Source organism: Lupinus angustifolius, chromosome LG14, assembly GCF_001865875.1.
Source record: "Lupinus angustifolius cultivar Tanjil chromosome LG14, LupAngTanjil_v1.0, whole genome shotgun sequence".
Lineage (NCBI taxonomy): Eukaryota > Viridiplantae > Streptophyta > Magnoliopsida > Fabales > Fabaceae > Lupinus > Lupinus angustifolius.
In genome coordinates this window covers 15,255,455-15,398,185 of record NC_032022.1, presented here as the reverse complement: position 1 = coordinate 15,398,185, position 142,731 = coordinate 15,255,455, and the positions used below count along the sequence as shown (strand labels likewise).

Below are 142,731 nucleotides of genomic sequence, written 5' to 3'. Positions count from 1 at the left end.
TGGAAAAAACATGTATTTATTAAAAATGAGTTTTTCCTATTAAATTCAGATTGAGTTCGGGTTAGTCAGAAACACCTACTACCACTTACACCAAAACTGAATCATATCAACTTATTTTCACATTCACCATTAACACAAGAATCAAATTCAGCCAATTTTCATTTCCTCCCAAAACCAAATTCAAGAAACAACCATACACAATACATTCTTCATACTACTACCATCCACACCAAGCTCACCAACCAAATCCGTCTATATTACGTAGGTCTTTGTGTTTTGTTTCCTTTCCTTGTTCTGTTATTGTTATCTTTTTTCTTCGTTTTGTTTTCTAAGGAATAAAGGGTGGTTGTTTGGGTTGGGCTTTGGAGAGGTTTGAGTCCAGTTTTTTGTTTTAAATATATAGGAAAGATTGTAAGAGTAAATAAAAATAAAATTGGTTGATTTTTCTTTTATATTTATGTTCTCGTGACCACTTTGGTTAAAGTGTCAATTTTATATACCAAAAAGTGTCAATTTTATATACCAAAAAGTGTCAATTTCATACTTGCAACTAAACTTGTTTGTAAATAAAATAATGAAAATCAACTTTTTTTTATATAAAAATAAGTTTTACATATATGAACGGATAATATATTTTTTCATACTATTAGTATATTATTATTATCATTTATATATTAATTATTATTGACATGAGGGGCATATTTGATTATACCAAAAAAATGTTATTGTCTCTTAAATAAATAAAATGAATATAAATATATAATATATGATATGATGGAAATGTAAAAAAAAAACTAATATTTTGAGTATGTGTCGGATTGAGATCACCAATCCCAGATGGTGTTTCACTCCATATCTCAATGCAATCAAATTACTATTTTTTATTATTTTGACTTTTAATTTTTTTATTTACGTGTCCGTATCTAATTTGCTTAAGACGGAAAATGAGACACAATTGAAAACAGGTAATCATCTCCCATTGAACTCCTAAAAAATATTATTAATCAGACATCATACAGGTTATAACTCTTCCAACATTTTTTAAAGACTTAGTCATTACATAAGTAATTTATATGACTCAAATAAAGGTGATTTTTTGAGAAATTCTCTTAATCACGACAATATCCGATAAGCTGATCCTACACTAACATGTGAAAATATCACAGTCAATGAGTATGAATCTCACTTATTTTAGAAATGTTTATAAGTAGATTTTTGAAATAATGAAAGGAAAACCTTATGAATCTCTCCTTTTCATTCATTGTCCAACAAAACCAACTTAAATATTTTCCCTTTATTATACCCAAATGAAACTTCACAAAAAATGATAGACCATGGAAATAAGTAACGAAAAACAGTATATACACTACAGCGAAGTACTAAATACTATTGAGTCAATACTAAACAAATGGGATTATGGCGCATGTAGTAGTTATTATTGTATGTTTAAATTTTCATTCAGGTATGTGTATAGCACTAACATAAATAAGTTTCGACGTAGAAAGTAGAAACTTGTCTTAGCTACAAAATTTGAAATTCTTCTAAGTTTTGACCGTTTAATTTGGGTGATTAATTGTCTATAATTCCAGTTTTGTAACTGAACGAAAAAATTCGAAATTTTAGTCATTATAGCATAAATGAATTAAAGTTTCATTTTTTAAAGATAAAAGTGAATAACCATTTTCATTTTCACTTAATCAACATTTTGTTTTTCTGCATGTAATAGATGGCTCAAAGTGAAAGTAATGGAGACAACAAAAAATGTCAACAAGCCAAGGAGGTTCAAACACACCCAGTGAAAGAACAATTGCCTGGGGTTCAGTATTGCATTAACAGTGCTCCTCCATGGCGTGCGTATTTTCTTTATCAAAATGATTGTTTTATCCTATCTATCACTTCAATGATTTAACATATCTTGTGTTATATACATTTCTCATATCTTTATCTTTGTTTCCTATATTTTTAGTTTGGATTTTTTAAATTGCAATTATAAATGTATTATGTATTATGATTTATTTTTAGTTTGTATACATATTTATATAGATATCCTGAATATTATGAAATGAAAATACAACTCATTCTCATTGATTTATTAAAATTGATTGACTTACAAAGAAGACTATACGTGTTGTATATATTGAAGCACATTGTCTTGTAAAATTAGAAAATTAACTAAGTGGAAAACTAACTTTAACTAATTCTCCTAACAAACTAATAATCACATGATGTAAAATAATTTTAACATGTTAAATGTGTAAAACGTGTCAATTACAATGTGAACACTAATCGATTAACTGTTGTTGTCGATTCTGCTTGATAGCTTTGTTTTATGCCTATATTTTCAAGAATTGTCGAGTCCCATGTGAGATAGTGGCATACATGTATCTATTGTAACTTTGCACCATAAATGTGTTCATATTTATGTGTTGTTATTTTTATGCATGTCTTGCCATGTATGACCAAAACATTCAGTTTTTTATGATATTATGTTTCAGCTGCTGATGCTTCCTTTTTGAAAGTGTTTTATCTAACCAACAACACTTTTTAAGAATCCAAATATATAAATCTTTGGTTTGGAATCAACTTTATTGTTTTGATTACTTAATTGACCATGTTACCATAATGCAGCTGAAGCTGTGGCATTAGGGTTCCAGCATTACATTCTTACTCTTGGAATGACAGTTCTTATTCCAACTATAATTGTTCCTCAAATGGGTGGAGGCAATGTAAGCCCTTTCTTGCATTTTCCTTATAATGCAAATTTTATAATAGTATGAAGAATATGCTAAATTCTTGAATTAAATGTAGGCTGAGAAGGCTAACATGATACAAAGCTTATTGTTTGTTTCTGGACTAAGCACATTACTTCAATCTTGGTTTGGAACCAGACTTCCAACTGTAGTGGTTGGTTCATACAGTTACATAATACCCACAATTTCAATTGTCCAAGCTAGCAGATATAGTGCATATACAGATCCTTATGAGGTAAATATGCTATTATATTTTTCTGTTTTCGGGTCTTACCTTTTGTTTTACTAATTACTGTTCTTGTTTTGCTGACTTGGTCTACTTTCTCAGAGGTTCACAGTGACAATTAGAGGGATACAAGGTGCCTTGATTATAAGTTCATGTTTCCAGATGATTATGGGATTTTTTGGCTTTTGGAGGAATGCTACCAGGTTAGTAAGTGCATGTAGATTTATTTCTAAACATGTGTATATGAAGAAGAAGAAGAAGAAGAAGAAGAAGAAGATATAGATGTATACTATGTTCAAAACTTGATGTACAAATAGTCTAAAGAATGATTGCATTTTCTGTACAATTCATTAAGAAACGCTTTTCTTTAACAGTTGAGAATTGTTTCTTTAATAATATTCATAGGCAACATCTGAGTAAAGTTTTTTTAAGACAACATTATGCTTGATTTGTGTGAAAGTGAGTGTATATATATGTGAGTTTTTATCACCAATGTTGTATATGTAACAAAATTGATTTCATTAACTTCTTCTTTCTCTGATGCTTTAGGTTCTTTAGCCCACTTAGTTTAGTCCCATATGTAACTTTCACTGGACTTGGCCTCTATCGTCTTGGTTTCCCGATGGTAAATAATTCTGTTACTTCCAACTATTCATTCAGATCAATTTTGTGCTCTTGTTCATTAAATTTAGGCCTCGGCATTACGATTTTATGTCTTTCACCCCTCTATTCTGACCACTCATTATTGCAGATGGCAAAATGTATTGAAATTGGTCTTCCAGCATTGATTGTTATGGTCTTCATCTCACTGGCAAGTACTTAATCTTGCTCTAGCTTTGAAAAATAATACATGGAAAGCTTAAATCCAATTTTCCTTAAAGTTTAGTCCAAATTGGTCTTCTGCAGTATCTAAATCGCTATACATTCACGACGAGGCCTATATTTGACCGATATGCAATGCTGTTTTCTGTTGCAAGTGTATGGTTATTTGCAGAGGTTTTAACTTCTAGCACTGCATATAACCACACACCAGAAAGTACTCAAACTAGTTGCCGCACCGATCGTGCTGGACTCATTAGTGGAGCTCCATGGTAAGATCAAGGCTTATTCTCTCTACCGAGCTTCATTTTTCGAAGGAGTATATGGTTTGTGGGTTTTGACATAAGGGAATCGAAAAGCTTTAGAGTGTAAAGAACTATACCATACTAATTTAAGCAGTTTGGCCTAGAGTTTACATTTTCCTACTTTTTTTTGCACTTATACAGGGTATATCTTCCTTATCCATTTCAATGGGGGAGTCCTACCTTCAATTCTGGGGAAGCTTTCGCTATGATGGCCGCTTCTTTTGTTTCTCTTTTTGAGGTATGTAAATGTTTCAATGATTATGCAGCTATACTAGTCTTTCCTATTTCCGAATATAAACCTTGTAAATTAAAAAAACAGTTCAAAATCCATCTAGTTCCCCATATTATATTTGATTATAAGTTTACATTTTTTATATACATGCAGTCAACTGGTACATTTTACGCTGCGGCAAGATATGGAAGTGCAACACCAGTGCCGCCTTCTATTATCAGTCGCGGAACTGGTTGGATGGTAAGATTCACCGAGTTTTTAATTTCTCTCTGGACTCATGGACAAGAAACTTAAATTTGATTTTAATTTCTGTCATTTTAGGGAGTAGCTACTTTTCTCAATGGCATGTTTGGTTCTGTAACTGGAAGTACAGCATCAGTGTAAGTTTACCTCAATTCTGAAGTACTTTTCTTGAATAATATGGTAGAGGTCCCATGACCAATTAGGAGCTCCTCTGTTTCAAAGATCATGGTGTATTTTTTGCATTATCCTTTGGTCTTATTTCAGGGAAAATGCTGGTTTATTAGCATTGACAAGAGTGGGAAGTCGAAGAGTCATCCAAATATCAGCTGGCTTTATGATTTTCTTCTCTGTATTTGGTATGATAATAGATCAATAATTTTCTGTATTTGGCTTTGTTAATCATTGTAAATTTTGAAGTTTTACCTTATGTTATATTGTTTTCTTCAATGAATGAATGATATCTTATGTTGTACACTTAACCTTAACCAGGAAAATTCGGAGCGCTTTTCGCTTCTGTGCCTTTGCCAATCATAGCAGCATTGTACTGTGTATTCTTTGGCTATGTGTGTAAGTTCTCTCTAACTAGTTGTGTTTGTGAGTTTTCTAGCTATGTCTACATATAGAACTTGACAACAGTTTTGTAACTTGGGATATGTAGCTTCTGCTGGTCTTGGTTTTCTCCAGTTCTGTAACCTTAACAATTTCAGAACGAAGTTCGTGTTGGGCTTCTCATTCTTCCTCGGCATCTCTATACCACAATATTTCTCAGAATATTATCATGTTAAGCATGAATCAACAAGTCCTAGATGGGTAAGATATCTTAACATAAAACTCATCATTGAAATTCACTTGTTGTATAACTATACATTACAGTCTTTTGTGATCTAATTGTTATTTCAATGGATTTGCAGCTTAATGATATCGTGACTGTGTTATGCATGTCACATACAACAGTGGCTGCATTGGTTGCTTTCATTTTGGATCTCACACTCTCCCGTGAAGATGATGCAACAAAGAATGATAGTGGTTTGCAGTGGTGGGAGAAGTTCACCTTATATAACGCCGATGTTCGGAACAATGAATTCTATGCCTTACCCTGCAGACTCGATGAGCTTTTCCCAGCACTTTAAAGCCAATTCATCATCTTTGTCAACACATGCTGTAGCTGATAACATTGTTTTACTTTGTTTTGATTGGAAGTAATGTTTGAATACGAGAACCATTTTTATTTGACTATATTGTTAATGTTACCTTGTTATATTTGTGGAAGAGAATTGTCTTGTTACATCTTTTTTGTGTCACAGCTAAATTTATCTGTTCAATGGATTGAAGAAAATTATAATAGGATGGATATTTATGTATTTTTGAGAGAGGACATGAGATTGACTTTTTCTTGTGGGTTAAATGCATGTTCGGCTACTCCTCTTATTGACAATTGATGTTAAGATAAAACCTTATAATATGCTTTCTGTAGTGTAATTCATGATTCGACCAATGTTTTTTGTTTGGTTTTTCTGCATACCATCTTCTGGTACCACCTTGTCATATTCTTTAGAGCATGTTATTACCAATTGTCTCTTTCATCATATTGAGAACCTTAGTCTCCAGAACAACTTCGACCAAGTTGTATACTTGTTTATAGCTTTAGCCTTTCTAGCAAAATATTTACGTTAAACCCTTTTTCTTCTTCTTTTGGTTCATTTTTGATAAAGTTGACACTAATAATGTTTTGTTTTTTTTGTCCTTGTTTGTGGTTTCTTTTGTTAACATATAGCAACTAACCATGTCCTAGTTTTAGTTTAGCAAGTTAAACTTATTCTTTTGATAATAATAACATGTCACTATCTTTTATGCTTGTCCATTTTATGCATGAAAAAACAAAAGGAAAGAACTTGTCTAAATGTATAAATTTTACAATAAATAACTTTATGCAAATCAAATTGTTTCAAGCATTTGACTGGGTATTTCTTCACAAGTATTAGTATTAATTATTAGATATTTAAATCAATAATGTCTCCACTCCATAAGACTCTCCTAAGTAAGATTCCTCATAGTAGAGGTACACAAATTTATTTCGATAAATAATTCTCAAAATGTGAACCTATTAACATTGAACAGGACTCATATTAGGCACAAGATTGTGGGAATGAGACAGTAGTTTGTGTGGGATTGATGACAGTTACCCATGATATGGCAAGTACATAAATGCATTGCTGAAATCCAAGTGGTAGTAAGAAATGGGTATTGGCTTAAGGGTCATCATAAGGATATCAAAATTGTGGGGTAAGGTGATATGGAACATCACATGGTATGAAAGTGTGAAATATGAAATAGAATCGATATCTAAATAATTGATGAGGATCATCTGTTTCAAACGGTGTCCTATCTTATATCATAAGTAGTTAAAAAATTTATTTTATCTACATGTTAATACATGATTGGGTGGGACAGAGAATAAGATATCATTTGAGATTGGTGATCTTTGTCCCTAAATAATCACATGGGGGCATTTATCCGGAAAACATGCTCAGTTGTAACTGGATCGCCGCTTCTTTCTATTTTCTTTTTCATTTTTTTGGAACTTGAACTTCTACCTCTATCTTAATAACGCCATAATTGTTGTTCAAGATTCTTAAACAAAATTACTATAGGGAAATAGACAACTTGAAATACTTTTTTCTTCTTTTGATTCCCTCTGAGCTGTGAAATAAAGAAAAGAGTTTCCATAATTTAGTATTACTTTACAATGTTTGAAGGTACATGAATCTCATTAAATGTTATGCAGCTGTTGTTGATATTGATTAAGAATTGTTCAATTGTTGTTGATATTGAAATATAATAAAATAGATTACTTGTTGTTGATCTTGGATCTTCTAAGTTCTAATTATTTCATAAGTAAGACAAAAAAAGTAGTGGACAAGAGATGAGAAATAATATATTCTCTTACATTATAATAAAAGAAGTAATATATGTCATAAATTTGTTTATTAATAATTGATTTATAAATGATGTCTGTTACTTTTTTGTTGTGTAAGAAGATTTGGTCAATAAAATATGTTTTTATGTTGTGGAAGAGTGTCACAAATGACAATTGTATACAAGTCTCTTTTATATAATTTTCAAAGTGAGTATTACCAACCTTTTAATACGCAAAGCACATCTAATAATATTCATACGAACTTATCTATGAATTATTATTATTATATTATGCTGGGACTGGTTGGTATTTAAGCCTTTTCTTTTAGGCAAACTAAGTGCATCAATACTTGGATTACTTCATTGCTGTTTAAGGCTGATTCGGTTCTCTTTATTTCTTTCTTATCTAAAGTGGATGGAAGTAGAAAAAAAAATGTAGAAATTTTTATTTTTATTTTTAAACGATTTCATATCACAACGTGTCCAATTAAAATGTGACAAAATGAAAATTGATTGAGATTGTCAGAGGAGAAAAATACAGTGATGTGGGATGAAACAAGTAATAAAACCACATCCTCATGATTTAAAATCACGTGCTGCATTAGGTCCATAGGGTAGTTGGCAATTAAATTTTGCATTTTACCACTTCTGAAGTTTCAGGTGTCATTTTGTCGCTTAATTTATGCCACAGAATCGAAGATATCAAAGAAACAGTGAGTGTTTAATAAATGTTTTTTGTCACATTTTATGCATGCCACAATATATATATATACACATACACGTATACATATTAAGTAATGAAATTTAAAATGTATTGTTTCTGTAGAAGGAGATTGAAGCTAGAGATTTGGCATGCATGTATCAATGTGATATGGACTAGATTATTTGTCTCGGGTGTGAAAGGGAAATAAAATTAATTAATAGTAGAAAAGGGTATAGAATCTATTGCAATAGTTTCCAATATATTGTTGGTTTGGCACTGTTGCTTGCAATCGTGTGTCTTTGACCTTGGCATTAAAAAATGACCATAGTAGTAGCAAACTCGTGCAATTGGAAAAGCTCATGTTGTTGAAACAGTGACTCTACTAGTGTATAAGAATCGAACCTGAATGACATGTCCTAAAATGAATGTGTTTTCATGTCACTTGTTAATGAACTTTCTCCGAGTAATATTATTTTATGTTTTTAGAAATTTTCTTTTAAATTAAGTATCAATTTTTTATTAGATCGAGACAAAAAAATGAAACAAGATCAGGTCCAGGACCGAAAAGGTTTCCCCTCATGGTATTATTTAGCGTCATTTTCTATAATAATAAGTACTCAAATAGTACTCCTGGTACCTTATTAGAATTAACTTATGTCTTATATGTTGTCCTAACTTCTGAATTGAACTGTTCATCTACATGGGTTTATTTATTTGTCTTTCTTTATTCTTAATCTTTACCTTTATATATTGTTTTTCAGATTAAACATTGGTTTAGTAGAGTACTAGAGACAGATATGGTTGAATTTGATAAGTCGACAAAAGTATTAAGAAAACTACAAAAGGACACATTCTATTATATGGGAGGGACCCATTGGAGTCTGAGGAAATCATATAGTGGCCCCACAATCTTCACATAAAGTCACATTTCATTGTCAACTGACCCAACCATTCACTGGCTTCTTGTAATGAGCTAGGGTCATTGACTACCCCTAATTTCATTATTCATCACTAAATCCAAAAGAAATATAGTAGAAAGGTATTCATATTACAAGTGGGAATTATTTATATTGATCAGAGATAAATGTTACAAAATAATAAATAAAAGACAATATGTAATAATATTTTTATCAATTGAAATACAATTTTTTCATTTTGGTAGTGAACCGTAAATTGGTTCTCTCGTACTGATTCATGTTTCTTTTGTGAACTGGTTCCCTTTAAAGAAGGAACCGAATTTTACCTATAATTTAAATAAAAGAAAAGAATAATAATTAATAATATACACTTACATATACACTTACTTATATGAATGAGTTACAACAAACAAGAAAAACTAGTGTCCTTGGTTATTTCTCCTAAAACAAATGTTGATTCAAACCTACAAGAAACAAAACTATAAACGACTATGTAAATAGCTACAGAAACCCTATCCTACTGAATATACTCATAACGTAACAATATTCGACAGAGTAACGTACTGCATACTACATACTCACACTCGTACCAAAGAGAACCACATATCAAATAACTAATCTTTTATCTTTTTATTTATCATAAATTGATATTTTTGTTATTATAAATATGACGAGAAACAAACAGTTGTTTTTCTTTTTTCTTTCTATTATCGGAGATGATCCTTGTTACGATATTACCACGTATCCCACGTCAACCGACGGATTGGTTTTTAACTTGTAACTTTTTTACTGTTTGATGTGTTTCCATTTTACCCGTGAATTGCATAGTATAGTAAAGCCAGATAGATATTTGGCATATGGTGACAGATTCCAAGCATAGTGATACCCAAATGTCACATTATTTTCTCGGGACAAAATCACAGATATAGCATGAGCTAAGCTATTATATTGGGTCCTAGGTGCGTTATAAGTACCATATGGATTTTCTATCAGTTTTGCTTATTGTACTCTTCTCTTGGATGTTCATGGTGTATATTTTATGTACCGTTTCCCTATAGGTTCAGTGTTTCACTTTCTGCATTTAATTTGATGCATCAGAAATCTTTACTAAGCAACCTCAGTACTAGTGTTATTACTTGGTTAATGATAGTTCTAGATATATGCAGTTATACACTTATATTACATATAGGTGCAAATATTATTATTTAATTGTACTAGGTCTCCCTTTGTTTTTTGATATGCTGTTACCAAATGATTATGTACCCACCTTATGTGGGGAGAGTGTAAGGTCACAGGATTAAGTAGAAGAGGAATATCATCTAAAATATAATTTGTAATGTAAATATTTTATCTACTTGGAAAAAAAAAACATGTGAGAGATGTGAGTGCACCAAAGCATGTATTAGTATTCCTAGCAGAATAATACTTGGACGGTGGACCATAGTCCAATCAAGTTAGGTAGGAGTATAGTTCTTCCATCTCACAGTTTGTATCACTCTATGTGTTATGGATTTGTGATTGGTCAGAAAAAATATATTTAAGTTAAAATTTAATTATTAAATATTTTTCTGACCAATCACAAGTTTACGACATATGGAGTGACATAAACTATGGGATAACATCGTGAGTAATGAGAATTCTTACTAATTGATGGGATAAATTAACTACTGAATTCTTATTTTTTTGACTGTTAAAAGTCTAATTTATAAAGTTGAATTAATGTTTTTAGTGTCTTGAAATTATGATTTATTAAGTGAGAAGAGTAAAATAGAGTTTAAGTGAGAAAATGGATATCAACCTAATGTAAGATTAATAATTCTAGTGAGAAATTAGATAAACTTTGTATTTCATCATTTTTTTTTGACAAAATTGAGTGTTATATTCATAGAAAGATATATATTAAAATCTTACCATATATAGTAAAAACATTTTTGAATTTAACCTTATGATTGTTTACTTCTCAATTTGTGGACAGCTATCCATTTTGTATAATACTAAGGAGGAAAATTAATTTTGAATTTCCCAACTTTGATTAGTATGAATTCAATGTATTTTTTTTCTCATAGAGGAGGATGTTGTAAAAGAAAAATCTTGGAGGAGATGTGAGTCAACCAAAGCATGAATCAGTCCTGGCCAAATAAAATCTGAATCCATGCCTGCATAGCATATAAGCATTAACTAAGTTTTGAGCACATGACATTTTGATTTGTTTTTTAGTTTACAACATTAAGAGAATATTGTACTAAAATAATCAACAGTTTTCTCCCTATAAGCACAATTTCTTTTGTGCCATTACATTCAATTCGGTGCTTACCATGGTTCCTCTTTATGAAACATGGATCTGTCTAGGTCCAAAAGTGGTGTTTAACCCTTTAGTTACATATCTTCACATGTGATGTGAGAACTTTTTGAGCTCCCAAATTTCAACTAAAAAAGTGGAAGTAACAAAAAAATAACCCTCAAAATTAGATGTGATTATGATATATGAGGAAAACTAGCAGCAGAAAAGTTTTACCAAGTCCAAGTGGTATATAAATATAATATTGTTTGTGATTGTGACAAAGCTGTAAAAAAAAGACAGACCACATAAACAGCTGAGGAAATGTGTTTGTTGGTTGTTGCAAAACACACTGTTTGAGATAAACAAAGCTATGGGAGAGGGAGCAGAATGTTAACCATTAATGGAAACACCATGCTAGTCATTAAATTATCATTACTAGGGACTTCATCAAATTAAGATTAACTTTCAACACTTGAAAGGACATCACCATGGGACTATGGTAATGAAATAGAGTTATGATGTCTCATCTCATGTTCCATTAGTTCTCTCTCACGCAAATCATAATAAAACAAAAATAACAATAATAATAAAGTTTAATTAATATGTCAAGTTTTCGTTTGCGCGACATAACATATGTGATATGAATTGAGATAATAGATCTATCACATTCACTTGATCACGTGAATGAAAAATATTTAAAAAAACAAAAAGTGATAAAAATTAGCATTATGATTGACTTGCGACATGGAGTGAGATATCGTTCGAAACATGCGATCTCGGTCCTCCCTCACTATGTAATGTAGTCCACACTAACTGACACTCTAGTACACACGCACACAAAGCCAACTGGCAAATATTGATTCATTCGCATAAAGTAAAATAAGAAGGTGAAAGGAGTCAGCAAATGGACAAGCAGTTTAGAATTTTAGTGTCATTTGTTTGTTTCCCTCTCCCTTTCTGACTCTTCTTGTTTCTTAATGAATTGTAATTTATCATTACATTATATATTCTTTTTTCCTTTATATACACCTACTGTATAACAATTGATAAATATCTGACCAGTTATTATAAAGTATGTGAAAATGTAACCAAAAAATGTGAAAAAAATTGTGTGGAAGAAAAGGTTTAGAGGACCATTTCTCATAAAATGATCATTTCTAATGCCAAGTTTCACACTTTTTTATAACATCATTTATTATAAAATATATAGTATAAAAATGGGTGTGAAAAAAAAAAACCAGCTTTGTATTTTCCCCTTTCTCTACTGTTTTGCCTCTTCTACTTATACTGAAAAGCAACTCTACCTCACTCTATATATACTCTTTCACTTACTTGATCATCACACCAATATTGAGAACCTATATAAGAAAGAATAATATAATCTTAGTTCTCATAGAAAGAAATGGATATATCAAGTTCACAATACAATAGTGGTAGTGAATCTGGTTGGACTCATTACTTGGACCAATCCTATATTTCTGAAAGTCATTTCCAGAGAGGTGGCATAGTAGATTATGTAGGAAAAGGAACAATGATGGAGGAGGAAGAAGATTTGTCCATGGTTTCTGATGCTTCTTCTGGACCTCCACACTATTGTGTAGATTGGTATCCTTCTACTTCTCAATATACAAAAGAAACTGAAAAGAAGAAGAGGGTCAAAGAATATGGTACAATTCAACAACCTTCACTTCTTGATGATACTGCAAGTTCCCCTGCTCTTAATTGTCACAAGGCAAGTTACATAGTTAATTGATTAATGTCATTGGCATAACATGTCTCTATAATTTCATTATTTTTTCCTTAGAACAATTTTATTTGCTAGTTGGTTAAACAATTCAACTTTTTTTTTTTCATTAAACAGAATTTCTCAGGGAATGGAGCAGTGGAGAATGCTTTGGATTATTCTCAGTCTTTATCTGCATCAAGAACTAAGGTATATCTTCAGTTTTATTATTAAATTTTTCCACCACCTTCACATTATGCTTGTTATTGTGTTGATGTAAACTTATTAGTCTCTGCAGAGAAAGCCTAAAATCAAGAAGCACTTCAGTTTCTTTAAGCGTTCTCTTGATGGAAAACAAGCTTCAGAGGAACCAGGTGACCCTTTTGTGTCTCTTCTATTGTATCTATGTTTCAAGGAAATAAGCTAAGATATCAAATAATTGTGTTATATGATTCATTGGTTTAGATGAAGAAGAAAAGAAATGAAATGTGTGGATGTAGCTTTTGCCTATGTTGCTGCATTATTGTTGAAAGAGAGACCAAGGAAGCTGTTCAATGTTAAAGGGAACTTCTTTACATTTTTCTGAATAGAAAAAATAATAAGAGGCTCTTTTGGTGTAATTTTAGTCTTATTTTATATTCTGCTATGCCACTGCCAATGCAGTTGGGAACAACATAAGAAACTGAACAATGTTTCTGGCTAGCTTCAATCTTGGGACCTCAGATTGTATTTATCCTTTTTTCTCCTGTAATAAACACAACTAATTCATCTCAAATGTTAAGAACAACTCTACTCAGTCAGTGCATTATGAATTTCTACCAATGCATTATCTTTATATAGTCTCATCTAAGTCTTAGTGCATCAACAATGTATTGGTTTAGTGTGTAAGGTCCAGCTAGATCTCAGGATGATCAAAAGTTCAACGGCTCGATTTCTGTGCGCGACACTTGTTGGAAGAGACAGTCACACACTCCGAAAGAGATTAATTCCTAAACGAAAAAGGTGAGAAAATATAATTGATAGTATAAAAAATCTAAGTTAAGTGCATAGTAAAATGTACACATAGGTGAAAAAGTTTTGTATCCTAAAGTAATTAACCTAAGCCTATATATATATATATATATATATGTTAAATTCACTTGTATAGTTTTTTTTGCTTAACCTTTACTTATAAGTCTTCTATGGGCTCTCCAATCCCAACATTAAGCTTGTTGGACCCGAATGTAATCGGGGAGTCTCCAACCGCTGGAGAATTTCATCCATTGTTAGCGAAATATGAGAAGATTAAAGAGTCACAAGTGAAATAGAAGATGTGTTTCTTAAGTGAGACATCATGTCTTGAACCAAAATTGTAAAGCATTGTTTATATGAGTCTTTTCTACTTATAAACTCTTTCAAACATCTCTTACATCTAATATGTGACTTCACACTTAATAAACAGAACGAATCTAATTAGATTTAAATAAAAGGTAGCAGAAAACAAATGAAATGCAAACAATATGTTCCTTAATGTGTCCAAGGATTTCCCAAGTGGAAGCAAAATCCAATTTGCACCAACCATGAGGAAGCATATATGAAAGCAAAATGTCTAGTAATGAGTAGTGACCAGCTTTATTAAGTTCAGCTATTGCCAGCCTAGCTCTGTATTGAAACCTAAGTTACTTGCCACCCAAAATAGACTAAGTATCCAAATGAACCCAACATCCAAGTTTTATTTTCAGAAGAAATTGGAACCCCACCATCATATGATAGCTACCCACTTATAATGTGATCCATACATAATATTCTGGTACAATTATTGAATTTTGTTTTTATATGATATCAAACAAAATCTTTTATTCAAACCAACTCATAGATCTACTAGAAAATAACTTGGATATTAGGAAATGGACAATGTCCCTTCTTTCACTACTATACCCTACTTACACGTGCATTCTAAATTGGCGTTACAGTTAGTTAACAAATAATGGCACCATGCATTATTGCATTATCCATATTTGAAGAGAGAAATTTGTTGAATGAAAACAACAAAAATTGCATTGTACCAGAATGAACAGCACAAATCACAATGAACAGCTAGGTTGATTATCTCACATGCTATTCTTATATTTCAAACTTCTGTTTTTTATTCTTTGTTATACATTATTTGAATTACAATTTTAACATAAGTATTTAAATACAAGTATATATCAATGAAATGTTTAGTAATTCATTTTCTGCTTCTCATCTTCCAAATATAAGTAGATATGCAGCTCAATTTCATTGCTTGAAGACAATTATTAGGATTAAGAAGAAGCATATGATAGAATCAGATGGGTCATAAAACAAGACTTCTCTTTCCAACATCATAGGTTATACTTCTTGAATAAGAAACAAGCACAACAGGACCACTCTCCTCACTCAAATCACATGCCATATTCTCATCAATTCAAGCCTAACCAACACTATTAGACTTAGGCAACCCATTTGCTCCCAAAAGGGTCACGTGCCATGTTATGCTCCTGCTTTTTTTTTTGTTTCCCACCGATATCTTCGCACTTGAGTCAATCATGTTCCGAGCCGGTAACATTCACATGTTTAAGGTGAATCAAGCATGCTACTGCTTTTGTTTCAATCCCAAATTATCCACATTAATTCTATTAAAAGTCCTAGCAAATGCTACTACTCTCATAAGCTCAGCAAAATCTTCCTTCAGAATCCACAGGGTTGCTATATTGATATAATTCATGTTATTACGGCATGTTGTTATTCTAGTGTTGGAATTAGTTCAGTGACGATTTCCAGTTTAATTAAAATTGAGCCACTATTTCTAGAGTCATAATATTTTTACCTTTGAGTTTCACTGGATTCTTTTATCATTAGGGATTTAATTTGTGTACAAAGACAAGCATACGAAGGTATAATAAGAATAGGGTTAGTATTCACTATCATAATATCATTATATCATCGAAACTCTTACACTATCAATGTATTCATTTCGATAAAATTCGGGATTACGTGAGATAATTGTATTTTGATAAAACTCTTACACTCTCCAGAAACCTGATTTAACATCATGAGCAACGGAGAAAGAGCTGCATCCGATGACTTCGGCCGAGCCATGTCCGACCTTGCGGTGGCTCAGCTCTGCCAATCCGCCGGATTCCACGCCGTCAACAACTCCGCCCTCGATGCCTTCACTGACGTCACAAACCGTTACCTTCTCGACTTAGGTAAAACGGCACAGTTTTATGCTAACCTCTCTGGTAGATCACAATGCACCGTCTTCGATTTGATCCTAGGGTTACAAGATTTGGAATCACCTCTAGGGTTTCCAAATCAACCACAACAATGCATCGTTAGTGAGCTCGTTAATTATGTTAATTTAGTTGATAACGAGGTTCCGTTTGATGAACCTATACCACGGTTTCCGATTAATCGGTACCGGAGAAACATACCGAGTTTTTCGCAATTGGGTGAGACACAAGTCTCTAAGCATGTACCTAATTGGTTGCCTGCTTTGCCTGATCCTCATCCTTATATTCACACCCCTGTTTGGAATGAGAGGGTTTCTGATCCGAGAGCGGATAAGATCGAACAGGCGAGGCAGCGTAGGAAGGCCGAAAGATCTTTGTTGAGTTTGCAGAAGAGGTTGTTGAGTTGTAGTAGTGGTTCAGTAGAAAGTAATAGTACTGTTGCTGAAGATGCTTCAAAAGGACAATGCCATGAAGTGATTGTTGATAAGAATTCATTGCAGGAGAGTAATGAAGAGGTTTCTCCAGCGGTTGCAGTGCTGTGTAAGCTTTCGGATGAAGCCGTGGATGCGAAAGGTGGTGTTTCTGTGTTGGAGGTGTTTGCACCTGCATTTGAGAGATCGAAAGATGATGTTTTATGTGATTATGATGAGGAAGGGAAAATTGATGTTCATGCTGTGAGGCCTACTGTACATTTTAAGTTTAGAGCTGTGAAGAAGTTTATGGGTGAGTCATTGGATAGTAAACATCAGAATAAGCGTGCTTTGAGAATGGCGTATTTGGCTGGACGAGAAGACGAGAGAGATGATAAGAAGAGGCGAGCTGAATATATTCTTAAACAGTCTATGGAAAATACACAAGAACTCACTCTGTTGTAGACTTGTAGATTAGTTTCTTAACTGGTTTTGCAGGAGGAATGCATACTGGATTATGCTAATTTTTGTTTATATGAATGAGTTTTGTTATTGATTAATAGTCTAGGGGTTGGGTTAGGTAGGTTTAATCCCAATTAGAATCGTGTATCTTTCTCTACCTCTCCTATGTATTCTATGGAAAATAGAAACTGTAGAAGGGTTTCTTGCCATGGCAATTTCTGTCATGCAAATGATATTTGTATGTAGATTATACTCTCTTTTGTATAATCAAGGCCAAGGGTATCCCCTCACCCTATAGGTAAGGAATAATCTCTTTTAGGGTACCTATTTGTCCCTCTCAATAAGTGTCGCTCTAAGGAATCGAACTTTTGACCTAGTACGGTACTTCAGTATCTAGTGAGGTCTTACAACATTAGACCAAAGTCTTGGTAAGTTATACACAGTTAATCGTAGGTTACCTTTGCTATTTGTGATCCTATCGATGCCATATGAACTCAGAGTATGAACACAGATGAATGTCATTATTAGACTAATACTCATCAATAAATAGAAAGGTATGGAATATGAAATATAAGCTTTGCAATGGGTTGTTCATCCTACATATGCAAGACTATGGCTTTGCCAATGCATAAATGTGCAGTAAATATCTTTAAGATTTTGCATTTATGTCTGTTAAGCATCTGTTTTTCTAAATTCTATGGCATGGTTGATTGGGAGGTTCTTGTAATTGACAGAGCAAAGACAAGGACGGGCTTTGCTACCATAAGGAGCTCAGAAACATTAAAAACCTTCAATGGGATTTTTTGATATTTGCAATAGAATGGTTGTACTTGAGAATAGTTGATATTTGACCATTTAGTGAAGCTCTGAAGGAAGATTTAATTATTAGAATGGTTTGTGAAGGAAGAATGCTAGAGTATGGAAGAATAACTCCTCATTGCCAACATAGATGCCTAGTAAGAAAACTCAGCAAACTAGAACAAGATGAAACATTTTTATAATGTACAAATGACACATTATTTATATAACATTCTTATGTTAGAAATACTAGAGTGGTTATACTAAAAAACATTCTTATGCTACAAAGTTACAACTCTTGCTGCAAAGAGAACAGAATACAGTAATTCTTGTCAATTCTACCAACAAGCATGAATCCATTTAGTACCACAACCAGCCTTCAGTAACATTATGGACAGCTACACAAGACCAACACTGATTCGTGCAAGCTATCATATGAGGCAATTTCAATAGCTTTGAACAATCATCACTCAGCTTCTGGTGTGGTTTTGCTTCTCAAAATGATATCTCATTTTCAGTAAGGTAACAAACTTCAAAAAGCCATGACTTGCCACACCTGCTTGGGCAAGCAAGTCATGGTTGTAGCCTTGCAGGTATATATGTTTCCTGATACACCAAAATTTTCATAAACATGGCATAATACAGCTCTAAGTGGAACAAAGATGGGGCAAGTTAGGACAGAAATTTCAATAAATAAGCATATTTTTCAAGTATAAAATAGAGTTAGGCATGGTACATTAATATTAGGGCCACAATGTGCTGGTAAACAATATTAAACTACATGCTTGACAAACCAGGATACATGGTACTCTCTCCACTTAAAACAATGTGCTGGTAAAGGTGCATGACATAAACTTATGATATAATATGCAATAAATTGCATGACATTTTCAAATCTATACAGATTAAAGAAAAGACAAAACACACCAAAGCTGCAGTGGTTTTGTCTATAAATATAATTACTTCAATTAGAGGAATATCATGATGATGCAATGTGATTTTTTTGGTTACAAGAAGAGGAACTTAATAGGAAAGAACAAAGAAGAAACAACAAGCACAGCACTAGTTGCGTTCATGAATGGACCTAGAACCGTAGGCCATTAGAAATGGGACAAATCAACTCCGGTTTGATTCCTGAGAGTGTGACTCGTTTGAACATGTCAATATCTACTAAGAAGTTCTTTAATATTAAAGAGAACATAACTATATTTATTACTCCAATACTTGGTAGATTTGTTCGCCATAATGGCCGCTATCAAAAAGTCTGAATCACACACAATATTTCGATCTCCTCCCATGGTAGAAGTAAATCATACGTGATACTGAAGAGCTCAATAAGAATCACTTCCTTCCCCACAAATTTTGTAAAACCAGAGATCCATATGCTCACATCATTCCTAGACACTCCACCAAACCCAATGTGTTGATTTTACCCATCGACATAGAGGTTATGGAATGCCATATGATCCTGTGGAGACGTGAAAAATCAAAGGATTAACACAAAACTTGAAGAATTACTTGGTTGGCTAGGTGAAAAGTGGGAAGGTGAGAAACATTACAAACAAATTACATATATAAAATATGCTGCAAAAAATTAGCTTAAAAGAAATAAGTTTTTTTGGTGAGCTCCTAAATAATTAATTTAGCTGATATCTAAAAATCTTCATATTAAAGGAACATTCCCCCTCCTCACAAATTAGGTAATTTATATGATTACTTTAACACAAGATATAAACTATAGTTTAGTTTATATGATTCATGGACTCATTTCTTCAAGAGTGAAAGGTGTATGGCCCAAATATATTTATTTGAATTTATTTTGTTGTAGGCATGTGTCTGTATTCCCAACTCTTTCGCATGTTTGTTTGGGTAGTTACAGCAACGTGTCTAAACGAACAGAGTAGTCCACAAAGTACCTGATCCCACCACCCACCCACCCTTCTTTCTCACTTTCATCAAAACATTCTAACCGATTAAACCTTTCCTTTCACCTCTCTTTTTCTTCATATCCTAATTTTATTTATTTTTTTATTTATTTCTATTCTTTATTTATTTAAATCAATAAGAAGAACAGAAAAGAAAGAAAAAATGGCATGGTTAGCGCATTCTCTGGCAAATTCACTCCGATTAGATGAGGATGAAAACGACACCGTTTCAGACCCTCAAACTACGAACTATCACGATCTACTTTCATCAGAAGAATTTGAAGGGCATGGAGTCAAAGAGGATCTGAATGAAATCAAACAAACCCTAACCCGCCAATTGTGGGGAATGGCATCTTTCCTTGCTCCTCCTCCTCCTCCACCACCACCTCCAGGCCCAAGCCCAAGCCCAGGCCCAGGCCCATCCATTTCCAATTCCAATTCCATTCAACCAGAATCTGAAAATGAACAAGTTGTTGTTGATGCGGTTGTTTCAAATCAGATTCAAATTTCTTATAACGATGATCAGGACCAGGAACTGGAAATGGAGGAGTGGGCGATTCAACACGCTGTTGGAATTACGGATGAGGTGTTGACTTTTGCTATGAATATCTCTATGCATCCTGAAACGTGGTTGGATTTTCCTATTCAGGAAGAAGATGACACTCATGGTGACGAACCACTACCTCGCCCTCGTTACGTAATTTATGTCATGTTCTTGTATTGTGATTTGCGAAAAATGTGGATGTTGTGCAATGTGGTTGCGTAAGCTCCAAAAACCGCGATTCTAGAATACTTTAGTGCTGTTATGTGTAGGGAGAGGATGTAAATTTGTTCGTGTTTTTTATTAGATCACATCATAGGATGACTATTACACATTTCAATTCTAAATTGCTTGGACATAGACACATCGTCATTGTTGAAGCTGAATTTTAGTGTAATTTTGCATTACTTTGTAACTTAGATAATGATATGCTAGTATTAGTTGATTTTTAGATGTGATAGCTTTCAATTTTTTTAACGATGAACTGGTTATGATCTCATGGTTATATGTTATATGCTTCAATTTCTCTAATGATGAATGTTGCGGCTCTTTGTAGATTTTGATATGTCTGATGCCCAATGGGAGCATGCTATGGCCATTGAGAGACTTGCTCCTAGATTAGCTGCACTCAGAATTGAATTATGTCCTTGCCATATGAGTGAAAGTTACTTCTGGAAAGTGTATTTTGTGCTTTTACATTCAAGGCTTCATAAACAAGATGCAGAGATTTTGTCTACGCCTCAGGTCTGCTACTTGTGATTTTGCTTTTGCCTTTCACGTTTCTCTTGCAATTACCATATTTTGCATTGTATTACAAAACTTAATTATGAAGTCGATTTTTTATGATTATAGTTGCCCGTGCCCTTTGGATATGGATTTTTCAGTGTCATTTTTTTTGGATTTTAGTTGTTAATTGCTGAAGTAGTCTGACCAATCGTTGATTCCTTTATGATTAACTGCGGAATGCGTTAGAATTTACTCCTTCCGGTCCTTTTTTAGGAACTTTTGTGAATTTGGTTTTTGGTCCCTTTTATCCTTTCATAATTTTGAGTACAATATTTACTTTTTTTATACAAAAATATCCTTATTCATTGAGTGGAAAGAATGAGTCTATAAAATCATTAGTTGAGTGGAAAAAGAAAGAGAATGACCAGAGCAATAATGAAAGGTAATTCTGGAGAAAAAAAATACATCCAACTGTTATAAATTTAATGTTACTAATCATATTAACAAACTTCCTTAGTCGGTTAGTCCCCACCTAGTGGGACTAAGGCGGTTGTTGTTACTCAAAAGGGTCCTATAAAAAGGAGCAGAGGGAGTACACAGTACTCTATGGTGAGGGCATATGGTTGTAAAATATAAGTAATCAGTGTAAATGTAAAATAGGCAGACTAGTGTGAAGTGCAAAGTTCACCTAGCATTGCATGTTCAACCTTGCATGAAGTGCAATTTAATCAGTAGAGATGAAAAGGCTTATATATTTAATTCTAGTCCTTATCAATGGTTCACATTTGCTTCCTTCTAGAATTTTCAGGTTCTAAAAGTTTAGGCATTCACTTTGTCTTTTCTTAGCTACTAGAGTGGCACTGCACTGTTCGAATTTTTTTGAACAAGATTATACCATTTATAGCTCTTTGATTTTTTTACTTGTCATTGGTTATTAAAACAGTTCTTAATTTGCTATGTCCCATAGGCAGTTTATTCAAAAACATATTCTCATTCCCTATCTATCTTTCTTTCCTGCTTCAATAAGCACATATCCATTTGTTGTGTGCTCCAATTTTTACAATCCTCTTCTTTTTCTGTTTTCATCTCATTTTGCAAAAAAAAAAAACCTTGAGCAATGTTTGGTGTCTACAGTGTTTTATATTCTCTTCTTGACTCATTATAGTTATGCATATTTTTGCACTGTGATTGTTGGTTAATCACTTAATTGTTTAATTTTTAAGTATAGAAATGTACAAGAGTGTGATTTTATGATAGGAAAATGTTTCTTCTTTCTGATCGAAATGTTATAGGCTTATAGCTATCGTGAAAGGAGGAAAAGTTTGAACTTGGAATGAGCTGGCTCTACTATAGTTTAGCCATGAAGAAGATTTGTTTTTTTGAAGAAGTTTGTTGAATTTTTCATTTGTTTTGTTTGTCTCTGTGATCATCAGCAATTTGTCTCTAACGTCTGAGTCTAAAGTCTACCTACACTTCTACATCACACCCCCCTTCAATCTGTAGATGGACCTTTCCATTGTTGTAATTGTAACATGTTTGCAGGTCATGGCAGCCAGAGGAGCGTGGATGCAGGAATTGCACAAACAAACGAAACCTGAAGTTGAATATTTCAGAATAAGCAGTGCCTACTCAAGAGACATTGCTCAACATGATGATTTTGCTCTCAGCTTATCAGATCATGCCTATCCTGATGACATGCATCATCTGACATATGGATATGAAATAAGGACGGCAGATAACGAGACAGAGAAGCACACGGTTGAAAGTTCTGAAACACATTTCATTGACAAGTCTGTTATTGACGAAAGTCCAACTGGGAACAAGGATTTAAAATGTGGTCATTACTCTCAAACTATTATTCAAGACTATGATGATGATGATGATGATGAATGGCCAGACGAAGGTTCTGATTTAGGGGGGTATAGTGGAACGATTCTCCCCCTGGTGAATGAAGAAGACATATCTTTTAGTGATCTAGAGGATGATGATTATGCCATTAAACATGTTAGTTCCACCACAGGTTCAAAGTTGGTATGAAACGTCAATCCAGTCGACATGATTCTGGTGATGTAAGGGCACTATATCCTCCTCGCTCGAAACTATGAAAATTAAAGAGAGTGGCCTTATGTTTGAATGGTGTCTAAAGAATTAAACACTGGTACTGTGTCTGAAACATTCTTTCGTACATATGAATGGTCAACAAAGTTCTGTAAGTGCCATCATGTGTTACTTGTGGTTGTCAAACGAACTTTACACCTTTTCCCATGCATTTTTTTGCCGAAAGGTTACGTATGGGTCATAAGGTGTGAATATGGTTTTTGGTCAACTCTAATGAAAACGAAAAAGTGGAGCTAAGACAGTGATTTGATGCTTGGTCCCTGTTTTTCCTGGATCCTAAACGAGAATGGGGGATGAAGTATATGCATAAATCCAAGGTATGGCTCTGTTTCAGAAGATACTGCATATAGGTTCAACAAGTGTATATAGATGGTCTTATTTGACGTCAGATATAGAATTTGAATTTTCTCATATATGTTTTGGTCGTTGAGGTAGGGTTTTCAGTGCTCTTATTATTTTGTGTTGTCCTCTTGCTGTCAACTGTGTTTGAAAACAATGAAGTGATTATTTGAATAACACCGAGTGATTGAATATACTGATATTCCTTTAAGGATTCTACAATCGATTTAGTTTTGAGGTGGTGTTTGATTGCAGTAATGAAGTTTTGAGGTGGTGTTCAATAAATTTGGTTCATAAACTAAACGGATCGAACTTGAACTAAAAATTAAGCTTCTTAAATAAACGAGCTGAACTTGAGTCAAGTAAAGTTTAACTCGTTAGGTTTATGAGTTTGTTCGATTATATATATATAATATTTAATTCTATATATGTTAAATAAATAATAATTATTCAAACTAACAAGCTGAATCAATTGAGTTGATGAATTGAACTACTAATTCGAGAACTCTTGATGAACCAAACAAACTTTGAGTGTAACTTGTTCATAAAACCCCTTATTACAATACCTAGCAAAGGCACATACTGAAACCATATTCCCTCAGACTAGGGACTTAAAACAGTTCTCAACGCACAAAATGGAGAAAACCAATATGAAAAAAAATCTTGACATGAACCAAATTAGTTTGTAGAGCCACTCTTTGTCAAGCTTACCTTATATTTAGTTTGTAGAGCCATGATAGAATCAAACTAGTTGTATACTGAACTCTTCTTATGGCTTGTTTGGTGGATATGATGGATATGACGAGATTGTTTGTTATATTTTATTACAATGTAGAGTTTAGTGAACTAGTACTAAAATATAGGATCTCCTTGTTGGTTTATCATGTTTAACTAACATTTTCTATTTCATAGGTAGAGTTGCATTAGAAATGAGTATGATAGTGCAGTATTTCACCCATTACCCTTACACATGAATATCATTGCATCTACTGCTATCGTTACAACCATATTAATGTCATTGTTATCTATTGCGCCCTAAACCTTGGACATGTTATGAGATTATAATGTACATATCTTTATATACTCTTTATCTTATCATGTTTGATTCTATCATGGTTACCTAAGAGGCACTTTAACATCTTTTTGTCAATAAGGTGTTTAGGAATTAATATCAAAAAGGTCATTAGGAATCAATTCCCTAAACCCTACAGATTATTTTATCTTCTTTCAGAAGAGAAAAAATGGAAAAGGGAAAAAAGAAGCAAATTTGCTGCATTCTTTTTTCTTAAGAAAACAGAGGAGTGCTATCATTTGAGAGGGACAGTGACCCTTCACATTAGACTTATGAGCGCAAGGCTCCAAAACAAAGGGATAGTGTGGTCCATAAGCAGTAGTGAGTTGGATTAGATATGATTTTGTATCAATAGAAGTGATTATTTATCTTGTGAAATCAATTATAGAGTGCTTATGTGGCAGTGTGAATTGTCTTCTGAATTTGACAACAGGTCTATCATCAATGAATATTGAGATTCACATAATTATATACGAACCTTCCCTATCATAATAGAAGTTGAAAGTAGTGAATGGATAAAAATAATTTCCAAAATAACAACATCAAATTGGAACCATTCATAACATAGTCAGGTTCGTCTGGAATTGTATACCAACAACTTGTGTAGGAAGAGCTTTAAGAAATAAGGGAGAAAACCAAAGAATGTGTTTATGTCTTTGGTTGAGGTATATGGTTTTGTTTCCCATTATTAGCTTATAAGCTAGTTAAACACTTATAAGTTATAAGTCAGGAGCTGAAAGTTAAAAGTCGATAAACTAAGTGGTTGAATCACAATTGTTTTTATAAAATTAGATTAAATGTAAAATTAGCTAATTATTAACTGAGAAGACAAAAGTATAACCCACACTTCCTAAATAATTTTGGCACATGTAATAATTATGATAATATATGCAAAGAAACTAATAATTAACACTATCAAAGAAACTAAGAATATTCATTTATATGCTCAACATATATAGATTATTTGTTTATGTATATGACTTATTGTATTGTTATATGCATTATAATACATGTGATTGAAGTAGTGAGTGATGTTCAAGTTCTGGGTTTATACTTATCAGTGTATATATAATCAACATGAGCTGCTAAAGTCCTCCTCATCAAACAATCCTCTTTCCCTTCTAATTCTTCACATTTCTCATCATTCAACTCCACCTTCGCTTCTGTAACATCCTTCACATCAGGGATATGAAACATGAATTTGAGGATTATTTCTCTACTAATATAGAAAAACAAGTCAACCCATTTAAAAGAAAGTAGTAAGAAACAGAAACAAAGTTTTAAGAAAGATGTATGTGTACCCCATGTAGAGAAGAGACGGTGCCAAATGGGACATAGATTAAGGTCAAGCAAATGAGAAGAGATATAATGAAGATGGTGGTGAATTTGGACATGCTCACTTTTCTGCTTTATTTTTCTGATCACTTAGATTTTGTGTGTATGGAGTGGAAGACAGAGAGTATAATGCTTTTTAATATATATATATATATAGAGAGAGAGAGAGAGGGAGAGAGAGGGAGATAGAAATGGAATAATCAACACCACAACAGATTCGTCTAAATATAAAAATATATGTCTCTGAATTTTTGGACTTCAGTTACCATGAGTAGCATACTGTATATGTTTGATTTTTCTTCTTCTTTTCAATCAAATATGTTGGTTTTGTTACTTTTAATCCAATTCTTCCACACTAGTCTCCGTCTAAAATTAAAGTTGGAGAAACATATCCTTTCAAATACTCGTGAATTTCTGAGTCCTACATTTAGCTTGGTTGTCTAAAAACATTTGCCTAGAATGTCCCTTTCTTAGGAGTAGGTAATGTAACCCATGACTGATGGGTACACCAAGTGGGGTAACCCATAATTAAACCCACTATTTCCAATATCATTCCCATCCTTCTTTGCTCATTACTTTCATGTTTACGTTTCTAAATTATCATTAACCATCATCAACACTCCACTATATATATTCATTATGAAAATATATGTGTTTTAAAAGAGAATTATAAAAAACATGTGAAATATCATATTTTGTGTATAATGGTAGTGTTGTAGTGTAGCTGTCATATTGTTGTATATTGCATATGATTCTTAACTTAGTAGTTGACTTGGATGATCAATGGAAAGAGATTTATATATATCACCTCATTACATCTCTCACTTCCATACAAAATAATGAAATATCAAATTATGATAACTACATATATATAAATTGTCTTCCAATGTTCTTGAAACAAACTATTATAAATAGCTAAGTTTATCTATCAGCAGCATTAATAATTTGGTCCGTGTCCATAATCGTGTAATACCCATTTAAATTAGGATGGATATGGACATATCTGTTTATAAAAATAACATGAAATATTATATTTTGTCTATTCTAAATATGAGTATAGCAGACTTGCGAGTCACTCAACTATAAAATTTATAACATAAAAAATAAAACTAAAAATTTATGTCCCAACTAATTTTTTTTTTTAAATTGCACATAAGAATGTACAAGCTAAATAATTTAATATTATACATCCTTTAACTTCGATGAAAAATCAAAATCTAACACTTAATATTTAACATCCTAATGTTCACGGGTAGCGGACCCTACCCGTTAAAAAGCTCACAGGTGAGTCAAACATTTTGAACTAATAAACATATTTTCGATACTCTCACATGTAATAACTATTAAATTAATAAATAATATAATTAAATATGACACATATCATAATTTCAGTGGCTGAAGAAGATAAATTATCTCGTTATACTATAAAATACTTTATTCTTATTAAATATACAAATCCAGAAGTAAAGACAATCATGTAAGTAGTAAGATAAAGAGTACAGCCGCGTGTATTATTCACATCCACATCGAGTGCTGTATGTATGATAATTGGTTCTTCCATTAATTTCCCTTTGATTCAATATTATTAATTCTTACGTCTAAGAAAATCAACCATGATCGATGTTTCATGTCAGAGTAATAATATTATCATCATCTATATATTTCAGAATACAATTAAGCAATCTCCACAGAAGGTGTTATTAGTATTAATGAAAAATACTTGTCAACATATATAGTTTATGCTCAAATTTATGAAATAGCTACTTTACATTAATTTAGAAGATAACATCAAGCATAAAATTATTATATTTTTTAAGGGTTTTTTAAACAAACATTTCGTTTTTTTACTCTTCGAGTTCTGTGAGCAATAAATTTTATTTAATTTGTACAAACAAAAATGAATATTGAATTTTAAATGGGTCCCATAATTTATACTTTCTTTATATTTACCGAAAAGGAAAGTGTAGCATTTTTTCCCAATCACCAACTAAATATTCTTTGATATAATTCGATCCGAGCCTAAAATATATGCTTAAAAAATGGTAGGACAAAAATACTTTCTCCATAACATAACATAGTGTCACTTTTACACCGACGGGCGTTGGTTCAAGTAATACATGTTTGATTAACAAGAACTCGGATTCGAGTCTTATGGATGAAAAAAATGCTCATTGGGAGAGTTAGCCCCAGTGGATATTCCCGACTCAGATAGGATTGACTTCCAGTGCGAAGATATGTGGGGAAAAAATGCATGACACATTATAACTCATAAGATATCTTTAAATTTCAATAAATTGCAATGATACATGAGGCATATAATAATAATTAAACCTAGCTAGAATCCCATTTGCTAAGAACCCTGAAGCTTCTTAATCTCTTCCTTTGTTTTTAGGGTGTGCATTTAAACGTGAATGCTACCTAGCTAATTCCCATGGCTACCACAACCTCTTCTAATTGCAGCACCTTCTTCAGTCTCCGATCCTCAAATCCCATTAGGTCTAGGGTCCGTGACCCCTCCTCGTTGAGCCATGGCTCTTCTGGTTGTGGAACTGGAAAACTTGATGGTGTAGCCATGTGGTTAATCAATGGTGTTACAATGGTTTTCTTTGCTTCCTTAAACCATTGTTCTTGCATCCGCATCGCCACCGAAGACGATGGCGATGCGGAAGATGCAAATGATTTGCCGTTGATGTTGAACGACGGAAACTTACGTGCTGGTGGTGGCACCACCAGCCGGAGAAGGATAGGGAAAGGGAAGAAGAGTGGATCAATGCTTGTTGATGAAGAATAAATAAATATATGAATGTGGAATCATATTAATATCTTTGATGCCTTGAGCAATAGCAATGTCTCTTTTCTTGGTGAGTGGTATATTATATTGTAATATTATAATGAAGGTTATAACTTGTAAGAATTGTGCGTTCAAAGCTTCTGTTTTGGAGTGATTTTGTAGAATTAAGATGTAATCTTTATTGGCTTTGAATGTATACAGAAAATGAAGAATGATTAATGTGTAATGAAAATTTACTTATATTAAGTTTGATATATCTCAATACCTTTGATAATTTTGTTGATGGAAGGGAAATGTTAACCTTATACTAAGGATTTTGTTTAAGTAGAAACTTTGTTTTTGTTTTGAAAATAGATGTTTTAATCTATCTAGAAATGTTAAATTTAACATTTTAATGCTATTTTATCTGCTTTGTATTCCTTAAACACATATTCAAGGCGATTAGATCTGATATGATCATGATTTATGGACCAAAATTCTTGAAAGTTAATCTCAACTGGTATAACTTAGTTTAGTTCAAGTTATTATCTATGGATTTTGTGGTGCCTTTGTTTTAAGTTTGAACTGAACCTTCATTTCTACACTAAAGGGTAATATTACCATAAATTCATATTCCAAATTCATGTGATTGAAGACCTTATTCCATAGCCATGTTTGAATGGTAGTACCATCTCCAAAACTCTAGGAGAAACTTCGCTGCAAATAATACCACCTCCTCCAATAATATTAACTCCTGCATTATAATTGTTATCTACATTGACTTTATGGTAAGATTTGTTTTAGAGTTCGATTTTGGAGGATAATGAAAAAGAAAAAATATTTGAAAGTCATCTTACAAATATATTTCATGTTTTTAAGCCTTCTAAATATACTTATGAGATGATTTTAAAGCCTTACATTTATTTTACTTTCTTTTAAAATATGGTGGGCCCAAAAAGGAAGCATGCTTTGTTTATGTGGAATGTGAATTCAAGTTGATCTAAAAAATTGAAGACTCCCCTCTCTCTTCTTTTTATCACACTGAATGATGTTGTCATTCGGGTCATGATCATTGTGTCGTTTCAGAAGACAAAGTATCTTTTACTTTTCAAACTTTGTCTCTTTACCAATTATCACCACCAAGGAATCCAAGAACACAGAAAATGGAAAAAAGTTTATTTCGACATTATATATAGACCCCCTAATTTTTAATTCTAGAATGTGATGTGTCTACAAAGTTCTAAAATAATGGTGAAATTTTATAACCCTACACAAATAATATAGATCTGTGTCCACATGCACAACACAAAGATGTAAAGGAATCTCATAAATGATGTTTTTTCTTCTTCCAATTGCGTTGTACATTGCATTATCAAATAAAAACATATGAAATTATGATCAATATTTTATTTAATACAACAAATCAATCACCCAACCATATCATGTACACGTTCATTTCATCATTGTGATCACTCCTCTCTCTATTACAACTGGGTTTTTCTATTTATCCTAGAGTGGGTTGAGGATGAATAAAACATTGCACCACACTCTCTTCATTTTTTAATTCTAAAAATATCTATTCTTCTAAGACTAATCATTTCACATATTAACAAAACAAATTCCAAAATACATAAAGATTTTGGAAACTCTTCTCATTCTCAAACCATTATTCAGAAACTAAACCTGCTCAGTTTTTCGGATGCAAGCATTAACTAGAATGATTAGGCGTAAAACGTTGGGAAGTGGTTTTTTAAGTTCGCCTTTAGATTCATGAATTATGTCTTGAGACATAAATTACAAGCTAAGTATGCTACATGTGGGTTTAAATGCACAATGAAATAGATCTAATATATATATATATATATCATATGTATTAAGTTGAGACAAATGACATAGGCTTAAATAACTATAAGATTAATATATGTGCACCATGGGGTGTTAGAGTATTAATTTTATTTAATAATCAATTAATATTAATACTTGAATGATGAATGATATATCATAAGTGTAAAAAAACATCTATATTATCAACATACAAACTATTTTATCATAATTTAATAACATATACATAGTATACTAGAGGCAGCAAATTAATCCTACCGAGTTACATGTTAGCAAAAAAATCATGTGACAAAATTAGTAAAACTATAAATAAAAAAATCAATTAGATCATATGTAATCAAATAAAAAATATGAAGGAATGCAAGCAAAGGTTTACATTGAATATATTGGGAGCATATGGGACAATAAATATTTTAACATCTTTGGCAATTTCAAATTTAATAAATTTGTTTCTTATAAAATCATTGTCACCTCCTCTTATTTATAAATTTTTATTTTCAATTAAATTCAAGCAAATATAAGAATAGAGCTTAACTAGTTATTTATTTTCAAGTATTAGATCTCATAAGTTTTTGTCATGGGCTTTTAACAGCTTCAAATGAAATTGATTCTGCTTACGGGCCCATGCTTTCAGCCCATTGCATTAAAAGATTGGAAATAAAAAATAAATCGCCGTTGCCGCGGATCGAACCCGGGTCACCCGCGTGACAGGCGGGAATACTTACCACTATACTACAACGACCTTGTTGATAAATATCCCAGACAAAATCTATATCTTAATTCTATATTATAACGCGGTAACAATTCACCGTGTAACTGCTCCATTGAGATTTGTGAAGTTGTCTCTGAACTCTTATTCTCTCTTCTGAGGCACTTGTTTTGGTGTGAAATCAAAACGCCACGTTGATAGTGGTAGTATCAAATCACTGAAATCACCAACTAATTCTAATCACAAAGCATATATTAGTAATTTCAGTTAAGAAATATCTTAAGAAGAAATGCTTAGCGATTCAGGCGAAACCCCCTCAAGGTTCCGTATTCAAATTTCTCACTCTGTTTTTGTTTATCGCTTTATTTCATTTCCAATTTCAAAAATCGAATGTCCAAACTAAATTAACCGGTATTTCAGGTTTTATCTATAATGTTGCATCGTGTATTTATTTTTTGTTGTTTTTGCATGATTTGGCTGTGCTAAACAGTATGACTTGAATTATGTTATATCGTTAAGGTATGAATTGTTGAGCATGGTTAAGAAGCACTCGAATTTAATTGGAAAAACGGTGGTGGAAGAGCAAGATGCTTCTGATGTTGAAATGGATATGAGATTCTGGCGTGATGTCTTTGATTTGTATTTCGTCTGTGGTAAGGAATCGCGTGGACGCCAAGATGATGATCTTGTTTTCTTTGTTAGAAAATTTGTAAGTCCTTTTTAACTTCCAATGTTCTAGGTCGAATTCGATTGTTGTTTTTGTTTATCTTAAACTGCATGTTATCCGTTTTTAGATATTTAACTTTTTTCTTGTTTAGTTGGATTGTAAGCATTATTTTTTATCATTTTAGAAATATTTCTGTACAGGGTTCCCAAGGTTCTGGTGGCAATAGTAATACAGAGAGTGTTGATCCTTATTTTGTACGCAGGTGGGCACCGGAGGTAAATTCAACATTAAAATCTTCACTGCTTTTTGTTTTTTCCTCCTTTTCTTGTGCTTAGATCCTATTTATGTGGGTGCTGCTGAAGTTCAAGCAGTATCTTGTCTCGTGCTTGTTAGAAATACTCGTCACAGAACATAGGAAGCTGACTATTGTTGCATGTGCCCTTCACACATACAATACTAATATTCTCGGTGGCGGAGTGGAGCCAGAACTTAGGCACCAGGGGAGCCACAAATTGACACAAGAGAAATTATGCACCAAAAAACCTCTTATCATTCAATAAATGCGTCTTTAATATGTACATACCAAAAAACCTTCAAGGAATACATCATTGGGGCAATTCTATACACATCCATCTAGGTGTCAGCTGTGATTTTCGGATGTTGATAGAATTTCCCACATCATTAATACATATAAAAGAATACCTATTGTATAAACCAATAAAAAAAATAACTTGGGTGTGACCATGGCATAGGGAGGTCACCCCTTCCTCCACCACTGAATATTCTCTTTCTCTCTGAATCATTTGTATCTCCTATGGGGCAGGAACATGTTAGGGGAAAGAAGATTGTGTTTTACAAATTCATCCTTCTCCGACTGTCCATGCAATGAGAAATGAAAATTGTTGTTATAGGTGTTGGAGTTTCAATGGACTTCATGGTTTTATTGTTATTTGCTAAACGCTGTCAAAATTGCTTATAACAAACCAGTATGCTAATTTAATGCCAGTCTTTGATCTGATCTTTTTGGAGTATACTTTGTCCTGTGACAGAATTGAGGGTTGCACTTAATTTCTTCTTATTAAAAAGCTAGAATCTGAAGTTAGACCTGATGTTAATTTACTTGAAATGTGCTTAACATTAGTTCTGGCTTCAAAGTAGTTGGCCTTGGGATAGTATGAGTTGGATTCTGATAAGAATTGATAGCATTAAGGAGTTTACTGCTGGTGTGTAATGATATTATTTACATTGTGAACCAATTTATTTTTTAATTGCATAGATTCTTTAAGCTTACTGCATACTTCTTCTAACATAAGATTTTGTAGTCCATCTGCTTAGTTGCCAAATAAATGTTTTCACTTTTTCTCTACCAGTTGAGCAACTTAGTTGATGAAACTTCTGTACATGTGGACTGGAGGCGTTCATTTTACTTGAATTTAATTGCTCACACATCATTCAGTGTAACTGTTGCAATTTGCAGGTAGTGATTATAGTATTTATATTTGCTTAATTTCTCATCCTTCATTGTGCTTTACCATGCCTAATTTTTTAGGTGGATTCACAAACATGCGGGTCATATATTCCTTTTTAATAGGCAAATGTTAGTATGTAAATATTTTGTGGTGGGTGGGATTTGAAGTTTTGAACCCTCAACCTCCTTATCACTCCACTCCCTAAGCCTTCCACCCAAACCACTTCTGACCACCTTATGACTCCCTTGTCTTATATTCCTTTCACTTGTTTGTGTTGGTCATATGCATCAATTGATTTGTGCACATACTACAGAGAATGAATCTCAAGTTGAACTCATTTTCTCAAAATGTTACCAATATACATAGGTTGTATGATTGTGTCATTATTATGGTCATTTCTGGTCAGCAATGTTCTTTGCATCAAAAACCAAATTCGTTACAGTTTCATCTGTCTTCTTCACTAGATTTTGTTGGATTGTTGCATCTCTTAGTCATAGTTAGAGTAATTTTAAATTCTGGTCGATTCATTCTGCAACTCCGAAGAAGAAAACTTTTATTTATATGATTTGAACAGAAATTCATAGAAGTGTTTGCATAAGATTTATGAAGCTCTGCAGTTTAGATAGGGTTCATATTTACTTTTTGTTCTTCATAAGTTTCTATCTTGGCAATCTGATTCAAACTATCTATTTCTCTAGCTACCAGATTCTTCAGAACCATCAAGCTGGGCAGAACACACCATTATCCCCTATATATAAGGTAATTGTGATGTAATGAATCTTTACCAGCTGAATTTTCTTTACTTCATATGCTTGCTATTCTCGGAGTCATTCATAGAGGTCTGTTATTGTGAGGCTGATAGATCCTCCTTAAACCTCTGTTTTTGGATCTTGATTTTATTGACATCAGAGATCAAGGGGTTGCCTAAAACCCTAACCCTTAACCTTTAAATATCCTATTTTAATAAGCCCTTCATAGTTCATCCCTTTTTCATCAACATAATCATGTAATTTACCTCATTCAGTTTCTTCTGTAGAGTACCTTTGTCCCTTTGAAATAGCCATGGCCTTGAGGGCGGACACGTCTATGATTATGATGTTATTCGTATGATCAACTTATTGCGGTGTCGGTTTATTTGAAAACAAGGCTTTATTCTCATGCACTTGGATTATGAATTTATGGGATTATTTTATGAAAATATAAGCCAATGCAGCTGTTTCCCAGTTAGATATGCTCAACAATAGTGTCTTGCAAGTTTAAAATAAAAAAGTCCATCCTAGTGCACGAGGCTCACATTTAGCGAGGTCTAAGGAGGATAGATGTATGCAACATTACCCATCACTTCGTCACTTAGCAACAACCTTATCATTGCAAGTTTAAAATGTTTAAATATAATATACGTATAATGTGTATTCTGATTTTTTGGCATGGCTGTTGCACTTTGTCAGGTTGTCAAGACTGTTTATGCATCCCCTAGTCGTGTAAATTTTAAATTGGATTCTAAAAAGGCAAGTATACCTATGTTTTTTTATATATCATTGAAGAGAAAGAGGACATATTATCTTTTTATGACATTCTTATAATTTTATTGACACTGTCTCTGTAATTGACATGTATATAGGAAGTGGAGACAACACCTGCTTATCCAGATATATGTTTTGCAATTGATGATTTTGACTCCACTTTTGATGCCGTGGTAATATACCAGTTTATTAAGTTATTAATTTTTGGCTCACATTAGTGCATATGGAATGCTCAAGTATTCAATATCCTTTGTGGGTCACCTTTTCTTACCAAGATGTCCAATAATATACTTGAAAAGTTGAAATACACTCTGCTTTATATTGCTAGTCTCATATAGCAAAAAGAAATGTTACCTCAAGATGTTTCAATTTTTTAGTTACATATTGAAAATCTTCAATTAAAATGTGTTAAATAATAAGTACAAATTTGATGCACATTATTTGCTGCTCTTGTTAAGTGCTATTAAATATCTTGTGCGGTTAAAAGCTGAAATTTTTTATTGATATGGGTGCAAAGTCTTAATTCATATTGTCATGTTGTATTTAGTTTCTTTCAAAATGCTTGCACCCATGTCATTGTTCTTGATTTACCCCTTAATTAGACTTAGGAATGGTCATATTATGGTTAGTTATGTTTTTTTGCATTCTGGTTCTGATCACTTTATAATTTAAGTCTTTGCCATTTCATTTTTCGCAGGTTTTGACTGAAAAAGATCATTGCTTTTGTGTAGTTCTTAATGCACACGATGGGGCAGCATTTCCTAGTGAAAAGGTGTCAAGTGATTGCAGTACTAGTGATGAATCTACTCTGAATAGTGATACTAGTTCTTCCAAGAAAAAGGATACTAAGGTTAGATTAATTCTGACCATATTGAAATTCATTTTTCGTTTAAATTTTTGAAACACTGATTGGTACTTTCTAGTCTAGAAAAGTAGAAAGTGGTTAATTGTTTCTCCATACCTCATTCACATGTTGTACTTACATTTTTCGTATAAATGAAGTGTGCAGCTAAAGCAATTGCCACTTCTCTATGTTCGTGAAATGTTAATTATTTTCTTTGCATCTATATATTTCTTAATTACGCCAATGTATTTGCTTTTAGAAATTTAAACTAATTGATAAGAGGAACTACCAGTCTTCAACAGACAAGTTTTGCTATTTACAAACAATATGGTTACATGACTTACCGTGACAGAACAGCTAAGTTCAGGACAATGAGACAATCTTCTTAAAAGGGTTTTAATATATTAATGGTAATTTTTCTGAGAAGTTCTCTGTGACACCATTAATAGAAAAAGTAGATGCAAATTTGAGAGGTGTGTGCTTGGTTCCTTATGCACCCAAATATTGGAAGTCAACAAAGTCACTGTTTAATCATTTCCTTTTTCTCTGATGTATCTTTGAATCTTCGTGGGTCGTGCATCAACAAACATTATTCTACCTTTGTTCTTCTTAAGTTAAAATTATTTAGACATTCTGACTCTGTTATGTCTGATTTTCAGCTTACCCTTTTCTCAGGATTTGTCAGCTATCAGATGGTTCGAGATGCATATGATGGTAATTTTTCCTACAGAACCCTATTTCAGTATTACTTTTGAATGTTTTCTCTGCAGAGTGAATAGTTGGGGCATATAATTTTTCCTAGAAGTAGCATCTTCGCTTGCGAGGGTAAGCTTACATACATCTACCCTCCCCATATCCCACTAGGTGGGAGCCTTATGCATTGGGCTGCCTTAAAAGTAATGTTACTAGAGTGTATGTATCCCTGATCTGGACTTCATCTGTCATAACTATTCACAGCATACTTGGTTTGCCATGTCTTTGGAACCAACAAATTTTGCAACTCATTAACAATTGTTAGGAAAAAAATTTCATTATTGCTAAGAAACCAAAATGCTCAGTAATATCATGATATTCCACAAATCTTATTAACTGACTTCTTGTGTAAAGCAGTTTGATGTGTAGATTAATCATAAGTGGCCTTTGTTTTTTAATTCTTCTAGAAGAGACTTTTCTTACTTAAATCCTTCCATACCTCTTTGTTACGTTTTATATCAAATTTCCAAGCTTATTGTATTTTACGTTGCTAATGGGTTGGACATGCCATTTAGCTGTTGTCACACTCTCACTAGTCAATTATATATCCCCACTTCCTTTACTGCAGCTGGAAAGTCTCGATTTCAGAGCCTTCTATCTGTAGGCCATTCTTCTGGGAAAACAGACAGGATTTACATGAAAGGTCCAGCAGGACGAGGGGAAGTTGAAGTAGCTGTTTCTGGTGTTGCAGGTAGCAACTTTTGTATGAGTGAGATTTCCGAATGAGAAAAATGGTTGTGCATTGGCATATACGTTTTTTTACACCGTCACTGCATCATCCACTGTTTATTTGTGTGATTTTTAATCAAAAGTCAATGGCTTTTAATACACCAATTAAGGATGATGAACACCTTTACACTGTCAATGCACACCCATTAAACTCTTTCCAATTTTTGTAATGAAATGCTAGAGATTATTTTTTAGTGTAATAATAAAAAATAAGAAAGTTATAAAGCATAGTTTAACATCATCAGGTTAAACAACTTTTCAGATATTACAGCCTGTTTTATGTTACATGATTGCACATTAAATTTTATTCTATCAACGTAGCAGGTACTTCCAAAGTGGTATAGAGTTGAATGCTTCATAGATATATCAAAAGCAACACATGCAATACTTTTTTTGTTAGATTATTCTCACCAAATGTGATATGAAGCTTTTTATTCAACATGCACATCTATGCTAGTAGTTGAAGTTACAACTAATATAAAATGGATGAAATGGAATTTGTCTGTTACAATGTCAGATCAAAATCAGCTGGATTCAGGCCCATTTTCCCCAGTTATATCAAAGAAAGGATTTGGGCTTGGCGTAATTGTGCGCAGAGCAGTATCGGTTGCATCAGTAGCAACAAAGCATGCTTATGCGTCTGCCTCCGCCTCCAATCATGATGAAATGATACCTTTGAAATGCAGCTTAATGTCCATATCATTGCCTTGGGAATATATTGCGTATGATCTTCTGTTTAAGGTGAGATTTTACATCCATAAGTTAAGGTTAAATGAAGTGACATTTACATTGCTTTTAGAAAGATCTTTCTTTGCACTTGGTCTTGAGTCTTAACTTAGAGATCAACAACTTTCCAAATTATCTAGACACCGGCTGAAACGTCTTATGGGGAATGTTCCTTTTCTCATTTTTTAATCAGTAACATTATCCACTTACTAGGAAAGTACTGATTATAGTAATGTGATTGTCATATTTAGGGAGCTCCTCCAGTGAATATGTGACCATCCCATGGATCTGTGTGCAAAACACAAACTGAAATGGAGTTGATATCTGCAAGCACACAGTTAATGATTTATTAAATTCGTTTCTGTACTGATTGTTGTCTTTGGTGCATGCGTGCACAGAAGTGTGCATATTTGGTGTTTGTTCAAGTATCCTTGGTTAATTTGTTGAATCTGGTTATAAATATTAGTACATGTATTAGTTGGTGTATATGCTGGATTATATTGCAATTTCCAGGTTCTAAACAAAGAAAATAAAAAGAAATTTCAGTTTGACCCTTCTAGGCTCTAGCCAATTCTTCACTAGAAGATAAAGTGAAAGAAATTTGCCTCAGGGTCAGAGAAGCTAAACCCCATGCAAGCAGCCATTGCCCCCAGAAATAGAACTTTGGGCTCAGTTATAGACTGGTTACTGGTTAGGAACGATGCACTGATTCATCCATAACAAGTTAGCTTTTAAAATAGCCTATCCATAATCCATTGCTCATTTTTGAACAGGTACAGAACATATCACTCAGTCATTTTAGTGTATATCTTATTGGTCTAATACATATTCCTTCTTTAATGTGATGATACATATATTTTTAAATTATTATTCTTGTTTCTCCTTTTATTTATGTTTAACTTTTCAATAGCTAAACTTCATCATAGTACTTCTTTTAAGAGTTCATTATATTACTTAGATTGGAAATAAGTAGATTGTGGTAATAATGTGGAAGAGTACAATCTTAATGAAGAAGGTATAACAATGTGGTTCAGAAAAAATAGTTAAATCATTTTCCACGTGTCAATATCTAAATGGGAGGGATCGGAAAAGAGATAGAGTCATGGGACAACTGATCCTCAACCGGCGAAATAAAACCAAGAATGAGTTATGACATTCCATTGTGACCAACCATACATTTCTTTTATATCTCTATCCAATATTTCTAGTGTATTATCCTCAGGGTATTAAAATTATCATCAATTAAATTTAAGAGCTAAACTGATACATTTTTTCCAGGCCAGATAATTGTGTATCTTTATAGCAAATATATGCAACTCTCTCATTAACTTCATTTTGCATTTTTCTTTCTTCTAAATAAATTGTAATGACTTGCTACGAAAGCCTAACAAACAAAAAGAGAAATTGGGTAACAAGTTATCTTATGATACTTTATATAGGACATGACCCTTCTCATTACCATTTCCTTTGATTCCAATTAAGTCCCTTTTATATGAAGAAATAAGAAATGAAGTGTGTGGTTGTAATGTTATCCAGGTCTCAAGGGTGGGAAGGTTAAAAAGCAAAGGAAACAAGGGACAACCCTGCAGATATGCCATATTAGTGCATAGAAAAAGGGGAAGCACTCATATAGTTACTATTATTTCCATTAAAATTTAATTGCAGCACATGCTACCAACTTTGGCACGATAAAAGAGAAGAAGCCATTGCTAAATTATCTTTTTGCCTCTTTAAACTAACAAGGTTAACTAAAATGGCTATATAAGGGATTGCATGTTATCTCCCACTCATTGATATTTATTTTACAACAACAAATCCTTAATCTAGATGAGTTAATTAATAATCAAATAGAGTAATTAAGAATCAAATATACATTTTCATCTCTAGAAAGGAAAGGAAGCAAAGCATGATCTTGTTGTATTTGGTTCTTAGTTCTATGATTTATTTGGTTATGCAAGAATAATATTATTTTCAGAAATGATAGTTTTGAGTTTGAAAGGATGGCTAAGTTGATCAAAATAAGATCATGGACATGGATATTAAAGGAATTAGTTTTTTCTCTTATCGATTGAGCTATAAATCCATTAGCATGTATATAACAATATACGAGTCATAGATAAAGCAATGTAATAGATGGGATATCCTCATTCTCTCTTGAATTAAGTTTCCTTTGCTTATGAAAAAAATTATGTACCTAAAGTTAGTTAAATGGTTAAGAAAGTTCACATGCTTCTCTAACTGATATTTCATATAGAAGATATACAGATAAATATAATAAAAAACTATACGTGAGCTTGATACAAAATTTTAAAGTTGTTTAAATAATCTTTATATCTAATTCTGTACAATTCTTCTTTATCAGAAAATTTATTTCTGTATATCACATATGACAAGAATAAGCACGTGAAAATATTCATTATCTCTGTGCCCATTATAAGTCTTCATCCATCATGCACGGTGTTTCCACCAAATAAATCAAGTTTAGTGGATATATATGTATAACTAAAATTAAGAAAAAATTCTTAAGCGTCTGTATCTAGTAGTAACCATGAAAAATTCTGGATTTTTAAATCTTTTTCTAGAACCGAATTGTGTAAACTCAAAGAGTGATTGAAGTATTTAACTAACACTTATTGGGTGCAGAAAAGAATATAAGTTTGGAACCATAAACATAATACCTCAAATGACCCTTTCCAGAATGACTAGTGGAATAGTTAAGGGTCAGGCAACTTTCTAATCAAATGTGTTGTTTATATGTTTTTGTTTGATCCTTCGTTATTAAGCTAAATCTAATCTTCATCAAGAACCCCATTTATCTTACCATAACAAAAAGCTTAGCCTCATCTGAATCCCCACCACCACGCCACCTCATATTAAAGTTTGCATGAAGATAGAATATGCTTCAGCTTTTCACATGTTTAATTATTTATTTCTCCCATTTTAGGTTATTGTGGCATAATTATAATCTATGTATAAAAAGGAGATAGAACTACTAATAAGTAGGTAAAACTTGTAGATGTAACACTAATGTATATATATATATATACCTGGTAAAATATGTGGTTCACACCCATAGATAGGTTAAAACTTAAAAGTCCTTCCAAATAGATATTAGACTATTTTGGTTGAGATCAATAGACTACTTTGATTTGCATATAAGATTATAAGTGAAAGTGAGTAGCAATATACTTTAGGTTAAAAAAGGTAAAAAGAAAAAAACACACGTGATCTGAAGTCTGAACCTAAACTTTTAACTTTGTTTAGACCAATGTGTCATTAGTTTTACAAAATCATTTGTTCTAATGGACCCTACTTGTCTCTCTTTTTTCTCCTTCAAATACTCCTCTCCTTACACTTCACTTCCTCCCTTTCCCCTCTCTACCTTCATTTCCCAGGTTTCTTTTCTTCCTTATTTATCACTTCATTTGAGCAAATTAAGCCATGTTATTCCACCACAAAGAAACGTTCAAGTTTTCATGCCCTCCAGTTCTTGAAACCATGCTATCAGAAAGTGAAATACACGACTTGTTTTCCCTCATTAATCAATGGGAAGAGGACCCAAGTTCCGTTTCGCATGGATCAAACCGTGCTGTTTATTCAACGGAGGAGAGAAAGATGAGGCGCATGCATTCGAATAGAGAATCGGCACGAAGGTCACGATGCAGAAAGAAGAGACATTTAGAGAATATCACGAGAGAAGCAAACCGCTTGAGAATTCAAAACCGGGAACTCAAAAACCGGTTATCTTCCACCATGCATCATCATCTTTTTCTATCACTTCAGAATGAGAAGCTAAAATCTGAATCCATTGACCTTATGTCAAAACTTTTGGATCTATATCAGATTTTAGGCACCATGCTTTCACAGTAGCAGTTGAGCAAGTAGTAGTGCTCATTATAGTTGCATGTTATCTCCCACTCATTGATATTTATTTTACAACAACAAATCCTTAATCTAGATGAGTTAATTAATAATCAAATAGAGTAATTAAGAATCAAATATACATTTTCATCTCTAGAAAGGAAAGGAAGCAAAGCATGATCTTGTTGTATTTGGTTCTTAGTTCTATGATTTATTTGGTTATGCAAGAATAATATTATTTTCAGAAATGATAGTTTTGAGTTTGAAAGGATGGCTAAGTTGATCAAAATAAGATCATGGACATGGATATTAAAGGAATTAGTTTTTTCTCTTATCGATTGAGCTATAAATCCATTAGCATGTATATAACAATATACGAGTCATAGATAAAGCAATGTAATAGATGGGATATCCTCATTCTCTCTTGAATTAAGTTTCCTTTGCTTATGAAAAAAATTATGTACCTAAAGTTAGTTAAATGGTTAAGAAAGTTCACATGCTTCTCTAACTGATATTTCATATAGAAGATATACAGATAAATATAATAAAAAACTATACGTGAGCTTGATACAAAATTTTAAAGTTGTTTAAATAATCTTTATATCTAATTCTGTACAATTCTTCTTTATCAGAAAATTTATTTCTGTATATCACATATGACAAGAATAAGCACGTGAAAATATTCATTATCTCTGTGCCCATTATAAGTCTTCATCCATCATGCACGGTGTTTCCACCAAATAAATCAAGTTTAGTGGATATATATGTATAACTAAAATTAAGAAAAAATTCTTAAGCGTCTGTATCTAGTAGTAACCATGAAAAATTCTGGATTTTTAAATCTTTTTCTAGAACCGAATTGTGTAAACTCAAAGAGTGATTGAAGTATTTAACTAACACTTATTGGGTGCAGAAAAGAATATAAGTTTGGAACCATAAACATAATACCTCAAATGACCCTTTCCAGAATGACTAGTGGAATAGTTAAGGGTCAGGCAACTTTCTAATCAAATGTGTTGTTTATATGTTTTTGTTTGATCCTTCGTTATTAAGCTAAATCTAATCTTCATCAAGAACCCCATTTATCTTACCATAACAAAAAGCTTAGCCTCATCTGAATCCCCACCACCACGCCACCTCATATTAAAGTTTGCATGAAGATAGAATATGCTTCAGCTTTTCACATGTTTAATTATTTATTTCTCCCATTTTAGGTTATTGTGGCATAATTATAATCTATGTATAAAAAGGAGATAGAACTACTAATAAGTAGGTAAAACTTGTAGATGTAACACTAATGTATATATATATATATACCTGGTAAAATATGTGGTTCACACCCATAGATAGGTTAAAACTTAAAAGTCCTTCCAAATAGATATTAGACTATTTTGGTTGAGATCAATAGACTACTTTGATTTGCATATAAGATTATAAGTGAAAGTGAGTAGCAATATACTTTAGGTTAAAAAAGGTAAAAAGAAAAAAACACACGTGATCTGAAGTCTGAACCTAAACTTTTAACTTTGTTTAGACCAATGTGTCATTAGTTTTACAAAATCATTTGTTCTAATGGACCCTACTTGTCTCTCTTTTTTCTCCTTCAAATACTCCTCTCCTTACACTTCACTTCCTCCCTTTCCCCTCTCTACCTTCATTTCCCAGGTTTCTTTTCTTCCTTATTTATCACTTCATTTGAGCAAATTAAGCCATGTTATTCCACCACAAAGAAACGTTCAAGTTTTCATGCCCTCCAGTTCTTGAAACCATGCTATCAGAAAGTGAAATACACGACTTGTTTTCCCTCATTAATCAATGGGAAGAGGACCCAAGTTCCGTTTCGCATGGATCAAACCGTGCTGTTTATTCAACGGAGGAGAGAAAGATGAGGCGCATGCATTCGAATAGAGAATCGGCACGAAGGTCACGATGCAGAAAGAAGAGACATTTAGAGAATATCACGAGAGAAGCAAACCGCTTGAGAATTCAAAACCGGGAACTCAAAAACCGGTTATCTTCCACCATGCATCATCATCTTTTTCTATCACTTCAGAATGAGAAGCTAAAATCTGAATCCATTGACCTTATGTCAAAACTTTTGGATCTATATCAGATTTTAGGCACCATGCTTTCACAGTAGCAGTTGAGCAAGTAGTAGTGCTCATTATAGTCTAAAAGTAGTAACAAAGCAATGAGACTATATATATATATATATATAACTTTTGTTAATATCAGCTCAGAGAAGTTTATAAAAAATGATAAATATGCATTGGGAACTAATATCATTACATATTGATATATTATAAATACCTAGTTTCTCGATACAAGGTTACATTTTTTAAAACTTTATAGTTGGGCTGAGTTTAACAAGAATCTTTTATATATTGATTCCATGTGATCACATTAAGATGGTACGTTATTTAGTTTTTACTAGCTATATATATGTTTATGTATAGGGAATTATTAAGTGATGTGAATGAAGAAGGTGAATTAGTTAGAAAGGTTTTAGAGCCCGAGGATGGAACATGCTTACATACAAGGAAGTGGTTTGAAGAAGCCCCGTGTTGTTGGAAGTACGATGTAGGGATATTGGGGTCTACTTTTTATCCTGTCGTTACCTTTATATCTTTTGGGTTAGCTTTTGTATATTGTAAAAGATAATAGTGAGTGGTGAAGCTTTGCAACAATGCAATAATTGTTTGAGGCTAGCACGATTGGAATTTTAATGGAATATATTGTTGGTATCAACCTAGTTTTAATTTCTTGTGAAGGAATTATATAGGCTATGTGTCACATAAGGAATGCAATAGTTTATTATAGAGGAAATGATTTATAGGGAAAAAGTGAAAAAGTAATTATATAGGCTATGTGTCACATAAGTAAATATGTTTATATCAAACGTACTAAAAGGTTACTCATGAATAAAAGGTAGAAAGGAAAAAAAAAAGGAAAATACATCTAAATGAGAGAAACATTAATAGAAAAGTGAAAGACAATTTAACGAGTTTGTCAGCCAATCATCGTAGATTATGCTTGGTGTGTGCGACTTCCCGTCAATTCAAAGCCACATTTTCATCTTTATAGAGTTAATAGTGTTAGTGATAAAAATTTGCTTTGAGTTGGAGATGATATTATTTATAGTTATCCAAAGGAACCAAACAATTACCACCCAAATAGTGCTATAGTGCTCATGCATTTGGGGTTGACGGGTAAGCCCATATCAACAAAAAGTGGTTGGTTAAGTTATAAGGAAAAACAATGATAAACCCGAGCCATTTTGGGTTGACTGGTAAGCCCATGTGTTGACCATTTTTTTTCTTTGCCGTAAAGCTGCCCTTTTGCCTCTATGTAGTAGGCTCAACCGGAATAACGATTCTCTGTCTCAAAGAATTTTATCTTGGTGTCTCAAGTCAATTACATCTAATTAAATAATATAAAAAAGTTACTTCATATTATTATGATTTTTCTTTTTAAGTATCTGACAACTTTTAATTAAATTGGAATACAATTGAGATATAAAAAGTAGAATATATGTGATCACCCTTCCCTCAATGCAAGGAGTCAAGGACTATATATGATATGTGGTGTTGTAACACCGACTAGTGTTAGAACTAATGTAAACTTGTTATCCTTAGTAGTGATAATACAAATTTAAACTGTAAATCGTGAAAATAATCTTGCACGTATTGTAATTCTCATTTAAACGAGTTGAGTGAACTATTTCAGTTTGTCTCGTTTATAAACTTTCATATGTATATATGTGTGTATTATTAGAAAAATTAGATTTATAGACGAAATTTAATGATGATTAGTAAAGTTTCAAGCTCATATTCTTTGTTAAGTTACCTTTGCCATTAGAAAAGTTGAAAGCTTTGCTTTGTTTCTTTTTAGTTTTTTTATTCATGTTGATCAGTGACCTTGACAGAGGGAGGGATTCTCTAAAAGTGAGTCAATTTGAAGATCTTTTAGTTTTGTATTCATGATTATTAAAGTCCTTCCAATCTATTTATATAATAAAATGAGTATTCTCTTTCCATTTTGTGAGACTATTACCTGGGTTATTAAAAAGTAAAAATGTAGTATACTTAAATCTAATCGATCTCAAAAAAAAAAAACAGCTACAACAATCAATATCATAATAAAATTGGGCATACCAATTAAGTATGGAAAATGATCCTCTGTTCCAAGAAATTCTTGTCCCAATGTACCAAACCAATGAAATCTTATAGGATAGTGTACAAATATTAGTTTATGTTATTATAAATTTTACTTTTAATCAAATAAAATTTTCTGATTGGATGAGGACACCAAATGGGACACCCAATGAGACAGGTGATCCCCATCAGTTAAGTATGAGGTTTATCATTTAACATCTAGATTATTTCCGACATAAAAAATATATTATTTGTAGTAATTATCACTTTAAGTGTTTCACTATATCTGAAAGATTAATAGTTTTGAGTTTGAGTTCATTGTATTTGATAAAATGTCCTTCATAGTGGTTTTATTTGACTCGATCGAGATTATCTCTTATTTGATTAGTGGATGATAGATTTTTTTTTTAAAATACCTTCTAAATGAGATTGTAAAACACATAATTGGGAAAATTCTAGTCTAAGACCACATGAATACACAATATTTTATAGAGTGAACAATGTTTTGTGATGAATTTGACATTTCCTCCAATAAAACTAACAAATTATCTAATCTGTGCTCATTACATCGGTGGAGTATTTGCATGAAAGAATATGCAAATACTTCATTACATTAGGCCAAGATCCATTGTATTTTTCACTCTTCCTAGACCGTTGAACCATGGTGGGGCTTGATGTACATTTCTTATAAGCTTCGATGAAAGGGTCATTGTTCTTCAAACTCCCAGTTGGATAAGAATTAACTCTGATCAGTGTAGAAGGCTGAACTGAACATTGAAGTTTATGAATTGTAGTCTTGGATGGAGGAGGCTTTAGCACAAAATTTGTGTGCCTAATTGTGTTATTATTGGATAGTTGAGGTGTGAGTTTGGAAAACCCAGGCTTGTGTTCCCATGAGAAGGGAATGTTAATTACCTTTTGTTGGTAATAAACATCATTGTAGGTGTAGTTGTTAACGTTGTACTTGGTGAAGTCCATGGTATGAATCAGAATATGAGATTCTGTTTGCTATGATATGCAATAGATTTCAATTTTCCTTAATAAGGGTTTCATAGTTATATTTATGTCACGAGTTTCTTGATTGAATAATTCACGCGGAGAAGAGAAACTAACAAGGTATAAAACATGATAGGTTCACGCCACTTATGACTTATATGCATGATATGAATCATGATCTAATTACGCAACCTTAGAATCTGGCAGAAAGGTTAACGAAAAAGCAAGTGTAATGTCAGCATACAAATAGAATAAGATAGCAAATATTACTTTTCCTCATCTTTTGGGCATCATTTTAACTGAATGCCCAAGAAAAATGCAATTTTTACCCAAAAAGATAATAATAAGCAAGTTAGACTTACAGCTTAATTATATTTACTAACCCTCTTTTAAAAATATTACATTCACATTTCATTATAATTACAGTCACCTCCCCAATATGTGTAAAAAAAGGAATATTATATATAATTTTACTGTAAGTATAATTTACTTTTAGATCATTCACTCTAAAAAAATACCTAAGGCAATCAATTTTGGTCTTTGGGCATAGTTTACACATTTGGTTGGCCTATTTTGTAGCTTGCTCCTGCTCAGTCTTTTGAATTTATATCACAAAATATAAACTGTTTAATTTTTTATACCAATTCTAATTGGTAAATTACAACAAGATAGTAGGAATATTATTGACAATTTGAATAAAGTTTATGGGATTTGTCTGCTAGCCCGTATTTATTGGGCGAGCAGGGCATGAAAAATATGTTCGTCTGCCCAACATGTCATATTCACATACACACAATTCCAACGGGCAAAACATGTGGTCTATGAATATTATTAGATAAAATATTGAACATCAAATATACAGAAATATATGTATTTTGTTAAATGTGAGAAGTGTGTTCCATTTTATAGACATGTATTTGTATATCGAACGTAAGAAACTACTATCATTTTCTTATTTTGTATATTATATATGCATATCTATTATTCATTTTATATTTTATATGTAAATTATGTACATGCATATTTTGTAATATATATTATAATTTTGCCTGTATTGTTCAATTTATATTTATATGATTACTTATTATAATAAATATATGTTTATATTTGTGTATATATTTTTTAGTTTTCTTTAGAGTGGACAGATACATGATATTTCATGTCTTAGCTAAAAATAAACAAACTCATATCCATCCTAATTTAAATGAACATTGTGTAGGCATGAACATGATGGACATAATTTTCAATACTATTAGGGACTAAGAAGGAAATATGATAGTGAGATTTAAATATTTTTATTGAGCAATGATAATATTAGTTAGTTAGTATTATTTGTGTGTTAAATTGTATGCTTCATAAGGAAGCAAGCCCAAGGCTTTATTATTAAAAAGCCTGTTTGGTTATTCGGATTGTGTAGTGTAGTGAGTTAGCTAGGGTTAAGGGTTGTGCCGCCGAAGCGTGTTAATCTCACAATTCTCACCCTTATAAATAGAACCATCGTCTATTTCATTCACATTTTCCAGCGCCACATTTTTTATTCTTTCGCTTTCTCTATTCTTAGCCTGTTATATTAATTTTCTGATTTGCAGCTTCATATTTTTTTTATTGTTCATGGTTTTGTGAATATTATTTTGAAGTTATTTTTCTAGTTAAAGATGGAATAGAAGGGTTACTAATGGTTGGTTGCGATGATTATAAAGAATTCCTCGTACTGAATGCTATAGCCATGGCATGACAGACACGTTTACACCCATAGAATATGAGCAACCTCCATTTTCAATCATTTCATTGTGTTTTTGTTTTTGAAATAATTGAAAATGAATTTGGATCCTTGATTTGCAGAGAATTTTGATTGTGTTGTGTTTAAAACCCTGTCACCAATTCATTGATGTTTGTAACACTCGCCAATAGGATTCATAGTTTTATTTTTTCCCTCGGGTAACTTTCAAACTTATGACAAATTACAGTGACGGAAATTTCTTCTTTCAAATGCGAATTTGAAATCATTTTGTTCCATTTGGATCATGCCGTCGAGTGATGTAATTATAACTCGTTTTAAGTATAAATTAAAACTGTTTTATATTCATTTAATACTCAATATCCTTCTTTCACAATTTGATGCAACAGATGAGCAGATACTGAGTTAAAGAAATTATGTGTTAATTTATTCTTAGCTCTCTAATTACGTTTATGCTGATTCAAGAAGGATGAAAAGTTAAGGAAGTCTTTGTAATGGAAGATTTCTATGACTCAAACTGAAAAAAATCAGTAAATAAAATTAACATATTTACGTCACTCTGAATATGAATATATGATCTTTTAAAAAACAGAGTGCAAAAGAATCTTCAGAAAAATGTCTGGGGACAGTACAATTTAATTGGCATAAAGATTTTGTTTATTGAACAATAATATTTTCAAAAACTCTCCAAAGCAATGAATCAAAATAGCTTGTTTCGGTTGTAATGATTAATAGCATTTACAACACCTAAACAATTTGAATTGGATGTAACCTTTTCAATGGAGGTATATGAAGATGATGACAACATCCTGCATGAAAGGATGAAGTTTAGTTTAAACAGATTAGGCATTGACACAGAACAAAGAAGTTCTTGAACCTAAAATAAATCATTGACACTCATAAGACAATCTCACTATTTTTTCCCAAATCAATTTGATCTATAATGTATCAATAATATAAGGTTTTTATGCTGTCATAGCCATCTCATTGATAAACAATATTGAGTAATATATATTAGCGGTATGAAATTTAAATATTAAATTAGTCTCACTAGACATTTACCATAGAATATAAGTAGCTAACTTGGTATTTGTACATTGTTAAGTTGAAAAATGCCGTGACATTTTGTAGAATGTAAAATACATAATGAGGCTACAAGATGTTGCTTGGAGCAGAGTTATCATGTGCAATAGTGTGCATATTCTTTCTCACCCCATTATATGTTGATTTGTATTTTTGCTTAGTCCATAAAAAATGTCTTTGTAATTTACAAGTTGTAAGGATTAATTAAAGAAAATAAACGCAAATTTATTATTGTTATTCCACATTTTGATTGTTGTTTTGAAGAATTATAGTTCTTTTGGAAGCTGGTTATTACCCAATATGAGTTGAATTTGAATCATCTCATTTTTTGTTCTTTTCAGAATTTGGGTTGTATGTTCAAATCTCGTTGTCAAATTGATGATGGTATTGATGACTAATTTATAAACCTTTAAGCCCTAATAGTGCCATGAAGCCTTGGTGAGTCCTCAAAACAATACCTAAACTCTATATAAATGTTTTTTAAGTGTTAGTTTTTTTAATCTCTCATAGTTTAAAATCTATGCATTGACAGTATGAACTTGTTACAATCAATGTATCATTCACCAAGTAAATAGTGGTTAAGAAATCAACGATGGATGATAATATAAAAACACTTACATTGTCAGTGTCTACATATTAAACTTCTCTTATAAATTGATAAAATTTCCTGATGTAAACTTTTGTGCCGGTAATTTGAATGGTATAGAGAATAAAGGTTGTAGTAAACATTAGGTGAACGAGTCAGTGGGCTTGGTTGGGCCTTAAAAGACGGAAAAAGAATATTTGGTCGAAAGAGTTAAGTGTAACATGCTCTTTTACGAGTGTTACCAGAGCAAACAAATTTGGGGTTTAGGGTTCGTGATTGAATTGGGAATTTAGGGTTGGGGTACAGTACACACACTAGAATGAATTTCAACATGGATTCTGATAAAGCGAAGCTGTTCATTGGTGGGATTTCTCGGGAAACTACCCATGATATTCTGAGAGATCACTTCTCTGTATACGGCACCGTTTTGGATTCCACGATTTCAGTAGACCGCATCACTCGTTACCCTAGAGGTTTTGGCTTTGTTACCTTCTCTGATCTCTCTGCAGCTGAAAAAGCTCTTCAAGACACCCATGTTATTCTTGGAAGAACGGTAATTTTAACCTTTTGTTTAAGTACTAGGTTTCTTCATGTACTTGAATCGAAACGAGTAATTCAATATTTATCTACATTTTCCAAGAGATCATGATAAGCCTATGTTTTATTGTTTAATTTTATTTTGTTTGATTGTGTATAGGTAGAAGTGAAAAAAGCAATACCGAGAAGTGAACAGCAACACCAAAACCAACTATATAGTAGAGGGGTGAGTAACTATAGTAGTAGTAAGAATGACTGTAGCAGCGACCACATTAGGACTAAAAAGATATTTGTAGGAGGTTTATCTGCTGGTATATCTGAGGAAGAGTTTAAGAGATACTTTGAGAGGTTTGGTCGGATAACGGATGTAGTGGTGATGCAGGACAGTGTAACTCACCGGCCTAGGGGGTTTGGGTTCATCACTTTTGATTCAGAAGAATCTGTGGAACATGTTGTGGCGGAAAGTTTTCATGACTTGAGTGGTAGGCAGGTAGAGGTCAAAAGAGCGGTGCCAAAAGAGGGGAACAATGTTGGTGATGGTTATAACAAATTTAGATATAATAAGAGTGAAAGAGGAACCCCTCAAAGTTATCCTCCTCATGGTCCTAGGTACATGTCACCTGGCTTTGCACCTATGCCTTATTATGGCAGTGGTGGGGTTTATGCTTATGGTTCAAATCCATATGGTTATTGCTACACTACGGGTGGGTATGGGGGGGATGTATATGCAATTCCGTCTGATGCTTCTAGGAACTTCTGGTATGGCCCCATGATAGCTGGTCCTCAGCCATGTCAGATTCCTTATGCCAATGCCTCACCAAATGTTGTGTATGCGGGTGGTAGGGTTGGAATAGTAGAGTGTGGTCCTGGAACCAGGGGGTACAATGGCCTTCTTGGTTCTGCAACAAACTGGAAATATGATCAATGTTTTACTGGCAATGGATTTGTTCCTGATTATGTGATACCACTTCAAAGTGAGAAGCACAGTGTTGATCCTTCAAGGTTGAAGGGAAACAAGTGAAATTTCTAGTTAACTGATTGAAATTGTAATTGGGCCCCAATGCCGGCAGGTAAATACTGACTGACTGCTTCTTGTGGATTGTTAATTGTGCTAGATGTTGTAAAAGCTAGTCACTTGCTTTTACTCCATAGTTAAAATCTGTGAAGATACATTCATGTTTCATCAATATGTAGTGTTACAAACTGCCAGGATTATCTATAGGGTTCTATTAGTGTAGAGGATTCAGGCTTCTGTAAATTAACCTTTCTTTCTTGATATGATTTTTCTATTTCTATGCTGGGCTTTTAGCAAGTGTGTATGCTTATCAGTTTTCATAGATGCAATTTGTGCATGAATGTGTGTATAGTCGCTTGGATTTCTCCCTGACCTTTTTTTGAAGAAAAAAAATTATCCGCTATTTGTGTATGGTTCTAATTCGCACTATAATCCCCTGATGTTTACATGGATAGATAGATCATGTTATTACTATGCCATTGAAGGTTGCAATGATATGTTTTACTGATCCCAGGACAATAATGTATGAATAATCTAACTGGAGTAATTCTATGAATTGTAATTTTGCTGTCATTGATTCAAAAATTATATATGCTTCCAAATCTTCACTTGCTCGTATAAATGGTTTGCCATTGTTTTATGCAAACTAGTGTCAGCAGCTTCTTTGCTTTTAAGCCTACATGCTGAGGTTTTGTTTCAGGTTTTGTTTTGATGAAAGTTTCAAGTTTGTTATCCTCTATCAATTGCTAGAAATGCAGATTAGTATATTGTTGGAATGATCTTAAGTTAGTAATTGGAGTTTATAAACAAGCAAAGGGATTTGATAATTACTTTATAAATCCTATTAACATATTCATGAACTTTATGCGGTTATTTGAAGTTACATCTAGGTATATGATGATTCAATAGTTTCTCGCCTATTGTTTCCGTTTTAGCTTAAAGAGTATGATATTGAAAAAATGATCAAAATTAGAAGAAATTATTGTGTAGTTCAGGATCATTATCTCCTCCATATGGATTTTGCATTAATGTTTTAGAATAATTGTGTTTATTCTAAATTAATGGTATAGATATGATTGTGATCATTCGTTATAGACTATGTAACAATTTGTGTCAAATTAGGCATATGGGAACCTTTCATGACCTAGGGGAAGGGGTTGAGATGCTCTCTAATATTGGGTCAGATTCCAACATGTGAAACCAAAAAAATCTAAGATATAGATTTATTATTATTTTAGGTCCCAGCTTATTATTATTTTCGGAAACCTGTGATTGACATAAATGGACACAGGAATGCCTCGTCAGGGTCCGAAATATATTTCTTTGAATTTTTCTATCGGGTGTATTATAATATGATATTTTTTCTGTAATTTGCAAGTCTATTGCCAAAAGTGATATGTTAGGTCCATCTAATATAATTAAATATATAAGGTCTACCTAGACATCTGCATCTATTACTTGGGTACATCAAAATAAGGTTCCCGCGATGACGGCTTGAATTATATTTCGGTAATTTGGTTGATGCATTCAATTTAATAGTTAGGTAGCTCATGATTAATTGATTATAAAGAGTAGGAACCAGGATTTTATCGAGTTTTGTCATTCAGCCAAATGAAATATATGCACGTTAGTTTGGGTCTCATTGGGCGTTTAAAAGCAACTGGGCTTTCCAATACCGTACTTTAAAATCGCTTTGACCGCATTGCAGCTTTCAAATAAAAGCTTGTTTTTTTTGTTACAAATAAAATCTACTTTGTCAACATAAAATGAACAAGTTGAAATCTTAGGGTGACCATTCATAAAAAATATATGAGGGGAATGACGACTACATTTATTTTTAGTAGAGTTGATAGATTTTAATGTTTTACACATTCTTAACAGCAATGTGATTATCTTTTACCTGATTTTCTTCAAATTAACTTTCACTTTGAAATCAAAATGCAGTGTGCTTATAAAAATACTTGTTCAAGTTTCTCTCTTTTCATTGCAGGCAAATGTTTTTATTTTTTTATTGGGTGAAATTTGAACTATTGGTCTCTTTGTCATTTCCTTTGTTAACCCACTCCCGGTCACTTGGTTACCTCGCGACTTCTAACATTAGTATTTCTTTTATGTAATGTCATTATTAAATGTAAGTTCCCTACAAAACATATATTACAATAGTTGATATTCTAAATCGTATATCTAGGCTTAGTATGTTGCTGTTGTAATGAAGTGTGAGTCTACTCGCAATTGAAAATAGAAAAAATGAGATATTCTGTTACAAATTGTCTTACATTTTTAGAAAAATAACGTGTTTCAGCTTCTAAAAGTTTATAGAAAATATTATTACTTAAATATACTAAACATTCTCATTGCAATATTGGTTTTGCAACTGTTTTATCTAGCTAACCTGCTGTACCTATGATGGGTCAGTCAGGACTAGTGGTTGACCCCAAAGCCAAGCAGGGTAACCATTTCACAGATTTTGTGGGAAATGTTATAATAGATTCGTTACATTATCGTCCTTATCTTATAGAAGGAAACACAGTTACAAATTAATATTAGCATCCATTAGTTTTGACAACATTAAGGAAAATAATATATCATCCTACTATATGTTCTACCAATCCTTCTACCTACAAGAAGATGACATATATAATAATTAAATACTTTATTTATTAATGATTAATTTACAAGTGATATATATCATTTTTTTGTGAGTAGGAGAATTTAGTAAAAGAACATAACATTTAGTTGAAGTACCAACTGGGTAGAAGAAAAGATTGGAATGACATGATAAGCATATACGATGCATAGAGTATAGGGTGTTGAATTATGGTACACTCTGCACTAGCCGTCGGGAAAGATTGTTTAGGGTGTGCTTAGCTTGGTGCTTGCGGTGTCAAATCACACTCTACTCTACATTCTGCCAAATTGCCCCTTATATATATATAGACTCTATATCATGAAGTTTTTACTGTTTATCCTTTCAAGATTCCCGTTTTGTTTCTGCCAAACTTATCTCTTTACCTTTCCCTCCAAGGTCAGACAGATTAAGATAAATATTTTGATTTGATGTCTTAGATGTTTATTAGTCACTATAATATATGAGACTGGTCGTTTATTTCATAGTACGTGATTCCGAAATCATTTGGTTATCATAATTTTGCTACTAGATCAATCCTCCAAAAGGATTGAAATATATCTTAATCACTTTATTATATATTTGTTACGCAAACAATAACCAGGTTACCAAATTAACTAATAAAAAAGATTTAGTAGTTTTAGCTTCTCTATGTTTTTTTTTGAAAATGCACTTTTACAAAATTAACTTGTACTCGACGATTTGGGTATTAGGCTATTTGCTAAAAATGAATCAACTGTAAGATATGGATATTTACCAACTCTATTTTAATGTAGTTTGGTATCATGTATTTTAGTAACGTTGGTGGTGTGATTACTACAGCTATAATAACAAAATTAAAAGCTATGTTATACCCATTGGGTCAATGGTTTCCCCAAGGCTGGCCTATACCAATTTTAAAACTAGTATGGTTTGGGATGAGGATCTGCTATCTCTAACTATGTCCCCAACTATATCCCTGACCAATTACAATGAAGCAAAACTAATAAAGTTATGAATATTTAATTTTTTTTAACTGACGTGACATAATATGATTGGTCTGGGACAAAGTTTGAGACAATATATCCTTATCCGTATCCGTATGGTTTGTGGGGTTGTCTTTCTTTTTCATTACATTCCTGGCAGCATGCAGTTCAGTAAATGCTTGCTCTTAAAAACCAATAATACCACAAAAAGAAACATCTTTTCATAGTCTCGTTCCACTAATAAGCTTATAAGAATGCAAGTCAATACATAAATTAAACCTCACACATTATACCATGGAGCATAAAATAATTTTTTGAGCAAGAAGCCGAACCCTACTTTCAGTAAGATCAACCTATGGACTTGGAAATATTACATGCCTCAACTTTGCAGCTTCCAAGAATGAAGTATGATATCCTTTTCACTCTTTTGGAAACTTGTACAGGCTACAGTAGGTGCTTTAGGATGTGGTTTGTTTTGTTCATCTACTTACCTTGAGTTTCACGACCCTTGTTAGGGTTCCTCACATCACCATATTTATCTTAGTTTATTAGAGGCATTTGTGAAAAGGACTTGAAGCTAAAGTGGGCTCTCCAACAAGATCAAACACATTCACCAATCTATATTTTTGGTGTATCTCTCAGTTTCATTCTCTCCCCTCATTAAAAAAATTAAAAGTAAAAAGAGTAAAGATAATAAGCAGAGAGAAAGAGAAGAGAATCTAAGGTGATGGTGACAGGGCATGCAAGGTTAGATTTTGACATTTCAGCACAGGCTGGAATGGAAGAGGGTAAAGAAGGCTTGGATTGAATTGAGTTGAAGGGCCAGTTTTTGCATGCAATAGATCCTTTTAATGAGGAGAGAGAATGTGTGTAACATAGGAAGCAACAAGGCACTAGGTTATAGACCAATTTGCATGTCATGTGTTAGATCTCACACAGAATAATATAATCCTTTTGAGTTTTGAATATTCATTGAGGGTATACTCTAAGTTTATATAGTAAAGATTTATACCCATATATTCCATTATTTATTATTCATTTGAATTGTTTTTTTAAAAGTCAATTATAATTAATTATTAATGGTGATGATATTATATAAAACTCATACAATTTTAGTATATACATATTTTTCTCATATTCCTTATAAGTTAGTATTTTAGGAGAGTTTGTATTTGAGATTTTGGGTTTTGAGAAGAATTAGACCGGTCTAAACATGATATTAAAGTTTTTTTTGATATTACCCAACAATGTTACTTTTATTTTATGGATAATAAAGTAATATATTTTGGGATGTATAAATATCACTTCTAACAATTGTCACTCACATGAATTGAATACTGACTGTTGGACTTTATAGAGATATAGTGAGACTTATACTAACATATTGTGGGTTAATAATATTAAAGTTAACTCAACCACAATAATGGTTAGCATGAGAAATTTAAAAATGATTTGTTAACATCCCATATTTAAATAGACAACAATCCCCAAATTTTTTACCAGCAATAATCCCCATATTTTATAGACAATAATCAAAGTAATTTTTATTAGGCTTGGGTATTTCCTGATCTAAGTTTTGGAATGAGTTGAATTGATTTTTTCATGCAAGAGAGCCTTTTAATGAGGAAAATCATGTGTGTAACATAGGGAGTCAAGGAACTAAGTTATATTAGAGAAATATGCATGACATGAGTCATATTCTTTTGGTACTACCAAACCATCTTCTAACATTTGGGTAAAGAATTAATCTTTTTAAATTGTATGATTTTTCCTCTCAATAAGTATTACTTTCAGGAATCGAATCATTAACTTTTAGTTAAATTTTGAACCATAAACCAATAAATTATTTGTACATGAGAGACATATTGAAATAAATAATATTGAATAGCAATAGCTAAACATGGTGGCAGAGTGGGAGCACCAAGTGCAGAGGGCAGTGATCTCATAATCCAACCTTCCTTTGGACTTTGGTTGGATTTTCTGCCTCTCACGTGATTTTCATTACTCACTCTACTTACCTTCATTTATTATTTCTCTTTCCACATTTTTGGGCTGGGCTCTCCACTGAATCGAGTTAATATGAATAGCATTAGCTCTGGAAATAAATAAATAAATACAGTACCAAAACAGATTTGTCCCTTCTTTCTTCCTACTATTACTTTATACTATTTAAGAAATTTTACCTTAAAATCATTTTAACTACTAGAAAGTAACATGTCTTTTTTATAGTTATAAGCATTCTTCGAATAATTTATTATAAGAATTTAACATTCTTAATAATAGCATGAGTAGGAAAACAAACTTATAAAGTTTGCATTAAACAATATAATAGTTAAATTTTTAGGATAATAAAATTCTTATTTTTTTTGACTTAATTTTTCTTCATGGTTCCATTAAAGATTGTCCTAAAAGTCATTGCTATTCTAACGTCTATAAGGACAATTTCTGAAGATTTTTCTAGCCAAGTGTATTTTATTTTTATAATGAATTACCTTCCTTGGTTAACAATAATCGTTTTTTATCGATATCAGGGTTCCTTAATTTTTCTATTTCCTTATAAACGAAATAAGGTGGTATACTATTTGTATATGCAAAGTGAATCACCATCTAAATGATATACTCATTATAATATGAAGTTACTACTTTTAATACTCGGACTCTAAGTAACACTGTAACACCCCATTATATTTGAAAAAGGTTACCTATACAAGAAGGGAGTGAGAATGAGAAATTAAATGATTAGCGATATATAATGTAAAAGAAAAGTGACAACAGGAAATATAAAATTGTAGTGTAAAAAATAAAAAGAAGAAGAAAAAAATTAGTCTCGTTTCTGAAATAATAGAGTATATTTTACTAGAAGAAAAAGAGGCTCAAGTATAATTCACATTCACTCGGTAGGGAATGCAGGTGTCAGTGTTGTCGCTGAAATAAAGTTAGGTGTAAATTTTATATCTTAGTTTGAATTTGAATATTTACGTTGATATTTATCAAATTCATGGGAATATCTGTCCTTGGACATGTTTATTAATGAGTGCAGGTTTTCCACTTTTCCGTATGCATGGCTGCTTCACCTGTTCTGTTCATCTCCATAGTGTTTCTCACGTGGAGCCGGATTCTTTAATTTAACACCATCTATGTCTTATAACAAGATTAATTCGATGTCAAAATGTGTCACACGACCCCGTTGTCTTAGGACTTAAGCATATGAGGAAAATCTAATCAAAAGTTTAGTTTATTAGGTGAGAGAACTCATGACTTAAGTACTACATTGAGTTTAATATTTTACTTAATGTAAAACTCCTAACAGTGTAAAATGTGAAGTCTTTGCTTACCCAAATCCTATGGTCCAAAGCTTTTGCTTGTGTTTTCATTTGGTTTGGTGTATTAAGGAATGATTTATATGGAAGTGAAAGAACATTACTGAATTGTGATGGGCAGGGTAGCACGACAAAGTGCTTTTGCTAAGGGAAAGTACTTCAATATTATTAGTTCAGATATTATTTGGGACAACAAATTTTTGTCCATTATTTTTCTCTCACTCTCTTAATTGGGACTGACTACCATTCATTAAGGTCCAAACGGTAATCATTCCCATTTGAATATTTGTCTCCATGACCATGCACAATTTGAGTGAAAAACTTTTCCACTCAACTAAGTGTTGGAAAACTTAAGTTATTTTAAGTTTAGAAATCTCACACTACCTAATTTATAGTCTCTAGTATATGCCAATGCTATAAGAGGTGGTTAAGAAGTTAGTAAAGGGAATGAGCTCACATGCAAGACATTCGTCCTTGATGAACAATTTCAGTGCAAATTATCTGATTTGCTCTTCCCTCTATGTGTGAGATATATGGTCCTCTATGTCTTTTGCCAATTTGGACTTTACATTTTTTTTTAACTACTTAAAAAAGGTAGTACAATTCAAGATACTCTTAGTTAATGGAGTTTACACATAAGAATATAAATGAATACTTGTTTACCATTTTCATAATATACTCAACAAAGTGTTAAGAAAATATGATAATCTTTAATGCGACCGGTTTGGAATAGCTTAATTTACATTAATACATGATACATAATCAACTGCATGTAACAAAATACATAATGCAAGTTAGGTTAGATTTGAACTATAAAATAAATATCGATAAGAAAAAAATTCATAATAAATATCATCCTTTCAAAATGTGTAAACATCGGTATGATTTCACGTGTGGTGGAAATTGATTAATAAAGATTATAATAAGATAAGAAGTAAAATAAAATTTCCACATAAAGCTTGTTTTTGGGACCCTTTTCTCATCATTCCTGGAATATTTGAAGCGTATGAGAGACCCACCTTCCACTTTTTGTCTTGAAGTAGTTGTTGACTACAGACTAGGAGACAATTGAAAAGGTAAAGGGTTTTCCTGTTATATAATTTTATCATCTTAACATATTGGATTAGGACCCTCTTTTAGGAGCGTAATATTTTTAACACAGAAAGAATATAGTATTTCATTTTGCTATTTTTATTTGTATAAAAGTTAAGGCAAAAATTTGTGTATTTCTTGTAACTTTGTTACACTTTATGGTCTCTACATGGCTACATAGCTGAGTTTTTGAGAATTATTGATTTTTTGAAAGTATTTTTCTTTAAATGTTTATTATACATCATTTTATATCGTACATCTCTCATAGTTACATTCCTTCTTAGTATTTAACTTTGAACTCAATAGAATAATTTTTTAATACTAGAAATCAACTACTTATCAAGCTAATAATAATTTAATACATTCCTTCACTGTTCTTTTTTTGTAGGATGAAGAAAATATAAACAAGTAAAAAGTAATGTGAGTCTGAGATATTATGTTGTAAATTAACTACAAATCATCCTACCCTTTTAATCTTTTTCTCTATTAAGGCATATTTAGTTCAATAGTGGAAACTAAATTTTCGAGGTTGTAAGATTAAGAAAGTGGATTAGTTTCTTGCGACAAAACATTTTTCTATACACAACATAACCGGAACCTTTAATACAATGCTTAAGAAACCAACTAATTATTTATATCACTTATGTTAGGTTTTATTGATATTTTTCTTTTAACTTAAGTTAAAAAGTACTCATTACTTTCATAGGTTTCTTTATATGATTTTTTAAAGGTGATTTTGTTAACATTGTCAGCATTTATTAAGCAAATTAATAAATAAAATTTGTATCTAAAAGCTAAGTATATTAATTCTAGAAGTCTTAAATTAACAATTTTCTAACCAAAAACTACATTTTTGCTATGTTTTTTTTTTATAACTTTTATCTCGAATGATCTATGTAACCATAACTATATATTAGTATGTGTATGATAGTAAGTAGATATGTCTCCCATAGAGCGTACACATTGTGTGGTAATTGTTGAGTAATAAGGTGGTTTGATGGTGAAGATAATGATCGTAAGAATTTGAGTGCAAGAGGTTGTGAGTTCCAATTTCACCATAAACAAAAAATGAAAGTTATTAAGTGATTAGATTGTAAGATATACAAAGTTAAGGATGTGGAGTCTCTCCCACAACAAAATACAAATATACTGCCAACTAACATTACTAAATAGATTTAGAAATTGATCCCAAGTTACTCATATGGTGTCAGAGGCCCCGAGGGATAAACTGAATTGGCTCCTATATTCAGCACAAGTCAGATTATATTGACCCATCAAATAAATCTCTCTCTCTTTCTCCACATCGACCACTGGACAATGCATTGTTACCCATTCACATCTGTCATTTTCTTTAATTTACAAATCAATTAAAAACTATACAATTATAAACGTAGCTATGGTGTGAATTAAATTAGGAATTGAAATTAAAGATTTTGCAGCGTGGAGCAGAATTGTTGTACTGTATGAAGTGACTGGATGGCCAGACATGTCCTTCATTGTCAAATCTATGCTAGGCCCCTGCTACCTACGTTGTTACAGTAAATAAATACTAAATTAACTTTGTGCATTTAACTCATATTATTGTCAAATACAAAAGTTACACTAACTTTCCAAAATTAGATTATTACTTGGTTTATATATATTTACTTCAAAATTTATGTAACTCCACCTAAAAACTATTCTAAGAATAATAATATAATATATAAACAATTATTTAACATTTCCCACCTCTCATGCTAAGAAATATAGAGTGCAACAGGGTCAACATTTGTTAATGTCCCATTGTCATGAAGATCGACTCTGATTCATATTAAAATAAATTGGTATAATTATACCCAACTGGTACATCACAGTAAATGAATTGTCATTGTTATTATTATAAAGGATTATTGATTCATATTATCAATTGAATAATGAATATATAAAGGAAGTAAGTAACTAACATTATAAATAAAGAGTTTGAAGTTCTGAAATCTGAATCATTTCTTTCCAAGTTATCATTAACACTCCACGAATTCAATCTAGTGCCCATTTCTCATGTCATGGTCACTACATTTTTTTAGCTGGCTAATTCACAACAGTGGCTCAAGTTTCCAAGCCACAGAACACAAACAGAGAAAAAGATAGAGACTCAGAAGCTGCTGATACCAAAATAGTTAATCCTACCATTTATATTATCTGGTGTCTTTCTTCATCATCATTCTATAGATTCTTTTTAGTATTACGGTGTTGATTCTGGGGTTTAAGGTAGGGTTTAACAAAAATATACGTAGGGTGTTATATTTTTAAAAAGAAAGAGAGAGGAAAAAGAAAGAAAAGATTAAAGACGTGGTCTTTCTCATATACACAGATCCCTATGGAATGAAGTGGGTGCTCCCCAGCATCACTTGCCGAGAATTCATTCTTTTTGTTTAGTTTAAAGAGCTCAGTTTTGTTGTGTTGTATTGTATTGTATTGAGTAGAAACTTGGAAGAACTTGCTAGCACATAGAACGATGAGCATAGAAATTTAAAGTAGGTAGCTACCCAACAAAAAAAACCAAGTCTTTCGTATATATGCTGAAGCAAGATGCACTAGATTTTTGAAATGATGATGAGTTAAGTTTATTTCCCAAGCAATCATTGACTTTACCTTACAGCTAGTAACAAGCTCAAACACCTTTTCAAGTAAGATGAAATCTATGAATGATAGTAACAACATCACTGATGATGGAAACAACCATCATAACTGGTTGGGGTTCTCACTCTCACCCCACATGAAAATGGATCATGTTACTTCTGTCCCTTCTCATCATCACTACCATCATCAACAACAACAACAACCTCAGTCTTCTGCAGCTGCTGCTTCTATTTCCAACACTGTTCCCACATCCTTCTATTTGTCTCCTTCTCACATAAGCACCAACTCTGGATTCTCTTACGGTGTTGGTGAAAACAGCATCTTTCATTCTCCTTTGACTGTTATGCCTCTCAAATCAGATGGTTCACTTTGTATAATGGAAGCTCTTACTAGATCTCAAACACAAGGTTAGCTTATTAAGTTATTATTATTTCTTCAGAATATGCTTTGTCTGTATTTATAAATATATACTATATGTTTATTTATATGTGGCCCTTTAATAATTATTATGTTGTGGCTTTGGTTCCATTATATTTGAAGTGATGTTGCCAAGTTCTTCTCCCAAACTGGAGGACTTTCTAGGTAGTGGTGCAACTATGGGGACACATGAATATGCAGACCGTGAAAGAGAGGCAATGGCTCTAAGCTTAGACAGCATTTACTATAACCACCAAAATGATCATGATTCTCAAGCCAATAGAGACCATTCACTTGACCTACTTTCAGAACCCTTCAGCCAACAAGACCATCATCATATAACTAATATCCAATCACATCCATATTATTCAGGACTCACTTACCAAGGTATGTATCAAACCCCATTACATGAAGAACCCAATAAGGAAACTCATGTTGCAGTTTGTGGCTCCCAAATAGCAGAATATTCTGCTCAAATGGCTCAACAAATGAACAGTAACATGGGGAGTGATGATCGTGGAGCTTCTGAATCTCTTGGTTCAGTAGGGTGTGGGGAGTTACAGTCACTGAGCCTATCCATGAGTCCTGGTTCACAATCTAGCTGTGTAACAATTCCACGGCAGATCTCACCTTCTGGAACTGACTCAGTGGTTGTGGAGACAAAAAAGAGAGGCTCTGGTAAGCTTGGACAGAAGCAACCGGTGCATAGGAAATCTATTGACACATTTGGTCAGAGAACTTCACAGTATCGTGGTGTCACAAGGTTAGTTCATTCATAATCTTAGATTTATGTTTCAACAGTCACACGTGTAGGTGTTGCAATATTTCAAAGGTCATAATAAGTTCATACTTTGTTTGCTGGTGAGAGAAAATGGTACATGTGCTTATTGAAGATTTCATGTATTGTCATATTTGATAAATTGTTCATTGTTTGATTAAATCTCAGTGGTTGTTTTCTATTAGGCATAGGTGGACTGGAAGATATGAAGCACATTTGTGGGATAATAGTTGCAAGAAGGAAGGGCAAACTAGGAAAGGAAGACAAGGTTAGTGACCAAAAAACATCACTCATAGACTTATTATTTATTTATTTGAAGTACTATTATTTCACAACAAACTTTTTGATCCCATTGTATTGGTAATCTTAAATGTGCCCACTAACTCTATCATATGTTTGTGTTTGTGTATGGTGATTATCAAACGTTGCATGTTGCAGTATATTTGGGTAAGTCCTTTTCATACAACATTTGCATTTTAAACCCTCTTGCTACTATTACTAATTATTACATGTTTGATTATGATTTTGAACTTTAAGGGGGTTATGATATGGAAGAAAAAGCTGCAAGAGCCTATGATCTTGCTGCCCTTAAATACTGGGGACCTTCAACGCATATTAACTTTCCGGTATGTTACAATTTTATGAAATTTCTCATTTATTATCATTTTGGAATCTCATTGTTTTTGTTCCCTTTGGCAGTTGGAAAACTACCAAACTGAACTTGAAGGAATGAAGAACATGAGTAGGCAGGAATATGTTGCTCACTTGAGAAGGTACCTATATAGTATATACATTGATTAATTGGCTATTATATTGGTAAAATGTACCTATTATTATGCTATAATCATTGATGATCTAATTACTCTTTTGCCTTGCAGAAAAAGCAGTGGTTTCTCAAGAGGTGCTTCAATGTACAGAGGGGTGACAAGGTACATTTTTTCTCTAGCTGCTTTTTCAGGCAGATTAATACACTTGGTTGATTTTGAGATAGATTTGAGCTATGTGCACTTTTTATGCAGGCACCACCAACATGGAAGATGGCAAGCAAGAATAGGTAGAGTTGCTGGGAATAAGGATCTCTACCTTGGAACATTCAGTAAGTCCTTCCAAATTGTTGTCAATCTATTTGGAAAGAGCTAGAATGTTGCAAGGGATTTTAGCATTAGAATTATGAACAAGGAATGGTTATGTTAAGAGCAAGAATGTTGCAAGGGATTTTTTTCTTTTGCTTCAATATCTTGCTTTTCCCAAACAATAGTGACTGGTAATAATGCTTTTATAAGGCTGAACATATAGCTGCTTTGAGCTGCAACATGTGACACTTTTTTAAGGCTGTTCTCTTAGATATTTTATAGAGATAAAGGGTATCTTGACAAAAATGTTTGAAGGTAAGTTCAAATTTTTCTTACAAAGGAATTAATGTTTGTTATTTTGGTCCTTGATTTAAATTTAGGCACTCAAGAAGAAGCAGCTGAAGCATATGATGTAGCTGCGATCAAATTCCGAGGGGTAAATGCAGTAACGAACTTCGACATATCCAGATATGATGTAGAAAGGATCATGGCCAGTAACACTCTTCTTTCTGGTGAGTTAGCAAGGAGAAACAAAGATAATCATCCAAGATCAGAAGCCATTGAGTATAGTAATAACAATGGTGTTCCAAACCCAACTAATGTGGAAGCAGTTCAAGCTAGAAGCAACAATGAAAATGGTTCAGACTGGAAGACGGTTTTGTTTCAGCAGCAACAACAGTCAAATAATAACTATGACCAAAAAACTAACTGTGGAAGTTATAGAAACTCCTCTTTCTCAATGGACCTACAAGATCTCATTGCAATTGATTCAGTAGGTTCTGGCCAACCCATGCTGGGTGATTCAAACAAGATAGGGACTCATTTTTCAAACCCCTCCTCTATGGTCACAAGTTTAAGCAGTTCAAGAGAGGCTAGCCCTGATAAAACAGGTCCCTCACTTCTTTTTCCGAAGCCTCAAATGGAAACAAAGATTGGTAATAACACTATTGGTAGTAATGGTGTTAGTTCTTGGTTTACCACTCAAATGAGGCCTGCTGCTACTATACCTCTCTCTCACTTACCACTTTTTGATGCTTGGAATGATACTTAGAGAGAAATATTACTCTCTTTCATTTGCCATATTATGTTAAGTTCTGCATGTAAAAGGAAAAAGGGGTAGTAAGTAATTGTTTATGAGGGAGAAAAGGGTGTTTTGAAGTAACATTTTGGAGTATCTATTTCTCTAAGACTTCAGTGGTAGAATTTTGGGGATTAATGAAAGGCATGTTGGGGGCCACTTATCTTTACAAGTTTAGCCTTTTGGCTATAATATGATGGAATTGGAGATATGCATATTGGAGGGAAAAAAGAATTGATTAAGAATTGGACTAATGATTAAATTCTGTGATTTGATGTTTGCCAATATAGTAGTGGCTCTTAAATTATTGAATTTGCTTTTAGGAGTTGTATCTTTTCTATGTCCAGCTAAGTACAAAAATCTGCTAAATGTTTTCCCAATAATGCAAAGAAACCTCTCCCATTGACCACATTATCTTGTATTATTGTTCATGTGTTCCTCAATTTGCGTAACACTATCATTGCATAAACCTTTCTTATCTAAGCTTTCTTCAAAGGCAACTAATTATTCCATTCCATTCTTTGTTCAAAAAGAAAAGGTATATGATTGAAGAGATTCTTGCATGAAAGTTTCTGGTTGGCTAAAATGTCATGATTATATGGGGACACTCCACTTCTTTTAAACAAAAAGAAAATCCTTTACATGCTTAAAAATTGTAACTTATAATTCCAATTTCCATAATCAAAAGTGATATTGGGCTATTGTAAAAGTGATTCCATGTCTTGGTGCGAATGATTTACATTCATAATACAACTTAAGTCCTTCAAGTTATCATGTGCTTTCCCACGAGTGTGTGAATGTCTCGTGTGCAAGTATTTGTGTTCGATTAAATATTTGCATTATTCTTGATTTCTGACCATAATATATCAAGACAAAGAGGAATCAATGCCGGAAAAGCTGGAATTTGTTACAAACTACTCAAGTTAGGAATAGTTTTTTTCTATAATTATGTGTTAATAATCCAAATTATTTCATAATATTGTCTTAACAAGAGAAGAAAATGACATGTTATAGCGATAGTTCAATACTCTATCATGGGTTCGGCATAGGGAATTCAACTACATTTTTTGCTACAGTTTCATAAAAAATGGTTCTAACTAATTCATTACATGCACCTTTTTTTATCAAATATTAATAAAAATCCAAATAAAGATTCACTAGCTTGCTTTTGTTTTTACCTGGTTTGCATTCTCTTTTCTTTTTACCTTTTTTGGGTGCAATGCATTCTCTTTTCTTTGAATCCACATTGGCAATTATACTTTTGAGTTTATTTATGGTCTACGATCAATAATATTTTTTTGCCAAAACAAGGAAGAAGAGTATATACTTGTACTATTTCCTTTTTTAATCCAAACTAAATAATGTGGAATAGAAAAAAGAAACCTTCATTTGTACAAAGGAAAAAGAGGACATGTTTAAAATTGAAACACAACAAGAAGCACATTGCATGAAAGAACAAAAGGTTAAACTAGAAAATGATCGATGGTCAAAAAGCTAGCAAGAAAAGATGGGAAAGTTAAAGATGTCCCTCTCTCTTAACACGAAAGAAAAGTAAGACCCACTTCAATTTTATTGTTTTAAATTTCAATTTATAAGGATTAGTCAACAAATATGATTACAAATCTTATTATTGTGGACAGCTTGAGCAAACAAACACAAACAAAAAGTTTACAAAGGACAACTTTGGAAAAGTACTTAGGCATGAGCTGGATTATAGTGCTAGCTAGTTTTATCACAAGTTGAAAACTCAGTGAAGAAATTTTCAGTGTTACATATGTACAATGTTGCATTGAAGACATTGAAAGGACTTCACTGTAGGATGTGAAATTAAAGAATATAAAAGTGGTAGGCGAACTCAAAGTGAATAATAATTAAAGTTGAATAATAAGGCCTTTGTAGTGTACCTCATTGTCAAAAAAATCTTTGCATGATTGAGGGGTAGTAATTGCTCATTGTCAAAAAAATATGTTCTATAAGATGTATTTGTTTATATTTTCAACAACGTCTTTCTAGTATGTTAATGAGACTCTAATGAAAATAATATTCCCCACATTCCACACAAATTGCAGTGATATTATATACACTTCGATAGTTTAATTCTAATGTAGAAGGGTCCCCCACACAAAAATTTGTACACAGACAAGCTGCATGAATTGTAACAAATATATGGTCCCGGAAAAATACTCAAGACTTTATCTTATTTTACAACTTGATTGAAACTCCAAATTTAAATGTCATATTCTTCAATAATATGACCGTATATTGGGGAACAAAGAGTAACCTTGTGAATATTTTGTGGTATAAATGAAAGAGAATATTGAACAATGTCTCCTGTTTATGAACCATGTTTCATCCAAGGAGGCCTCTAATACGATTACTACTATGGCACTTTCTTCAAAATATCTTCATTTCAATTTGGTCATGTCATTCTCATGCATCTCAGGTAGATCTCTGCAAATGCAAACATGCAGTGGAGTCTAGCTTATATATATATATATATGAAAACCATTCTATATTAAGTCACAATTTTCATGCTATATATGTATATTTTGAATAGTTTTTGGATGTACGGTTGGTTCATAAAAACAAGGTCGAAACAATTTATATAAACAACATCAAAATACTTTATAAACGCATATTACAATAAATTATTATAAAGCTGAAAGATATTGCATGACCCTCTTGTTCATTATTCGTCTATCTAAATTTGTGTTACTCTCTTTTTCATAGACATATTTTTCTTTAGGGCTAGGCCATGTGGTTTTTTTTAAACCATTGTATATTTTTATGTGGATGATGTTAAGCGGTGGTATATAATGACTTTGTGTTGAAAAAGTAATATATTTTAAGAGTCAATAATGTATAAAATTAGTTTTCAATACACTTGCCATTTTTTTATTGTTTTAGTCGATGTCTAAGACTCTGTTGATAAACACTACACTCATACAGTGCTAGTAGGCGTCTGAGTTAAATAATGTGGGGTTCCTTTCCAACAACTATATGACATTAATGATTAATAGTCCGGGAAAAAAGCTCTTGAATTTTTTAAATGAAGTCCACTAGGTTATTTTGGAGTGTGGATATAGTACAGCCTTTTCTTTCAAAGAAATACAATACCTTAAAAATTAAAAAGTTGTATACCTCTTAGATATCCAGACACTGATTTGTAAGTTGTTGATGATGTGATAATATAATATCTATATTTCTATAAATACTACAAAGTTTTTCGACATTTTCAAAATTTACCTCTTTCACATTTTGCCTAGAAAAATGTCAACAATTACAATTCTAAACTACTATATAGTTCTTTTTTACGATTAAAAACATGACATACCAATACCGATAATTAAATTGATATAACTTTTACATCTCAAATTTGCCCATAACCAATAAATTTATAAAGCAATTCATTCGCCTTAAATTCATTAGACTCAAGATTTACATTTTTTTATTGCCATTTCAAAGTATCATATGCTTGCGATTTTAAAGAATATAGTTAATAGTTATAATTTGCTTTGATGAGTTTTAAAAAAGCAATATTGCTTTTTATTGACTTTATCTCATATGTGTTTTCTCAATTGTCTTATATCGCTCAACTTTATCTATATTCAATTTCATTGAAAGCAAAGGGGTGGGCTTGTTGATGTTGAGTGCTTCAAGAAGGGGTCGTCGTGGTGGAGAGATTTAGGGTATCTGTGTAATAGAGATAATGGTTTTAACAAAGGTTGGTTTAATGAGGGTGTTCGGAGGAGAGTTGGGTCTGGGCAGTCTACTTTATTTTGGAGGGATATTTGGGTTTGGGGAGAGTGCCTTAAGAATTGTTTTGAAAGATTGTTTCAGGTTACTTTGAATAAAGATGCTTGCATTAGCTCTATGGGTGAATGGAGGAATGGGGTTTGGTGTTGGCTTCTGAATTGGCGAAGGTCTTTATTTCTATGGGAGCAAGATGAGGTAAATGATCTTCTTAATAAAGTGGAGGAGGTGAGACTCGTCCAAGGCAATGAGGATGGGTGGCTTTGGGTCCATGATAAGAATGGTACCTACTCGGTTCGTAATGCGTACAAGGTACTTCAAAATGAGGTAAGGAATGATAATTATCTGCATTATAAGAGATTATGGACTTCCATGGTCCCATCCAAGTTGAAATGTTTTGCGTGGAGACTTTTCGTGGGAGGTGTGCCTACTCGGATGAATTTGGCTAGACGCGGCATTATAGGATCTCTTCCCTCGACTCTATGTGCCTTTTGTGGTGAGTTAGAAGAATCTTCTGATCATTTGTTCTTCACGTGCTCGTTGTCTTATAGTGTATGGCAGAAACTTTACTCCTTGTTCGGCATCTATTCTATTCTGCCTAGTAGTACCGGAAGCAATTTTCTATCTCATTGGCACTTGTTCGGGGAGGCGAAAAATTTTCATCAACAATGGATGACCATTTGGTTTGTCACTATTTGGTCCTTGTGGTTAGTTAGAAACAAAATTATCTTTCAGGAGTCTTCTTTTAATCTTGACGAGGTAATGTTCATTATTAACTTTCATTCATGGAATCTTCTTAGTGCTCGATTCGAAGGGTTTTCTTTCTCCTTTTTGGAATGGGTTTGGAATCCATCTAGTTGCATTTCTTGTAATAATCATCATCTTTATAGATAAGAGTATCACTTGTTCTCTTAACTATTTATTTTTTAATAAATTATTGCTGATAAAAAAAAAGATACTACTACATAAATATGCTTGATGGCCTTGACACATAAAGAAATAGATGATGGGAATACGTATCAACACACAAACTATAATAAAGGAAAACACTTAATGACCTAAAATATAGAAAAATGGTTTTGTCCTAGTATAAGACGTTTTATAGTTCCATTATGGATGTATATGACTTTTAATTTTACTTGATAATCATTGATTCTAATATATGAATGATAGAGAGTGATTGTTAATCAGTGCATCCTAAATAAACTCAAATAAAGTTGAATTAATCAAAACAAATAAAATTTTAAGTTAAATTATGAGTATGAAGTTTTTATTAATAAGTGTCCACGAAGTATGAATTTAAATGTTAAGTTTCTCACTTCTCAAAATATTAAACCTGGCATTTTCAAGATTAAATTTCTCTTTTTTTATATTACCTTAGCCAGTACATGAAGACATTGGTTAACATTTCCTACTCTAAAAACAAGTAAACTAGAGGTTAAAAACGATACAAGAAAATGAAGAAATATTTAACAAAATTAGATAGCGTGAGGCCTAAACAGGGAATAACGGAAGAACATTTTGCCCCCTTCAAAGATGGTCTTAGATCCTAGAGCAAAAAGAAAACCTAAACACCAGTAGAGTAATGAGACCCAAAAAATCATTATAGACAGTGTAAGAGTTTTTTACAATATCGATCTAACCTCCAAATAAATAATAAATGATACATTGACTGTTATAAATCTCGACACTGAGTGTGTAGATTTACAGTTAAAATTATTCAGTCAATTTGGATCATCCATCCATTCTTATCCTCAATAACACCCCGTTGAATACCTAAAAGGGTAGTGTTCAGCTCTTCACAAATGGTTCTAGGGCATGTTATATATTCCACCCTGCATTTATATAACGTAATGTTTCCGGAATTTTTCGATAAAATATCTCTAGAGAGAGTACTCTAAAATATGCTTATGTTTATCTCATTTTTCTATCACTCCACTTTCCACAACCATTTTTTATTCATCATTCATTGAAAGAATTTATACATTAGAATCAATCAATTATTAAATGTTATAAAATATGTTTGGAAAGTGGTATTGGTAAAATTAGTGTGAAATTATTACCTTCTATCTTGGTATGGAACACTCCCTACAGGGGCAACACCAACGGCAGTACCAGTGCAGAAAACTTCATCTGCTTCAATCAATTCATCCACTGCTATGGTGCGCTGTTCTACCTGAATCAATTTGTACAATTAATAAGAAAACTCTAACTTAATTGTGAGAACTGAGAAGTAGTTAGTGTTAACTACTAAAAATTATATATCAAATTATACCAAAGGGCAATCTCTCTTAAGATTTACTTTCAAAGAAAAATGCAACAAAATCTGAATTCTTGGTAGCACAATATGCAGAGCCAGGTGAAACTAAATGCAGGATGAATATTACGTCATATTATCACTAAGGAGCTTCAAATATGAAGTAATAGGGAGCATATCTTCTGTCCTAAAAAATGTGTCAATTCATGTGTCATTTTATCCGTTTGGTCAGAAAAATACTTTATTATTAAATTTTAATAAGAACAAGTGTCACATGGAGTGACCCACCACTCTTTTGGTACAATAGATGTTAACCCAGAGTAATAATACCTGATAGCCTTGATCACGAGCCATTTCAATGACACTTTTTCTTGTAATTCCAGGAAGAATTGTTCCATTGGCAGCAGGTGTTGAGATGCATTTGTCCTAGGAAATTGGAATACAAGGAAGATTAACGGGTTGCAATCATATATAGGCAAAAAAAATTTGCGCTGAGTGAATTTCACCAGATAACTTAAACATGTACCAGAGGGTAAGTATCAATTGAACTCAAGATGTAACATCCTTCATTATTCATAATGCACCCTAACATAATGCTTGAAAAACACCTTGGCAATAAAATGATAAAATAAACATGAATTTATGATTTCCATCAAAGGGTAAATGGTAAAATGAATCGAAGTATACCTTGGCAATAAAAATGTTACAAGAAGAGACCTCCTCCAAATTTTTCTTGGTGGCTGAATTCAGGTATATCACATCTGAAAACTCTCTATATCATGCATTTTAAATCATTTCCGAGATAATGAAGTAGGCGGTGTGAGACTTACTTTCCAATATATTGTTCCTTCAATTATGTTACGTGACAAAACGTTGATTCTAAATACACGGATTTTATACACAAGATAAATACATGGATATTTTTTCCAGTAAAAGATTTGAAATGCATACCTGTGCATAATTGGAAATGGTTTTAACACTTCCTGAACCGCGACTATAAGCACGATCAAAATCCTCATCCACGCATAAGTTGAGTGGGGCTGAACCCTCCTGCGACACGAATAAACCACATGAATTGGTGAGGTGAAAGTAAATTGATGCAAATAGCATTGATGGCTAGAATAAATGAGCAAAAAAGAGGTTAACTCACTAACTTTGAAATAATTTCGAACAGGGGAAGCATATATGAGGAAACTGTATTCAATTGCTGGAGCCAAACCCAAAACTGGACCAGTTCCTAATAGCAGTGGCCTTAAGTACAATGATCCTTTCCCCGGAGGAGGAACCTGCAAATATAGTGTTTACATCATCCACTGTTGATTTGTATTACTTTTGTTTAAGAGTTAATAATGGTTAGTAAATCAATGGTGAATGATTTGTTGACAATATAAAAATTACTTACATTGTCGGTATATACATGTTAAAATTTTCTATATAATTTGGTTTGATACAAAGTGAAAGGAAAAGTGATAGTTTATACCCAACGTTTATTTGCTAAGACAGTTTGCTTCAAAGCATGAACAAATTCATGAATGGAAGGGGATGTCATGCACATTCTCTCAGCACCATTCTTCATTCGAATAGCATTTTGTTGTGGACGAAACTGCTGTATCTGCCCATTTTCTTTTCTGTATGCTTTTGTGCCTTCTAATAATCCCTATTGTTACATTATCCATGCATGCATTGTTAACTCTTGCAATTTTACTTGTTATAACTTTGAAGTATAAGTGATATGCATTATAGAAATCAAAGTTGAAAGGTGTCATTCATTCTACCATTCTGATTAGTGTGAGAGTTATATTTACCGATCAACCTTTTAGACTTATATCTTTATAGGGCTCTCATTCTCTCAGGTATTGGAATGTGAGACCCAAATTTATTTTATCATTTATAATATTTTTTTTAAGTTCATATGTCACAATTTTATATGGTACTGAACCATCCTATAATGGAGAGATTCATTTTCATCTTTATAATGATAATATTTTATTATAAAATATTCATTAATAATGTTTGAAATTTAAATCATAACATTTGCTAAACTATTTATGAATATATAGAATGACTATGTTTCTTATATTTTGTTGCTCCTCTTACTAATTTTTAAACAAAACACTAGTTATTTTATTTAAATGCGTGAGTTCCATAATATAGCATAAAAACACTATACAAAAATTGAAATATGAATGAGAATAGAGTAAGAAAAAAAAAATATGTATTAATAATATATGATCAAAATATGATGATAAATATTACATTGATAATGCATAAATATTAAACTCGATATCAGGAAATAAAAGTTACCCGACCGTAATTTAGGACACCAGCAGATGGGCTTAGCAGAACATTTATTAATGTACATGTAATCAATTGGCATCAGTTCAAACCCAAGTCTGTCCCAGTCCACGTTAGCATATTCTTCGTCACTGAAAATAATATTTTTTTTATAATTAGTTAAGGTACATTACATCCTAAAATAATACATTAAAAATAGTATGTATAAACATAAAAATTACATATGTTTTAATATCATGAATTTACCTATAAGATGGGAGGGGGGCTTGAAGAGGAGAGGGTTGTGATGCATAGCCATGGTAAGCTCCAATCTGTTACAATGGAGTAATTTTGCCTTATCTATCCATAACATTGGAATTCGTATATTACTATTTTTGGGTAACATGCCCATTTAACTACTTAACAAATTACAAGTCTTTAATCACAAATTTTGTACCAATTATAATTAATGTTCCACAAAATGGAGGTGAGATTGATTTAAAAAATGAAATATGGTAATGCTACTTTAATGTTTTGTTTTTTCTCTTTGGAAATAATCAACCATAATTATAATACGCAATTTTTAATTCTTCTAGTTTATTGTTATAATTTTGACTATGTGAGAGAGAGTACAAGAGTAAGTTGTGCCTATATTTTAATGAATCAAAATGATATAATAAATTTGGCGACACTCACATCTCCATATAATATATCTATAGAGAATGTGTCAAGAATTAATAAAGATTTCTTATTCAGTCTAACTATTTCTGTTTTAAGTTAGAGATTTGATCCATTGTGGTTCATGAAACAGTCAAGAAACTGGAAACAAAGATAAGGTATCAATATCAGCTAATCAGAACAGCTGAATAAAAATATCTGACAAAATAAATTATTTATGTGATGCTGCGGCTACACCATCAATCTAGTGCAAAAAATAAACAATAAGTTTCGAAGGAATGTAATAAAAATACAGCTTCATAACAGACAAAAAAAAATTATCGGTAGATATTAGTATGTAAGTATTTGTTGTGGATGAGACTCAAACTCTTAACTTCCTATGTTCCATCCTACTCTATTCCTTATTCTCTTCAACTTAAGGATCAGACTAATCCTTAATCCCTTCATAGCAAATTATTTATGAAAAGAAAATGAAAGTAAAACATTGATCACCTTGGACGAAGAAGAAGCAGCAGCCTGATGAAGCAATTTCCTTAAACTTCAAAAAGTACGCAGTTCTTTGAATCATCTTGATGCTTGATTCTACTTTTGAGATAAAAGTTTGGTCTTTCAAAGCTGAGCAAATGACTCAAATATTGAATTAAAAATAATAAAGAGGTAGAGAGGAATAGATACTAAAGCCAACCTTATATATGTATTTTATGACTCCCAAATTTTCATTTTTTTATTTCTCTTCTAAAAACTAATTTGCAAAGAAATCACCACATGGCCATTGTAATAAGGACACTTGTTAAAAAAATAAGATAAGATTTTTTATTATAGAAAATGATATATTTAAATAGTAGGGTTGTCATTGATTTCTTATTAATTTCACAAAATGGGCTTTGCTCGTTCCAATTTTATGCATTGTCAATTCTATTTTGAACCATTTTTTACATTTTCTTTACACCATTAAATAACTAAAAATAATATTTACCTATCTCTATGCACAAACAAGGGCTTTACCCCCACACCCATCTAATATAAGTAATTGACTTCACAAGGAATAGATGCAAAGCACCACCTATAGGGCAATTTATTTAAGCATATTCATTATATATCAATCACGTGTCCATAAAAATATGGTCCAAGAGAGAAAACAAAGACAAACACATGAATATATTTATTTAATCATATAGTAAAAATTCAAGGACAAAAGGGGTGATTTCGTCCAGGGCCTCCAAAAAAGAAGATAGTTTCAAATTGTTGTCGTAAATACATGGAGCTGTAACAGTAAGGTTCATCAGATATTGCAACTACATATTGAGGTGGCTTTAGAAGAAGGGAATTATCCAAAATCCTTAAACTTTTCATGTAAAATCTCCACTTCCCCTTAATGTTCTTGTGTGGGGAGTTTTTTTTACTCTTGGACTCAACACTTGTCCACCCCATTCAACCATCCAGCTTCAACATTTTCAAAATAATAAGTACCATTCCCAGCCATAAGCCATATTTGGGCAGTGGTGAAATCATCTGGTAATTCAATGCTTCGATTTGGATTCCAAATGTTAATATCTGCTTGTGCACCTATGTAATTGTATCCCATTGTCACAAGATATGCTGCCTGGATAATTACATCATGGAAAAATTTATAGTATTAGTGTGAGACATGCTTAATATATTTAGATCGATAGAATATTATCTTATTTATGATTCACGGATCGATTTTCTGAAGCTCCAGATAGGAGGTCATTGATGGTGACATTGAGGTTTAGAAAATGATTGTTGTGGTTGTTTGTTGTACTTGTTGATTTCTTGAATGGTTGTGGGGGTTTCATCCCGAATCGTTCAAGAGAAGCAACTCTTAATAAGTCTTCCCTTTGAATTCTGCGAATAGGGATTGTTCCCTTTGAAATATAACAGACTTTGACTTTGACCCATTTTCTTTGATGCTTGAATCATGGCTTTCTAACAAAAAATTTGGTATCTCCTGTCCAATTCAATTGATAAAGATGTTACTAATAATAGAGAATAAAGTAATAATGATAATGTGGAAACAATTTTTTATTTTTTTTGTGAACTGAAAATAAAATTTGAACTACTCTTTATTTATTTTTTATATACAAAATGTGGTTGATGTACTCAAATTAATTCTATAAATTATTGATTCACCTAGATAATGTGATTTTTTAAGGCGGGATGGTCAAAAGCAGGTTGTTTGTATATTCAACACAGTCAATAATATCCCCATCTTCACTCTGCATTAAAAAAAAGACTCGAAAATATTAGTATCCAAACCGTGGACTATAAAGCTTTCACATATTACAAGAGTTAAAACATGTTACATTAGGTAAGATTAGATTTTGCTTTAAACATGTCAAATCTATATAGATTTTTTGGATGACTTAAAGTCTTACATGTTGACCTATTAGGTTTAATAGAACTTTTGGATGATCTAAAGTCTTACATGTTAAATTAAATAAGCTTTTCAAAGAATCTGGTCTATTCACGAAAAATGCATGTCCCGATCTCGCCTGTTATAGGTCTGATAATAGACTCCTGATAGATGATCTGACTTATTTCCACTCTTATATGCAAGTATGGAGATATGGAGACATGCAAATTATGCGGATTAAATAAAATCAAGCATCAACCACCTAAATCACTTATTAATTCAAAAGGATTGTTTTGATGATAGTTAAAATCAAACAAGGGTGTGTTAGAATTGCAAACCTTAATGGTTTTTATGGCAGGCTTGTTGAGGAGCTTCAATTTAGCATCAATTTGTATTTCTAAAGGTGATGACACTCTTGCCTCAACTTTCATGTTTACACTTATAAACAAGGCAAAGAAGGCCCCAAGTAACAAAATTGCAACCTTTCTTTTCCTCATTGCTCCTTCAACAAACTAGCTGAAATGCAGAGATAATGGCACCAAAATATATATAAAAGTTTGATCATTTGTTACAAGAGTAAGTGTATAACAACTAAATGCATTTCCATAATAAGTTGTTTTTCTTCTATAAATTTCCATAATAAGTTTAAATCAATGTTGATTCTGTAAATTTATATTTAGCATATGATTTAATGTATTTTATAACATTTCAACAGAATATCATTACTTTTATGAGCATAAAATAGGAATGATGATATGTATTATATTTTAAAATTAAAAATTGGATAGGGATTACTTAAAGTTGTTTTCCCCTTTGACTGCTTAGACTAATCTCTATTGATAAGAAGTTCATAAAAGGAGGGATTCAATGAAGAAGATCAAATTTATGCAGCTCGCAACATCAAAAGATAATTATTGATATTGCATATGTATTTTGTCAGTATTTTGAATTTTTTTGGAAATATGAATTTCATGACGTGATACATTGATTTTATCAAATAATTAATTTGCCATTCAAATAGTGATTTTACTTCATAACATTGGCACACACAAAACCTGCACAAATCATATTGTTTAAATATAAGTTTTTTTATTTTAAAACTAAATACTAATAAATGACAATCTATCTAATCTTATAATTACTAACTATTCATATTGTCTTATAAAAATATTTTATCTCCTTCACAAATCAAAATTTATTTTATTGACCATTAATTTTTAGATGCAATTGCAAAATCATGTCATATGAAGTGATAAACACAACCCACCTAAACTGTAGTTAACCGGTTAGATGAATAACCCCCAATAAAGCATGAAAGCTTCCTGATTCATAATTTAATTGAAGAGTGATATCCGAATATTTGATACATTCACTTAATCACTTAATCACTTAATCACTTAAATTCCACAGCGTTCCATCTATTCAGACTCAGAATCCATGTTGCCCATTGCTTTCAACCCTCTTGGTCTCTGCATCAAAATATACACATACATTATATTTCTTTATGATAATACTTGCTACTCATTAATTAGTTTACCTTTTTGGTTATCTTCTTCTCCCTAACCTCGTATCGTTCCAAGGTAAGATCACACAGCCACGTGCCTGGACTAACCAGCTGCAATACAATACAATACAATACGATTCAATTTGTCGGGTAGTGGTTTGTAATCTTGTTCATAAAGGTGAGTAACTCGATATCAATTTCATCGAGTGTGCGTAAGACTAAAGCCATATACGAGTAAATATTTGAGTGCTCAATATTCGGTGTCAAATAAACTGCTCCAGATAAAAGAATCAATAAAACAAAACAAATCCCAAACTAAAATATATTTAAGCTGGTTTCAAACCCACTCAAATATTATATTATATTATACGTAGAGAAAAAAAGTGTATACTTATCATCAAACTCTTAAAAAAAAAGTAACATAATTGCTCCCAATTGTAAATCGAGGTCTGTGATAAATAATTGTATACAACTTCTTACTTTATCAATTTCTATAATCTTAAATTTGAGATATAGGACATGATAAATAATCAAGAAATAGAATATTTGCATTAAAAACGTTACTTATAGATTTTCTATATATTAGACAAATTTTCAATGCACAAATTTCATCTACAAATTCTTGATTATGGTTAATAAATCCTATTATTTAAACTTCATATCATATGATATAATACGAAACAAGAAAAATAGTCGAATAGGAAAAAAAATGAGAAAGCCGGAAACGAAATTTTGAGCTTACGTTAAGAGTGCGTTGTATGAGTTTAGCTCTCTTTTTAGGTCTCTGAGGAAGCTTTGATCCCTTAATGGCCATAAAATCTTCCTCTTTCTCCTTGTTTGTCAAGGCAATCACGAACTTCGGTGGCCACACCGGCGGAGCAGTACCACCGCTGCCGGAAGGAGACCCACCCTTCTTGCTATCATGCGCAGTTTCCGATGCTGCCGCAGATTTGTTATTATTGTCATTAACGTGTTTGTTGTGGGTCCCACTCTTATCATGCGCACCCCCGTTGCTTTGAACTCCTCTCATAGCAGTTGAAGTCTCAGAGTTCCTAATTTACAAACACAACAATTTAAAACACTTTCTCATGTAATAATGGTTTACATAGCAGGTCATAATAAATAGCGTAAAAATAATGCATTAACATATTATTACTTTGGAGTAAAATAAATATATATGAAAAGTAAGTCGTGAGTGGGAGTTTACGAAATTAACCTTATGGGCTGATCTAGATCGTAGGGTGGGGAAGTGGAATTTAAAGGGGGTTTTGGGAAGAATATATGGGCTAGTTTTTGTACAGTTCAGGAAAGAGTGGGGTGTTAAATTTAATTTCGTTAATGGAATGAAAAGGATTTGATTAGATATTTGAGAATTGAGAGAAAGTATAAAGGGAGATTGTGACTGTGGGAGTGTATTTACATGGAGTAAGTATTTTTTTCCATTAATGTAGATACACATACTCTCCAAAACAAATGAAACAATAATATGATAAGATATTTTTCTCAATAAGTACACCACAAGGACATAGAATAAACACATGTTAATGAAAATGAATCAAAACAATCAAACATCACTAAGAGAATGAAGGAGTATAAGGACAAACCTCATAATTCGTTGTTGACGGAGATTTGGAAACCCGTTATTATTCTGATTCAGAGTATTCCCAATATTGTTACTATTATACTTCAAAGAATCTTTATTAACCCGAACCGTTGTCCTCTGACCCGAACCGGAAGAGTGATCCTTTACCTGCACCTTCATACACCTTAGCCGCTTCCGATTCCCCCATTGAAGCACCAAATCCGACGTCGTTTTTTGCCTTGTGCTATCGGAACCCGCTCTCAATAGTAACGATGATCCTTCTCCTCTAAAAACTTCATCTTTATCCATTTCCACTACCTGTGATTGCATTTTAGAACAACACAAATAAACGTTAATGCATTTTCATGTCAAAATATGAAATTGGTTTTCTATTCTCTGCAATTTCTACAAAACACAGTCACATATGAAATGAAATCAGAGTAGGAAAAGGTTAGTTGAAGAAATAAAAAGTTGAATCCATCCATCATTACAGCAAAATAGTAACTATGACTACACACAAAATTAGGATTAAGATATGTATTAGTAAGAATCAATGGCGAAGTTCCAATTTTGATTAAGTATATTACCTAAATCTGGTTCTGATAAAACTGCTGCAACGTAATATAAGATAGGTTCGAGAGATTTCAGTTCTGGGTCTTTTGAAAATGTAAATCTATTCCCAAAATGTAACGAATGATGAAATTTTGGAACTTTTATCCAAGATTAGCAATTGATCGTATGCGTCATCTACGAGTATCAGAAACTTCAAAGTTCTAAAATTTGTCTACGATTCCAGAGAAATGTATCTGCAGATTCCAAAAGAGAGAAAAAAAACAATGAAGGAATTTAGCACAGACGTAGGAAATAGAGGAAGAAAACAAAAAATATGGTTGATTTCTCTGCTTTCAAAATTGGAAAATCTTCACTACCTCTGAATATGACTATCATAATCACAGTGAATGAATCAAATCTTATGAATATAACCCATTTGATAATCTACGATGATGAAATTGTGATGAAACTACAGCATATCTTCTATGAACACGCATCTGAAACAAACACCAAGACGAGTTCATATAAAAAACTTGACGGTGTTGAAAAAAGGAAAGAAGAAAGAAAAAGAAAAATTAAGGAATGGTACATGGTAAAGCTCATTCTATTAATGAAAGTGTGAGATCCTCAACATTGAGGGGTGAGATAGAAGAATTGGTGTTGAAAAATGCAGAGTTTGGGTTAAAGAGAAAATGGGAGATGAAATTGGAAAGAAGAGAGAGAAGAAATGTAGAAGGTGGAGTTGGTTTGTTAGTGATAAACAAATAAAAAAATGAAATGAAATGGTGTATGTGCTCCATGGTTTATATAACACAAAATGTTCTATTGATTGTGGTGTGGTGTGGTTCTCATTGGCACCAACCGTAACACACTTTAGAGTGGGTTCTATATTAGAAAAAAGAATGCGGGTTAATCGACACAAGATGTCGGTCACACCAACATTAATAAAAAACAAATAATTATATTGCTTCTTATTTTTAATGATATAAATATAATTTTATTAAATTTAAAAAAATAAATATGTCATTAGAGAATATATTTACCTTTATTTTTTTTTTGAAGCATTGCTCTTGAAAAATCCTAACTCAATGATGACAAGGCTTTCTTATATACCCCATTAACCATTCACGCTCACCACATCTAAACCCGTCACGTCTGTTGTCCCTCCCCTTACGCCGTTAAGCCCGTTAACCGAGACTGTAGTCCAATTATCCCATTTTTTTAATAGATTAAGAGTTGAATCTAAAATTAAAAGTTTGTTATGCATGATAGATTAAGAGGAATGGGTCAAGCATGAAAGTAATTTTATTGTGTTCAGAGGAATAATACGTAGTCGATTATAATTCCTGAATATTTAAAGTTGTTATTCAAAATTATGAAGATTTCACGCGTATATCCACACTGAAATCAACATTTGCTATTAAATTTTTGAACTAATGAAGTAGAAAACATAACACTCTACCATAATAATATATTACTCAAAAAACTCTTTTGTATGTATGTGTAGTAAATAAAGAAGATAGAAAAAAATTACACAAAAAGATAATATAATTGTTTCTTTTGTTAATGTGCAGTACATTAAGGAAAACCATTTTTTCCTTTCTTTCTTACTTTGCTTGTTTTTCACACAGGCAAATAACATAAGTTTTTCCACATAGTCACTGTGAATTAGAAAGAGACATACACTTAGAGTAAAAACCAATTTTTTACTTCCTTAGCCATATGTATATATGTGACTAATTTGATCATTGCCGCCACCCTTTCACGTGAAACACAAGGACAATTCATTTGTGTATATTCTTTCCTTTTTTCAAGTGATATCCATTGGTTGAAATATTATAAACCAATTACCACATATCCTTTCATAATATAATAACATAATGACCCTTCTTTTATTTCCCAGCTACAAATTAATAATTTTAGAATGTATTTTTTTATTATTTAAATTCTTCGTGCAGGCAAAGAATTAAAACAATATTCCATAAATTTATTTATTTAATCAAATTAAAGTCTCCAATTTAATTATCAAATAACATATTATTTAGCAAAGATTAGAACAATCGTTAATGTGTGACCTTGTAGGTTCAATACTAAGCTGGTAGTAAATTAACTACATTAATTTACTAATCAAGGTTGACGTCTAACAACACTCCTTAACGATCAAATAATATGAAGTAATATATATTTTACTTTCAAGAACCACTAGAAGATTAATTAAAATATTTCATTCTATATTTACAGTTCTGACTAACTTTAGAGTATGGTACAATTGTCAAACTTTAATAAATTGCCACAATGACTCTAAGAAACTCATTTTTTTTATCCAATAATCACACATATATTGATCTATCCGAGTCATTCATGTCATATTCTCAATGATTCTATGATCAAGAACAATTTAGACAAAAATTATAAAAGATATGTTTCTCATTATTATAATCTCTATTATAATAACAAGTCTCTAATTTTTAATCAATGGTTTTATCATATAATCTATTTAATTAAATAAAAAATATAATAAAATAAATAAATACAATTACTTATTTAATGGCAGATTGAATCTTTAATATAAAAATATACCAATATATTTCGAAGAAAGCATTCGTGTTCTCCAGCAGTTGTTGAAAGTTGTATATAGCCTGGGTGGAGTAGTCTTGAACAAATTGACATGGAGTGTAAGGAATTGGCTCTTCAAATCTGGCAGGTGCAGTAATAGAAGCTCTCCCATAGGCAATAGCAATACAGCATTGTTTATGCTCCAACTAGCACCTCTGAAGATGTTGATCATGACCCACTTACATAAGTTCTCAAGATTTATACGCCTAAACATGTACTTTCCATTCCCAATGACGTTGAACACCGGGATAAGACTACTTGAAATCAAAACTAGCCTTCATTAATCACTAATAGTAGTTCAGAGGGATTGAATTTCAAGCCATCAACAATGCTTCCATCTAAACACTGCAAAACTAAATAAATGACACGACAACACCATACACATACCCTGGTTGTGCTGCACCGCCAAAACCAAATGGTTGGGGCTGGGCAGGGGTATATGCTGACTGACCATAGCATCCTGCTGTGCTAGGTGACTTAGTCAGTCCATAAACAGGGAGCACAACTGTCCCACAGTTTGTATCACTTAATGTGTCATAAGCTTGTGATTGGTCATAAAAATACTTAATTATATTTTAACTTAAATATATTTTTTCTGACTAATTGCAAGTTCATGGCACATAGTGTGACACAAACTGTGGGACAACAGATGCGTATCCCCATAAAGAAGTGGAGTATCACCATAATTTCGAGATTGAGGTGAGATGCCATAAGCTGCTTGGGAGGTTGGGGGTACCCCATAACCTGGCTGAGCAGTTCCTTGAGGTGGATAGTTGGCAGTGTTTGGGCTTTGTTATTGGTTGGCTAGGTGCAGCTTGAGCTGAATCCCCCTGCGAGCTACAGTTGGAAGTGTGGCCATCTTGTGCCTGATTACTCCCACTACCATAGCTAGGGGCTGAGCTATAGCCTTGCTGTTGATCATGTTCTGGTGGTTGGCCATACCCTGATTGTGGAGGTGCATTATACGCACCATAGCTGTCCTGGGCATAACCCTGTCCCGGTTGGTTGTAGCCAGAGGAAGGTGGTTGACTGTAATTGTATGTAGAGACCCATCAGGTGTGGGTGCAGAACCCCCGGATTTTGCTGCTGACTATAGTAATCATAACCACCAGCCTGAATAGACTGCTGTTCAGGTGGTGCAGTGGACTGGTCCCAGTTGCTAGAATAACCACCAGTATAATAAACTCACCCCAAGTACATGGACATACAAGTATAATAAGAAATGGATGCACTGACAAATAGATAAGTAAAATTTATATAAATATCAACATATAAAGAATAAAATATTTGTTCTGCATAAATAAATAACTCAAGATAAAAATCAAAATATAGACAAGTGTAAAACTTGCATTAGATAAAATCAACATAAAAAGAGCACAAGATAAGGGGTATATGTCTTGTATAAACAGATACCATACAGGATCAGAAGAGGATACAAAGACCTATATACCGTACTGGGTCGTGATGTAACTGTTACTCCAGCAGATGCAAATCCTTTCCCTATTCAAAATGAATGGGTACAAAAGGAGGCACAAACAAAAAATCTTGCCTCAAAAAGGCAAGCCACTATATAGTATGTCAAAGTATGTAGTGATATACTCCAATACAAGATAAATTATCCATACCATTTCAACAGGCTGAATAATGCACCACATATAATATACCATAAGAGAAGTAGGGGGAACCATAAATCCAAATATATACACTGTCAAGGCAATTCTCTTTTCCCAAAGAACATAGACAACCATCCTCTACCTTTCCTCAACCCAGTCTACAAGTTCAATCTCAATGGATCATCAAATAAATGCTAGACCATGTAATAGAGGGTAAAAGGCCTGAACAACAAATTTACTATGAGCGGCTTGAAAGTCACAGCAAAGGTTATAGGAAAAATGAGGCAGGTTAAAGATAAGAAAAACGGCAGACAGATCATGAGATTATCCTAGAAAAGTGCCATAACGATAGAGACTGAAACGAAGTGGCGCTAACTACATACAAGAGACTTACTGCCCCTGGTGATAAATATCAGAACTGAGATTTAGAACCATACCATGGCAAGCTGGGGGAACACCAACAAGGAAATTCATGTCGGTGTCACCAGTGGTCCAATACACACTACAATGCTATAACCCTACAACATTCCCAATAACATGATCAGTCATAGTATACACAATTAATAAGCATATTCTATCGACGGACAAGTTATAACCCGAGAATCTAAATCACAAGAATATGAAAGAGCCACCTCCCTAAAGTAGATTGCCAAGAGTAAAACTTAACAACAGTTAAGCAGTCCTAGCAAGCTATCTTCAACAACATAACAAAACAATCCATTCCTCAAATAAATATTGCCACCAACGCCCTCAATTTATGAATATATGAAAGTACACAACGATAAGATGTATTATCTGATTGCAAGGAAAACTGCAGATGGACACGCAATTAGCAAGGAATCAGACCCTAAAATGACCATTCACATAAACCATTTCCACTGGGAGAGTAAAGAGCAGAGGCAACATGATGGTCATAGTCAGTTTAGTGTATCTTCAACTTTTGTGCATGCACCTATGTGAAACTGTGAACTCTTTGCATTTAGAACAATATAATAGTAGATGTATCACGAAGACCAATAGCTAGATAAATGAATATCTTAGACATGAAAGAAAGCACTAATTCCTTACAGCTAAATAGATGTATCATAATAGATGTTTGTTAATATTAACCAGGATATGACGAAATATCACTAGTAACAAGAACAATGAATTCATAAAATATGAGTTGAAAATGAAAACCTGAATGCATGCTCCAGTTGATGCTTGCATACCCTTTATTGTTTCTCCACCTTTACCAATTATAAGCCCAACCTGAAGTGCACATAACAAGCCAAAAGGAATAAACCAATTTCTCAAAACACTTCATAAAGTGTGTTCTTGTACATAACTCATTTACACACCTTATTATTTGGAATTTTCATCGAGAATTCATCGGATCCCGCTTGTCCATACAGTCTCCTTCCAACAATCCCAGAACCCCCAGACTCGGCCTGGTATAAAAGTAGCTTATGTTAGTGATATTTCACTAACACACTGTTTCAATTTCACATGAATTGAGCCAAACTATCAGGAAAGGTTTACATTATAATTACATATCAGTTAACAAAAGGCTAAAACATGCCATTAGTTTGAGAACCTATCACCTTCCTATGAGCTCTTTTCAGCTTACTTCACAAGCTTCTCCGAGAAAAATAAGCTAGAATGATGCCCTACGAAGGTGATAAGTTATTGCCATAAACTCTTCCAAACACTTTGCACTTATATGACAAGATAAACCAAATAAGCTCTACATAAGATTTTCCAAAAAAAACTAACTAAACAGAAGCAACCTTCAGAATCAGAAGCAAAACAAGTTAACACATAAAACTAAGAAAATATATTTATCATACCTCAGCAAGAACCTCATTAATGAGTCTCTCAGCGGCCGCAATCGCATCAGGAGTACCAGTAATCTCAACCATCCTAGTTGAAGAATTAAGGTCAGCCTCGGTATCACGAGTAACTTGGATTTTGGCACCAGTCTGCAACTGAAGATACTTGATGGTACCGCGATAATGACACCAACCCTTCCATTCGGAACATCAATCTTCATACTCGAACCTTGATGGCCATAAGATACCGGAGCAGCAGCTGAAGGAGCTGAGAATTGAGGCTTCAAATCTGAATTACAAAATCACAATTAAATATGAACTAACTGAAACCCTAAAAAATGATAATGAAATGTGCGATTACCAAAGGAATCGAAGTCAGTTGTTGGAGAGTCAATTGTGGTTAACAAATCAATGATTAATGATTTAATGACAATATAAAATGTTAGTGTATACATATTAAATTGAGTAAAAATGGGTTAGTGGGTTACAGACACACATTCATTGAGGAATATAAGGAATATGATTATCAATCATTTCAATGTCATTGAAATACTTTTTATTACTTCAACTTTGAGAATATATGATTATTGACTTATTGGGGTGAAATTTTAGACCATAATATAAGACGATGTCATATATGTATATGCATTCATGCATCCCTTCTTCTCATTCTTTCATTCATTTTGTCTCAATTTTCTACAACATCAACTTTTCACCTTCCACCTTTCTCTTTCATCCCAATATCTCTTTATATATATATATATATCTTAATTCTCTACTAACTTGAAATTGTTAGGTTATACTAATTTTTTTTCATTCCAAGCTCTCATGCACTTCTTGGCAACTCTACAAGGTGACCTATTTTTAGTTTTCTTAATTTAAGATGTTTTTCCCCCTTAATCTTCTTTGTTGATATGTCTTTTGTGAGTTGCTTTTTTTGTGTATTTAATTTTGGTGTAAACTATAAGGATAAAAACTTTACAACTTTAAAGATGCATCAAAATACTATCAATCAAAGATGGTTGATTTATTCTTTTTAGGAATGTAATTATTTTGTAAAAAATTATACCATATAAAAATTGTACATTCAATCCTAACAAGAGAAATACCAACGTGGTATTGACAAATATTATCAACACCATCGTATTAATTAGGAAAAAAATAAAAATTAGATGGTGCCGATTTGCAAGGACCCAAAGTTCAAGGTGATTGAATCAATGTTCAAAGGCAAATTGACGTTGATATTTTTTTTTTCCATCCACAAGACTCGAACCCGGGTTCTTGCTTAAAAGGAATCAAGCATGTACCACTTGAACCAACGTCCGTTGGTAATTGATGTTGATATAAGACAATATAAGAACTTTTAAGAAATAATTACTTATAGTTTTTTATCTCTAAAATATTATTACATATAATAAATTTATTTAGAATCTAGATCCTCTTCGATACTAAAGAATGCAATTCTGAATTAGAGATTGTAACACATAACATATATAATTTCACACCATTGATTCTGAGGAGTTCAACTTGAGTGAATCTCACACCATTCATTCCTATCATAAATACTCTAAGGTTAGTTTGTGAGTTGAATTTTGGAGGGGAATGAAGGGAAAGAGAAGGCTTGAGAGCTATGAAATACACTTGTGAGACGATTCCCAAGCCTTCCCTTTCCTTTCCTTCCCCTCTAAAATCCAACTCCCAAACTAACCCTAAATATATTACCATGCAAAGGAACATAAATAAAAGCCAAACCAAAATAAAAATGTTTACACTAGAAATTTAAAGTATGCTATACTTAAGGAGACCAAATCGATTTTTGAACATATACAACCAAATATAGTTTCCGTTCACTAACAAATCCTCAACCATGCTTATTAGAGGGTCACAAAGATGAATAATGATGCATCCAATATCCAACATTATGATATCATATTGTGAATCAACTTTTATGACAATAAGAAAGTACCCTCTAGTATCCAACAATTCTGCATGCATTATGAATAAGACCTTTAATTTCGTATGATTCTGGAATTTTCTTCAATAAATCAACAAATCGAACATGTGGATCAATTAACACATGACATGGTAGTGGTAGTTTAATCAAAAGTCTCAAATTCAATCCTAGAAAATAAACTTGTGCTAAAACTGGATAAGGAGATCCTTAACATGCTTATGGCTGCTTTACTAAATTTCAAAAGGTTAACATATCTGTGATGTTCCAATATTTGATTATTTTTAAAATAAACCTATTATTAGGTGTGTGTTTAGTAAAGCTTATTATAATCTTAAACATAAAATAGCTGTTCATTAAGTTAGATGAATTTTTTTTTGCACATTGTATATAACAAGCATGCAAACTTTTATGCAAATAAAAAATGTTCATTTTTATTAAAGAGTGTAATATTTATACATTGTCAATGTAAAAATTTATATATAATCAATACATCATTCATTTAAATATGAATGATACAAGATGCGGTAATATTATATAAAACTCATTCAGAACATATATCATTTTCACTTTACAAAATTAAAGATTATTTTTTATACTATCAAGGATATCTCTCACTTTTGAGTAAGGAATATAATCACCTTTGGAGTGTGTAGTTACCCTTCCCAACCAATGTCACTCCCAGAAATTGAATCATTCACCTTTTGATTATTTTGAGGATCTAGCAAGATCTTACACTACTACACTAACATCATGTTGATATAAAAAGAGCATTTGACCCACTAAAGAGGATATCTATATTGAAATCCATATAGTACAATAATCATTAGTATAACATGCATGAGGTGTTTACCGAAAAAATAAAACATTTACGAGGTGAGCCAATTTTTTTCAACGTGACTAAATCGTCACATGTTACGAAAATAGTTAAGGTTATGTTATAAGTATATTTAAATTCTTCAAATTTCCACTTATTTTTTATTATATTTCTACATGTATCTTAAAAATATGTTTAAAAATTAATGACCATCTAGTTTCGTTCTTTTTGATGGAAAGTTGAACTAAAAGTTATCATATTTAAGTTGTTCAAATAACAATTTATGAATAAGAAACAAAAAAATCACTTGGGGTTTGAAGATGTACCATTACCATGAAACAATGTATAGGGATTGGGTTTTAATAAATGTTCACAGTGCACAAGTAAACGTTTTTTGAAATCTGCATCTGCTCTGAGATCGCCACCACGCTATTAAGTTATCATTCACCCAAATTTAAATACTATTTCCCTTCGATAGCTTTTCATGTTTTGAACTTATATTAAATTTTATTTTTACTTAATATCAACAAGATTTGCAACCTTGAACCAAGTAAGGTAAACTATCCTTCTCTTCAATGCTTTAGAATTTCTTTTGGGTCCACAATTATATAGTTTTTTCCATGAAGGTTTTGTTCAAATAATGAATGGTTTATTATTGTATAGTTTCTTGATCACTTAACTTTTACCTACAATCAAGTGACCCATATACTTTGCTACTAAAAATGAATATACTGAAAAAGGTTGTACTTATTTTCACCCTCCCCAATCATATCATGTAATAATATTATTATATAGTAAAAAATGGAAGTTCAAAATTGACAATTAAGGATGCCCATGCAGAAGTAGCTTATTCTACCGTGGGACCATGAGTTAGACTACTAGGTAATAAGTTATGAAAAAATGCACTAATAAACCAAAAGATAACGTTATTTATGATTACGTTATTTATGATCATTAGTTTTTATTGAAATTACAATTTTCACCTTCAAAATACATTACAAAATATAACTTATCGTCTTCGTGGACCATGAATAGTAATTCAGTATAACGTGATTAACTGCGGAAATATATGTAGTGGGGCCCATTTTCATTGTACAGCCACGTCTCGAATTTTTACATCATGTGGTGGTAAGAGAGCTGACTTTGTATCTTTCATTAATAGCATTTAATAATACAATAATACATATAGTAGTAGGAGTATTTATTCCTTATGAATATCCTTCCAATATTCCAAAAATATAAATATACCCACAACACTAAAATACTACAACGCAATGAAAGATGAAAATTATTTCCAATGCAGAGTTTGTATGATATTTTTACTTTTTTTCTAACTTAGTCAATGAAAGATGAAAGGAAATCCATATCTTTTAAAAAAGAAGTGTCTTCAAAAGCTACTTTTTTTTAGAGATAATTGATTTTAGAAAATTATAAAGGCTTTTAATAATTAATTATACGATTTTAACCTTTTAAAATTTATCAAATTACAATACTTACATTGCACTAAAATAAATAAATAAAAATATAAACTACGTATAAGTAAATGAGTATATAAATATAACTATCAGTTTTACTTAATTATGCATATAATTATAAAATTACTAATAATTTTATCAAATTTGTGATATTTATTTAATTATAATATTAGTGACAACTTTACCAAATAATTAATATTTATTATTAAATTATCTATGTATTGATGGCACCAAGTAATAAATTAGTTATAAGTAGATAAATGTATAAATAATAACTATCAGTTTTACTAATGATGTATATAATTAAAAAATACTAATAATATTATCAAATTTGTGAAACTTATTTAATTATAGTATCAATGAAATACTAAATAATTAATTTGGTCAATAAATTTAGTTTAGTTAATAAAAGACTAAATAATAAATTAATATATGCCTTATTATTTTTTTAATAAATTCCAAATAGTTCATGGCTAACTTTACGAAACAACTTTATTTCGATAAACTATCTATATAATTACAAGCTTATATGATAGCATAATATAATACTTATATAATTAAATATAAAATAGTTATTTTTATATGAACAATTTTTCTCCATCCTAATAACAATGAAATATACTAGAAGTGCAACCTATTAAAAACACACTCTTGAATCATATTCTCAGTTAACAAAATGGATAATATAAGTGTAATTTTTTTCTTCATATTATAATTTAATTACAGTATCACAAAGAATAAGTTAACTATCCTATTCTGAAATGGAGCAAATTCACTTAAATTAATCTTTTTCTAAGATGGAATATTAGCTGTAACAAATGATAGTGTTACTCCCCACAAATCATAATAACAATATTCTATTTCTAGTTTGAAGTTGAATACTCTTACAAATTGAAAGCATGGGACATTGTGAATAGACAATCACTAAAAGGTGAAACAATACAGATCAGTTCCAATGATTTATTATTCTTCTAAAAATAATAAAGTTGTTTATCTTATTCTACATTTATTCTCACTAGATCTTACTAAAATGCATTAAATGTCCTTGTAATAATTTTAGTAAAAAAAATCATTGATAAAAAAAAGAAAGAGAAAAAAAAAACAGAAAAAGCACAAAAAAAAGAGTGTAAAAGTAAGTGTCGGCTTACCTAACCATAGTTAAGTGAACCAGAGCGTGAGGGTGCGGACCGCTCGTGAAGGTGCCAGTGCCACGGGTAGAGCGTCGGTGACTCTGTTTGCACCCGTGCGAGTTAACCACGGTTTGAAATTCGAGAAAAACTTTTGCATATAATTTTAAGAAAAATATATATACATCGACAATAATTGTCATTATATCATTCATCACTCATCCTTTTATAATTATTAACTTTTAAAAAATAATTCAAATGAATTGTAAATGATACATTAAATTTTTGATACACGGGACATAAACTTAACACTATAAATTAATTAAGATATGGAATGAGAATGCAAAATGCAATTCAACTAAGCAAGAGAGAAGAAAAAGAATGGCGGATTCTAGCGATTCAGTATCGGTGGATATGGAAACCATTTCTCCTTCACTCAAGGTACACTACAATATTTGCCTTTCACACTATCAATCATGCATTTTCAGTTTCTATTCATAATTGATTGGATTGTTCTTAGTAATTTTGACATGCTCGGTAAAAATAGTTTCAATTACATATTGTTTTAGCTTAATGATATTGTTCTATTAATAATCTTCAGTGTGTGCTTACTTCAACTACAAAGTTCGGAGTAAATTAGTTGCTTTGGCCATAAGATTATGCTTGCATGCTTTCAAGTTAGTGAAACACATTCTGCTTATGTTATCATGTTGTCTTTGGATTAGAGCAATGAGGTTTAGTATTATAATTTTTTTACCATGGCAATATGCTAGTGTTGAGGTAGCAGCTTAATTAAACAAGTTATTTTGAATTAAGCTAGAAGAGTTTATTTTCATGAGCTTTTCTGACAAACTTGTTGAAATGAGCTAGAAAGAGCTTACAGGAGGATTATAAGCTATTATTATCATAGGCCCAAATTATTTCCACGTTTCTGTTGTTCATCATGCCAAATGATTACATGTGGTTATAACATCATTGCTCGCTTACCTGATTTTCTCCTTTTCTAATTATGTAAACATAATGAAGGTGATTTATGGTATTCATATGTGATTAGTGTCTATTCTGGCAACTTCTTGTGCCGTCCTGAGTAACATGCTTCTAAGATATATCTATCTGCAGGAACATCATATAAGAACAAGACATGGCTCTATCTCTGTTGCTGTATATGGAGACCAGGACAAGCCAGCACTTATCACTTATCCTGATTTGGCTTTAAATTGTAAGTTATTTATTGATTTAGCATTTATATGTCTATTTAAACATTTGTTCCAAAAGCTGTACCCGTCCATTTAGGTGGATTTGATAGCAGAGTTTAGAAAATCAGGTAGTTGCAGCTGACGAAAACATGTCATAATCTCAGTAGTTAGCTTTTCTTTTGTAAAATTTTAGGCAGAGAACATCAAAATTAAGAATTGTATTTGTCTCCCAAAAGAAAAACAAGAAATTATGTTTGCGTCTTTCTTAACATTATTTATTTTGTTAACAAACTAACAATCTAACCTTTTGTTTCCATGCATGTGGTTTCATCAGATGTCTCCTGCTTTCAGGGATTGTTCTTTTGTCCTGAAGTGTATTCCCTGCTACTCCACAATTTCTGCATATATCATATTAGTCCACCTGGGCATGAGGTCTCTAGCTTTATGTCTTGAAGCTGTAATATCTTTTGTTATATTCTTATGTCTGTTACGTTTGTAAATATTTTCAAGTTGGATGTCATAGATTTTCTCGTTCCTTATCATTTTGTGCTTTCTTCAAGAGCTATTGCAGTTAGGAGCTGCTGCAATTGATCCAGATGACCCAATTCTTTCTGTTGACGACTTAGCGGACCAAATAGCTGAAGTTCTTAACTTTTTTGGGTGAGTATGTTCTAGCTTAATCATCAATTACTTTCTTTGTACACTATAGTAGGATGTTTTAGAGAGAATGGAATGTGATGAAACATAAATTGAATGGAATGGGAAGAGTTTCCTTCCCCATGCTTGAATGATTAATGAAGAGCAAAATGAGAAGGTAAAAAGGCTGTGCTCTGAAATTTTGTGAAAACCTTCATAAACTCTTTTCAAGCAACTAAGCTTATGGGGTGAGTGGCAAGTTTTTGAAATAAAAGTAAAGGTGTTCCAACTTTCTTACCCCACAATTTGCAGGGTACCAAATTCATTAACTGATTTTGAAGAGGAATAGTATTCCTCACATTGCCTTCCTCCTCATAAATTTAAACTACCAAATAAGGGAAATTATTCTCTTCCAATCTCTTTGCCTTCTGGCCATATTGTCCGAACAAATTAGTGAGAAATCAATAAAAAAATTAGACCAATTTCTATTTGGTTTTAAGTATTGGATGGGTGTTTTAATTAATGATATTGGTAACTGAAATTTCCTCTGGAATGGATTGATCTTGGGATGACAATCTGACACCCTTCCTCTTTTTCTCTCGTCTCAGTCTTGGTGCAGTCATGTGTATGGGAGTAACTGCTGGGGCTTACATTCTTACCTTATTTGCTGTAAGTTGTCATGCTTGCTGCAACCCTAACTCCCCTCTCTTTCTACTACTACATTATCTGAATTTCAATAATGTGGACTTACAAATCTTTCCAACTATTGACAACAGATTAAGTATAGACAACGTGTTCTTGGTTTGATACTTGTTTCTCCTCTCTGTAAGGCACCATCTTGGACTGAATGGTTGTACAACAAGGTTCATTTTCTAAACCTATAAGAATGTATATCCTTGTTAGATAAGTCTCTCCTTTTGCTGAAGATTTCATAATGTTTTCAGGTCATGTCAAATTTACTCTACTTTTATGGTATGTGTGAGGTAGTAAAAGAAATATTGCTAAAGAGGTACTTTAGCAAGGTATGCCTATGCTTCCAAAAACATTTCGTTTTGTACTTCCATTATGGGAGGTTGAACCATTCAATTTTATTGATGTTGATAGGAAGTTCGAGGCAGTGCTCACTTGCCAGAGTCGGATATAGTTCAAACATGCCAAAGGGTTAGCCCAATTTATTTTATGTTTTCATGTGGGAACTGGGTTAGCTGGTAGTTTGAAGCTGAGCATTTTTAAAATATTTCTCACAGTCATTGGAGGAGAGGCAGAGTTTGAATGTGTGGCGGTTCCTAGAAGCTATTAATGGGTAAGATTACACTTCAAAATAAAATCCAACTTTTAATTTTTCATGTATAATTATATCAGTTTCCAATACAAACTTATATATTTAAATTATAAGGCTTTATCGATAAATATTTCTAGTAATAGAAACCACAGAATGAGTTAGTCTATGAGGGGTTTGGGCAGTTTACACGCCATAGGTTCAAATCTCCATGCAGCCACATTGTAACCCAAAACAAAATATATTTGTAGAGTTTCAACACCATCAGAATTCAATTATACATAATTGCACTCATGCTCCATAATTTACCACTTTTCATGCACAAATGCTTTAGTTTTACATATTTTTAGATGACAAATGTGCTGATATCTTATAGAAGTTAGATATGTCATTATTACTAACTTCGTATTACCATCTTGCAGGAGATCTGACATTAGTGAAGGATTGATAAAATTACAGTGTCGCTCACTAATTTTTGTGGGCGATATGTCTCCATTTCACCCCGAGGCTCTACATATGTCTTCAAAGTTCGACAGACGGTTCAGTGCCTTAGTTGAGGTGTGTAACATACATAGTTCCAGTTCATATTAGTTTAAGAATGCATGTTTATCAAAATGATATTTTTACAGCAATAGTTGATGGTAACTACAGGTTCAAGCATGTGGGTCAATGGTAACAGAGGAGCAACCTCATGCTATGTTTATACCAATGGAATACTTTCTTATGGGATATGGCTTATATAGGCCATCCAAGCAAAGTGTCAGTCCAAGGAGTCCTCTGAGTCCATCTTGCATTTCTCCAGAGCTTTATTCACCAGAGAGTATGGGCTTGAAACTGAAACCCATAAAAACAAGAATCTAGAAGTAATAAATCTGATGAAGGAGTAGATGCAAGAATGGTTTAAATAACGAGAAAAAGGAAAGGAACAGGACAAGAGTTTAGTTGAAAGCGGATATAGTCATTCTTTCATTTGTAAGCTTAGGTTTTAGTTAGCAACTTAGCGAGTATGAATTGTTGGTAAAGCTTCAAAATGGTTGTTTCTGGATATAAAGAATAAATCGAAGTTCCTCTACCAACTGTGAAGTGAACATGGAGGGCATAATGTTGTGTGCAATCGCATTCTGTGAAGTATGTTGGTATCCTTTTCACTGTAATGAATATTGTCTCCTGATATGAATGATACAATGAAGCATTTTTGGAATTTGATTGTTTGTGTTTGAAGTGGAGTTCAATTTTTCTTTGATAAACTCAGAGTTCAACTGTTTATACATGGTGAAAAAAATGTTGCTTTTTTGACATTAACAAATTTGTGATTTCTTACAAAATTGCTCAAACCTCTTAAGCATGACAGACTGTTTACCTTTGCACCTTGGTTTATCTTGTAAGAGACTTAAATACCCATGATTTACACTTCTCTATGGTAAGACATATTCTAGTTTTGATGGTATTTTTTATATAACACTTCATATTTTCTATCTAGCATGTTATTTCTTCATTTACCCTTACTAAAAGTTTTGATTATCAATACTTTTGTTGTCGTCATGGATGTTTTGATTATCAATACTTTTGTTGTTGTCATTGATACTATTGGTTGAGCAAAAATCAAGAAAATAATGTGCAACTTCATTGAGAATATCTTCTAATAATTGCATAATAACAAATGCCTTAGCATGTTGTATTCATCTTGTTGAAAACATTATTCCCTTTTATTTGCACATTACCCTCTCACACCATGAAACCCTATCGACTTGCTCTCAATAGCAGGAGGCTTTTAAGTGCAATGGTGCACCTATGCTCCTTTGAATCAATCTCACAGAAAGTATATATTAAGTGCAAACCATCGGTTTTATTAGTTTTTGTTCGCTTTTAAAAATTCGTTTTACTCCTTCATATCAAGTTCTTCACAATTATTGAGGCTACCATCTCAATAAAAGCTAGACGTAACTACCCATAATGTTAGCGTGGATGAACATCAACTACATGGTTTCCCAATACAAGACTCAATCTGTAGACACATTTTCCTGTCTCAGCAGTATGTACAGTAATTGTTGTGTTTTTATATAGACAGCTTGCACTGCTTGTGGTTGCTGTGCAATCTACAATAGTGAACTCCACCAGACACTGAGTTGATTCAATCCTAATGTTGTTTTCTCGGAAGTTAGAATATCAACCGATATGGACAGTCAAACACCCTGAAAGAGACTAGTTTCTTGTGAGAAGATACCCTTGTTAGTACCCAAAAAAATATCAATTTCGTTCCTTGTCATGGAGCTACAAGTAAATAACAATGTTGTAGTATCACCTGAGACCAAGTTGCAAGTAAATAGTCTTATAGCCATTGATCTGTGTTTACTACATCATCTACGGCTATAATTACATTCCGTGTTGTTTACTGAAAATTATATATAGTGATCAATTAGACATCCTCATGCAATAACAAAGCATGCACAAATTGTGGTTTGAGTTTGTCCTGTGTTGTCTACTCCAAAAGAAAAATTGTTATGCGACTTTCTTCATCACCTTGAGGGGGCTTTGGTTGAGATTGGTCATGCCTTTCTCATGTTCCCATGGCTGCTCTCCGTTCCTTGTTCGTATCGAGAAGCCTTTCTTTTATTCATTTCGGCATACATTTCATCAATCATAGGTTTCCACAGACGAACACGAGCATTTATAAACCAGTTAGATACCTGCTCAACCAGCCAAAAGAATCAACGAAAATGTTGAGCAATTCTCAACCTACAACTGAGTATTTGTACAGACTTTTGAGTTATAAATTACGAAGTTGTCTAAACATAGACCTTGGTTAAACCAGAATCAACCATAGCAGATTGTTCTTCTTTAAACAAGGATGTAAAGGTAGTAGTAGTTACCTGGCTTCTTGTCAGCCCACTTTTTACTGCAAGTAAATGCTTCTCTGCATCTTTAGGATACCTGAAAATCCAATATATCACATTTCGGTGTTTTTTTAAGTTAAGTAAGCATGCATGCATGATTAGAGAAGAGTCCATGAAATAAAGGTGATATAACTATGCTTGAATCGAAACTCACGGATGGAGGAAGTTCTGAAACATCCAATCCCTTAGAACCGAGACAGATCTTTCAGGCAACCCTCTTTGTGGTCTCCATAATTGATGATTTTTCCTTTTCAACTGCTGGAGATCCCATTGCTTTTGAATGAACGAAGTATCAACGCACCATTCATTATTCTCTTCTGAGCAAGACTTATTTAAATCTGATCCCATCCCAATTATATGATTGCTAATCCTCTCTCGCAACTCCTTGTATAAGATAGAGATCCTTTGAAGCGCAAAATGTGCATGTATTTGAGGGTCCAGTTCTGTAGCGGCATGGAATGCGGACACAACAGTATGTATCTCATCCAAACACTGGCTATATCGATCGTCCACCTGAGTAAAATGGTTGCCAACACTATGTCAACACTTTAGGATGAAACCTTTGATGTACCAAAGATGTCAATTTTAGCAACTTACCGAACATTCATGAATTTTATATTTGGAAAAGGAAAATGCAATTGATTAAATCTCCGGACTATGTCTAGGACCATAATTGATACTACAGATGAGGTAATTGAAGGTTTAATGATGTAGTATCATACCAGCTGTAAAAGTGACAGCAGTTGGGATTTCTTTGATTCAGCTGCATGCCTTTGCAAAGGGGATTCTGAAAGAGGTTCTTCAAACATAGAATTTTCATTGTCATTTACCAACACACTTCTCATGGTTGAGAAAGCTGAATTTGATTTATTTCCACTTGCTCTACTACCAGCAGGTGAACCATTTATCTGATCTACATTTTCAAATGAATACCTTGCAATTTGAGCAAGGATGTCTTGGATTCCAACGAGATATCTCGATCCCAAAACCAATGGTGAAAACTGCACATATCTCTTAGAACCCATAGAGAGTTCCCTACTGCTGCTGACATCAGGGCAACTAACCTCTGAGCAGTGTCCTGTCGTTGGAGATGTCTCAAGACTTAAAGAGAGTTCGTTACTGAAGTTACGGGAATTGTAAGCGTGATTGGTCAAGTTAGCAATACTTGATGATGTCCATCCATTTGGATCCATGTTTCCTATCGATGAATAAGGCTGACACACATTTTCATCAACCTCTTTTGCTCTGGGAAACTCGTTGACATTGTTCCACTTACTACCACCATGTACTTCATCGTAACCGCGATCCGGTACTTCCTCATAACCGTGATCCTGGAAAGTCGCGGACAAAGGGTTTGAAGTAGCTTGCCAGTTATTAAAGGTATATTGGCCCAGTGCCCCTATTGAAGGAGCAAAAGCTGTTGAATTCTCTAAATTTTCTTCAAGACCAATTCTAGTAGCAAGAATGGCAGCAAGTGAAATCGGAGTGATTGGCACTCCTGCAGCTAAATGCTCTTGAAACTCAGTGTTGTGCATGTGATTTGAGTAATCTCCCATAGCAGTCTTTCCTTGTGATTTGACTAATGAACTAGAGTCAGCAATACATGCAGGATTTAAGAAACAAACATCAGAAAGGATATTATTACTTATAGGTGGTTCACCTTGCTCTCCAGCAAGCATTGAAATTCCATTTATGATATGAGCTTGGTTATTAAGGTCAACAAATGAATAGCACTGAGTGAGTGGATTTGAGTTGGAATGTTGTGATATTTCTTCTAGAACAGCAGAATCTTGTCCAGGAATGTTCAGAGCAGTATTGTACATACCATTCTCCATTGGCATAACAACTAGCAAATGTAACAACAAGCTCTTGGTACTGCAATGTTCATTTAGAAGCTTTACTTCAAGAAAAGAATATATAGTTATGCAGCATATATATATATATATATAATTTAATTGAGTATCCTTTCAAATTCAAAATAAATGTACCCAAAAGTTAAAAGGTCAAATTGATAAAAGAGTGTTTTTTACACTAGCTATTATAATATATCAACTAACAGACAAATGAATCCAAGAAATGTTTCAAGCCAAAAGAATGGTAGTTATTAGTTAGCACAACCAACCTTCTCTAAATATGCAAAGTGCTTATCACAACCAAATGAAGTGGAACAAAACCACTACTGTATGAGACTTCACTTGATACACTAGAAATTTCCAAATATTCATCAACTCCTTGCAATGATATTTTGTTCTCCCAGAACCTACAAACAAAAAAAGAAAAAATAAGCAGATTTGCAGTGGTAAAGAACTATAATATTTGTTTGAAAACAAGAAAAATAACTCAAGCATTCCCATCTTGCTCAAAGTTTCAACCCATGCAAAATAAAATACCACTACCAAAGGTGTGTTATTTCCTTTTGCATGAAAAAAAAACATTACCCCCTCTTCAAGTACCCACAACCCAGAAAACAAGTTTCATTTTCCAACACTCCATCAACATTCACTGCATCACCTTACCTCTGGTAAAACCTACACTCAAACTCAAAACATTATCTGGTCCAGAAAATCAGAGACAACAACCTCAAAAAAACCATTGAAAGGAAGAAAGTGTTTGTTTAAGATGCCAAGGAGGGAAATATAGCTATGAAACTATGTTAAAAGATGAATAAAAAATGAGGTACTAATATAGTCAGAGAAAAGTTGAAGAGAAGAGAAGCACAAAAGAGTAAAAACAAGAAAAGAAAGGAGAGGAGGGAAACACATTACTCTTTGGTGCAGTGCCACTCATTTCTGTTGCAGGCTTTACTGGGCCCATATATTTTTCCCTCTCTCTTTCTCTCTTTCTCTCTGATCTCTTTTGTCCTCCTCACCACCTCTTATTATCTGTTTCACTGCAATCATCATAATCAAAATATCTGGATTCTCTCTGTTCAAACTCCTGTTCATGGCAGTGTGCCTCAGAAACATTTTCAGAGAAAGCCCTTTTCTTTTTAGCTATTTTTAAAACCAACAAAGCTAATGTGATGAATAAAGAAGAGTATATAGAGTAAAAAACTCTTTAGCTTTCCCTTCAGAATGTAACAACTAAAGGCACAAGGAAACTGAAAATGTGTGTGAGAGAGAGAGAGAGAACACTGTTGTAGCCCTTGTAGCAGTGAGTGTCCTTTTCTTAAGGGGTGGCTACACTCAACTTAATATTAGTGATGTAAGCAATGAATATAGTGACAACATGCTTCATGAATTTATTTATTGTTGGCTTTACCGAGTTATGTAGATTACAGAACCTAGTATCATGTGCCATTGCTTTGTCTTTGTTTGTATCAACCAATCCTATGAGTTCATAAAGCATTATATATGTGTATAGCGGATAATCATCATAACTATAAAGCATGACCTTTATATTCATTGGGGAAATAGTGGCACTATGGCTTATTTTATTATCTGCATATTTATTCTGGGATCTTGTTTTATGTGTCATACTCACTCTCATAGATCATAGACATAATGGATGATGTCTTAATTCTATTTATTTACTTTTTAAACTGTGAGTTATTTATACTAATCTATAATATAATTCATGAAGTCAAAATATGTTAGTTATTAATGAAAATTTCCAATACAAGAAAATGATAAAATTACCTCATTTTATGTGACCCACTATCAAATGTTTCTAAGATGTGCCATAGTTTTTCCAAAACAATGTACTTAAATACATCCTATTTTACTTTCATTACCTTACATTTTTGGTTCATGTGACTATTGTTTTTTATTTGATGAACAATTTCATAAATCATCAATACCATGATTTGGTCTTGACAATTACATGTTCTATCTCCACAGTTAAATTTTCATAGTTGATAAAATCAATTGGTCTGCAATTGTTTCAATTATTTCGAACCTGCTTTTTATTTAATTAATCTTCAATTATTTATCTAGTACCTACAAGGCTACAAAGCACTTTACTAATGGGTTGGTCGACAAGAAGTACAAAAAAAAAACGACATGGCTTCATTATATACAAAACAAGGTCATATATCATATCTGCAATGTGGGCCTCAGTGTCGAAGTCATTGGGCCACATACACCATTATTATTCTTTATTCTAAGTTAACATTTGACTCTGGCTTAACAATTTGCTTATTCTCTTATAGCAAAACAAACCAAAATATGTTGTCCCATATTTTGTCGATACGTTGTCTCGTACTAATGAAAATATATTATGTTAATTAAAAAATTAAACGTTTATTATTATTATTATTATTTTTATTTCATTATCATTGATAACATATGAAATAAAATTTGAGACAACAAATCTGTTTTGTGGCGTCCATAGTGTTTCAACCCAAGAGTTGGCCCAGGAATAAATGAACATGTTTTAAGCATTATTCTGTACCAACCTTAAAATTTGTTGCCCGTTGTGATTGTGGTAAAAAAATAGTCGTGTAATCACAAGTATAAAACCATGTTGGTTCAAGTGACAAAGAGATTGAACTTGTTTTCTCTTAAACAATAGTATTTCATGTTCGAATATTGTGAATAGTTCTCTTAAATGAATATTTTAACATGAATACATGTAGCCGATCAACTATTGTGTTACATTTAGCTGTCTATGAACAATTATATTTATAGGTTTTTTAGCGTGTACTTTAAGACATGTATGGAGGAATTCAATTAAAGTAAGTTTTATTGGAAATGAAATATACTTATTCTTTTCGAAATATAAGATACTTAGTTTTTGTATGAAAATATACTGCAAAAATTGATTTGATAAAGTCTCTTAACACTTAAATCTGAAGAGGCAGTGAGATGATGACATTATAGTTGATAGTCACGTGTTTCTGATGGTTGGTCACAGGTGATGATAACATTCACGAGATGCACTTTTTGTCCATGCCCTTTAATTCAGGCTAATATTATTGTGTTAGAGTAACTCAACAACCACCTACCTTTTTCTTCTAATCAATCTTCAAGTATTAAATTAGTCATATTTATACGTTTAGATACCACTATTGAGTGTATATGGTACTATTTGACACGAGTATCCTGAAAGTCGCAACTAACTCAAGTCAATCACAATCTAAAAGTAATGATGGATAAGATCTAACTCTACATATTTATTAATATAGTCGGATTTCATTGAGTTTAGAGTTGAGTTCAAACTAAAAAGTTAAATTTAGTCAATATTTAAGGTCAAGTAAGGGACATAAATGACTTGATCAGTCTCATGATCACTCATTCATCATATTTATATACGTGTCTATTCAATTATGTGTAGATTAATGACATATTTTTTTACAAAAAAAACATATTGATTCTCTATCATATATACGTTATTAACAAAATATTCATATGTATATCATTTCATATATCAAACCACATATTTATAATGATAAATAATATTAAAAAAACTTTACCTAAATATAGATAAATTATATTTAATCAAGGATATGATGAATTTCAGATTTAAAGGTCGATCTAATAAAAGTAAGGTTAATTTCGAGTGGTTTAAAACAAGATATGAGTATAAAAAAATAATTCAGTCAACATTTAACACTAGAATAAGAGACAATGATTCATGCCCACCGCAACCTGAAAGTTGAATAACCTATCCCAATATATGGAAAAATCGTATATTATTTTATGTCAAAATTTTCAACCATACCAACTTGTATTCAGTGACGATTCTAAGATCTAGGAGTAAGGTGTGCAACATATATTAAAATAAAAATAATATATATCATCATATATAAAAAATGAAAACATGAATGCCAAAATCACAATATTTAAATATTTTTAATCAAATAAATTACACATTTCATAATTGATCTCTACATGATTTCATATTTTGAATTCGTTGAATGATGAACTTATTGTCAATGTTATTGAATATTTCTTGCTCAGTATAAGTCACTAGACAGTCATTCATTCATGCATCTCCCATTCAATTATGCAACTTATTTTTCACAATTTTCATAGCTGAAAATGCTCTTTCTACTATTGTTGTGGCAATATGTAAAATAATTGTTAACTTCAAAAGAAAATAAACTAATGAGTAAACAATGTGTCTTCCACTTTCAACCAACTTCTATGAAATATTATTGATTTATTTCAAAGAAGCAAATTCAACATTGTAATGCATATCAATGATATAAATCTCAAGTTGATTATGAAAAATCACTAAATCAGTTGGACAAAAATCATATGGATAAAACTTTGCAAATTCAATCAGTTTTGCTTTATCAAAACTAGAGAACAAATTGGCTGGACTTAAACAATACATCTAAAAAAATAGTTTAGTATTTAACTCATCATAAAATTCCTTAGGTTGCATATTCACAATAGTATAAAATAATTCAACATAATAATGATGTTATATTGTGACAGCATGCGCTCTACCTCCACGCCGTGATTTACCATAAGGAAAAAAGTCAACATCCATATCATGAATGTCAATGTGATGCATATTGCAAAATGAGATTACCTCTTGCAATAAATATTCTCATCCATCATCCCTCATAATCTCTAATCATTGCTTTGCGATTTTAACCAAGTTCATTTCTCCGGAATTAATCCATTCTCTTTAATAATTTCCACAACAACAGATATAACAAATAAATTAATATAAAATTTATCAAAGTTGTATAATATGAACCCAACGAGTATTAGTAGCTCATTTGAAACCAGATTCTTGATTCAAACTTGCCCATTTAGAATTTCTCCATTTTTCAATGTCTTGTAGAAAGTATATTAATTTTTAAAAAAATCGAGAGTGTGCAAATGCACACCCTATCAATGCTTATATTTGATATTCTCCCCCCTCTTCATCATAATGGTCATATTCTCCACAATACTGAAGAATGAAGATATCTACCAAAATAAATCAATTGCTTTAATTTACAAAACACGGAATCTGTTTTTGAAAACACTCCATTATAAGAAAACTTGGAAACCTGTGTTTAAATCTTAGTCATTTTTGCATTTCTTTTCAGAGAGAAAAGTAAGTAACGTGTATTATAGTGTTTAATTAAAATCGTAGTCGTGTCCATCACTAACATGAAGTCACACACCCCATAAAGTAACAATTATCATTTCAAGAAAATATACAAATCAAAATGCAACTGATTGAGTAAAAGCAATAAAATAAAATAATAATTACTGTTAATGAATAAGAAAAGCAACCAAAATGAAAATTCATTTTGGAGGATCTTCACCTTCAAGCATTGCTATAACTACCGATTACTACAAATTCAAACCCTAATCATGTCCATGCATCATGGTAGCCATAGCCACCACCCCAAGTTTCTGAAGGTTGAGCTTTACCACAGTGTCAACAAACATCTTAGTATCCTCACCCGTATTCCCTTCAGGTATGTCAACAACATAAGATTCCAACACAATAGTATAAACCTTACATTCTTCCTTAAACTCATTCAATGAAGTCACAGATCGATAATTTTGTAGCCTATGTTCTCCTCCAACAACCCTAAAGCTTAGTAAGTGTTTTTCATCATCCAATATCTCTAACCTCTCGGTGCTGGTGGAGGCTGGGAGCCCCGAAACCACCGTCACTTCTCGGATGCTGCCAACGCCGCCATCTCCGGTCATGTTACATCCCTTGACGAAGTGCTTGTATTTCTGTGGGTTCTCGAAGCTTCTAACGAAAGGCCAAACCACACGTAATGGAGCATCGATGCGTTGTGATATAATGGAAGAACATGTGTTTGAAGAAGGGTGAGATTTGTGAGATTTGTGGTATTTGGTGATGATTGGTTCGAGTTCAGCATATTCTTCTGGTGTTAAACCCTTCACAGGTTGAGTTTCTGAGGCCATATATATATTTTGTTTGTGTAGTTTAAGGTTGTTTTGTTTGTTCGTGTGTGTTTGGTTGAGGGGTATATCAATAGTGTTGGAGGCTAATAATATGAAGGAAGTGTTTCTTGTTCATATTGATGCATGATCTTGAATCATGAAACAATATAATATACACCAACATGCAATAGGATGTCACTATTTATCTTTGAGAGTACCGTACCTCTTTTGTTTCTTTTGGACAAATATGCCCTCCACAATTTAGAAAATGTTGAAATAAGTAATACTTGGTAATTATATGATGGAGGAAGGTTGACTTACAGAGAACGAAGTCGCTTGTGAGAAAAAATTAGTAAAATTTGTGTAAGTTTGATATTCGATGTCAATATAATATACACCAACATGAATGATCGCTTTGTTATGAGGTATATGTTTTTTAGGCCATTTAAGCTCGTTTCTAGTCTGAAAATGACATTTTAATAATTTTAGCAATGTTTTATTTATTTCTTTTTGAATAATTTCGTATTAGGTTTTCCTTTAAGAATTTAAGCATTTTTGGGACATGGTCATCTAGATTTATCTTATCTTTAAATAAAAGTTCGAGAGTTTTCTCTTTCTGCTATATTCCAGAGTTTTATCTATCAATTTTGTTACCTACAAACTTTTATTTTCTTTCTAGGTTTTACGCTTACTTACCAACCCTTTTATACAATTCACATTTATTTTATCCCAAAATATGAGATACTTTAATATTTACCTAGGTTAATTTATCATGTAAATACAATATGTTATTGCTATTTGCAAGGTTCAAAACAAATTTAGTACTGAATTTGCAGTGTGGATAAGGTTGGGCCATAACTTCAGCTATATGAGGAAAGATATATCTGTCTTGCATGGACGGTTTCGTCTAATTCTGGAAATTTGAGTGATTCTCGCTGCACTTTCTTTCTTTTTCTGGGTTTACTTTTTACATTAAAAAATTAAAGACAGACTTATAACTAATCGTATGTGTCATTATGTCTTGTTTTAACTTTTGTTTTCTTCTTATTCCCATTTCTTTCTTCTTTATCCACGAGATAGATATGTACAAAAAAAATGGATTGATTTATTCTCCACAATTTTGTCAATTTTCCAATAAAAAGCCATGCCCCATTACTTTGTAGTTTGTACTGTTTCCCTATATATATATAGTAATAGAGTTTAAGCAATCATTGTTTTGCAATTTTAGCAACATCGATCGGTTCAATAATTTTATTTATAGAATTATAATTGATCTCTTGGTCCTACTAGTTATAATTAGGACCCAAAAAAATATTGGATGAGAATGTAAATTTTGAAATAAGAGTAAGGGTAAGAATGTAAGATTAAAAGGGAAAGGCTACGAGTTGAGATTAGTGGATCATGTGACTTATCTAACAAAGGTTTATCAGTGTGATTTATAATCTCTCCGTGTTCTCATTTGGTGTCTCAATCTAATTACAAATGAATGTTTCATTAAAAAAAGTTATAAAAATAAACTAAATTTTTTATATTACTTATTGGAATTTGATTGAAGACATGATATTTTTGGGTATATGATCTTTTTTCCTAAACTTCACTTTGATCAATTCCCCACCCTCACTTGGACCTATCATTCCTCCTGCTATTTTTTTCTTCCATTGTTTAATTGATTATGATCAATCATGTGTGTATGTTTGACATATTATAATGATGGTAAACTATAAAACATGACCATAGAATGTTGCTTAGCACTGTTCTCAAGTGTTGCAGCATGTTTAATGTAAGTTTGCTTGGACATTCTTAAACATGTCCTAAATTAGGTTGCAATAGTTACATTGTGTTTATTTACTATAAATCCAAGGGTAGCTAGCTATATATGTAGGTGTCAATACTCCTATTAATTCAGTTATGGTATATTGGTTTCATTCAACTAATATATGTTTATTATCATGAGCATGTGAATAAGGGCACAAGAAGAATATGGGAGAGAAGGTTTTAATACTACACATGCAATTACATTCAGTTTTTTTGAATACATTGTTTATTTCTTTTTGGGAGAGGACTTTATTGTTTTTAAGTATGATTCTAGATGAATGAAACTTGAGATTGTGATGATTATGATGTGATGATGAAGCAAAGGTCAATAGCTGCAGAGACTGTAATGTAGGAAGAGTTTATGTACAAATTATAAATGAAAACACATGTGAACTGAATATTAGGCTGTAGCAGCAGCAGCTTGTTCTTCTACAACCTGTGATGCTGGTTGAAGGGTGCAGATGAGGTTGCGGTCGCCGTACACATTATCGACACGTCCTAATACAACCAACCATATTGTACATTAGTAGTTTAATTTGCATGCAACAAATCCACTATACTTAGGATAAAAGATAGAGTAGGCTGTGCTATACAGTTTGAATACATTTTTGGTATCCCCTTAAGACAAAGGGATATCAAAATATGATAGGCTACATTAAGAATTTGCAAAACATAAAAGATAATTTAAAGGTTGTATAAAAATTGGAGGAAAATATATATACCTGTGGTAGGCCAGAACTTAGAAACGCGGAGCCAGGAAGCAGGGAATGCTGCATATTCCCTGGTGTATGGTTTTGTCCATGCATCTCCCATGAGAAGTGATGGTGGGTGAGGGGCACCCTGCACAATATTTTCGATAACAACAATCACTCAAAACTCGAAAGTGCATGAACTAGTAATTGTAAATTATAATATGAATCTAATGGTATATACTGCTAGGTAATGAAACTCTTTTTTTAATACTAGGTAGCTAAAAAAACAACAAAGCCTTTTTACCTTAAGTACATTGTTGTTAATGTCAGCTTTTCCTTTCTCAATCTCAGCGATTTCTTCTCGGATGGAAATAAGCGCATCACAAAACCTGTCTAACTCAGCCTGCAATGATGTTTAGTTGAATTAGAGAGAAAAAAATTGTGTCATAGAATGTAGAATGAAAAGGAGAAGATGGAATGTGATACCTTGCTTTCACTTTCAGTGGGCTCAATCATGAGTGTGCCAGGCACAGGCCATGACATTGTAGGTCCGTGAAACCCGTAGTCCATAAGGCGCTTTGCAACATCTTCAGGCTCTATGCCAGCAGAATTCTATCATGGAAATAGTTACACTTAAGCAGAGAAATGAATAATCCTGAATTCCTGATATTATATTGGAAAAAACAACTTGAATTATCAAATAGACCTACCTTAAAGCCTCTTAAGTCGATAATGAATTCATGAGCACATGTTCCATTAACTCCCCGGAAAAGAACAGGGTAATGATTCTGTAAAACATACAAGTATAAGCAAAATAGTAAGGGAAAGAAAGAAAAGTAGCCATGTAAGCAATCTAGGACATTGCACAAACCTCCAATCGTTTTGCCATGTAATTTGCGTTCAAAATGGCTATCTTTGATGCTTCAGTGAGTCCTTTAGAACCCATCATTGCTATATAACTATATGAGATTGGCAATATCAGTGCTGAGCCCCATGGTGCAGCAGAAATGGTACCAAGTGGCAGAGATTTCTCAGGTGCAGGAATGCCTCCAGTGGCAACCTTCAAATAATGGTAACATATAATTTAATACAAAGAAGAAAGATAGTATTAAACAAACAAAAAAACTTATATTTACAGGGATCTCTAGTCCATGACACCGTTCATCTATGTCTCGTATGATGGAACTTCCATTGTACGAGATATGGAGGAACAAACAATGTCATCCAATTTAGTTGAGGTTAAAGATGACATTTTCCGCGAAAACAACATGATTTTATGCATCTTGTACATAATGTTACACAGAACAAAAATTACCACTGGATGTGAAGGTAAAAATGGTGCCAAGTGTTTCTTTACACCAATAGGACCCATGCCAGGACCACCTCCTCCATGAGGGATGCAAAATGTCTTGTGGAGATTCAGATGGCATACATCAGCTCCAATCCAACCCGGGCTTGTAAGTCCCACCTGTATACATGAACCGAGTACCAAATATAATTTGACAAGAAACTTTTTAAAACTCGGCACAAAATGTTATATTAGGAACCCTCATGATGTGTAGAATTGTAGGAACAAAAGCATAGATGTGTAGAATTGTAGGAACAAAAGCATAGATGTGCATCACCTAATATTGGATGACAGAATGATTGAACAATTTGGATAGAGTCACAAAAAGATCTTAATAACATAACCACACTAGAAAAAGTTAGATTCTTAATATATATGTCATCATGATCTACTAACTTACTAGAGTCTTGGACCAACATGAAGTACATGAATGTAAAGAAGTGCATATAAAAACAAACCTGTGCATTCATGTTAGCTCCATCCATGTATACTTGGCCTCCGTTATCATGAATTATCTTGCATATCTCATCAATACCCTCTTCATAAACACCATGGGTTGAAGGATATGTAACCTATAGTTTAAATCAAAACCAGAAGTTGTATATCAAAAAAATGTTCAAGATCCTCCCAGTCCACTGGTATCATTTTCTGAAAGCTACAAGTAAGAATCCAGCATAGGAAGCAACTTATACCATAAATGCAGATAAGTTCTCCTTATTTGTTTCAGCAGCCTTCCTCAACTCTTCAATATTAATGTTTCCCTTCGCATCTGTTCCGATAGTTACAATTTTCATTCCACACATAGCAGCACTAGCAGGATTTGTACCATGCGCAGAAACGGGTATGATGCAAACATTGCGATGGTGGTCTCCTCTTGCCTATAGTATCAATTTGCGAAAAATACGTAAGCATGACAGAAATTCAAGAATATTTATCAAAGGCAGTAACGTATGGGAAGGCACTGCATCTCTTCTAGAACATAGCAAGAGAATAAAACACAATTGAGGTATTAGTTGAACTGTAAAATTCAATTGTTAAAATTGAATAACAACTGAAAAACTTTTATGTCTTGAAAGTAAATAGGAGGAAACCATGAAGGCCCTAGTAGATAAAAAAAACCATCCTACCTCAATAATTAATAAGAACATTGTCCATAAAAATTAACCAAACATGTTCATGGTAACTAAAGTTACATACCAAGTGATATGCGCGAATAACCATCAGTCCGGCATATTCTCCTGCAGCACCAGCATTAGGTTGCAGAGAGAAGGAGTCAAACCCAGTGATGGCACACAGCAGGTTACCCAAATTTTCGAACATTTCCTGATATCAGATTTGCTTGTTTAGACACAAAAAAACAACTTCTATCTCATTTTACATAATAAAATAGAATTTATTTTTATCATTATCGTTGTAATTTGATTTAACTTCGCATGTACCTGATAACCTTGAGCCTGTTCAACTGGTGCAAAAGGGTGAATGTTAGCAAAGCTAGGCCATGTCACTGGCATCATTTCAGTTGTTGCATTCAGCTTCATTGTACAAGATCCCAGCGGGATCATACTGTGGCACAGTGAGAGATCTTTTGACTGTAGCCTGTGAATGTACCTAAGCAACTCATGCTCAGTGTGGTACCTATTTAGAGCAAATAAAATTCAGGTAAGTTTTCATAATGCAGTCAAATGAATTCAAATATTATGGAAAAGGATGGGATATACGTGTTAAAGATGGGGTGTGTCAGATAAGGGCTCTGCCTAATTAGTCCAGAAGGAAATGCAGTCTGAAACTCCGGTGCAAGAGATGCAGCTGTGAAGGAAACCTGCATATGATCGACGTTTTAGATGGAATTATCGTGATGATGAGTAATGACATAATTGATCCTTATGAAAAGGATATATGTAATAATTCTTACAGGCTTGCTGCCAGCGAAAACTTTGAAAAGATTATCAACATCCTCTATCGTGGTTGTTTCATCAAAGGCAACAGTGATCTAACAAGGAACCAAGCTCCATTATAACCCAAATACATGAAAATAAAGCAAAATGGCTCAATGCAAAAAATAGCAACACTCACGGTGTTCCCATCCACAACTCGCAAATTTATTTCACTTTTGCGAGCGGCATCAACAATTGCATGGGCATTGGCAGTCTTAATCTTCACAGTGTCAAAGAAGGGAAGATCCTGAACTTCCACGTTTCCAAGTTTCTTTAATCCTAGGGAAAACACCCCAGCAAGACCATGAACCCGTTCAGCAATGGTTTTAAGGCCTTCAGGTCCATGATACACAGCATACATGGCAGCCATGTTTGCAAGCAGTGCCTGAACAGAATCAATAAGGAGTACATAAGACCAACCATCTCATATACAACTAAGAACATAGCTACAGGAATTAGCTAGTACTAGGTAGAGTTTGGCACACGAACATGAAACAAGATGTTCCAATAACAAAGAATTGAGATATTGAATATATAGTGAAAAGTTGGAACTTAAAACTCTTTTAATAGTTTTTGCACAGCATAGAACTAAAATTGATTCAACCAAATCAGGAATGAAGTTCTAAACCTGAGAAGTGCAAATGTTGCTGGTAGCCTTGTCCCTACGAATATGTTGTTCCCTAGTTTGCATGGCCATCCGCAACGCAGTCTTTCCAGAAGAATCAACACTGAGACCAATAATTCTACCAGGCATCATCCTCTTGTACTCTTGAGATGTGGCTAGAAATGCAGCATGAGGACCTCCATAACCCATTGGAACACCAAACCTCTGAGCAGAACCGACAACAATATCTGCCCCCAATTCACCAGGAGGCTTCAGAAGAGTCAGTGCCAACAAATCAGTTGCCATAACAACCTTAACTCCATTAGCATGAGCCTTCTTAATAAACTCTCCATAATCCAAAACCTCACCCTCCGTACCCGGATACTGAACAAGAACACCACAGACATCACCTGATTTGTAATCGATATCCTTAAGATCTTCAGTAACTACCTTAAGATCAAAACCAGCAGATCTAGTCTTGCAAATATCAATGGTTTGTGGATGACAATTAGAAGCAATGATAAAAGTCTTCTTCTTTCCCTTCAGAATGTTATTACACATAGACATTGCTTCAGCTGCAGCAGTTCCTTCATCAAGCAATGAAGCATTTGACATAGGCAAACCAGTGAGATCAGTGATCACGGTTTGATAATTCAGCAACGATTCAAGACGCCCTTGAGATATCTCAGCCTGGTAAGGAAAATGTTTTGTTGAGTAAGGGTGCTTCAAAATAGTTACTTCTTTTACTCTTAAAACAATAATTATAACATAATAAAACATGTTTATGTCATATTATTTCCATTATTAGAATATGAAAATAACCAAATCTCTGATTATCTTCACAATCTACTTAAGTAGCTTTAGATTATAATGGAGTGTGATAGATAAGAAAGAAACATGACCCGAATCACCAAGCATAACACTTTACTATAAAAATGATAATTTTGGTTTTAACTAACCACAAATAGCTTCTGATTTACACCAAAATCTATATAAAGATAAAAAGCAAATCACTTATTCTACACAATCTAAAATCACTTATTTTTAAGCTTAAACTAATAGTTCTTATGGTATATTGCAATGTTATTTTTTAAATGCATGCATGCATAATAAGTAAAAGAAAAAAAGGTAAGTAATAGATATGGATAAATGCATAAGGTTTGTATAAAAAACGGTGTATACAATTTGATGTAGTACAAATAACAGAACTCACTTGGTAAGGAGTGTACTGAGTGTACCAAGCAGGGTTTTCCATAATGTTCCTCAATATAACTGGTGGAACATGAGTGTTATAGTATCCCATACCAATGAATGACTTGAAAGCCTTGTTCTTTGATGCTAAATAATTCAAGTGCTCCAACATTTGGCCCTCTGTTAACCCTTCATCGAACTTGTGGAACTTCATCTCCTTCAAACGGATCGATTTAGGCACCGTTGCATCGATGAGCGAGTCAAGGTTGTCGAAGCCGCACGTGATAGCCATCTTGCTCTGTTCTTCTGGTGTGGCAGAGTTGTGGCGACGAGGGAATGTGTCACTTGGTTTCAGTGCCTCAACTGTAATGGACCGGGTTTGAGAAGAACCAATGTTGTGTGAGAGAAAATTCTCTGTTTTCAATCCCCTGTTTCTGAAAACAGAGGATGATGGAATAGATGAAATGCATTTGGATTTACTGTACAATATAGGGGTAGTTGAATTCAAAATAGGATCTTTATGAAGATTCTGCTTTGCCTCAGAAACCAGGCGCTTCAGAATTGCACGGTTCGCGAGTCTACGAGCACGTTCCATTGATGAAAATGGAAAGAAACAGAGTATCAGAAAACAGAGGTTTGGTTTTTTTTTCTCCTTCTTTTTATAATTACATTCAAGTGTGTAAGTTGGGGTTGAATATAGTGTAATGGGTATGTATAAATAAGGTAAAAGATTTAATTTTTAACTGTATTGTGCGTGAGTTTTATGAGGGAGGAAACAATGGAAAGTGGTTGGTGATGTCACTGTCTCACTCAATCACTGGAACGAGTGAATGGAAAGCGTTGAAGCTATACGGATTGAGTTTTAATGGATGAAAATGCGTTTACCTTTGCATTCACAAATAGGTTTGAAAATAATATTTAATTCCATAGTTTTATGAGGTTTTGAAATTGGCATGTGTAAATTGTAATGATTCATTTGGTGGCAGATCCTGTTTCACAGCAAGCTTATCTTCATGAATACAGACACAAACAACATAATTTGAGGTTACGATTTTTGGAGCGAGCGAAGGGATTTGATTAATTCATACTGGGGAATGGTGTGTGCAACTGTACTCCATTTCTTACGACCACCATCTTCACTATCAGACAACCTTGCGACTCTTCTTTAAATGTTATGTTGTTCCTCTTTATGATGAGTCTGTGTGGTCCATCTCATCGTATAATATGGTATGTAAAAAGAGAGAAATCGTTTTAGCAATCACAGCTTGGTTTTTTATTTAAAAAACTCAAATTATGTTAATACGTCGACTAATAATCATTATAAAGTTGTTAGATGTTTTTTTATGAGTATATGTTTTTTTGGTTGAGAAAGAAAGAATAAAAAATAAGAGCATGTAGGAAAGAGTAATAATGTATTAGATAATTTTGTGAGGGACATCCTATTTTAGAACAAATTTCCCAAAACACATAAGGTTGATGTAAAAATGAAAAGGAGGCAGTAAAAGTATCAAAATTTGTTACCCCTTAAAAAGCAAAATGGCATATAACCATGGCTATAATTTGAGGAGTGTGAATAGAATCTTTCCTTAATGTAGCTACTCTATGGGCCCTGAAAAGTGCGTATGATATGATCATATTTCATGTGAAAATGTCTGTGTCGTTGTTTTTTCTAGATAACAATTGAGTCCTAGGCCTACGAAAATAAAGAAGAATGTTGGGTCCAAAATTGTTAAAGGGGCTAAACAGAAAGTTGAGACGGAAAAAAAAATTAAGGAATAAAGTTTTCTTCCCTACCGAAATTCACATCTTCGATAGAGGAAGGAGATGATTTTTAGTTTAAGTTTTGAAATTTTAAAAATTAAAACTACTTTGTTTTATAATGCAAGTTTTAAAGTTACGTGGTTTTTAATTTTAAAAATTGTTGTCACCATTATGGTTATTGTCTAATTTGATGGGTTATTGTCTAAGTTGTTTTGGTTATAATGATAGGAATGGTAGCAATAATGATAGTACTCAATATAGCTCGAACTTATTTGAACTAGTTCGAACTATATTATGCTTAATACATTTCTCATAAGTTAGAAGTAAAATATATTTGCCTATAAATTTGTCATTACTTTAACTATAAATGTTAACCTTTCCAACAACTAATTCGATCGAGTTATCTCTCCTCAATTTTCTTACATTCTATTAAAATAAAAACTAATCACTTTTTTATATTTCTAAAACATTGAATTCAATACTTTTTAATTTAATATTTAATTAAGAGACTAGTAGCATAGCAAATAACAATTAAGATTCTAGTGGTTATGTTATATATAAAAGGTTAAGCTATGGAGGAAGTAACTATACTTAAAAGTGAACAAAGCCAGAAGATAAATCCATTAGAAGCAGCGCTGCCTGAGCTACTTCTTCATCTCTCAGAAGCTGAATGGGTGAGTTATTCCTAATATTAATATCAAAGTCCTTGAAATGAAGCTTCCTTTCCCCTTGAGATGTGCCTCGAGTAGTAGTTACAGAAGAAGTAGGAGAGGCCTTGCACTTATTCTTCTTCTTATTATTCTTTTCCTTGTGATGCACTTTAGTCTTTGAAGCTATTGATGCATCTGTGGAAGCAGTAAAATTGTTTGAAGCTTCTGCCATTGCCTTTCTTGCTTTCCTTTGTCTAATGCCGCATGCATTGCAAAGTGTCTGCATCACCAATTATGTTGCATGTTAATTAGAACTACCAGTTAGTTTGGGAGTTGGATTTTGAAGGGGAAGGGAGAGAAAGGGAAGGCTTGAGAGCTATGAAACAAGTATATTTTATGGTTCTCAAGCCTTCCATTTTCCTTCCTCCCCCTCCAAAATTCAACTCTCAAATAACCCTAAGTGTCCAAATTAAAACCGATCAAGTCTTTAATTTTTGCTAGTTGCAATTGGATCTCATCATTGTTATCTTGGACAACACTAGGATTGTAGGATGGTAGTTATGAATTGGATCTCAGCTTGAGGAATGAGGACTTGAGGATTAACTTAAGTCTAGTTCAACCTCAACTATTTTTTCACATAAAATTTTAACCTTAATATATATATAATTATCTTGATATATTAATAAAAAAGTATATATATACTAATTATAAAATATTTTTTAAAATATGTATATATAATGTTCATGAACCTATATGTGATTATATAGTAAATTTAAAGGTTATCTATGTACATATTTATGTGTAAGTCATCTGATTAATCTAACATGTCAAATAGTATATGTTCGACTCATTTATTTAATAAATTCAATTTTTAGCTTAAGTTCAACTTATTTGATTCATTAATCAAATTTATTGAGCGAGCTAATAAATTTATAATAAAACATTATGATGTTATTCAATTCATGTAGTAGACTTCACCTAGTCAGATAAACGCTTAATTACTGTTGTTAAAATAATGAGTCAAGTTTTATATGAATATCGAGTTGATTTACTACCGACCCTAGTTGGTATGAAGATGAAAGTAAGCATAATATATGTCCACATGAGATAATGAGTCTACAATTGAAACCTTGAATTAACTTCATGGTAAATAAAGAGGGGAAATAAAAATTACCTTAGGACCATTAGGACCAGTCCTCCACAGTGGGGTACTGCTTGTGTTACAATCTGCACAAACCCTAGTGTTGATGCTATTGCTCTTGTAACTAGAAGGGTTAGTGGAGGAGCTCATCATTTTTCTCGTCAACCTTATCTTTGAATTCATGTATCTTGCAGACTCGTAACTGCTTTTGTTCTCTTCTTGCAGCTCTATTTTGTACATGGACAAATTATGGTCACATGCACTGCTTGGATCTGCCATAACTGGCTCATGAGATGAAACGAAGGATAAATTGTTGTACACTTGGTGAGTGCTTGATGATTCTCCATGAAATACCCGCTTGTAACCCTAAAGTGAAGATATCATCACTATATAAGTATATATCTAAGAAACATGCACATGATTTGGATGGAAAAGAGTTTTTCTTTTATTTTTTACTAGTGACATGAGAACGCTCATTTAGCTAATTATAGATGGCACTTTACCAAGTAACATATAATTATCAACCAGTAGCTTTAATAAGATCAGATTAAGGTAAAATTATCTTTAAAACTGTGATATAAGCTTAGAATCATGCACAACACCAAAATCAATGAGGAAATGAAAGGATTATAGGCTAGCTATCATCAGCTTTAAAAAAAGTGTTAACACACTAACATTTGTCTATAAAAAAGTTCAACACTAACGTTGTTCTTTTAGAACTATGATTACTACTACCGATATGGATAGAGAACCACTTTAAAACAAAAGAAGTAAACAAATGTTACTTGATCAAAATAAACAGAATATGATGATAAATGATTTTTATACCCATTTGAAAGGGTGCGTTGTTCTCAAGATATCTCTTAAATTCAATAAAATTTCTTTTAATTTGCTTAAAAATATATAGTGGAATTAATGTATATGATGTTACCTTTTGATCATCATGTCCAAAGAATCTGATATCTCCACTTTGTCTTTGATCGTGTATTTGAAAGAAGGCACGACATGGGAAAGAAGTTGAATCATGATTATTAGGAACACATAAGAGTTTATTTTGATCTTTTATGGAAGGACCTGGCGGGTTCAGAGAATCAGGAGTCATTGAAGAATCACTTGCTCGAGAGAGATAGAGAGATCAGTGTTGTTCTGAAAAATGGACAGTAGCAAGGTATTGTGTATAGAGAATAAGAGAATATAAAGATTCTATATAAGAGACAGAAGCAAACTACACGGTTGTGTGGTAGGGTTCTTGATAATTATATAAGGAAAGAAGTTGGTATGAGGCATTCACGTGATGACTTTCATATAACAAACAAAAGAAATTAACAAGAGACAAGATTAAAGGAGGTGTAGAATGTTACTACTCGACTCAACCTTCTTTCTGACAAACCCTATCTGCAGTTTTACAGTCCCCGCCTCTATGCCCAAGTGCAGCAATCTCATAAATGAGACAACCATACCAATTTAATAATATAATATCTTCTTTTTTTTGTACAATTTTACATGGTTCCCCATATTGGTTTCAACACATTATACCCATTATACACATTTTATTACTTTTTATATTATTATTATGGTGATAGAGATTTTTATATAAAATTGATTATGCGGAATACAAATTATCTCTAGTACTATAGAGTTCAGTAGTAGATGGAGATAATGACATGTGATATAAAATTATTTTAAACCATTCAAAATTTGAATTATTTAAAAAAAATTTGAAACTTCCATTTATTTTATATTTCACTAAAGAGTGGAGAGGATTCTAACCCTAATATGGTATGAGAAACCAGTTACATGATAGATGACCTAAATGAGGATGTTTAAGTTATTTTAGTATTTCATTGTAGGTGCTTAGTTGCTACTATGTATGTTACAACATACAACTCAGTTAAGTTGCATATTACAATTTTTAATCTAAAAGCAGATAGAAGCTTTCTGGCTGCATATTATATCATTAGGGTCTGTCTGGAAGAGCTTATTTGAGTTTATACACACAATCTTATAGGGTAGCTTTTGATTTTTATGCTAGTTCATTTTAGCTTATTTCAATAAGTTTATCCCGGATCCTTTCCATTAATAGAGAAGCAAATACCACACAATAACATACAAAATATTACATATAATAACACTACCTTTACCCTTTTGGTTATTATGAAATCACATTTTTGTCATTGAAAATATGAAGAAAAACAACTATTTGCCTCTCCATCCTTTTCTATATCACCAGTTATAAAGCTTTAGGAATGTCGGCTTGGATGAGAATTTAAAGATTTAAAGAGATAGGAAGAGATCATATACGTGAAAGGCTTGACTCCTTAGTATAGCCAAAAACAATTAATCAAACGCTATCACACCAGACAGATCGAGACAGCTTCTGATTAGTCCCCACACCCTCTTGCCATAAATCATATGCATCTTTCATCAGTGCTTCATTTTTTCCCTTCACCACCACCCTTGGTGAAAAAAATATTTCCCCAACTTGTAGAGATATATACTTAGTTAACTAGACTTGTTTTTTGTTATCTAACAGGACCACATCCCCCATATGATCCAAGAAGAAAAAAGAAGATTCATTTCTAATTTTAGGACAAGTTTATTAAGTATCCCAACCCTACCACAGGCACACATGACTGAAGAGCACGCGATGATGAAATACTCCAAATTATAACAGACCCAATTGATCAACATGTAGCAGCAGGTAATTACAAGCAAAAGACATTGGATCCAATATACAAGTGGTCTCTCCCAGGCAATGATTGAAGGCCAAAGTAGATAACCTGTGCAACAAACTTTAAACCTTATTAGATAAGAATACATGCTTGCCTAAACTTAGGAAAAATGGTTGTATACTTTTTTTGTTATGGGGTATCATCATGTGTTCCATTTAAGGGATTCGAGTTTGACTAATGTTTATTTTTTTCTTTACCGGTGTAAGATTAATGTTTTTTTTTGGTACTACTTTGATATTCCATAAGAAATCTGTGAAAAATATTAATATTCTATATTATATAGAAATGTATAATGAACATACAATATACAAATAGAATAATGATATATATGTATATATATATATAACTAGACTTTTATAACTTCTCAAACAACCAATGAAACTATCTGTTTCAATATTAAAAATACAGAAAGTCGTTATATTTTTGGTACATTGTCATACATGTTGACAAAAATATCTTTTCATTATGATAACTGCATGGATTTGATTAATATTGGGTTTAGTCCTCAGATAGAAAGTTATGGAAGTGGTAAGATATAACTGATCCCTACTACCATGAGATACCTAGGGAAAGAGAATCAGAAAGCGATAATCCTTGCTTTTGGCACCACTAGTGGAAGCTGGTTGAAAATGTTGAGTTCACCAGATAAATTGCATAAATCTGGTGAGTAATGACCATAATTTGCGAACATATTTTATGATAAAAAAGAAGCAACGTTGAGTCATATGAATCACTCTTGTGTCTTAAAACAAGAAGATTGGATATCTTTTATGATGGTGAGACCTTTGTCTGAACATACAACACAGGAAAGAGAGTGTGTCCTAATACAAGTCATGGCCTTAAATGTGAAGGGACCATAATGGACAGTGTATTCTGCTAAATGACACTCTAATCGGTGGCCTAAGGACCCTCCTCCCTCTTCTGTTTTTCTATGAATTTTCTTTGAATAAACTTATTATACCTCTATGAATAGTAGTTACAAAAACATGTGTTGATTTTTTTTTATATATTTTAAAAGAAGGTAGTAAGGGCCGCACTTACAGGCCCAAAGAAACCCAACTCAATCAACCATTATGGGCTTGCTCAGATCAAGTGCTCAACGCTCTCCCACCTGGCTCAAAGCTTCACCCGACACCCTCCACTTAATGCTAGCAATGAACCAAATTAACTCGATATTTGTTCGAAATTTGAATTGTTATTTAGCATGACAAACTTGGTTTATGAATTAAATAAGTCAAACTCGAGTAAGATAAAGTTCAACTCGTTAGATTCATGAGTTGATTCGATATAAATATAGGAGTGACTCACGTGAGAACGATGCACTATTGCGAGAAATGAGAATAATTAATATGAAAATTGGATCTTATTTAAATGGTTAAGATTAAAATATACATGCATATGACTATCATCTAACCACCAACTAACTTTTAATCATAATCATTCATGATCAGTTGTAAGGCTTATATTTATTGTTTTTTATGTGAGATTTGTTCTTATTTAAATCATTCCCTTTATTATGCAACTTTGGTTGATATATATAATTAAAATAGTGAATTCTTTTAGACTTTTTAATATAATTGTCTTTTTTCAAAATTTGTTGATATTTATTTGTTTCTTTAAAAACCAAACAAGGTTAACAATTATTTCATCTATTACATAGTTTAATATTAGACATAACGAGTGAATATTAAATTAAGATTAATATTGATATGCTCTTCAGTCATTTGGGCATGTGTGATAGGGTTGGGATACTTAATGATGTAAACTAAGGGGAGCAACCTATGATTTTTGGAGACCATATTATTGCAAAAAATTAGTAGCATAGTTTGGTTTATTTTATTTGTATTGTTATTAATAAATGAGAATTTAATTCTCATTTATTCTTAGGATTTATGTTTATTTTTCATAAGTATTTTAGTATTTAGTTTGATGTATTTTGGGGTTTGGGAAATTATTTATTTCCTTATAATTTGGCCAAGTAGTGACTAATGGTGTAGCATAAACAATGTGACATGAAAATAGGAAGGATATAAAAACACAAGAGGACACAACTATAAATATGGAGTGCAAGACTTAAAAGATAAATAGGGAGATTTATTCAATTTCCTTGGTCAAATCAGATCTGTTTAATCAACATATGGTTACTCCTCGAGATAAGGTAAGACACAAATTAAGGAGATGATAAGAGACTGATTGAAACAACTCAAGGCTCTACTTGGCTTTCAATTTCATAACCAACTTGTGGCTATACTTAAGGGATGAAGATAAGATGATCAAATCAAATTAGATTAGGTTTGTTAGGATTATGCTAGTTAGGATTTTATCTTCAAATTTCAATTTATTAAATTAGATTTTATCTTTATCTTTTCAGCAAGGCAAAGCTGCCTATTTATAATTTTGTTTATTCATTAATAAAGTCAAGTTTGTTTTTGAGAAAAATTTGATTGAATTCATAAAGTTGAGTCAAAGCTCCTTATTTCGAATTTATCAAGACCCTTATTCTTGTGGTGTTCTAAGACTCATCATTCTCTCGGTGTGGCATCTAAAAATTCTTATCAAAAATCTTTCTTGTAGTGAATATCATTGACTTATCAAACTCTTGAGCTTGTAGTGTCTTCATCTTCATATCTTTTCCATCTTTCCTCACAAATTTATCTTAAAATTATCCTAAAAATCTCTATGAATACCAAAACTAAATTCTGATTTATAAAGTTCTTAATTTCAAGCTAAAACAATCTTACAATCAAAGGCATCCCCTAGAGGTTGTCATCACTTAATAAACTTTTCCAAAAATAAAATTGAAAATTGGTTGAAAATAATCTAAAAGCGTAAAAGTTGAAGGTGATTGGATTGTGTTTGATTGGTTTTTTGAAAAATCGACCAATCCAATTCAGTTTTTGGATCCAACTCTATAAATCATGTCAATCCAAATCAGACCGCATTAATTTAACTTATTAGGAATATGCACAAACAAAGTTTTACATAAGTTATTAATATTGTAGTTCAATATTGTTCTAAAATAATTTATAGCGCAAATTCAACAATCAAATGTTCGAATGATAGATTCAGTAATGTTCATTTGATATGACTAAAAATATGTATTTTATAAGTAATATATTGTCACATATATATAATGTTTACAATGTATATATGATATTTCTTTTGATAAATAAAATTAAATTGTTAGATGTCCTTTCTTCCATTAATATACAATAAAATCACAATGAATGAAGAAATTAATGTCAGTTGTAGGTATATATAATTTTTTTTAATTATAATATCTTGTTAGAAATATATTGTCCTTAACCATTATTGTGACCCGAATTATGAAATGGTCTTTGATATAGTAATTTATTAAATTTATGTCGTGATTGTTTTTTATTTATATTAAGAGAAAAAGAAGTATGCACTAATAGTATAAGATTTTTTACATTGTTAATACATTATACCGTTCACTTTTAAATATTATTGACTTTTAAATATAACTATTACAAATGAATGACAAATGATTTTATGACTGTGTATAATTATTTATAACTATAACACTCTTATATTAAATGGTGATAGGAATAAGACTTGTGATATTATATCTTTATAATGTATGTAAATAATATTGTGATAAATTATAATAATAATAATATTAACATAAGTGGAAACATATATACTTATGACTTTTAATACATTATTCATATTTATGATATTTCAAATGTATATAGTTACGCTATTATACCAAAACAAATATAGTATAGACCGATCCAATCTACACTTAATATTTGAATTATATGTCTTAATATAAATAGATGAAACTACAAATTAATTATGTATTTGAATTGGATAATATTTTGTCTAAAAATCAATCCTAACTAATCACAAACACCCGAGTTATAACTATATATTCCCTAACCGGAAATAGTCACGCCCACATTGCTAGTGAAGACATTAATCCAGCCCCAAGGAAAAGCATACCATAAGAAACTATCTGCAGCCTGAAGTTAGAACTCATTCTTTTGCTATGAAAATCAGCAGCTATCAAGTCAACTAAAGCCATATACACTAAAATCCCTGCTGAAAACGAGTCCAGAATACCTTGTATGATAAGTGCCCCTGCACTGTGAGGATTATACACTGAAGCAATGACTATTCCAATGCCAATACCCAATGGTGTAGTTAGTCCAAAAAAACAAGCCATTATTGCTGATGATGAGCTCTTATATTGTGCTTGGGAGATGCACCCTCCAAGTGCAAAACCTTCGAAGAACTGATGAAAAGATAGTGCAGTGATTAGAGGTCTAATAGTGCAAGGACTTTGTGAAACTCCTAGAGATAACCCAATTATTACTGAATGTGATACGATTCCAAGCTCCAACACCTGCAATGCAACACAAAAACAGAAAGATAATGCTTATAAATACTTTCCCCATCAATCTTACATGTGATAATAACCCAGTTATGTATTTATGGGTACGTCCCTGGTCAATGGTGTTGACAATTTTTATTCTATTAATATTATTAGAACTTTAAATTGTGCTATGAAAAGATACCTGCGAAACGACAACGTGTCGTACTTCAGGTTGATCAGAAACATGAATATACGAGTGTGAGTGTCCATGACCATAATCATGACCATGATCATAACTATGATGATGTTCATTAGAATGGTTATGTAGATGATGCACTGCATGTGCATGCATCCCTACTATGTGCATTCCTCCACTCTCTTCTTCCCCAAAAACCTTCCCATTTGATTCATCATACGATTGAATTAAACTTTTTCGGATTTCATCCTCTGTGTCTCGCTTCACCTCTTGCTTCCTCTCATAATACTGAGTTCCAACAAATTCAAGAAGAAGCGTTAACAACGCTGCCACCATTGCGAAGAACCCTGTAAACGGAAACTTTGACCATGGAAACGGTGGCAGGCACGGGTGATTCAGCGCTTCGGTTGCGTCTGATAGCATGTGCACAAACCCGGTGGCAAGAATCACCCCCGCCGCGAAGGCCTTGGTGGCGAAGAAAAGGTTACTATCTGATCGGAAAATTTGCTGTGTTTTCCGATGAGGGGGATAGCGACTCCAATGAAACCACAGATAAGGATTGAAGCAATGGCAATGAATTTGAGAAGGAACGCTGCTGAATCATCACGACATAGGTCTATGTCGGAGCCACCGCAGGTGAAGTTCGACATTGATGAAATGGGATTCTGAAATCTCAGTGATTAGAAATAGTTACAATATTTCACCTCATTTCATTATTATGATATTCTTTGAAATAATAATATTATTTTCTCTCATTTATTAATTCTTGTAGTGGGTGTGTAGAAGTTTGAACGAGTTAGAAAGTGGAAGAGATTGTGGTCAGAGTGAAGAGAGAGAATGGAGATTAACAAGACCAATCCTCAACTCTTGTCATTTATATTTTTCTTCTAAATTTTATAGGTCTCACATTATGTCCACATTTTATTTCTTCTAAATTTTATACATTATGTCGACATTCTTTCCTCACTCCTTTTTTTTCCTTCTTAGGGGATAAGCTACATTTATTATTGAATTTATTTAAGTGTAGATTTCTTTACAAATAAAGAGAAAATGTACTGATTTATGAGTTCTACTATATATATATATATATATATATATGAGTTTATACAATTCATATTTAATAATTTCTAGATGTTCAAAAATAATAATTCAAATGAATGATGTATAATATAATAATTGGTGGCATGTATATTTCTAGTATAAAGATTTATACACAACTATTATATTATTTATAATTTATTTGTATTATTTTTTTAAAGATTCAATAGTAATTAAATATAAATTATAGATGATATAATGATAATGCGTCAATAATTTTTTTCTCAACTACAAGCACTAGGCCACACATCCTCTCATTTCTATTTGTCTAGCACATTTTACACCTTTCATAACGAGGTTAATTCTTATAACGAGGTTAATTCTTATAACAAGGTTAATATCTTACATAATTTGTATCACTTCATGTAATTCTTGTTTTTCATTGTTTACAAAAGTAAAATATGAATTATATAAATATTAACTTTGTATTTTCTGATAAACAATTAATGATTTTGATAATGTGTCCATATTCTTTTCTAACTCCCTTTTTTTCTTTTCTTTTCTTCTCTTTTTTTTTTCTTTTTTTCTTCCTATTCTCAAAGGGTATAAAGTTACATCCTTTATTCACTTTAATTAAGTATTGACTTCTTTACAAATATTATCATTATTTTTGCCATAAATAACTACTAGTAGCCAATGTGTTATTTCTATTTCTCTTGCAAAATTGACATGTAGATCAAAATTTGTGTTCCATTAAAAATATTGTGATTTCCCAAACAAAAAATATATATGCTAGTTTCAATATACTTAATATAAATATTTGCATGCTAATAATTTTTGCAATTGAAATCTCATCTAAAAAATTGAATATATACATAGTAGATTTTGTCCATCATAACATTATACAAATCATTTTCATATGACAAGTATAATTATTAAAATTTTTTTTGACATTATCATATTTAACAAAAAGAGATACTCGTAGATATTACGTACATTAATGAAATAAAAACCACAAATAATCAATTAATGAAGTTAAATAACTATTTGAATAAAAAATATTATCAAATTAATTATTATTATTACATTAGAAAAGAAGAGATTATGGTTTAGTGTTTAATATATGAAATGTTACTTTCTTATTTCTTTGCCATGTTCTTCTCTATGAGTATATAATTATTCGCGAGATTGCACAATTCTAGAGCATGATATTGTAAATTATAAAGTTGTTATTGTGTATACTGAAAGGATAATCATTCTTGAACATACATAAAAATTGGGGAATGAATTTTACAAAAATGAAAAAGAAGAGAGATTAAAACTATACTTTATAATTTTGAGTGTCATATAAGAATAATGTGTTTAATGTAGGAAACATCATTAGGATTTTGGATGAAAAGTTTGTGCACATTCATATAAGTTTGAGTATGAAAATTGCACAAAAAATAAAATAAGATATCTAAAACAATCAAGGGACCAAACTATGGGTGGTAAATGATTGGTGTTGGATTTGGATCTTTTAACTGATGGGAAATCATCCACAAATTTATATAAATAATAATTTTATGAGCATGTAACGTTTAAAGCTTCTGTCCGTAAAGTTTTTAACATATATATTATGTACTTAAAACAAACTTTTAATATTACGAAAAATATATATACTGAGCGTAAAATATTTATACATTGTCATTGCAACATTTACCATTCATGTTTTATTTTTATTGACTTATCAAAAAAAGTAATACATATAAATGATGGATGATGTATTGATTATATATAAATCTTTACACTAAGAATACATATATAAATATTACACTCTTAATTTAAGTACATTCATATATCCTATCATTAATCATTAATCGCAATTTAATAAAAAATTCAAACTCAGTGAGAAATCCTACAATAAAGTGAGAGTTGAAATAATCAATAAAATTGAAAAGCAAAAGATATAGTTTTGAATGTTTTTATTACATATATTGAATATTCATTCAAATATATATTTCTACAAGTAACTTGGTTTATGTAAACTATTCTGCCGAATTATGCTATCAGAATGGAAGCATCACGAAACAGCTTTGTCAAAATAGTAATTACAAAATTAAATGAATAATATAATCCACATCAAGATTTATCAAAATTAGTTTATAGTTCTACAAGTAACTTTTATCCATGTTCTAATTCATTGATTATATATAACTAATCCTTTAGACATGTTTTAAGTTGAACAAAATTTGAACGTGAATGTCTTCATTATGCAGATGCATACATTAAGCTTATTACCAACAAGGCGTTGGTCTATAGGTATAAGGTTTTACTGGATCACCAAGTTCAAGAGTTCAATTTCTGAAAACGACATTTGTTAGGAAAGACAACCAATAACCCAAAAAGAATTAGTTCATTACCCAAAAATAAATACGATAAGCCTTGTTAACTGATCTGATTACTAGTTGTTTATTTGGATCTCATGTCTCATCAGACAGAACAGAGAGTTAAATTCTCATGTTATTCTCTTTTCAATTTTAAGTTTGCTAAAATAGTTCATTTATGTAAACAAGGATTCAAGCATGGTGTCCAGGTCAGAACAATAAAGGGAACACAGAAGATTGTACTTAATCCTCCAAGGGCATAGGGAAAACCAGGTGAAGAATTTTACAAACAAGGAAAAAGCAAAAGCTACTTCTAGCTAGGAAGTACTAACTCAATTAAAAAGTACATGGAACAACAAGATGTTGAAATTCTTGGGAAAAAATAAATACAGATTTGTTAAACTTCCATCAATCCACATAGGCATATACTTGCCCCTTCTCACCTTGACTGTGTTGAGATCTTATACAAGTGAGTTTGAGTTGGTAGGTAAAGTGGCCTAGAAAAGTTGATTGAATGGTCAGAACCAGCATTGCTTTTGGAATCACCATTGGAAAAAAATGCTGCCTTTTTGAGAAACTGAAACTCATCCATGGATTTTTGCCTTTGTGATCTGTTATACATTTGATTGCTTGTTTTGTGCTTTGCCTTGGTTGACTGAGTCAGGTTCATGTAACTAGGCCTAGTGTTACAATTATACACAGTCCTGTCACAAGTGTTTCCAGAGAATGGTGTTTTAGATGTACAAATAGATGATGGAGAACTCTCATCATTAAGAAATTCAGAACTTGGACTCGAGGATGAACGTGTAGATTGTCCAACATTTGGAGGAGGCCTAGCAGAAATCCTTGTAGTGACATTGTTCTTCTTGACTTTTACTGAGCCTAGTTCTGATGATGGTTTCGAATTTGAGCTTGTTGCTAATGAGTCCGGAAATTTCTTTCGAGGTGGTGGTGGCTTTTTGCTTTTATCTGAGCCTTCAGCATGTGATTGTTCTATTAATCTATTCTCCCAAGGCTTTGCTGCCATCCAACGTTCCAACCAACTCCATCCCCCATTCGCTTTGTCGGCATCATGATTCTTCAGAGAGGAAAATGTGGCTTTTGTTCTTGAATTGCAGCTTGGTGTTGAACTCACTTGCTGCAATCATCAAGAGTTTTAAAACATCTTTCTTAAGCAATAAAGAAAAAAGAGTGAACTATAGTTATCCAAAGTTTATAGTGTAGCCAATTAACCAATTAAGCACTTTCACAAATTTTAAACAAGGACTTCATTGGTGACTTAAGTTCTTGTAAGTACCAATATGATGATGTTTTGCATCTTCGTAGAACTTAATTGATCACAAAATACTTCCACACTTAAGTGGCCACAAAATGGTTTACTAAAGGGGAAAAAATTAGTGGCAAGTTTTGTCAATTGTTAATGTTACCTTCTGAGCAAGAGCATATGCTATTGCTCTCTCTCTCTTGGAAGCCCCTTCTTGTCTCATTTGTATCTTTGCTTGAACATCTTCTAATGTTCCAGTGCTGTCACACCATCCTTCCTATGGAATCACAGATCAACTGATTAGAGACATGTTATGTTCTTCACACATTTGCTGAAATGAAAATATATAACAAGTTTGCATGGTTTGTTTTATGAGACACCTCTGCTTGCTTCAATAGATCAGACTTGGAGTGTCTCTCATTAAGGATGTTCTGGACTGCTTGGCCCTCTATGGACATGCGCACGCGGCGAGCTCTTACTCGAGCTTGAACTCGAACTAAGGCCTGCATGCACTTCAATGTCACTGCAGCCTGCTTCCTAACCTGTCGACCCCGAACAAGAGCTTGAATCCTCACCACTGCCTTCAATGCCCTCAAAGCCCTTCTTGCCTGCCATAATGCTTAATCACTCAAAACATATTCCAGATAAAGTTTTATACAACAATTAAACTAATAACAGTTATGTCTTTCTCTCATATGAAATTTGTTGAAAACTGGAGAGAGAAAAACACAATTAAGTGTTCAGAAGTCAGAACATTTAGTCCAGTTTCTCTACCCTTATGTGACATTCAATGCAGATCTCAAACATGTATTCTGTACATTACATGTATACAGGCTTACTTATGACATACAGAACTAAGAAATTTTAATCTGATATTTGGTAAGAGCTTATACATAAGTTATTTGGATTTATAAAAAAAAATCCAAGGGAAGACCCATGACATGCCTTATAAAAAAAAGTGATTTTTATAAGTTTTTTTTAACTTAATTCAATAAGCTTATATAGGAGAAATTATGAAAACAAACTTGTTTAGTTTATTTCAAAAGATCTCATATAATAAACGATTAACTAAGTTATTCAGTCAAAAACAGTGATTCTACACATTTCACAGGTTGTGTCTAAATGTTTATTTGGAAGATATTCAAATCAAGTTTTGTGCTTTCCCTTATTATTGTTTCAAAACAAATATTATTGTTTGAAACAGTATAGTTTGATGAAGAAAAAGCAGAAAGAAAAAAGAGATAATTGAATAGAAATGGAAGATACCAAGAAGGCACGGAAAGTAGTTTGGATTCGAATAGCAGCCCATTCTTGTCTAACAAGTCTAAAATCCTTAGGAGGAGCTCGAACCACTGTAGCCACTGCTACTGTATAAGCATCATCACACTCTTCTTCTTCACTTTCTGCTTTCTGCTTTCCTTTGTAACCCTTAGTAGTAGTAGTAGTAGTAGAACTTCTCCATAACCACCACTTCTTGTTCTTACCACACTCTTTCACCTAAACACATGAATAATATAATATACACTTGAGTATTAGTCATGCATCATCGTGCATGGTAATGGTATATAACTATATATAGTAAAAAAACGTACTTGTTCATCCTTGTGAGGCTTGTTGAATCCGATTAGTGATTTGACCCATTTTCCAGAAGCACCCATTTTGGTTTGTAAGGTTCAGTTTTATGAAGTTTTTGTTTCTGATGAGTTAAATGAGAGAGAAGTAGAGTAGTGGGGTTTAACTGTTGAAGGTTGTGGGTTTAGTTTAGTTTAGTTTAGTTGGGGTTAGTGGATTTGAAATTCAAAACGTGGAACGGACAAAGAGGTTGTTCTGTTCCGTTGTTTTTTATTGGTCCCAACATTAGAACACTGCCACATCGCACGTTTATTTTCAGGATTTAAGGGTGGTGGGTCCCACTGACTTTGGGAAAAAATAATAGGAGTGCTTCATAAAAAGGCACGAAGATTTTGGTGTGTAGTACCTGAAAAAAGTGTGAAAAGGAAAGTTGGCGAAGATGCTAATGGACAAAAGGCTCTGTTTCTCACAAATAGAGTCAATGCAGTTATTTGTTGCTCTCAAGTCTCAAGGCTGCATTATTCAGATTATTATCGGCCATACTTGTTAGGAGGGTGATCACACATTCGAACGAAATTAATTTCTTATAAAAAATTGAGAGAATATTATTAGTAGTACAAAAAAAGATTCCCAATATGGCATAACAGCAACTATTGTATAAGAGGAGTGCAGAAAATTGAGAGAAATCTCAACCCTAGAATAAACAATTTTTGATATTTTATTTTGGTGAAAAAATTGTAACCATTAAATGAGAGGAACAAATTAAAAATGAAGACCTAAATTGAGATTTGAAATTTAAATTATGTTTAGTTCTTTTCCAGTGAAGCTCAAGTTTCAAAATAATTACAGCTAGCAGAGTTTGAGTGATAACTCAAAAAAGTTAGAACTAAGCTTAAATTCTTCTTCTAATTAGATGCCACCCACATATATTTTGATCCTCTCAATCGTTTTCTTTTCCCTCTTTAAATGTTTAAGTGATGGAGAATGAACATAGATATTGTTTTCAGTAAACTCAATCAAGCTTTTAAATTCACTTGATAGTTCTAAAAGTGTGTTTGGTAAAGTGTTACACCAGATTATTAGTTAGTCGCCGAACTTAATTAATTAAATATATAAGTTTGTAAGCATGTTTAGTTGCATAATATTTTTAGAAAAAAATAATAGTGATTTTAGAAGCTTCTTAAAATAACTCATGATTTATGACTCTAAGTTGTTTCACATCATTTTATTTTTCAAAGACATACACATGCATGTCCCAAATTTAAATTTGTTTGTCTTTATGTTGATGGAAGTAGATAGCTGACTACATGTTTATACTAAGTATTATTTAAAGAGGTATTTTTGTCTTCTACTTTTTCAAATGACTTTATTTAAAAAATATATTTTTGGTATTAGAAGAGTAACCCTCATTATTTTGCTTAAAAGACTAATCACTTTTAAAGTTTGTGGTTGTTCTTTCTAATAAATATTGCTCATAAGTTAAAGTATTATTTAAAAGGCATTCTCATTGATGAGTGTGACTGACCACCGACAATTTCAATTTCAAGTTTCAACAAATAAAGTAACTGAATATATGAAAAATGTAATATTTGGATTTTACTTTTGGGTTTTGGAATTCGAAATGGGATTACCAGTAATTTGTTTCCTCTGTGTTTTCCAGAACAGTGAAATATTCATATCTAACATCCACATGGACTGGACTCTTCTTTGGAGAATCACTTAAAAAGATAATAATAAGAGTATAACTTATTTTCTCTAGCCACTAAAAGTATGACATATATTTTATTTAATTTTAAAAATATTTTTTAGAAAATGATTTAAATATGAAATAAGTGACAAATTATGTATTAAACGAATGAAAACATGTCATATTTATTATATAAATTAAATATTTATTATTTTTTTATCGCATTTTCATCCGATTTATAATTTCCATAATCTTATTCTCGTGTAAGTGAATATGATGTTTCCGGAGATTGAAAGCGAGTGAGAAGGTGAAATCCCAAGGCAAGTTTTAGAAACAAATACCAGGCTATAGTTACATTTAAGGTTAAAGAAATAATATGTATTAGTGAACTTCGTTACCAAATTCTCTTGTTTTTTTTTTCATTTATTTTATTTTATGTATTTATTTGATTGTGTTGAGCATCTATCAATCATGATGTCGGAAACTGATCGATATTTTTATAGAAGTGGAACGCAAGCCTTCATCATGTCATATGTGGTGAAACTAATTGCATGTAAAGGAACAATTTTTGGAAATAGTAAGCAATGTTAAAAATAGAACTATTTTAGGACCAAACAAAAAAACACATATGTCACCTAAGAAATTAATCACATTTAATTATGAATTTAATATATATGCATTGTTAGCATAAATTACTAGTTTTATTTAAGAGTTAAGAATGATTAATGTATAAATGATGAATAATATGGCGACATTGTAAAAAATAATTACATTGTCATTATATATATATATAATCTTTTAATTATTATTATTTATATTTAATCATTATCGACTCTTCAAAAAGAAAAAGTTAAATGAATAGTTGATAATATAGTGATTGTGTATAAATTTTTACATAAATAATCCATAGATATTACACTATTTTGCTATAACTAAGAGTATCTCAACTCCCATGAAAATAACTAATATCTTTCACGTGAGTAATTATCCCTTCTAGAAAAAATCAAACATTTAACTTTTAACCTAATTTAATACTTATGGATCTAATAAAATCTTATATTGCTAGATCAATGTCTTATTACTACAACATGAGTTTGGAATGAGTTGAAATTAATTCATTAACACTAACCCCTTTATATAGGCAACATATGTATTAGATAACATAACACCACTATCTATTAACCTCACAACTATCTATTAACACCCTACTATCTATTAACATCTCAATATCTACTATCACCCTATTATCTACTAATACCTCCATTATATACCAACACCCATTACTAGGAAATACAGAAGTTGTGTAACATGAATATCTTCCTACATTGGCACTTTGGATGACATGCTTTCATAAGTAGTTAATGGTATGTTGGGTGATAGTATTTCCTAGTCATGCTTTCCTAAGTATTTCCATGTTGTTCTAAACTTGTTTCATGTTTTGGATTGGACGTGTTCCATTTTGACTAGACTCCTTTGGAATTGGGCCGTTCCATTTCCATTTACATTATTGTATTGATACGATTATTCAATATGATTTGTCTTATACTGACCGGTCAGAATTATTGGATTTCTGTATGCAAAAGAACTACAAATTTTCACTAGAAAAATATCAAATGTTTAGCTAAGAAGGGATCAATTTTCTTTTTCTGAAATGATTCAAGACAGCAGTAAAAAAATTCTGATTCTGCATCCTCATGTCTGATATGAAACAAGCCTTATATCCAATGTTCTATGTTTTATGATCATTTCCAGTCTCTAACTTACTGGGGTTTGAAAAAGTTACATGTACGCAATTATATTCTCATAAAGGAAGAGGTGGTTCTAGACATAGGACTTATTAATAACATGAAAAAAATCATTCCTGATGCAATTTATGTACCCAAACCCAAGAAGAAAAGAATCATCAATAATAGTTAACCTTTTAGGGTGGTATGCTGATATTATCTTCTCTCTTTTCTTTACCCTCACAAGAGTGGGTAGCAACCGGTACCTATAGTAACTGGGGCAGATTCCCATCGAACAACAATGCCTATGAGCTCTTAATATGGACATATCAATAGCATACATTTAATTTATATGCAACCATGTTTTAGGGGTAAGCATGACCCGACTCGACCCATTCATCAATATGGTCTGATTATGATTGGGCTCGAATAAAATTTAGTCTCATCGGATCGGATGTATGACCGAGTTCAAAAATTAGAGTTGATCAATATTTAGGGTCAAGTAGAAATCAAATTAAATATGACCAGGCCCGACCTCTTCATGGTCATTCACTCATCATGTTTGTATATATATTTATTCAAATGCATATAGAGCAATGACACATTTTGGTCGAAAGTATAATTGATTATCTAATTTTTTTCCAGCAAACATCCAACGTTCCAACCAACTCCATCCCCCATTCGCTTTGTCGGCATCATGATTCTTCAGAGAGGAAAATGTGGCTTTTGTTCTTGAATTGCAGCTTGGTGTTGAACTCACTTGCTGCAATCATCAAGAGTTTTAAAACATCTTTCTTAAGCAATAAAGAAAAAAGAGTGAACTATAGTTATCCAAAGTTTATAGTGTAGCCAATTAACCAATTAAGCACTTTCACAAATTTTAAACAAGGACTTCATTGGTGACTTAAGTTCTTGTAAGTACCAATATGATGATGTTTTGCATCTTCGTAGAACTTAATTGATCACAAAATACTTCCACACTTAAGTGGCCACAAAATGGTTTACTAAAGGGGAAAAAATTAGTGGCAAGTTTTGTCAATTGTTAATGTTACCTTCTGAGCAAGAGCATATGCTATTGCTCTCTCTCTCTTGGAAGCCCCTTCTTGTCTCATTTGTATCTTTGCTTGAACATCTTCTAATGTTCCAGTGCTGTCACACCATCCTTCCTATGGAATCACAGATCAACTGATTAGAGACATGTTATGTTCTTCACACATTTGCTGAAATGAAAATATATAACAAGTTTGCATGGTTTGTTTTATGAGACACCTCTGCTTGCTTCAATAGATCAGACTTGGAGTGTCTCTCATTAAGGATGTTCTGGACTGCTTGGCCCTCTATGGACATGCGCACGCGGCGAGCTCTTACTCGAGCTTGAACTCGAACTAAGGCCTGCATGCACTTCAATGTCACTGCAGCCTGCTTCCTAACCTGTCGACCCCGAACAAGAGCTTGAATCCTCACCACTGCCTTCAATGCCCTCAAAGCCCTTCTTGCCTGCCATAATGCTTAATCACTCAAAACATATTCCAGATAAAGTTTTATACAACAATTAAACTAATAACAGTTATGTCTTTCTCTCATATGAAATTTGTTGAAAACTGGAGAGAGAAAAACACAATTAAGTGTTCAGAAGTCAGAACATTTAGTCCAGTTTCTCTACCCTTATGTGACATTCAATGCAGATCTCAAACATGTATTCTGTACATTACATGTATACAGGCTTACTTATGACATACAGAACTAAGAAATTTTAATCTGATATTTGGTAAGAGCTTATACATAAGTTATTTGGATTTATAAAAAAAAATCCAAGGGAAGACCCATGACATGCCTTATAAAAAAAAGTGATTTTTATAAGTTTTTTTTAACTTAATTCAATAAGCTTATATAGGAGAAATTATGAAAACAAACTTGTTTAGTTTATTTCAAAAGATCTCATATAATAAACGATTAACTAAGTTATTCAGTCAAAAACAGTGATTCTACACATTTCACAGGTTGTGTCTAAATGTTTATTTGGAAGATATTCAAATCAAGTTTTGTGCTTTCCCTTATTATTGTTTCAAAACAAATATTATTGTTTGAAACAGTATAGTTTGATGAAGAAAAAGCAGAAAGAAAAAAGAGATAATTGAATAGAAATGGAAGATACCAAGAAGGCACGGAAAGTAGTTTGGATTCGAATAGCAGCCCATTCTTGTCTAACAAGTCTAAAATCCTTAGGAGGAGCTCGAACCACTGTAGCCACTGCTACTGTATAAGCATCATCACACTCTTCTTCTTCACTTTCTGCTTTCTGCTTTCCTTTGTAACCCTTAGTAGTAGTAGTAGTAGTAGAACTTCTCCATAACCACCACTTCTTGTTCTTACCACACTCTTTCACCTAAACACATGAATAATATAATATACACTTGAGTATTAGTCATGCATCATCGTGCATGGTAATGGTATATAACTATATATAGTAAAAAAACGTACTTGTTCATCCTTGTGAGGCTTGTTGAATCCGATTAGTGATTTGACCCATTTTCCAGAAGCACCCATTTTGGTTTGTAAGGTTCAGTTTTATGAAGTTTTTGTTTCTGATGAGTTAAATGAGAGAGAAGTAGAGTAGTGGGGTTTAACTGTTGAAGGTTGTGGGTTTAGTTTAGTTTAGTTTAGTTGGGGTTAGTGGATTTGAAATTCAAAACGTGGAACGGACAAAGAGGTTGTTCTGTTCCGTTGTTTTTTATTGGTCCCAACATTAGAACACTGCCACATCGCACGTTTATTTTCAGGATTTAAGGGTGGTGGGTCCCACTGACTTTGGGAAAAAATAATAGGAGTGCTTCATAAAAAGGCACGAAGATTTTGGTGTGTAGTACCTGAAAAAAGTGTGAAAAGGAAAGTTGGCGAAGATGCTAATGGACAAAAGGCTCTGTTTCTCACAAATAGAGTCAATGCAGTTATTTGTTGCTCTCAAGTCTCAAGGCTGCATTATTCAGATTATTATCGGCCATACTTGTTAGGAGGGTGATCACACATTCGAACGAAATTAATTTCTTATAAAAAATTGAGAGAATATTATTAGTAGTACAAAAAAAGATTCCCAATATGGCATAACAGCAACTATTGTATAAGAGGAGTGCAGAAAATTGAGAGAAATCTCAACCCTAGAATAAACAATTTTTGATATTTTATTTTGGTGAAAAAATTGTAACCATTAAATGAGAGGAACAAATTAAAAATGAAGACCTAAATTGAGATTTGAAATTTAAATTATGTTTAGTTCTTTTCCAGTGAAGCTCAAGTTTCAAAATAATTACAGCTAGCAGAGTTTGAGTGATAACTCAAAAAAGTTAGAACTAAGCTTAAATTCTTCTTCTAATTAGATGCCACCCACATATATTTTGATCCTCTCAATCGTTTTCTTTTCCCTCTTTAAATGTTTAAGTGATGGAGAATGAACATAGATATTGTTTTCAGTAAACTCAATCAAGCTTTTAAATTCACTTGATAGTTCTAAAAGTGTGTTTGGTAAAGTGTTACACCAGATTATTAGTTAGTCGCCGAACTTAATTAATTAAATATATAAGTTTGTAAGCATGTTTAGTTGCATAATATTTTTAGAAAAAAATAATAGTGATTTTAGAAGCTTCTTAAAATAACTCATGATTTATGACTCTAAGTTGTTTCACATCATTTTATTTTTCAAAGACATACACATGCATGTCCCAAATTTAAATTTGTTTGTCTTTATGTTGATGGAAGTAGATAGCTGACTACATGTTTATACTAAGTATTATTTAAAGAGGTATTTTTGTCTTCTACTTTTTCAAATGACTTTATTTAAAAAATATATTTTTGGTATTAGAAGAGTAACCCTCATTATTTTGCTTAAAAGACTAATCACTTTTAAAGTTTGTGGTTGTTCTTTCTAATAAATATTGCTCATAAGTTAAAGTATTATTTAAAAGGCATTCTCATTGATGAGTGTGACTGACCACCGACAATTTCAATTTCAAGTTTCAACAAATAAAGTAACTGAATATATGAAAAATGTAATATTTGGATTTTACTTTTGGGTTTTGGAATTCGAAATGGGATTACCAGTAATTTGTTTCCTCTGTGTTTTCCAGAACAGTGAAATATTCATATCTAACATCCACATGGACTGGACTCTTCTTTGGAGAATCACTTAAAAAGATAATAATAAGAGTATAACTTATTTTCTCTAGCCACTAAAAGTATGACATATATTTTATTTAATTTTAAAAATATTTTTTAGAAAATGATTTAAATATGAAATAAGTGACAAATTATGTATTAAACGAATGAAAACATGTCATATTTATTATATAAATTAAATATTTATTATTTTTTTATCGCATTTTCATCCGATTTATAATTTCCATAATCTTATTCTCGTGTAAGTGAATATGATGTTTCCGGAGATTGAAAGCGAGTGAGAAGGTGAAATCCCAAGGCAAGTTTTAGAAACAAATACCAGGCTATAGTTACATTTAAGGTTAAAGAAATAATATGTATTAGTGAACTTCGTTACCAAATTCTCTTGTTTTTTTTTTCATTTATTTTATTTTATGTATTTATTTGATTGTGTTGAGCATCTATCAATCATGATGTCGGAAACTGATCGATATTTTTATAGAAGTGGAACGCAAGCCTTCATCATGTCATATGTGGTGAAACTAATTGCATGTAAAGGAACAATTTTTGGAAATAGTAAGCAATGTTAAAAATAGAACTATTTTAGGACCAAACAAAAAAACACATATGTCACCTAAGAAATTAATCACATTTAATTATGAATTTAATATATATGCATTGTTAGCATAAATTACTAGTTTTATTTAAGAGTTAAGAATGATTAATGTATAAATGATGAATAATATGGCGACATTGTAAAAAATAATTACATTGTCATTATATATATATATAATCTTTTAATTATTATTATTTATATTTAATCATTATCGACTCTTCAAAAAGAAAAAGTTAAATGAATAGTTGATAATATAGTGATTGTGTATAAATTTTTACATAAATAATCCATAGATATTACACTATTTTGCTATAACTAAGAGTATCTCAACTCCCATGAAAATAACTAATATCTTTCACGTGAGTAATTATCCCTTCTAGAAAAAATCAAACATTTAACTTTTAACCTAATTTAATACTTATGGATCTAATAAAATCTTATATTGCTAGATCAATGTCTTATTACTACAACATGAGTTTGGAATGAGTTGAAATTAATTCATTAACACTAACCCCTTTATATAGGCAACATATGTATTAGATAACATAACACCACTATCTATTAACCTCACAACTATCTATTAACACCCTACTATCTATTAACATCTCAATATCTACTATCACCCTATTATCTACTAATACCTCCATTATATACCAACACCCATTACTAGGAAATACAGAAGTTGTGTAACATGAATATCTTCCTACATTGGCACTTTGGATGACATGCTTTCATAAGTAGTTAATGGTATGTTGGGTGATAGTATTTCCTAGTCATGCTTTCCTAAGTATTTCCATGTTGTTCTAAACTTGTTTCATGTTTTGGATTGGACGTGTTCCATTTTGACTAGACTCCTTTGGAATTGGGCCGTTCCATTTCCATTTACATTATTGTATTGATACGATTATTCAATATGATTTGTCTTATACTGACCGGTCAGAATTATTGGATTTCTGTATGCAAAAGAACTACAAATTTTCACTAGAAAAATATCAAATGTTTAGCTAAGAAGGGATCAATTTTCTTTTTCTGAAATGATTCAAGACAGCAGTAAAAAAATTCTGATTCTGCATCCTCATGTCTGATATGAAACAAGCCTTATATCCAATGTTCTATGTTTTATGATCATTTCCAGTCTCTAACTTACTGGGGTTTGAAAAAGTTACATGTACGCAATTATATTCTCATAAAGGAAGAGGTGGTTCTAGACATAGGACTTATTAATAACATGAAAAAAATCATTCCTGATGCAATTTATGTACCCAAACCCAAGAAGAAAAGAATCATCAATAATAGTTAACCTTTTAGGGTGGTATGCTGATATTATCTTCTCTCTTTTCTTTACCCTCACAAGAGTGGGTAGCAACCGGTACCTATAGTAACTGGGGCAGATTCCCATCGAACAACAATGCCTATGAGCTCTTAATATGGACATATCAATAGCATACATTTAATTTATATGCAACCATGTTTTAGGGGTAAGCATGACCCGACTCGACCCATTCATCAATATGGTCTGATTATGATTGGGCTCGAATAAAATTTAGTCTCATCGGATCGGATGTATGACCGAGTTCAAAAATTAGAGTTGATCAATATTTAGGGTCAAGTAGAAATCAAATTAAATATGACCAGGCCCGACCTCTTCATGGTCATTCACTCATCATGTTTGTATATATATTTATTCAAATGCATATAGAGCAATGACACATTTTGGTCGAAAGTATAATTGATTATCTAATTTTTTTCCAGCAAATATATATACATGACTAATAATATATATACATATATCATTTTATATGTCAAATTACATATTAATATTGTGAAGAATTTATCTAAAATGAGTATGCAAAATATTGTCTAAAGTCTAGAGTCGGGTTCGGATTTAAAGGTTGTCTCAACTTAGCTTCAGGTCTATGGCCGAATTCAAATTCAAAAAATGATTCGTCCAACATTTAGGGTTGAGGAAGGGACAAGCCTTAACCCATATCCATCATCACCCATACTCCTAACCTAAGTTTAAATTTCTTCATTTCTTGGTAGCCTCATAAAGATGGGCTAGAATCAAAGTTCCAACTTGGAAGTGATAATTGGTTTGAATTTTTGTTAAGTAAAATGTAAATGTTAAGTCTTGTGAATAGAAAAGGTAAAAATGAATAGTTTTATCTCCTTATGAGGTCTTTCTAATCCAAATTATATTAGTTGGAATTCGACATGACTTCCAAATATGGGGAGTTAAAAAATAAACAGAAATGATTTAAAAAAGATAGAGAACAATTAGAGACAAGTGAATGTCCATAGGCTGTAAATATGGGCTACAAATCTTATAAAAAAAGTTCAAAAAGGATTCACCCTTCTTCTTCTTTTGATAATTTCTTTTTCCTCTTTGTCGTGTTAATTACTTAATTATTTCACAATGTTTTAAATTCTGGTTTTTGCACTTTCAATAATTACAATTTTCTCAGTTATAATCATATTAGCTTTAATTAAGTTTATGTAATTATTACCCAAAATTGTAATAAAAATAACATAATCCCAAGTTGGTCACAATCACAATAAAAAACCTTGAGTAATATAATTGGGCATACTTAATGTTTGGTAGTTTCTCGCACTTAATCAATGATATAGAATAAAGAGTTATAGTATGGTAAAATTGAACAAAGTAAATATCTTGTGTGGTCATGGCATCAAGAAGAAAATGTATATATTTCATCAAGAAATTTTTTTCGTCATTGCATGGTTCTAAATATCAAATGACCAAATGAAGATCTACTACATAACACACATCTTAGAATAGTGGAAACGAGACAATAAAATATAGGTAAAGAAAACTTCCTCCTTTAATTTTATGATAGTTTTTTATGTTTTATTGCATCTAAAATATTTGTAACACTTATTAAATTTGCTCTATTTGCTAACATTGTTAAAAATGTGAATGGAATTTGCTGGTATGATATTTTATATGGATAAAAATGCACAATTCGTGCTTCCAATTAGGAATTTCATTTCTTAAATAAAAATCAATGGTTGAAAAAGGAATAATATAATGGATTGCGAAAAGATTTGAGCATCAAATAATATAGTCATGATACAATAATTGAACTTATAGTAAACCATAGAATGGAAAGTGAAGCTTTTCATATATTTTTCGATAGGAAATCATTTTAACCTTTTCATATATAAAGCTTCCACATCATATTTTTAAAGTTTACCAAGTGTTGGTTCAAATGATATGTTTGATTCTCCTCAAATAAAATCTTGGATTTGAATATTGTGGATGAAACAAATACCCACTAAAAGAATTAATCCCACATACCTATGAATATTTTTGACTTGACAAGATTGTCTTTAAGGCGAAGATAGTAAGAAATAAAAAAAAAAATGTTTTCAAAGTTTATATTCCGGCATTAATTATTTTTGTGTAGTGCTCCTCCTTAACGTAGCCCACCTACCACCAAGGTCCAATTTGGATGTCACGACCCGCTCAATTTAAACTAAAGCAAATCCTCCGTCTAAAATCATGATCACTAATATAGTAATATTATTAGTAAGGATTTAATATGTTTACACCGTCAGTCAATCATCCATTATTGATTTATTAATTACTATTGACTCTCAAATAAAAGTAATACAAATCAATGGTAGATGATGGACTGATAGTGAAAACT

The 142,731-nt window shown here is 32.3% G+C and overlaps 19 protein-coding genes and 2 pseudogenes across 31 annotated transcripts; 11 read left to right on the top strand and 10 right to left on the bottom strand.

Moving 5' to 3' along the window:
* On the top strand, positions 1,710–5,921 carry LOC109326499 (putative nucleobase-ascorbate transporter 10). The gene is made up of 14 exons (XM_019559196.1): positions 1,710–1,850; positions 2,629–2,726; positions 2,809–2,985; positions 3,079–3,179; positions 3,526–3,601; positions 3,728–3,787; positions 3,883–4,067; positions 4,242–4,338; positions 4,486–4,572; positions 4,654–4,712; positions 4,840–4,931; positions 5,065–5,142; positions 5,234–5,385; positions 5,487–5,921. Exons 1-14 carry the CDS (start codon positions 1,727–1,729, stop codon positions 5,703–5,705), a joined length of 1,605 nt encoding a protein of 534 aa, XP_019414741.1. The 5' UTR covers positions 1,710–1,726; the 3' UTR covers positions 5,706–5,921.
* LOC109326241 lies at positions 12,610–13,875 on the top strand. Of its 2 annotated transcripts, none has more exons than XM_019558943.1 (4): positions 12,610–13,124; positions 13,254–13,325; positions 13,405–13,489; positions 13,581–13,875. In XM_019558943.1, the coding sequence occupies exons 1-4, from the start codon at positions 12,795–12,797 to the stop codon at positions 13,598–13,600; spliced, it is 507 nt and encodes a 168-aa protein (XP_019414488.1). In that variant the 5' UTR covers positions 12,610–12,794; the 3' UTR covers positions 13,601–13,875. The 2 variants fall into 2 exon arrangements, with proteins under 2 accessions (XP_019414488.1, XP_019414489.1); XM_019558944.1 differs by having other exon boundaries at positions 12,612–13,124; positions 13,414–13,489.
* LOC109326494 (transcription initiation factor TFIID subunit 8-like) lies at positions 16,144–17,429 on the top strand. The gene has a single exon (XM_019559193.1). The coding sequence runs from the start codon at positions 16,171–16,173 to the stop codon at positions 17,224–17,226; it is 1,056 nt and encodes a 351-aa protein (XP_019414738.1). The 5' UTR covers positions 16,144–16,170; the 3' UTR covers positions 17,227–17,429.
* LOC109326055 lies at positions 19,856–23,877 on the top strand. 2 transcript variants are annotated; one of them, XR_002105212.1, is made up of 4 exons: positions 19,856–20,614; positions 21,044–21,231; positions 22,756–23,349; positions 23,409–23,877. XR_002105212.1 is itself a non-coding variant. In XM_019558700.1 (3 exons), exons 1-3 carry the CDS (start codon positions 20,110–20,112, stop codon positions 23,248–23,250), a joined length of 1,188 nt encoding a protein of 395 aa, XP_019414245.1. In that variant the 5' UTR covers positions 19,856–20,109; the 3' UTR covers positions 23,251–23,877. The 2 variants fall into 2 exon arrangements, 1 of the variants encoding a protein (XP_019414245.1); XM_019558700.1 differs by having other exon boundaries at positions 22,756–23,877.
* Positions 28,393–29,151, top strand: LOC109326198. The gene has a single exon (XM_019558890.1). The coding sequence runs from the start codon at positions 28,509–28,511 to the stop codon at positions 28,866–28,868; it is 360 nt and encodes a 119-aa protein (XP_019414435.1). The 5' UTR covers positions 28,393–28,508; the 3' UTR covers positions 28,869–29,151.
* Positions 31,556–38,657, top strand: LOC109327113 (uncharacterized protein KIAA0930 homolog). Its single transcript, XM_019560153.1, has 12 exons — positions 31,556–31,719; positions 31,918–32,107; positions 32,266–32,340; positions 33,436–33,542; positions 34,233–34,293; positions 34,983–35,042; positions 35,156–35,230; positions 35,755–35,907; positions 36,561–36,615; positions 37,223–37,345; positions 37,901–38,124; positions 38,361–38,657. The coding sequence occupies exons 1-12, from the start codon at positions 31,688–31,690 to the stop codon at positions 38,382–38,384; spliced, it is 1,179 nt and encodes a 392-aa protein (XP_019415698.1). The 5' UTR covers positions 31,556–31,687; the 3' UTR covers positions 38,385–38,657.
* Positions 41,551–41,979, top strand: LOC109326421 (bZIP transcription factor 2-like). Its single transcript, XM_019559105.1, has one exon. It carries the CDS (start codon positions 41,551–41,553, stop codon positions 41,977–41,979), a length of 429 nt encoding a protein of 142 aa, XP_019414650.1.
* Positions 43,682–44,110, top strand: LOC109326420 (bZIP transcription factor 2). Its single transcript, XM_019559104.1, has one exon. It carries the CDS (start codon positions 43,682–43,684, stop codon positions 44,108–44,110), a length of 429 nt encoding a protein of 142 aa, XP_019414649.1.
* Positions 50,714–52,403, top strand: LOC109326866 (RNA-binding protein 1-like). Its single transcript, XM_019559748.1, has 2 exons — positions 50,714–51,080; positions 51,225–52,403. The coding sequence occupies exons 1-2, from the start codon at positions 50,847–50,849 to the stop codon at positions 52,083–52,085; spliced, it is 1,095 nt and encodes a 364-aa protein (XP_019415293.1). The 5' UTR covers positions 50,714–50,846; the 3' UTR covers positions 52,086–52,403.
* LOC109326865 (AP2-like ethylene-responsive transcription factor ANT) lies at positions 62,087–66,369 on the top strand. 3 transcript variants are annotated; one of them, XM_019559746.1, is made up of 9 exons: positions 62,087–62,965; positions 62,996–63,108; positions 63,242–63,881; positions 64,082–64,164; positions 64,335–64,343; positions 64,434–64,522; positions 64,596–64,669; positions 64,775–64,992; positions 65,350–66,369. In XM_019559746.1, exons 1-9 carry the CDS (start codon positions 62,754–62,756, stop codon positions 66,018–66,020), a joined length of 2,109 nt encoding a protein of 702 aa, XP_019415291.1. In that variant the 5' UTR covers positions 62,087–62,753; the 3' UTR covers positions 66,021–66,369. The 3 variants fall into 3 exon arrangements, with proteins under 3 accessions (XP_019415291.1, XP_019415290.1, XP_019415292.1); XM_019559747.1 differs by having other exon boundaries at positions 62,089–63,108; positions 64,775–64,825; positions 64,916–64,992; positions 65,350–66,020; XM_019559745.1 differs by having other exon boundaries at positions 62,087–63,108.
* LOC109326867 lies at positions 71,519–75,577 on the bottom strand (annotated as a pseudogene).
* LOC109326141 lies at positions 78,723–81,818 on the bottom strand. 4 transcript variants are annotated; one of them, XM_019558813.1, is made up of 7 exons: positions 81,611–81,818; positions 81,399–81,518; positions 81,057–81,275; positions 80,492–80,793; positions 79,630–79,939; positions 78,921–78,998; positions 78,723–78,852 (listed from the first exon to the last, which is right to left on the bottom strand). In XM_019558813.1, exons 4-7 carry the CDS (start codon positions 80,776–80,778, stop codon positions 78,802–78,804), a joined length of 726 nt encoding a protein of 241 aa, XP_019414358.1. In that variant the 5' UTR covers positions 80,779–80,793; positions 81,057–81,275; positions 81,399–81,518; positions 81,611–81,818; the 3' UTR covers positions 78,723–78,801. The 4 variants fall into 4 exon arrangements, with proteins under 4 accessions (XP_019414358.1, XP_019414359.1, XP_019414357.1 ...); XM_019558814.1 differs by having other exon boundaries at positions 80,492–80,787; XM_019558812.1 differs by having other exon boundaries at positions 80,492–80,796; positions 81,060–81,275.
* LOC109326419 (far upstream element-binding protein 2-like) lies at positions 83,614–87,531 on the bottom strand. Its single transcript, XM_019559103.1, is given in 9 exon segments — positions 83,614–84,142; positions 84,274–84,428; positions 84,430–84,683; positions 84,685–84,821; positions 86,339–86,501; positions 86,591–86,680; positions 87,080–87,237; positions 87,240–87,350; positions 87,423–87,531. Coding segments are annotated over 9 exon segments (1,314 nt in total). The 5' UTR covers positions 87,517–87,531; the 3' UTR covers positions 83,614–83,990.
* Positions 92,473–96,748, top strand: LOC109326672 (pollen-specific protein SF21-like). The gene is made up of 12 exons (XM_019559407.1): positions 92,473–92,590; positions 92,744–92,872; positions 93,551–93,650; positions 93,962–94,059; positions 94,199–94,287; positions 94,872–94,932; positions 95,040–95,126; positions 95,208–95,285; positions 95,368–95,424; positions 95,511–95,566; positions 95,965–96,100; positions 96,194–96,748. Exons 2-12 carry the CDS (start codon positions 92,813–92,815, stop codon positions 96,401–96,403), a joined length of 1,032 nt encoding a protein of 343 aa, XP_019414952.1. The 5' UTR covers positions 92,473–92,590; positions 92,744–92,812; the 3' UTR covers positions 96,404–96,748.
* LOC109326670 (homeobox protein ATH1-like) lies at positions 97,780–101,886 on the bottom strand. Of its 5 annotated transcripts, none has more exons than XM_019559401.1 (6): positions 101,202–101,876; positions 100,559–100,696; positions 99,159–100,311; positions 98,591–98,949; positions 98,413–98,473; positions 97,780–98,229 (listed from the first exon to the last, which is right to left on the bottom strand). In XM_019559401.1, the coding sequence occupies exons 3-6, from the start codon at positions 100,275–100,277 to the stop codon at positions 98,089–98,091; spliced, it is 1,680 nt and encodes a 559-aa protein (XP_019414946.1). In that variant the 5' UTR covers positions 100,278–100,311; positions 100,559–100,696; positions 101,202–101,876; the 3' UTR covers positions 97,780–98,088. The 5 variants fall into 5 exon arrangements, with proteins under 5 accessions (XP_019414946.1, XP_019414947.1, XP_019414949.1 ...); XM_019559402.1 differs by lacking the exon at positions 101,202–101,876 and adding an exon at positions 100,953–101,181; XM_019559404.1 differs by lacking the exon at positions 100,559–100,696.
* LOC109326674 (abscisic acid receptor PYL2-like) lies at positions 105,445–106,428 on the bottom strand. Its single transcript, XM_019559409.1, has one exon. The coding sequence runs from the start codon at positions 106,263–106,265 to the stop codon at positions 105,690–105,692; it is 576 nt and encodes a 191-aa protein (XP_019414954.1). The 5' UTR covers positions 106,266–106,428; the 3' UTR covers positions 105,445–105,689.
* On the bottom strand, positions 108,335–114,462 carry LOC109326669 (glycine dehydrogenase (decarboxylating), mitochondrial). Of its 2 annotated transcripts, XM_019559398.1 has the most exons (16): positions 113,851–114,462; positions 112,662–113,327; positions 112,173–112,418; positions 112,012–112,089; positions 111,818–111,918; positions 111,539–111,734; positions 111,297–111,422; positions 110,792–110,977; positions 110,558–110,671; positions 110,067–110,219; positions 109,623–109,811; positions 109,462–109,539; positions 109,238–109,363; positions 109,056–109,154; positions 108,782–108,899; positions 108,335–108,557 (listed from the first exon to the last, which is right to left on the bottom strand). In XM_019559398.1, the coding sequence occupies exons 1-16, from the start codon at positions 114,421–114,423 to the stop codon at positions 108,460–108,462; spliced, it is 3,147 nt and encodes a 1,048-aa protein (XP_019414943.1). In that variant the 5' UTR covers positions 114,424–114,462; the 3' UTR covers positions 108,335–108,459. The 2 variants fall into 2 exon arrangements, with proteins under 2 accessions (XP_019414943.1, XP_019414944.1); XM_019559399.1 differs by lacking the exon at positions 113,851–114,462 and having other exon boundaries at positions 112,164–112,418; positions 112,662–113,063.
* Positions 116,163–118,813, bottom strand: LOC109326673 (GATA transcription factor 21-like). The gene is made up of 3 exons (XM_019559408.1): positions 118,312–118,813; positions 117,414–117,746; positions 116,163–116,519 (listed from the first exon to the last, which is right to left on the bottom strand). The coding sequence occupies exons 1-3, from the start codon at positions 118,480–118,482 to the stop codon at positions 116,181–116,183; spliced, it is 843 nt and encodes a 280-aa protein (XP_019414953.1). The 5' UTR covers positions 118,483–118,813; the 3' UTR covers positions 116,163–116,180.
* On the bottom strand, positions 123,967–125,297 carry LOC109326676 (annotated as a pseudogene).
* On the bottom strand, positions 128,310–131,082 carry LOC109326671 (protein IQ-DOMAIN 1-like). The gene is made up of 5 exons (XM_019559406.1): positions 130,908–131,082; positions 130,582–130,812; positions 129,696–129,923; positions 129,479–129,592; positions 128,310–129,189 (listed from the first exon to the last, which is right to left on the bottom strand). Exons 1-5 carry the CDS (start codon positions 130,971–130,973, stop codon positions 128,491–128,493), a joined length of 1,338 nt encoding a protein of 445 aa, XP_019414951.1. The 5' UTR covers positions 130,974–131,082; the 3' UTR covers positions 128,310–128,490.
* On the bottom strand, positions 134,873–136,963 carry LOC109326418 (protein IQ-DOMAIN 1-like). Its single transcript, XM_019559102.1, has 5 exons — positions 136,780–136,963; positions 136,454–136,684; positions 135,568–135,795; positions 135,351–135,464; positions 134,873–135,061 (listed from the first exon to the last, which is right to left on the bottom strand). The coding sequence occupies exons 1-5, from the start codon at positions 136,843–136,845 to the stop codon at positions 134,873–134,875; spliced, it is 828 nt and encodes a 275-aa protein (XP_019414647.1). The 5' UTR covers positions 136,846–136,963.

Bases quoted from the DNA above. Each gene is read 5' to 3' on its own strand.
- LOC109326673 (XM_019559408.1), bottom strand. From the start codon at position 118,482: ATGACTCCTGATTCTCTGAACCCGCCAGGTCCTTCCATAAAAGATCAA. The intron at 117,747-118,311 runs GTAACATCATAT...TCTTCACTTTAG, and splicing joins TTGGACATGATGATCAAAAG to GGTTACAAGCGGGTATTTCA. The intron at 116,520-117,413 runs GTAATTTTTATT...TTGGTGATGCAG, and splicing joins CTGGTCCTAATGGTCCTAAG to ACACTTTGCAATGCATGCGG.
- LOC109326418 (XM_019559102.1), bottom strand. From the start codon at position 136,845: ATGGGTGCTTCTGGAAAATGGGTCAAATCACTAATCGGATTCAACAAG. The intron at 135,796-136,453 runs GTATCTTCCATT...GCATTATGGCAG, and splicing joins CTACTTTCCGTGCCTTCTTG to GCAAGAAGGGCTTTGAGGGC. The intron at 135,465-135,567 runs GTGTCTCATAAA...GTGATTCCATAG, and splicing joins ATCTATTGAAGCAAGCAGAG to GAAGGATGGTGTGACAGCAC.
- LOC109326055 (XM_019558700.1), top strand. From the start codon at position 20,110: ATGGCATGGTTAGCGCATTCTCTGGCAAATTCACTCCGATTAGATGAG. The intron at 20,615-21,043 runs GTGACGAACCAC...GGCTCTTTGTAG, and splicing joins GGAAGAAGATGACACTCATG to ATTTTGATATGTCTGATGCC. The intron at 21,232-22,755 runs GTCTGCTACTTG...ACATGTTTGCAG, and splicing joins AGATTTTGTCTACGCCTCAG to GTCATGGCAGCCAGAGGAGC.
- LOC109326674 (XM_019559409.1), bottom strand. From the start codon at position 106,265: ATGGCCTCAGAAACTCAACCTGTGAAGGGTTTAACACCAGAAGAATAT.
- LOC109326669 (XM_019559398.1), bottom strand. From the start codon at position 114,423: ATGGAACGTGCTCGTAGACTCGCGAACCGTGCAATTCTGAAGCGCCTG. The intron at 112,419-112,661 runs GTTTAGAACTTC...GATTCTGTTCAG, and splicing joins GCAACATTTGCACTTCTCAG to GCACTGCTTGCAAACATGGC. The intron at 109,364-109,461 runs GTAGGTCTATTT...TTTCCATGATAG, and splicing joins TCGACTTAAGAGGCTTTAAG to AATTCTGCTGGCATAGAGCC.
- LOC109326421 (XM_019559105.1), top strand. From the start codon at position 41,551: ATGTTATTCCACCACAAAGAAACGTTCAAGTTTTCATGCCCTCCAGTT.
- LOC109326420 (XM_019559104.1), top strand. From the start codon at position 43,682: ATGTTATTCCACCACAAAGAAACGTTCAAGTTTTCATGCCCTCCAGTT.
- LOC109327113 (XM_019560153.1), top strand. From the start codon at position 31,688: ATGCTTAGCGATTCAGGCGAAACCCCCTCAAG. The intron at 32,341-33,435 runs GTAAATTCAACA...TTTCTCTACCAG, and splicing joins TACGCAGGTGGGCACCGGAG to TTGAGCAACTTAGTTGATGA. The intron at 34,294-34,982 runs GTAATTGTGATG...GCACTTTGTCAG, and splicing joins CATTATCCCCTATATATAAG to GTTGTCAAGACTGTTTATGC.
- LOC109326499 (XM_019559196.1), top strand. From the start codon at position 1,727: ATGGCTCAAAGTGAAAGTAATGGAGACAACAAAAAATGTCAACAAGCC. The intron at 3,788-3,882 runs GCAAGTACTTAA...GGTCTTCTGCAG, and splicing joins TTATGGTCTTCATCTCACTG to TATCTAAATCGCTATACATT. The intron at 5,143-5,233 runs GTAAGTTCTCTC...TGGGATATGTAG, and splicing joins TGTATTCTTTGGCTATGTGT to CTTCTGCTGGTCTTGGTTTT.
- LOC109326241 (XM_019558943.1), top strand. From the start codon at position 12,795: ATGGATATATCAAGTTCACAATACAATAGTGGTAGTGAATCTGGTTGG. The intron at 13,326-13,404 runs GTATATCTTCAG...TAAACTTATTAG, and splicing joins TATCTGCATCAAGAACTAAG to TCTCTGCAGAGAAAGCCTAA. The intron at 13,490-13,580 runs GTGACCCTTTTG...TCATTGGTTTAG, and splicing joins ACAAGCTTCAGAGGAACCAG to ATGAAGAAGAAAAGAAATGA.
- LOC109326866 (XM_019559748.1), top strand. From the start codon at position 50,847: ATGAATTTCAACATGGATTCTGATAAAGCGAAGCTGTTCATTGGTGGG. The intron at 51,081-51,224 runs GTAATTTTAACC...GATTGTGTATAG, and splicing joins ATGTTATTCTTGGAAGAACG to GTAGAAGTGAAAAAAGCAAT.
- LOC109326672 (XM_019559407.1), top strand. From the start codon at position 92,813: ATGGCGGATTCTAGCGATTCAGTATCGGTGGATATGGAAACCATTTCT. The intron at 94,060-94,198 runs GTCTCTAGCTTT...GAGCTATTGCAG, and splicing joins TTAGTCCACCTGGGCATGAG to TTAGGAGCTGCTGCAATTGA. The intron at 95,286-95,367 runs GTATGCCTATGC...TGATGTTGATAG, and splicing joins TAAAGAGGTACTTTAGCAAG to GAAGTTCGAGGCAGTGCTCA.
- LOC109326198 (XM_019558890.1), top strand. From the start codon at position 28,509: ATGGCTACCACAACCTCTTCTAATTGCAGCACCTTCTTCAGTCTCCGA.
- LOC109326670 (XM_019559401.1), bottom strand. From the start codon at position 100,277: ATGCCAATGGAGAATGGTATGTACAATACTGCTCTGAACATTCCTGGA. The intron at 98,950-99,158 runs GTATGATACTAC...CATTTTACTCAG, and splicing joins TGCTGTCACTTTTACAGCTG to GTGGACGATCGATATAGCCA. The intron at 98,474-98,590 runs GTGAGTTTCGAT...TTGGATTTTCAG, and splicing joins TTTCAGAACTTCCTCCATCC to GTATCCTAAAGATGCAGAGA.
- LOC109326865 (XM_019559745.1), top strand. From the start codon at position 62,754: ATGAAATCTATGAATGATAGTAACAACATCACTGATGATGGAAACAAC. The intron at 63,109-63,241 runs GTTAGCTTATTA...TTATATTTGAAG, and splicing joins TACTAGATCTCAAACACAAG to TGATGTTGCCAAGTTCTTCT. The intron at 64,993-65,349 runs GTAAGTCCTTCC...ATTTAAATTTAG, and splicing joins TCTCTACCTTGGAACATTCA to GCACTCAAGAAGAAGCAGCT.
- LOC109326671 (XM_019559406.1), bottom strand. From the start codon at position 130,973: ATGGGTGCTTCTGGAAAATGGGTCAAATCACTAATCGGATTCAACAAG. The intron at 129,924-130,581 runs GTATCTTCCATT...GCATTATGGCAG, and splicing joins CTACTTTCCGTGCCTTCTTG to GCAAGAAGGGCTTTGAGGGC. The intron at 129,593-129,695 runs GTGTCTCATAAA...GTGATTCCATAG, and splicing joins ATCTATTGAAGCAAGCAGAG to GAAGGATGGTGTGACAGCAC.
- LOC109326494 (XM_019559193.1), top strand. From the start codon at position 16,171: ATGAGCAACGGAGAAAGAGCTGCATCCGATGACTTCGGCCGAGCCATG.
- LOC109326141 (XM_019558813.1), bottom strand. From the start codon at position 80,778: ATGGATAAAGATGAAGTTTTTAGAGGAGAAGGATCATCGTTACTATTG. The intron at 79,940-80,491 runs GTTTGTCCTTAT...TTTGTAAATTAG, and splicing joins CGTCAACAACGAATTATGAG to GAACTCTGAGACTTCAACTG. The intron at 78,999-79,629 runs GTAAGCTCAAAA...ATTGTATTGCAG, and splicing joins TCATACAACGCACTCTTAAC to CTGGTTAGTCCAGGCACGTG.